Source organism: Varanus komodoensis, unplaced genomic scaffold (genome assembly GCF_004798865.1).
Source record: "Varanus komodoensis strain SLA01 unplaced genomic scaffold, ASM479886v1 scaffold7_3, whole genome shotgun sequence".
NCBI lineage: Eukaryota > Metazoa > Chordata > Lepidosauria > Squamata > Varanidae > Varanus > Varanus komodoensis.
Genome location: NW_025336480.1, coordinates 22,533,426 through 22,658,220, shown reverse-complemented (window position 1 = coordinate 22,658,220; position 124,795 = coordinate 22,533,426). Strand labels below are relative to the sequence as shown.

General features: G+C 42.6%; 4 protein-coding genes across 10 annotated transcripts; 2 read left to right on the top strand and 2 right to left on the bottom strand.

Moving 5' to 3' along the window:
- Nucleotides 1-14,166: 14,166 nt before the first annotated feature.
- Nucleotides 14,167-40,766, bottom strand: APLF (aprataxin and PNKP like factor). Of its 4 annotated transcripts, none has more exons than XM_044454463.1 (11): nucleotides 40,595-40,765; nucleotides 37,630-37,701; nucleotides 36,016-36,182; nucleotides 33,695-33,866; nucleotides 30,991-31,123; nucleotides 26,853-26,932; nucleotides 23,612-24,015; nucleotides 21,280-21,405; nucleotides 20,126-20,172; nucleotides 18,719-18,760; nucleotides 14,167-16,218 (listed from the first exon to the last, which is right to left on the bottom strand). In XM_044454463.1, the coding sequence occupies exons 1-11, from the start codon at nucleotides 40,685-40,687 to the stop codon at nucleotides 16,013-16,015; spliced, it is 1,542 nt and encodes a 513-aa protein (XP_044310398.1). In that variant the 5' UTR covers nucleotides 40,688-40,765; the 3' UTR covers nucleotides 14,167-16,012. The 4 variants fall into 4 exon arrangements, with proteins under 4 accessions (XP_044310398.1, XP_044310396.1, XP_044310397.1 ...); XM_044454461.1 differs by having other exon boundaries at nucleotides 30,991-31,114; nucleotides 40,595-40,763; XM_044454462.1 differs by lacking the exon at nucleotides 36,016-36,182 and having other exon boundaries at nucleotides 40,595-40,726.
- Nucleotides 40,767-40,971: 205 nt separating this feature from the next.
- Nucleotides 40,972-50,586, top strand: FBXO48 (F-box protein 48). Of its 4 annotated transcripts, XM_044454633.1 has the most exons (3): nucleotides 40,972-41,053; nucleotides 44,624-44,984; nucleotides 50,154-50,586. In XM_044454633.1, the coding sequence occupies exons 2-3, from the start codon at nucleotides 44,658-44,660 to the stop codon at nucleotides 50,349-50,351; spliced, it is 525 nt and encodes a 174-aa protein (XP_044310568.1). In that variant the 5' UTR covers nucleotides 40,972-41,053; nucleotides 44,624-44,657; the 3' UTR covers nucleotides 50,352-50,586. The 4 variants fall into 4 exon arrangements, 1 of the variants encoding a protein (XP_044310568.1); XR_006417055.1 differs by lacking the exon at nucleotides 40,972-41,053 and having other exon boundaries at nucleotides 44,921-44,984; nucleotides 48,539-50,230; XR_006417056.1 differs by lacking the exons at nucleotides 40,972-41,053; nucleotides 44,624-44,984 and adding an exon at nucleotides 48,163-48,191 and having other exon boundaries at nucleotides 48,539-50,230.
- Nucleotides 50,587-58,129: 7,543 nt separating this feature from the next.
- PLEK (pleckstrin) lies at nucleotides 58,130-83,732 on the bottom strand. The gene is made up of 9 exons (XM_044454411.1): nucleotides 83,633-83,732; nucleotides 72,658-72,813; nucleotides 69,842-70,023; nucleotides 68,343-68,434; nucleotides 66,069-66,253; nucleotides 64,319-64,423; nucleotides 61,084-61,167; nucleotides 59,725-59,794; nucleotides 58,130-58,809 (listed from the first exon to the last, which is right to left on the bottom strand). The coding sequence occupies exons 1-9, from the start codon at nucleotides 83,690-83,692 to the stop codon at nucleotides 58,670-58,672; spliced, it is 1,074 nt and encodes a 357-aa protein (XP_044310346.1). The 5' UTR covers nucleotides 83,693-83,732; the 3' UTR covers nucleotides 58,130-58,669.
- An 18,887-nt stretch (nucleotides 83,733-102,619) lies between these two features.
- Nucleotides 102,620-112,761, top strand: CNRIP1 (cannabinoid receptor interacting protein 1). Its single transcript, XM_044454487.1, has 3 exons — nucleotides 102,620-102,907; nucleotides 104,536-104,680; nucleotides 111,291-112,761. Exons 1-3 carry the CDS (start codon nucleotides 102,729-102,731, stop codon nucleotides 111,453-111,455), a joined length of 489 nt encoding a protein of 162 aa, XP_044310422.1. The 5' UTR covers nucleotides 102,620-102,728; the 3' UTR covers nucleotides 111,456-112,761.
- Nucleotides 112,762-124,795: the final 12,034 nt, after the last annotated feature.

Sequence of the window (124,795 nt, the reverse complement as noted above, 5' to 3'; positions counted from 1 at the left end):
CCTGGGGAAGAGCAGAGGGCTAGTACTAGTAGCGCCAGAAAGAATGAAGCGACTGGGTCAAAGCAGAAAGGACACTCAGTTGCAGCTGTATCTGGTGGTGAAAGGAGAGTCCGATGCTGCAAAGATCTATACTCCATAGGAACCTGGAATGTAAGATCCATGAATCAAGGCAAGCTGGGTGTGGTCAAACAAGAGATGACAAGACTGCACATCGACATCTTAGGTGAACTAAATCAGTGAACTAAAATGGACAGGAATGGGTGAATTTAATTCAGATGACCAGTCAATAAAAGAGTAGGAAAAGCAGTACTGGGATACAGTCTGCAAAATGACAGAATGATCTCAGTTCGAATCCAAGGCAAACCATTCAACATCACAATAGTCCAAGTCTATGCCCCAACCACTGGTGCTGAAGAGGCTGAAGTTGACCAGTTCTATGAAGGTCTACAACACCTTCCAGAATTAACACCCAAAATGATGTCCTTATCATCATGGGGGATTGGAATGCTAAAGTAGGAAGCCAAAAGATAACCGGAATAACAGGCAAGTTTGGCCTTGGAGTACAAAATGAAGCAGGGCACAGGCTGGTAAAATTTTGTCAAGAGAATACGATGGTCATAGCAAACACTCTTTTCCAACAACCCAAGAGATGACTCTACCCATGGACATCACCAGATGGTCAACACAGAAATCAGACTGACTATGAGCTCTACAGCCAAAGATGGAGAAGCTCTATACAGTCAGTAAGAACTAGACCAGGAGCTGACTGTGGCTCAGATCATGAGCTTCTTGTTGCAAAATTTAGGCTTAAATTGAAGAAAGTAGGGGAATGCACTAGGCCACTCAGGTATGACCTAAATCATATCCCTGATGAATATACAGTACAGGTGTCAAATAGATTTAAGGAATTAGATCTGATAGACAGAGTGCCTGGGGAACTATGGACAGAGATTCACAACATTGTACAAGAGGTAGCAACTAAAACCATCCCAAAGAAAAAGAAATGCAACAAAGCAAAATGGCTGTCTGAGGAAGCTTTACAAATAGCTGAGGAAATAAGGGAAGCGAAAGGCAAGGGAAAAAGAGAAAGATACACCCAACTGAATGCAGAATTCCAGAGAATAGCTAGAAGAGATAAGAATGCCTTCTTAAATGAACAGTGCAAAGAAACAGAAGAAAACAATAGAATAGGGAGGACCAGAGATCTCTTCAAGAAAATTGGAAATATCAAGGGAACATTTCATGCAAAGATGGGCATGATAAAGGACCAAAATGGCAGGGACCTAACAGAGGCAGAAGTAATTAAGAAGAGGTGGCAAGATTACATAGAGAAACTATACAAAAAAGAGCTTAACATCCCTGATAACCATGATGGGGTGGTCACTGACCTCGAGCCAGACACCCTGGAATGTGAAGTCAAATGGGCCTTAGGAAGTCTGAGCAACAACAAAGCTAGTGGAGGGGACAGTATTCCAGCTGAGCTATTCAAAATCTTAAAAGATGATGCAGTAAAAGTGCTACGCTCCATATGCCAGCAGATTTTGAAAACTCAACAGTGGCCACAGGATTGGAAAAGGTCAGTTTATATTCCGATCCTAAAGAAGGGCAATGCCAAAGAATGTTCAAACTACCGCACCATTGCATTCATTTCACATGCTAGCAAAGCTATGCTCAAAATCCTACAAGCTAGGCTCCAGCAGTATGTGGACCGAGAACTACCAGAAGTACAGGCAGGATTTCAAAGAGGGAAAGGAACTAGAGATCAAATTGCCAACATATGCTGGATCATGGAGAAAGCTAGGGAGTTCCAGAAAACCATCTACTTCTGCTTCATTGACTATGCTAAAGCATTTGATTGTGTGGATCACAACAAATTGTGGCAAGTTCTTAAAGAGATGAGAGTACGAGACCATCTTATTTGTCTCTTGAGAAACCTATATGCAGGTCAAGAAGCAACAGTGAGAACTGGACACGGAACCACTGATTGGTTCAAAATTGAGAAAGGAGTTCAGCAAGGCTGTATACTGTCGCCCTGCCTATTTAACTTATATGCAGAGCACATCATGAGAAAGGTGGGGCTAGATGAATCACCAGTTGGAATTAAGATTGCCCAGAGAAATATCAACAATCTCAGATATGCAGATGATACCACACTCATGGCAGAAAGTGAAGAGGAACTAAAGAATCTCTTGATGCGGGTGAAGGAAGAGAGCGCAAAAGTTGGCTTGAAACTCAACATTTATTTATTTATTTATTTATTTATTAAAACATTTTTATTAAAACATTGAGAAAACTAAGATCATGGCGTCCGGTCCTCTCACTTCCTGGCAAATAGATGGGGAAGAAATGGAGGTAGTGACAGATTTTATTTTCCTGGGCTTCAAGATCAGCACAGATGGGGACTGCGGCCAAGAAACTAAAAGACACTTGCTCCTGGGGAGGGAATATATGGCAAATCTAGACAGCATACTAAAAAGCAGAGACATCACCCTGCCAACAAAAGTGCTTAGAGTCAAGGCTATGGTTTTCCCAGTTGCAATGTATGGCTGTGAAAGCTGGACCATAAGGAAGGCTGAGCGCCAAAGGATTGAGGCCTTTGAATTGTGGTGCTGGAGGAGACTCCTGCGAGTCCCTTGGACCGCAAGGCGATCTAACCAGTCAGTCCTAGAGGAGATCAACCCTGACTGCTCCTTAGAAGGCCAGATCCTTCCCACCTAATGAGAGGGAAGGACTCCCTGAAGAAGAGCCTAATGCTGGGAACAATAGATGGCAAAAGAAGAAGGGGACGGCAGAGGATGAGGTAGATAGGTGGAGTCACTGAAGCAGTTGGTGTGAGCTTAAGTGGACTCCAGGGGATGGTGGAGGACAGGAAGGCCTGGAAGAATGTTGTCCATTAGGTTGCAATGGGTCAGACACGACTTCATGACTAACAACAACAAAGACTATAACAATTTAAAAGGCCAGAAAACTAGTTTTTCAGTGAACTGCTTTATTTCCAAAGTCTTTATACCCATGTTGGTCCATTTTAAATTTTAAAAATTCCAAACATTGTCAAGATACTTCTTTTTATTCAAACCAATTAGACAATATAATATTGTCAATTGTCTTTGCAGGGATCTGCTTCAGGCTCACTGTTATAGTAATCAACAATAGTAAAAAGGAGGAGACATGATAGGATAGCCCCAGTGTTGATCATGATATAATTTTAGAAATGTAGAAAATGCAACCAGATTTAAAACATAAATGTTTCCTCCATGACTTTTGAGACTGGAAATATGAGGTGCAAGCAAGTTACATATGTGGGGAAGACCCACTGTCATGATCCGAGGTTCCTACTTCGAGCAGTCAAAAGTCACGAACCATTTTCCTTGCAAAACATACAAAACACCCAGTATGAATCTCTGAGCATGCACAGAGCAGTTTGTTGAACCTAATCTAGTTGCTACCTCCAGGAACTCTCCTTATGGACATCCCAAGGGCCCCAGAGGGAGGCTCTCCAAAAGCAAGCTCTCCTCCACCTTGTACACTGATCTTTTAATTGGGTTGCCCACCTCTGCTGACACCTCACAATGGGATCGAGAGCTAGGGGGCTGGTGTACATCTGAGAAGCCCTCATTCTCAGAGAACCTTCCTGCTGGCTTGGGTCATCTTAGGCCATTCCCAGGCACTGCCCCGCTGAATAATAAGTACACCCGCCTCCTTCATCTCATCTCAGCATGGCCCATCCTCCCCAGGCTCCCTTTGATCTGCTTCTCATGCACCCAGAAGTCCATGAGAATGAGTGCCTCAAGCAGCCATCTTTCCCACTCCCACACCCATGCTCCAAGTTAGTACTGGGCCCCCAAAGAAGCCATATTTGAAACCTGGGTTCATAGACTGATGCTGATTCACAAGGTCCATAGAAAGCTGGACAGCCAATGTATTCTATGAATACAGAAGAAAGATGAATGCTGATGAATGCAAGACATAACTTTGCTCACAAAAACAGGTGCATCCATCACTTTGGAAAGGCAAAACCAGGGTATGAAAATAGGAGTTGTGTGCTGCTTTAATCTATAGAACAAACTGATAAGCCTCAGCCATTTGCAAGGGGGAGGAGGTGTTGGGGACCTCGGCTGCAGCCCTCTGTGCTACAAGGCACCTGCCTGTAAGGCAGTCTAGCAAATAACCTGCATCAAAATGCTCCCACGTCACCAGAAGCCATACTGGGAATCAACTCGCCGAACTCGCACAACCTCACACATTATGCTGCCTGCATCCTTGGTCACATGGATATCAGCAGTGAAATTAGCAGTTTCCCATTTCTGTTTGAATTCATAAAAGCCGGCTGCTAAAAGTTCCCCCACGAAGAAGCTACTGATTCACTCTTTCAGTTAAGCGTAGTAAAAACGTTGTGATTCAGCTAACGAAAGGAAGCCATCAGTGGAAATAGCTTTTCACTTAGCAGAAGGTCTATTTATTGAAACCGTCAGATGTCTGTAGCAGTGCATTCTTTTGCCAAAGCAGCTGTATGCTTGCTACAGAATGAGAGCCATTCTCAGTATGCAAACAAACACAGACACCGAGTGAAACTGACGAAAAGGGAAGCTGATGATGGGAAAATATGGGCCCAAACTGACACTCTGCTGGGGAAATGCTTCTTAAGAAAAGGTTTGCAGTTTGATGGACAAGGAGAAGTGACTGTGCAAGTGCCTTTGCCATTTCCCTTTACCAAGTGCTAATCATTGCAATGTTCATGTCTCCTTTGGCATTAAAGTCTTCAATTTCATCTATGCTGAGTGAGAACTCATAAGTTATTCTCATTTAAAGTATATGGTAATGTGGATAGAATTACCAAATGTCTGCATATGTTTTGCTTAGAGATATTTTTATTTTATTTATTTATTTTTCTATTTATATCCTGCCTTTTTCCTACAAAGGGCTCAAGGCAGCTTACATCATTCTCCTCCTCCTCCATCTTATCCCCACAACAACAACCCTGTGAGGTAGGTTGGGCTGTGAGAGTCTGTGACTGGCCCAAAGTCACCCAGTTGGCTCCATGGCTGAGTGGGGACTAGAACCCAGGTCGTCTGAGTCCCAGTCCCATGCTCTTAACCACTGCACCACACTGGCTCTCTTTTTCTTGAAGATATATCAAGCTATCATGTCGAGTCACCTTTGCTAGACTGGAAAGGCATGGGCTTGTAGCCAGATGGTGACCACGTGGGGAAGTGGAGTGGGGCGGGGGGTGGGGGACTCCATGGTTTTGTTGGCCCCTTTCAACTCTTACTCCTTTCCACTCCATTCCATTCCACATGAATACTTCTGTTCTAATTTTTGTGATTGTTCTTGTGTTACTGTAAAAGTCCTGTTAAACATATTGTAATTAAGAAATTGTAAAGTATTTTATAATGGAAAAAACTTTTTGCAAGTCATATGTTTTATGTATTTGTTTTGCCTTGCATTTTTGCTTATCTATATATGCAAATGTACCATTTAGTATTGAGTTCTTCATTACCTTTTCCATGATCATGCAATACTGTGCCCTCTTTATTTTTCATATGTGGTTTCTCGGCATAGCTGACCTCACCAGGTCTTAATCGGGCCCCAGTGCTAACTTCATCCACCCTGTGCAAGATGTCCTGCCATAAACAAACCACAGTGGGAATTTCTCCCCTGCACTGCATTCTCAAAAGATAGGGTGAGCAGCAGGGAGGGGGGAACTGTCAATCATATGGACCCCCACTAAAAAATAGAAACCTTCAGGGCCAGCCCTACAACTAGGGTCATGCAGCAATAGCAACACAGGGCTGCCCTCCCAGCCAGCCATTCCTCCTGAGCCCACTGGGGGACTTTCCTCTCCTGGCAGCACGCTATGCCGCCAGGCCTGCACCAACTCAGCGAGGCTAATGGCATTCCGTTGCTGGGCAATGTTAAAGAAAGTCCCAACAGCTGGTCCAGCAAGTGGAATGGAGGGAGAGCTACCTTGCCCGTTGTCCCAGGCAGCAGATGCCTTGGGCCAGCCCAGGAAACCTGGCCCAATGCCAAATGCGTCTTTTGATTTGTCCGTCCTGGACCTGCATGTGCAGCTTCTCTGAATGCCTGAGACACCCTATATCTGTGTGCATTTGTTTACTCATCACAGAGTGCCCAGTACAGGTTCAGGCAGATCAGTTATCTAGTATAGGATTTAATTTTCTTTTCATTATTTTGTGTTCATGGCAAGGGGGTTGAGTCCACCACCGCTGCCTGTGCCCACCTCTTCCTTAAATGATGGAGGGCAATGGGATGCACAGCAGCCCCATAACTACCCTTCTGAGAACACAGGATCATCCCCATAGCCTCTGGCTGGGCAATCTGTAGCCCTCCAGATGTTCTGGTCTACAACTTCCATCAGCCCTAGACAACGTAGCCAATGGTAAGGAGTGAGGGGAGTTGTAGGCCAAAATGGCTGGGCTGTACCATGCTGCTCCCACCCAGTTTAGTCAACCTCTCTTCGTATACCCAGGAACACTATTTTTTACATTGATCCGTTTTTATTACTCACGTCTTTGAGTGTGCATTATTCACTTGTAATGCTTTTATTTATTACTTTTTAATGCTCATTTATTTGCCCACAAACTACCCTCATTTCATAGGATAAACTGAAAACAGAGGAGAGGTCACCCTAATATTAGTATTAATATTACAAGTGCATTGCAATGGGCTGATTGACAGTCAGGAACAAGAGGGTTCGATGCTTTCCTTAAGAACTTCAGAAAAATACAAACAATTCTTGATTTGATACATCCTTTTCAATCAGTCTCATGCAGAGATCCTGCTGATTAATCTTTTTAAATGCCAGAATCCAAAACTTGTTATCACAGTGATTAAGGGGTAAGGGTGGAGGAGGGGGTGAGACAATGAAGGGCAAACTTTAGAAAATGGTAAGAAAGCAAATCCTGCTTTTTTGATGTCTGCCTGTCAGGGGAGCAGGCAGTCCAGCTAATGCTCCCAGTCCAGCAAAAACCTATTGAAACAAAGGGACAAATTAGTAATCACAGCAATCGCAATAGACTTACGAACATAAGAAAAGCCACGCTGGATCAGATCAAAGATCTAGGCCAGCACTCCATTCACATGGTGGCAAACCAGCTGCCCACTGGATCCCTCAAGCAGGTTAGGTGCAAGACCTCCTCCTGTCCTAGCTCCTCAGTAACTGGTGTGTGCAAGCATGTCACCGCCAGTAAAGTGGGTAGCACAGGACTCACTTAACTTTAGCTGAATTAATGCTAGCTGGTTAGATCCATTGCAACTAAGCCAGTTGCACTGGTTTCAATGCCCAAGGTCATTGATCTCACTGGTAGGAGCCCCTCTGAACAAAGTTCTATTCATAGATGGTACTGCCAATGGAAGGGAGGACATGGCATTCATTCATTCCCTATTTAGCCTGCAGGTATCTGAGCACTAAAGGTTTGCCCACTTGCTAAAGATGTCTTGTGAACCTGCAAAAATCTGGCCTTCAGGAGTGGAAGAACTTCTGAAATGGTGGCAGGAAGTTGCAAGAAGATTGGGAAATGGACAAAAACAGTTTCCCTCCCTCTTCTACTGCTAGGATCTTCTGATGGATCTCCATTTTGCATATGAAGGGAAGGGCTCCTTATAGGCAGGGATGCCTGATTAGGGCTGAAGTCAGTAAGAACTAAAAGAAAATAACTTACAGCACATAGAAATGCCTATTCAGAAATAAGTTCCCTTGAACTATGTATGTATAAGAATGCAGTATGGGTTCAAATCTGGTGCCCAAATCCAGGGTCTGTGTATATATCCTCTACATCCCCATGGAGTTCTAAGCAGCCCTGTCCTCATTCTAGATCTGCTTCATCTATTAATGTCGGGACATAGACAAACAAGATTGAATACATCGTTATACTCAGAGTGATCCCTGACTGTCTAGGATCACTTGATGGAGGAGAAAGAAGCCCCAGCCAAAAGGTAAAGGTGGTGGTGATCAAAAGGAAAATGTCAGTGAACAGAAGTCCCCCTCCCCGCTCAAAAAAAGCTACTTTAGCAGGAGAGCTTTCAGAGAAAGTAAGTTAAGACACTGCCCATAATATAGCACTCAGACTATTATTAACACATTCTGAATCTACCAAGTGTCTGGGACTAAATTTCAGTAATTTGAAGTAATTTACAGAATTATTTACTACTATCGGACTTTCGGAGTGCTTTTGCAAGCCGAGGGCTTGTGCCCTTCATCTTTATTCAGAACATGGATGAAGGCCATCATTCCATACTTGTAATTCTGCTGACATCACTTGTAAGTTAACTGCAGTTCTAAGCTTGTTTTCTCCTGGTCATCAATTTTTCACACAATGTAATTGTCTACAATAAGGTGAATGCCAGTGGACCAGCTGTTTCTGGAAAAGTAATGGAGTATAGAAAACATTACACAACTTGAAGTGTGTGTGTGTGTGTGTGTGTGTGTGTGTGTGTGTGTGAGAGAGAGAGAGAGAGAGAGAGAGAGAGAGAGAGAGAGAGAGAGAGAGAGAGAGAGAGAGAGAGAGAGAGAGCGCTTATACAAATATATTTGTTTGTAAATAAAAGCAATATGCTAGGTGAGGAAACGTGACTGCCCACCTGCTAAAGCTGCAGAGAAATGGTTGGTTCCAGGTTGTCCCTTCCATGAAAGAAGTCTCCTTCATGCATGACATTAGGGTGCAGTGGATGCTCCCCACTGAAGGAAGGGGCAGAGAGGCAAACTGATTCCCCCTTCTCCTTATAGCTCATATTGCCACAGAGGGCTCCCTAGCACTGTAAGCAGTTTTTCAGGAGTTGTGGGGCTGCAGAGGGAAAGGTGGAAGTGACTATGTACTGTTCTGGAATCATCAATTTGTTTCTAAATTAAGGTGGTTGTGTATTCTTCTCATATTTCACCAGCTGGTCTTCAAGCAACACATTAGCTTATTCTACTTGCAGATTTAGTTCTCAATTTCTCTTCACTTCTCCTTCCGCTGTCCCAAGTCATTTCTGTCCGGTTTTGCTCAAGCGTCTGTTTTCCACATCAGCTGATGTTTGAGATGTATCATTGTATTTGCTAAATCATACTTCGTCTATTCACTTCCTTCATTTACATATACACAGAGCAGATGTTCATCATATCTCTGCTCTAAAAAAAAATCTCATTTTCAAGGCAGCACCTATGCATAGTGCATAATTATGCATGGTGTGGAGAAACTGGAGAGATTTTCTTCCTCTGCCGGAATGCTACAGCCCCTGCTCATTCTGTGAAGTTGAATGGTGGAAGATTCAGAAGAGGTACAAAGAAGGATTTTGTCTCATTTTCTATTGCTAGGAATTAATGGTCACCACCTTTCATGGCGGATCAGACAAATTTAACGGATAGCTATCCTTGGCTACTAGTCATGAAGTCTGTGCCGCCTCCAGTATCAGAGGCAGCATGCCTATATAAACCAGTTTCTGGAGAATACAAGCAAAGGGACACTATTGTACTCATATCCCACTTCTGGGTTTGGCTCTAGCAGCTGGCAGGCCACTGTGTGAACAGTCTTTACATCTTGAAGACGTACCAATGGCAACATGAGTTCTCTATTGTCCAGTTCGTGTTGAAACTGCGGGGTAAGCAGTGAGCTGCCTTATTCTCCAACATGCATCTTTTGAGTGCTTAGACCAGCGTGTGCAGAATCTCAGGTCCAGAAGCCAAATCTGCCTTCCCAAGATTCAAATCCAATCCTACAGGACTGATCATATGACTGCTTGCAGGCAGAAATTATGTGGTAGCATCATGGCTTTTGTGTCATTTTGCCCACGTCTCCTCTCCCAAGGCTCAGTTAGTTGCAGTTAAGAGCCTGTTAGGCAGCAGTCCTATGCCACACTGAAAATGGAGGGACTTACTTCTGAGTAGACATAGAAGAGATTGCACTGCCTAGCTAGACTATCCTGTCAATTCGGGCTCCACGGCATTTGCCTCCAAGCCCTGTCCTCCACTGGAATGCAGCCGCTGGGAGAGTCTCCAAAATTGGATTTAGACCTTGGGTTGAAAGACGTTCAACACTCCTGCCTTAAAGAAACCATTTGTATCTTCTTTCTCTACTACAGAAGTCTTGTGCTTTCTTCTTTTAAAAAAGAGGACAATTAGATCAGTTACAGAAGTGGTGGGTTCTCAAATCAAACAGAATAACTTAAATCTACTAACTTCAGTGGGACTAAACCATCTTCAGCAACTTTGCCTTAACCAGGTTCTAAGATTTCACCTGCTATTCAATCTCAAATAACTGAAAACCTTGTAATCTTGATGGCAGAAGTTCAATACCTTTGAACACAGAGTAAAAAACTGGCAGAAATTCAGTGACTATAACTTTTCCTATCATGGTATCTCCTTGCCTGGGAAAACGGGGACAGTTGAATGTATTCCTTATGAGCATCTCTTGCACGCAACGCTTCTGTCATGAAAATCATTTCTGGTAGTTTGTTTAACTGTTAACTCCCAAAATCTCGTCCACTTTTGTTTTCTTTCTGCCTTCACTACTTAGAGAAACAATGCCAAGTTCTCCCTTGGAAAAATTTCCATTGATTTACTAATTTTGCTTTCAGTTAAACAACTGAGATTATAAGCCTATGATAAAACCTTACATAACGTAACTATATTAAAGAATTAAGAGCTTTTCTAGATGAGGCTTTTAGTTGCACACACATCATACCCCACTTGCAATAGCTTGTAGGTGCTTTAGCCAACATCCTCCAGGGCCTCTCCCATGATTTCCATGTGAAGGTGCGGTTGCTGACTGAGCAGAGTCTGGCCTTTGGGAGAATGGCAGAATGGAATGGCACCACAGCACCACCTAGACATTATGAAGCAAAACAAGAAAGGCCGAAAAGGAAAAAGTGGGGGAGGCAACATGTGTAGAGGAGCCAATCTTAATCCCAAAAAAGAACCTGAAAGCAGATGCCAAGTTAGATGGCAAAGCCTGTAGATAATAGTTCTCACTGAGATAGTGAACTGTATATGGGCTGTACCATTTTTTATTGTGAGGGTAGGGGAAATGCTCGTGACTGTTTCTCTATATAAAAACAGAGTCCTAATAAACAGTTTAAAGGTTATAATGACCAAGAGCCAAGTTCTTTATGCATTGTTTGACTCATTGCTAATTTTTTAACAAATATGGTAGATACCCAAAAGAGGAAGCACAGTAATTTGGTGAAATTTCTCATCCAAGTCTCAAATTCTAATAGATATTTTCAGGATGTCCTATCATATTTTAATTCAAAAAGAGAGAAAATTGTCATCGTGAAGACAATTAGATAAACTTTATTTGCATAAGCACTTGTTAAAAGAATACTGGCATTATACTGTATGCCTGATTCTTCTTTAAAAGTCCTGGCTTGTTAAACTATGTACGCCTCTTACCACTCCTGTTCTTGCAGCATCTTTAGTGCTTCAGTTACAATCTATTGCAATCATCATTCTATATTATGTCAAAATATGGAATCTGGTTTAAAAGTTGACTTACTAATTTGGATACAGCTGTGGGTTAAGATTCTGATTAGCAAACATACATGGAATCAAAGTTCCATGTTTTGCAATTAAGAATGAAGTGCCAAAGACAGCACAGTAAGAGCAGTATGTGGGTCTAATGTTCCTTTTAATGCTTACACTGAAAGCAGACTTTTGTTTCATGTCAGTTCAGGACCAATAAATCCTGTTTCATGCTTCCTGTGTGTATCTTCACACAATTTCATACAATTCATCACAAACTCACAAGAATCCTTTCAGCCTTGATGGACTGTTATCCAACAAAATGGCTATTGATTTTAGCAATGCAGGAGAACATGGAAAAGAAAGATTTCTCCCTAATCCTTTAACCAAAGATGTTCAAATTGTGATTATCAATACCATAAATAAAGGTGGTAAATAAAAGCCTAGGTACTCAAACTATCATTTTAAAACCCAGAGGACTTATGGCAATAGTGATTTAAAATTGGAAAAACATCCAATTGGGTTCAACTTGGAAGCATAATCAATTATTTGTTAATAATGTGCCATTTTAAGTTAACCAGATCTCAATCTAGTGGTGAGAATATAAAAAACAAGCCTGGCTATAGCTCCTGGGACCAGAGCTTAGCAGCAGGGCTCCTTTGTATGTAGTAGGTAGGTCCCAAGTTCAATTTGCAGGTAGTGCGGGGAAAAAACCTATATGAAACCCTGCAGAGCACCTGCTGCCAGTCAGTGTTGACAGTCTTGGACTACTAGACAGACAAAGGGTCTGGCAGCTTCCTATAATCCTCAGCTATGTTTCTGCTTGGTTATTTTTCCCCTATTACAGGCAAATTTTAAATTTTGCCATGAATTAATGATACCTGAATTACCTTTCACTGGGTTTCTATGTTCTGAGACACACATATTACATCCTGGCAGAAACAAAAATGTCAGCTACCCACGCAACAGTAGAACAATATATATTATCAAACATATATTTTCTTCTCCAGTAGGAATGAGAGGTGTATTTCAAAACAAAAATGAGTTTGTATGCTTTCTCCATGCCCTGGTCATCTTTGAGAAATGAAAATGTTCCTATTTTCTTAAGACACAATTCTTTTCCATCCCTCCCATTGATGCTCACAGTATGGAACCCCTTGACTGGATGATGCCTCTTCCAAAGGATGTTGAGACCCTGGAATCAATCAAATCTGTGCGACACCTCTCGCAGCTTAGCTCATCTGTAGCAGGTGCCTAATATTCACAATGCCTGCCCAATTCCATAAATTGCCATATGCTTCCAGGGCTGAATTTTAGCAGAGAAACTAATTTGTTCCCTGCAGGGAAACTGGCTAAAGGTTGACTAAATTTGAATTACTGATAATCATTTTTTAAAGGCAGTCTTTGGCACTGGGAACCAACAAAGTATGTAGAGTAGGGAGTTTGTGTTGTCCCTGTCACTTAAGCAACCAAGCCAAACTCTCCTTTCTTCTTTCTACTTGGTTAATTACTACCCATTCGTACTACCTGCTCTGTTAGTTTCCTAATTCTGGTCTAGGCTGCCTCATGGGAAGACAAATTAGACAGCTTACCTGATAATTTGGCTCAACTCTCATTAAGAATTTGCTGTTAGGCTTTTAGTACATACTTAAATTAGAATTTTTCTAGAGTTGCATATTTATAATTTTAAATAGTTTTAACATTTGTTTTAATTATTAGAAAGTTTGGACTACCTTGTTCCATGCTTAAATTCAGCTACTGGGTGGGCTAAAGTATACCCCCCCAAAAGAGATATTATATGATACAGCTGAAAGGGAAAGGGAATAAGGAATGATTAATAAGCAGGAGTGAATCCAATTATGGAAACTTACTAGATCTCTCCAAGGTGTTTTCCCACATATCACTTCCTGACAGTACAGATCTACAACTAAAGTGATAGAATGGCTCATCATGGTTACTTTCCACAACATAGTGGTAACAGCAATGGAATACTTTAAGCAGTGGAAAACCCAAGGAAGGGGTATTCTTTGATAGATTCATGCCACTACCCTATCTTGATGGGTTTATATTTTCTTTCTTTTTTTAAAGGCAAGCTAGGAAATCTTCTGTGAACACAAGAATCCAGTTCTCAAAACAAGCTACAAGGCTTGTTCTGATCCTTATCATGTGCCAGACAAAATTTCCTGATTACCTGCCAGTTTGCCATATTGTGCAAACTTAGCAGCATAGTTTGTCTGAGGAGAAAACAACTCTCAGATAACCTTATAACTTGTCATGGGTTGTTTGAGGATAGTTTCCTCCCACCAATAAGCCATGCCCTTTAGGTTCAGACAACATAAGCCAAGGAAAAAGGCAGCCAGAGCTGATACATGGCAGGGATTAAAACAAGCCATGGTAGCTTAATTATGTGATCTAGCTTATGATGTGATTCAGGATGTTCCAAAAAATCATGGAGTGTAAACCATCCTGAATATTCGAAAGTAGCTTGAACAAAGACTTTTAGAGACCAGGTCTCTAAGGCCTGTCTCTACCCTCTTTATACCCATCTTTGCTCTCTTTATATCCATCTTCCCCAACAGAAGAGCTCCAGAAGTGCTGGATCACAAATCCCATCATTTCCAACAAGCATGACTAGTTACATTGTAGCACATCTGAAGGACACCTGATTGGAAAAGCTTGCTTTATAATACTACCATCAAAGTACACATTTGTTTTGCCAAAATTGGACTTACATTACTTTTATCCTCAGAATTTCAATGAGCTAATTTCCTAGACATTCTTTTTCATCTAGTGCATGTATTTTTCAAGATTTATGTGCTTTTCATATAGCAGGGCTTAAACACTTTTGTGCTGTATACTACACTTAAGCAATTAATTTTAAGAACCTGAAGCATTCCCTGCACTCAAAAAATACTAACACTCAAAGGGGAGGGGGGGGAATAGGGCTGGACAGAAATAGTTAATCACTAATATTTTTGTAAATGTTTCTAACTAAGGAGCCATTCATGGGATAAGGTCAAGGGACTGCTGAATACCACTGCTTAGCCCGAGTTTTCTGCATTCCTCACAACCCCTTAAAAGTATGCCACCTTAAAACACCTTGGAATAGTTAATCGGGGATTTCCTGATACCTTCTGACCTCCTCTTTTTTCTTGACCTTCCTCATCCTCAGAGAAAAGACTTTGCCACCTTCTGGTGCCCTCCCTTCCATTAAAAACTCCAGCACTATACCATCACTCTCTCCTGGGTCTCCAGGACTATACCATTTCTTTTCCCAATTTGTGGGAGGCAATGAGAGCATAGCGCTGGTCTCACTTTGACTGGGAAGCACAGCACAGAACTAGTCCAGTTGTTTAATTCAGTGCTAATCACTCTGAACAAGGGAACTAGGGTAGTCCTACAGCACACCTTCCCCAAGTTGCAAAAAACCATGAAAGATGGATCACCTTGATCTTAAGACAACAGATTCGTAGCTGTCTAAGTCCTGCAGCAAAATTGTGGAATCTTAAAAAAAGCACTGCAATGGTTGTTAGTGAACAGGTGCTGCCATATGGCTATCCACCAAAGGGCAAATGCTGAATATTTCCCTTAAAAAGCAATTTCCATGCTTAATGTATCTGTACTTTGCATCTGAAGGTGCAAATCAGACATTTTATAAACAAACCCTTGTCAAGGCAAGTCATTTGAAATTTATGTTTCAGCACAAGCCAACAGAATGTCATGGTGTAGAGTGACTTTCAGAAAAACTGGAAAGAGATCGAAACATAATTGCCTTTCAGCATAAATTTATAAACATTTTCCTCAAATAGAAAGAATCCTATTTGTAGTGCCAGATGGAGAATTACAAGTAATGAAAGACAGTAATTGTTTACCAGTCTGACTATATATATATATAAATGAACCAAAATCCAAACTGGTTTAATTGTCAATCTAGAATTGTTATGCAATGCAATGTTCATTTAAAATGAACCCTATTACAAACTTCAGTAATACAAATAAAAACTTTCCCATTTACTCGTATGCCCCACAACCATATCTGGCACAACACATCTTACAAAAAATCAGCAGTACTGTGTATTTGGCTGTAGTGCTCAAGGTCTTCCTTTTGACATTATCAGCTGTGGAGGACTTGCATTTTTAAGATTTACATACATGATCCAATTTCATGAGGTAAAGGCTTGGCTTTGAGAAAGGAAAATACCAAGGATAGACTGGTCACAATGCAGTATTCATCACTTTCACTTCAATGGAGGTGTCAAGCATTTTAACTCTCCCTATTAAAGCTGAACCAAACTTCAAAGTGCTTGACTTTGGCCAGATTGTGACCAGAGTATTTCTTCTTCATTTGGGTCTCAAGTATAAACATTTGTCCCAAGTAAGTATTACAACTATCTTCCATGTAGTGTTTCCCCATTTAAAGGGGTACTTTTAGGTATAGTTACATAAAATTGAAATCACTTTGATTTAAAGGTTAGAGGGACATACTTAATGAGTTTCATGGGTTTTCACAAAATTTGTACTTTTAACTTTCATCAAAGCTTGCCTATTAGGATAAAATCACTTCTTGGTTTTAACAAAATTCTCTGCTTCTTCCAGCAGTGTGTCAACATCTTCATCATCTTTTTCTTGAGAATCAGGCTCCCAGTCAGAATCCTCATCAGTAGGGTCACAGTCCTCTTCCTCTTCATCATCTATGAAGCTGTCATTTAGGTCATATTCATTGGGCTCACCACCATCATCATCATCCTCTAAAGCACCCCTTCCTGTAGAATTTAAAAATATGTAAAATCTCAACTGTCCATCAGCAGTGCAAATGATCCTGGTATACGACTATTATATGAACTGAATTGTATTATTTAATATTAGATAAGTCACTCTATAGGAATTTTGGCTTCACTGTACCAATAGCCAAATATGGACTGAATAGCTGGAGAGAAAGAGATAGCATTAGTGATGGCTTGAAATTTGTAAATGGATGCTCGTAATGGTAAACTCAGGAATCCTGCACATTCACAGCACTAGAAGCTAGTTAGGACAGCATTCCACAGAAGCCTAGGCCAGTCTTATAATAGATCCCAGCACCTATACTCCAGCTTCCAGCAAGCACTCCCTAACATCATCAGGACCACCAGGCATTCAAGCTGTGAGTTTTCTGTTCTCGGACAACACAGCGTTCCAGGTCTGACAGTCAAGATAAACATTCACTCTCTGAATTGTTTAAAACAGTGAGCAGGCACAAGTGAACCTGAACACAAACTTGCCCCTGCTTGTCTTCTCAAGAGCTGTAGTTTAACTGTGGGTTGTTACAACTTGCAAACTGGCTCATATCTTTGTGGACATGCAAAAGGGATTAGGGTGCCCTGAGGTCTAAGGCATTATCTTTCAATGAACAACTTCACTGAAGGAATTGGAATCATAAGCAGTCAAGATTGCAGGTGGCAGACTCAATGTTCTATATAGCAGCGATAAGAGAGCTTTCAGCCCTTGGGTCGAATTCCATTTCAGAGAAGCCACATTCTTGTGGGAGGCAGGGCCAAAGTCAAAGGGAGAGCAGCCAAAATAATATAGAAATATACCTACACATTGTATCTTCAAGGTCTCACTGCCATAAGGCATTTAGAAAGGCACTGCATCCTTTTAGAAAGGGGAAAAACTGCAGAAAAGTAGAAAAACCACTGTACAATCAGTGGTTGAAGGAAAGGGGATATAGCCATTTGAGGAATCCCAAAGCTCTGATTAAGGACTCCAGGAGGTTGGATTTGGCCCATGGGCCTGAGGTTCCTCACAAGGTACTAAGCATATGTGCTGTTTTAGAACTTCTAATAAAAGTTATCCAAATAATTGGGCTTTCAGTTTGAACAATTAGATTAACCCCTTTTCATCTCCAGGGCTTTGCTAAGGAAAAGGAACTGCTATGGTTAAAGGTGATTCTCCTTCTCAAACATGGTATGTTCCCTAATATGACCTTGGGCTTTATCAGGGAAGACACTTTATGCCAATGATCCTGAAATGAGAATTTTCTTTGTAGTGTTCCTAAGAATAGCTTTTTCAATTTGCTATAATGAAAAACTATCGTAGCAGGACTGCAGAGAACCTTTAGCCAGGTCAGATAGTCCTTCCAGGCATATTTAGAATGGAAGTTTCACTGCTCTTTGTTAGCTCTCATCCTCTGAAAAGATGTCAAAAGCTGGCAGGTTCCTAGATACACTAACACTTAGCAATGTATTCTGTGATAATTAAGATAATGGCTTTAACAACTAACGAGCCACAGGTTTTCTAGCCAGCACACTCCTTTCTTCCTGAGTGGTCAGCATTTGTTACACTTCTGTTATCTTTATAGAGGAATGTGAGCTCTAGTTTGCTGTACCCTGCAATCAGGCCAAACAGCCTGTAATAAAGGTTGATAAAATCCTATAGAAGTGAAAGATTTGAAAAAACACACACATCAGCATCAGCAGGACAGTGTGAAATGTCCTACATCAATCCTAACCTTAAACAAGCTGACACTTGGGGCAGCTACAGGAACCAATAAACAGGTGCTGTCATCATGTTATCATTTTGTCCCTGTGATCCTATGGGACAAGTCTATGGATGCATAGGCACAGGCCTGATTCATGCAGTCTTCTACACACACACCTTTGGGGTGGGTGGATGAGGGGATAAAGACAGATTTCCCCATGTTTTATGGGAACACATTACAAGCACAGTATTCGTGTGTATGGCATTCTACAAGAGGAGACCAAAGATACCAGCATGGGTGTTTGCCGGTATATGCGATACCTTGACAAATCTTTATTAAGTCAAACATCTACAATTTAATTTCTGAATGTTATGAATGAAGACCACTTTATGGCTTTTATGTTTACAGATAAATGTAGCAGCAGGCAGCAGAGCAATTAAAAAAGAGCTCTAATCATCAAAAATGTTCTACATTTTCAACATTAACCAGAGATGTTCCAACAGGTGCTAAGAAGGTCTAGCTCCAGTCATTGATTTGATGGGAGGCTACCTGGGGAACCCAGTGACAAAAATAGTGAGCTATAAATGTAACCAAATAAATAAACAATATTGTTCACCAGGGTGAAGTTGTTTACTTCCAGTGTGCACCTTTTCAGGCAGAGGCTTGATTTAATCTATTTGGTAACAGCAGAGGAAGGTTTGCCCTTTTACATAGCAACTTGACTTGTTTATGGTACTCATATTATAAAGAAATTCCTAAGAGCTATTCTATTTATTCGGCTTGGAAATGCACAGTAACCTTACCTTTTTTAACAACCCTCTGTCTCGTCTGCCTTCTCTCAGATTCTAAAGAAAGAAAGAAAGAAAGAAAGAAAGAAAGAAAGAAAGAAAGAAAGAAAGAAGTTGCCAAGGCAACAACAAATAGGGATATGAAATGTTATTGAAATTGGGGAAGTTTCCACTAACTCCTTATGCTATTTGCAATCTCCTGCACCATGTTTCACCCCATTCTTAAGGGTCTCATAAGTCCCCAGAGTGGATTTTCAAGTGGTACAAGAGACTGCAGTGGGAAGGCAAGGGCAGGAAAGCTTCCTTCTGAAAAGAAACTTCTATCTGCTTTTGTTCACTGAACCTCCACAGAGAGTCTGAGCACACATCTCCACACATTCTCAATTCTTTTTTCCAAGCAAGATACTTAGAGCTGATCTATGGACTCCAGACCAGTCCCATGGAATTTGGGTCACTTTAAAATTCAAACAGCGGACATCCACCCTCCACCCATGCTCTATCATCAGCTACTTTTGACATTTCCTTCTATTTCAAAAGCAGTTTGCAGTGAAGACTTGGAGAAGCAGGAGGGGACCTGCTTATATAAAAGAAAACTAAGGACACAGCCTACATACATTTACAGAAGAGGTCCATTCAACTGGACTTATTTCAAGTAAATATGAACAGGATCATGCTACCAGATGGAGTTAAACAATCTAAGTAAATGTGCATGGGATTGCACTGTAAATCTACCCTGGACTTGTTGCAAGATCCAGGCCAAGCAAAACAGAACTAAAATGTAAGTCTGCACCAATGACTCTTATTTTGCAATTTGATGATCTCTTAGTCTAAATTCTGAATTTAGCTTCCCTGGGCTAGAATGAGTTGCACTGGTTCTAGACTAGCCTTGAGCAAAATTTCATTGATGAAACATATTCATGGGCAGAAGGGAGGCAATTCACCAATTCCCTCCTACATACCACATCTGTCAGCACTCTGAGAAGTTGTCTGGGAGAACTTGGTGACCTTCCAGAAAAATATGGGAAGTTGCAGGAAGCATAGGGAATTGGAAGAGACCTCCTTCCTCTAGGAGGAGCTTCTGCTAGATCTATGTTTCTTCATGCAAAGGAAAACCTGGATCCAACTCAGTATTCACATTATTAGAGCATTTGGTTTTGCTGGCTAGTTAATTTTTACCTGGAAAATCTGAGTAAAATCTTCCTTTTCATGGCTGCACTGATTAGAATGCATTGAACTATAATAAAAGGCATTTAGCGCTCCAGAAACTATACCCACTTCTTTCCTTACATCAAAGGGCCATCAATTACATAAGGCAGTAACACTTCAACAGCTCCACTTGGGCTATCCTTCTGTCTCTCCCCACTCTGACACCCCCATCAGGCCACAGGGTTCTGTATTTTAAGTGGAAGAAAAACACCTTACCTGGGGGTGCTGTGTGTTTGTACTCCAGCTTGTGCTGTGGATTTTTCCTGCAAAGAAAGGGGAGGGGGAGATGAAACCTAAATGTTCCACTCTTTATAACTTTAATGTTATTTTCTAACAATGAAAACTATTTCAATCCTAATGCTACAGAGGACTATGTTTAAGTGGAAGGGAAATCAATCACTGTGTGTCCTATAACTTTGAAACACTTAACTAAGCCTTTCAATAAAAAATGAAAAAAAAAAAACCCAGTCAAAACAAATGCTTTCCATCTTCATTTAAAAGGAAAGACAAATATAACAGACTAAATCCAACCAGCAGTACATTTTGTCATTTTCAGATATTTCAGTTTGAGCCATCAGTAAATTTGCTTGCTCTCTTTCATACATTTAAATGAAAAGTGGGAAAAGTGAGCATTTTAAGAAACTCTGAAAGTGCATCAAGAAGGCCAGGATGTTCTAAAAATGAAAACAAGGCATTGCATAACTACTATTTGCAATATGATCTTTCGTCAGAATTTCTTTTTCTGAAACAAAGCTACAGAATTGTTCACCCAGTCTCATTTATAGGGGCACCCTTCTGAAAATATATGCCCGTAAGTTGGAGGAGGAAACACCCTCTTCTAGAGGTTTGGCCAACTCAATGAGTGTTGTCCCAGTTGCAGACCACTGCCCTATAGTAATTGCATTTAGAACACTGGACTGCAGCTGACTGGTTAGGATCTTTCACTTTGACTTAAAGTGGGTTGCACATTGACGCAACCCTTTTTTTTTTTTTTTTAAGAGACAGGACAACCAATTGCCAGTAGAAAGGGATCTCCTGTACCTTATGTAGAAGCAGGAAGTTCAACAAGTGAAACTTCTCACCCATACAAAACAAGCTGTATTTGATAAAGTATCACCTTCTATACAACCATTAAAAAGTGGGTCCCATGATGCAAGTTGGAGCTGAAGGTGAGAGATAGTCTGATAAGGCTGAAGTAACTGGTTAATGGTTGGGAATGGGCTAGTCTCACCTTATGTACTAGCATATTACAACAAAATATTTAGCCAGCTGCTGCTATGCTTGTTTTAGATCATTGCTTTATAATTGAAATAAGCCATCCTGTCTAAAAATTTTGAGAGAGACCATCTACTTTAAGCAATATTTCTTACCTGTAACAAGCAGTTCCATAAGGACATTCAGGTCTGTTATCATTGTCAATTTGAGATAAAGTTTCTGTGTCACAATAATCGCTATCACCAGGGTGACTGAACTCCTGAAGATGTATGGGATTCTTCCTGTGAAATTAAGAAATGCATCATAAGCTATACCAATATGCAATTTGTTTGAGTATGAGGCTAGGGAAAATATAATGCAACTACCTAAGCCAAGTGCACATGTTTACATTGGATATCATCCAACTAGTGTATTCACTATTAGTTATAAGCTACATAGCTTTTGGGGGCCTATCAATATGCTTTCAAGAGTAGCAAGGCAGATGCCCTGAGGAACCCCACAAGCAGGGCATAAAGGTAAGAGCCCATTCCTAGATGCCCATTCCTAACCATCTGGCACATGGGGGGATTCTATTAACATACCACAATTTATAGCAGTTGAAAGAACCTTTTACAAGTCATCTGAGCTAGCAGCCACAAACACTTCTTAAGGCAGTGAAATCTGTTAAAGATGCAAGGTGTAAAGAAAATGCTTCCTCTCATCTGTTCTGAATCTATTGCCTGCTAATCTATTACCTGCTAATTATACTAGATATTCCCAGGTTCTAATATTATGAGAGGAAGAAAGTTGCCTTTATAGCCACTCTTTTCATACCATTCAGAATTTTATACACTAGTACCATGTTCCAAACCCTTCTGCATCTCATCTTAACAGTAATGCAAATAAAAACCAGATGCTTTAGATTTTCCCACTAGGGAATAAGTTCTAATTTGCCAATCATTTCAGGTGTTCTGTACCTTTCTAGCATTATGTCCTTTTGGAGTTCAGTAGACCGGATCTGCACACAGTGTTTCAAATGCAGGCATACTCAAGGTTCATCTAAAAGATTTATGATACTGGAAGCTTCACTGGATAGGAATCACAATTCCTATTATTCCCCACAACTGGCTAACAATCAAAGTACAGCGCCAATTAATTCAATGAGCACAATGGGTTTTCACATGTATTTTTAATGCCACAATAGCCCCTTTTTCTACAGCCTTCTTTCTGAATCAGAAGGGTAAGATTCTTCTGAATCTTAAAGTTCTGGAAAGTCAGTGTATGTTATGTGACCATACAGCATAAACCTTGGAAATAGGGTATATTGCCTCCTAGGTTACCTAGGTTGGTGAGCAATTGATAGTACTGGGTCTGAGAAAAAGGAACTGTTCAGGTGAACAAGTGATAAGGGACAACCTTGTGCATGTGCGACCATGTGATTATCATAAGCCACCAAACTTGATTTATGTCATCTTATGCATGGTAGAATAGCCATGCAGGTGTTTTTTGATCCCTATCTTCCCACCCTTTTTCACTAGGCAGAGAGGTAAGGAAGGGAGACTAAGGAAGCATCACAATAACTTGTATCCTAACCTCTCCAGTGTCCTGCCCTTGCCCATCCAGACTGGCTTCATTTTCCTCCCTCCGAGGTTGTGTTTCTAACCCTCGAGAGCAACTGGTGCAATTCTTTCCACACCAGCTGCAAAGGGGAGGAAGGTTAGAGCTGCAGTTAAAAGCACCAAGGTCAGAGCACTGACTCCAGACTCAGACGTGGGAATCCAAAGCATACTATGGCCATAGGACTGCTTTTATGATGCACAAAATGAATTTTAAATAAACCTGTCTCTGTCACTTAGTATTCATTTTATCTATTTCATTTTGACAGTGAAGCCAAGACAACCCCCATATTCATACCACACTGAGCTGATTACCTTTAACTACTCTGCACAGAATGTTAAGAGAAACTGAAAGTACCCCTGTTATAAAATTATGTTTCTCAAAACAGTTTCCCAATGGTGATTTGGATTCAGTGCAAGCAGGCTTCTACAACTTTCTTAAGCACACCTTCCTACAAAATACAGTGGGATTGATTTTGAGTAAAGCAGCTTAAGAGCACACTGTTAGCTGAATTTTGTCTTCTGCCCCTTAGACATCAGAAGGCAAAATAACTCCAATACTGAAAATAAACAAACAAAGCACAACATAGCCTGTAAGACCATTACACAATTATTTTGGCTTGCCTGAAACAGGCTTGTTTTTATTCACCTAGACTTACTTGCATGTTGTTTATCTGCCATAATGCATCATCTCATTCTTGAGTTGTCCATCTGAATATAACTCCATACACTTACTTCCAAAGAGACAACTCATCTGCCCACTGCAGATAGTTAAAATGTATTTTCAGCACCAGAGCTGACAGTACAAGATCTTCACTGCCTGCAGGTTACATCATTATGTATCACCAAGTATTTAAACCTGGCCACCTGGAAGATTTACATTTGAATTTACCTGTAGCAGCTTTTCCCATACCGGCAGGCTGTCCTCTGATGTCTGGCTACATTAGAGCTTTGTGGTACATTTTGACCTTCAGTTAAATTAGAAGTGTCTGCTTCGGAAGCCTGATTTAGAATATGTTCTTGAATCTTACTCTGGTGAAGAAAAGATTGTGACGTGTTGTCCTGATGAGCTTGCTTAGTTGTAAAGCTAACATTGTCCAATTTGTTTTTCCCTGTATTTCTTGCAGCCGTCTCAGAGGGCTGACAAGCCTGTTCCTCCAGGTCAAGGTCCAGTTCCTCATTTTCAAGCTGATGATTATGTTGCCCCTTAGAACTTCCAGCTCTTTGAGGCACTATTTTGTTTTCATTCTTTTCAAGGTTTTCCAGAACAGGTTCAGTAGATACCACCTGTACATCCTGTGGAAATTGGCATGAAACAGATTTTAATTCATAATTCTTTGTGCAAGAACAGAGCCTAGAAAAAATGGATTAATCCATCAGAGTACCAATGTTAAGCATAGCAAAAGGTAGACAGGTCCCTGCCCCAAGAATTTTACAGATCAAACAGACAATTAAGGAAACAACACAGGGTGGGCATGGTGAGTCAACAGTATTAATGGGTGAATACAAGCATAAATACATATGAAAGTAAGAATAAGAAACAGAAGATTAAGCTGACAAAGTCCCGACAAAAAGATTTTGAGATGAGTTCTATAGGTAGACAGCAAAAAAGACTTGGCACCTTCTCCACATCCGTAAAATGAATTCCACACAAATTAGAGAGCAAGGAAGAAGGGTAGAGTCAAGATGGAGAGTCAAATATCTTTAAGCAGCTTAGGATAGTAAAGGTTGGAGGTCACCAACAGATATAATGAAAACTATGGACCATACACAAATGACCATTAGAGGGGGAAAAAAGTTTGAAGACTACATGTCACACGGTCTGACTGAAGGAAAAGCAATCCATCAGGGCAGAAGAGTTTTGGATGAAGGCGAACTGGAAAAGCGAAAAGAGAAGATGGCCACAGTAGATGAATTTGGAGAAGACCTTAACATAAACCAGGGTTTAGCTGAGAGAAGACAGATAAATGGGAAGAGTTCTGCAATGCTTTATTGCATAGGTGGGCAACCCACAACTCTTGGAGGACACCTGGTGTGGGCCCAAAGTACTAGATGACCACCCTGTTTAATTCATACTGTGCTGAGGTGCTGTGACTGCACAAAGACGGTATGAAATAATAGCTTTTCCCATGTACTCCTCTCCAAGCTCACCTGCACTTCTGATTGAGCCAATAAGGGGGTCATATGGAGGAAGTCATATCCCCATAAGCTCTTCCCAACTGGTTCCAGTGTAGCTGAGATTACTGGTGTAGGGGATCCCTGACCCTCACTGATCCCACATTGTGTGTGAGTACTCATGGAAGCTTTGTCCAAGCATCATCATGCTATTATTTAAAGAAAATAAACAGGCATGTCAAGTGCTCACTTATATGACGTTTAGTTTGAATAGTAAAACACCATTCCTGGCATTAAAAAGCTGAAATGGGAATTCTGAAATTAACTGTGAAACAGCATTAAAGGGGTTTAAGCATGCCTCAACGCTCGATAAATTAAAAGTGCCAAAAGCTACCCCTGAGCAACTGACTGGATGGCATAGCTTGTTTTCTACCCTTGCATTTAAGATTGTCCCCATCCTTTTATAATTTTGCTGGCAAAATATCTAATTAGCAATGGGCAAATTGTTTCAAGAATAATTCCCACTAGTGCCAAGAAAAATACTGGGATATAAAAGTTACCAACTCCAGGCCTTTATCTTCTTAATACGTACTGAACAATTAGAACCCAAAGTGTTCCCTTGTGGCTAGCTGTTGATTAGTAAGAATTCAAAACTTCTCATTTCCCTTAGCATAATCTCTCTTGTCTAAACCACAGAAGAACTAAGCTTAATAGGGCATGATCAGCTGATTTGAATTCCGTGGCTTCCCATTAGCCTGTATCTTTTATTGGTGATGGTTTTATGTCACAATTTTTCTCCCCCCGCCCCCTGCCCAGCATAAACTTCTGAGCCTATTTGAAAAAGTTTTTTTAAATGTGGATTAAAATCAATATGAAATATCTCTAAATGGAAATGATGAAGTCAGGCTGCTTAGACCCACTCCAGGCTTCAGCTACCATCAAAGTCACAAAAAAGTATCTACATGTGCCTGTATATCATAGGGTCAGAAACTGTCCGGTTGACTAGACACATACAAATGTCAAAATCCACTGCTGTGTCCAAAGTACCATAGCTACTCAGAATAAGCTATTCTAATTTGACTTTGGGATCATTGTCTATTTCTAGCAACAGTGTATAAAATACTGGGTTTTTTTGCAAAGGGATGCAGGGAGAGATAGCCTTAAGTATAACTAAGAACATGCCAGCCTTCCCCAACTGTGTCCTCCATATGTGTAGGATTACAATTCCCAGCAATCTCCAGCCAGCCCCGGAGGACACCAAAAAAGGAAGAAATTATAACAATGTCCACAGACATCACCAGCCGCATAAACCACCATGTGGAGAAGACAGGAAATTTCCCACCCAATCACTGTTAGTCTAGATATATGATAAGAATCTAGAGGGAACAAACCTTCCATTGTGTCATTACAGCAATACTAGCTCTAAACCCTTGCAACAAACAGTGGGTCTCCCTCAACATAATGCCAAACCATGGTTTACTATGAAATGACCAACCCCTCAAGAACGTCACCTCATATGCTTTCTCCTGAGCTGCCAACCTTCAGGCACACCAATTTGAATCTTTCTTTGGCTCTTCTTCCAAATAAACTACTGTTTACTGCAAACAAGGATCATTCATGTGTCTCATACCAGGCCCGATATCCCCTTATAAAGATGTATTCCACTTGGCTCTCTCCGACTAACATGAAAGGCAGTTCTGCACTGCTTGTGTCAGGAAAAGCAGCTTTATTCTGGGATAACATCAGAAGTGCACTATTTTCTTCTACATAAGTGGATGACTGCTCTACACATCTGTGGAACTAACAAGTTACTCTCTGGGACATGCAAATGTTAGCCTTTTTGTCAGCATGTATTTGCTGCTTCCCCACTGACAAGGACTCCTTTGGGGGCACAATGAATCTCGGTGCATAGAACAGCACTGCACACCTTGGCCTTTGCAATACACTCTTCCCTGTTGAAATTATGAGCCAATTAGAAATGAGGGAGAGGTGGAGGCAAACCAAACTGAAATCAGTACCTGTGCAGCAACTGCAACATCTTCACTTGCACTCCTTTTCTGTTTTTTCCTTGATGGTTTATTTGTTTCTTCATTATTTCCTGTGGAAAATGTAAAAGAACTCTGATTATTAAAAACAGAATGAAAAACAATGCAAAAATTGTATGAAAAACTAAAACAGAACATTTTTCTGCATTTTTTTTAAAAAAAATCTTTACTGTATAATTCCATTTGTTTAAAACCAACTGTGCTGGTTGATAAAGATTTAGAAAACTGAGTAATAGCCACAATACGAGATCCTGTTTAAATCCATAAGAAAATCTAATTTTACTATGCCTAGCAATTTGTGCTGAAAGCTATCTTTTACAAAAAACAAATAAATAAACAATACAATATTAGTGTGCATTCCCTCAGATGAGAGAACTGAAGTAAACTGTAGTGACAAACATGCTACTCCCACCTTTGGGGCAGAATAAAACCCCCTCTAATCTTGTGGGCGGTATGCTTCTGAATTTTTTTTTCAGGGGGTGGTATTTGAAGATTCACCACATTTCACTGGGTGCTGAACTGGCTCCTAGAAAGCTAAGAAATATAAACTGTTCAGAAACTCATTTCTGATGCAAGGTTATCAACCACTGGACATATCACATAATCTCAGAGAGAGTATATTGGGATGCAGATGAACTTCTACTGAACATCAGCTGCCATCTGTCACTTCTTCACTGGCCAAAGACTCTCTCTTTTAAAACTCAGAAAACACCTATCAGAACAGATGGACTTATTTGCATCTGCCATGGTGCTACAGGTGATTAGGAGCATACTATCATGAAAGAAAGTGACATTTTTGGAACATCATCCTGGGAGACAAATCCTGATGCTTATATTGAACGGGCTGCACAACTGTGCAATGGCCTTGATGATCAGTGTGAATTACAAAGCACTTGCTATTATGGATGACGTTTTCAGTAATATTTGCCTGCCATCATTGAAACCTAAGTTAACATGAATAAGCCACAACCCAATACTCTGCTGCAATGGTAATATTCTCGTTGTCGTCTTCATCAAGATGCTAAACTTTACAATGGACAGATGAATAAGAACTGTTCATACTTTTGGACTGTCTATTGTATTGCCAACATACAACAGTTTTCCTTTTTTCCTTTCTTTTCTGTACATGGGCATCAGATTCACTTCATTTAAAGAAAAGTAAATACTAGATTTTTCCAGCTCTGGTTTACTGGTTCAGTGAGGAAACAAAGGTATTGAGCAAATGGAGGAACACTGAATCAGACTAACCAATTATATTTACATAAATTATTATCCTCAAAAGCAAACATTGTACAGCCCTTGGATCCTTTAGTCTCTGATGTGATGTTTACTATCAATGCACAGTCTACCTGCACTAATTCTTTTGTGTGGTATGATCTCCTAACTACTAATTGTACATGGAGCTTATGTGTGCAATCTGGCTGAACGGTGGTGGGTAAGAAATAAGAATTGTGTTTATGTAAAAAACACACTTTTTAAAGTGTCCTACAACTGACTGTTGCAATTCCTTAAAGGCCACTAAATGGAGTCTTAAACCCAGCTGTTGCTTATATATGTCAAGACCTAAAGCTTTTTTTATATGGCACTTCTTCTGTTCTTTAGTCCTTAGCATAAAATATAAAATACATTGTTAATGGTACTTCCCAGGGAGCCAGGAACTGTCTGCTCACATGTGATTGTAGTCTGCTGCCTGCAGATGTCCACCAAAGGCCTACAGTAGCAAGGAAAAGACTTGAGCTCTCTCACTGCAGAATGTCAAACCTGTCTGTCTTTGTCATATGCCAATATGAAGGAAAGGAAGAATAGCTAGCCACTTCTGTGAGCTCTGATATAAATTCAGAGATCTGTAGGAGGGTGAAGTCTTGTAGACTTTGCCAACACTTTTCTTTGTTGAATAAAGTAGAGAAGCAAACTTCCCACTTCTCAGCTATCAACACTACACCCACTCCCAGTGAGGAGTGCCAGAAACCAAAGAATTAGTAACTTCTTAGCTATGGTTGCCCAAGCAAGATTGATTTCCTTGTACACTGTAAAAACCTAACTAACAGTAAGTCTTCCTTGACCAGTCTATGCAGATATATAAAGCAACAGACAGGCAAACTGTGGTAGCACATGTTGACTATTTACAGTCTCACCTACTGCTTTGCCCTTTGTAGCTCTAACATGAAAAATGGGTGACTTTTCTACTCAAAGTGGGTGGGGGTTATCTTAGCAGGTAGTCACATTTAGCAGAAAAATCCACCTATGAGGAAAGATGTCACTTTCTTCACATGCTGGTACTTAACTGATCGTGCTATAGCAGTGCTTTTAGCTGCAGTTATCCTTTCTGTTTGCCCACCCCCACTGCTATTTACCTCTATGCAAAAGCAGCTCCTTCACTGACTACCAACATTGTTAGTTGGTCCTATCTTAGTGGCTAACAATAGTAGCAACAAAACCGACATTAGCAAAAATAGCAAAAGGATTCCTACAATACTTGGTGGTATTTGGTCAGGATCATCAAAGTGTACATGCAACTTAAGTATATATACTTCTGCTTAAGTAGATATATCCTGCAATCCTGCTTCTCATCTGGGGTTCTGGCACCCAACACTGAAGTGAACTGAATTGCTCCTTAACCTATTTACAGTATAACAGCTGTTACGCACTGTGACAGGCCTGAACCCTAAAAATCCAGGCCTGTGTCTCTACCACTTTAAAATTCTTGCTTTGCTTGGCATTAAAGTACAATGGCTTCCAATAAACAATAGAGCCCTGGCCCCTTGTCTGCTTTCATGGAACTAAGGCGTTTCCCTTTTCTGATATTAAGATGGCACAAGAAACATGCACAGTACACATCTTCAGCCTTGAACATTCCTTATCAGGCATTACTTCTGCAGGCAAGAGGCAGCAATGAGCCCATGCTCTGACGTTCAGACAGAGATGGAACCTTGGCTATCCAGACAGGAATACTCCTTACTAGCTCACTGTACTTCATTACTCCTTAGCATCCATGTAACTAGTTGCATCAAAACTTCCAGTAAACGCATCTTGCCATTGCACAGAATGCTGTACACATGCTCTGAATACTTTTAAGTCTGTAACCTATATAAGCTAGCCACTTCCCTTTGTGTTTTGGGTCATACTGTTTTTGAGCGAGATTCTGCTGTTTCTATCTGAACTCAGCTGATCGGAATCCTACCTTGCAGGGGTCCCTGCTGCACAGTGTAAGAGACTTGCTGCTAAATGTAATGGAAGTCTAGCTAGCATTTGCATATATTGCAATAATAAATAATCTTCTTAGTAAACCTGGAGTTGACATATCACTCTAGAAATGATAAAATATTTAGTAAGAATGGCTTGAAAAAACAGATGGTCCAGCTTTGCTAAAATTAGCTCAAAATTTTAGAGCATGTTGTTTACAAGTTTTTAATATCCAGAGAATATAGCTCACTGGGGGTGGGGGTGCGGGGAGAGACAATGTTGAGAACAACAACCACATTCCCAAAGAGGTGAACGTGATAAGCAGCTAAGGGAATAGAATTATGTCCAGGCTGACAGATAGTTGATGCTGTATCTGTGAACATTTCTGCCATTTTTAATAATGGAGTATTATTAGGCCTATGAGTACAGAAATTTACATGCACGTGCACCATCTACATCAAACGCAGAGATGTGGCAGGGTTCAGTTCCCAGAATCTCAACATGCTATAATTGTCTCTTATGAATCTTACCTGACAGAGGCAAAGACATGGACACAACACAATCATATCAAATTGTATTTAATTAATTCTTAGATTTATATCCCACCTTTTTCTTTTTTAAAGAACGCAAAGTGGCTTACATAATTCTCTTCTTCCTGCTCTCAATTTTACCCCCACAACAACAACCCTGAGAGACAACAACCCTTGGGATGAGAGTCTGTGACTGGCCCAAAGTCACCCAGTTGGCTCCACGGCTGAGCAGCGACTGGAAGCCAGATCGTCTGAGTCCCAGTCCCACGTTCTTAACCACTACACCAAACTGGCTCTCAAACTGAAAATAAGTTAAGAATATACACCTCTGTGTTGAGTATATTTTTTAAAAAATAATGAAAGACAATAGTCAAGACTACTATAGTAAGTAGAATCACCTCTTCCAGGAACTGAAATTGATGGACTTTGAACCATTAGGTTTGCTTGCAACATCCATTCTGGAAGCACTCTTTTCCTCTGAGTAGGCCTTGTTTTTTCATTTTCAGAAATGCTAGCAGAAAACTGGAAAGACTTTACAAATTAAGGTCACATTATATATTTTCTTATTAGGAACGATTCAATGACTCTTATACATTTCATAATGTTCCATGCTTCCATAAGTGGATGCATGCAAACATGTCAATAAAGTTTTGAGATTTTTTAAAAGACATCATTTCCAAAACATAAAGTCAATACCCAAGCGCTAACCCATCTAAAGAGATAGAATACCACTCACAATGTCTTAGCCTTCTGTTTGCTGCATGAATTAGCAGCTGTTAAATCCTGACAGATGACTGCCTGGTCTGCCTGAATATCTCCAGCAATGAAGAGCCCATCACCTCTCTAAGAAGTTGCTTCTATTGTATAACTGCTCTGACAGTAAGTTTTCCCTTGATGTTAAAGCAAATCGACTTCCAAGTAACTTAAGCACTTTATTTCATATCCTGCAGAAAATAGTTGCAATCCTCTTGCTTGTGACAACCTTTTAGGTACTTTAAAAGTGTTATCATACCCACCCCCTGCCTCAGCCTTCTCACAGCCACCCAGTTTCTTCAATCTCTCCTTGTAAGACTTAATTTCTAGTCTATGATTACCTTTGCTTCCCTTCTCCAAGTTCATTCTAATATATGTTAAACTTTCTTCACATGTGGTATGACACAGCATTTGAGATGAGGTCTGACCAATGCAAAACAGAGTGGAACTATTGCTTTTTTATTTTGAAACTATCCTGCAATTGACAAAAACTGAAATCACATTTGCTGTTTTTTCACCACTGCACACTGTTAACTCACATTCAGCTTGTGTCCAACTACAACTCCTTTTCACATGCACTATTGCCAAGCCAAGTAATCCCCTTTTTATAACTGTGCTTCTGATTTCTTTCTCCTAAATGGAGAACTAGGCACTTGTCCTTGTTAAACAATGTTGTTAATTTTCTTCCAAGTTTTCAACCCTATCAAGGTCATTTTGATTGCTGTTTTTTGTCTTCTAAAATGTTAGCTATTCCACCCAATTTTGTAACTTCTTCACATTCCATGAGCAATTCCCCCACTTCTTCTTCCAAGTCATTAATAGAAATTATGTAGGATACAGTTGCCAAGACTGAGCTGCAGCACTCTACTCAATACCTCCCCTCCATTTTGATGAAGAAACAGTAATGTATACTTCCTGCATACAGTTGTCCGGCTAGTTATGGATCCACTGAGTAGTAATGCACTCCAACCCACACCTAACTAGCTGGCTAATTAGGATACCATGGGATGCTTTGCCAAATGTCTCACTGAAGTCAAAATACATTGTGCCCACAGCATTTCTACGATCTGCTTAGGAAATTACTCAAAAAACTCATGAAATGAGGTTGGTCTGGCAGAATTTGTTCTTGACAAGTCCATGCTGATATCTAATGATCACTGGATTAATGTAAAGGTGCCCACTTTATAACCTGCTGTAGAACCTTCCCAGGTACTATTGCCAAAGTGATTGGTCTATCACTCCCTGCTTCTTCCTTTTTGAAGAGAGGGGCAACATTTGTCCTCCTCTGGTAATTCATCTATTCTTCAAGATTTCTCAAAGACAGAGGTTTTGAGAGTCCATCCGCTAGCTCTTTCAAAAACCTAAGATAAAACTGAAGCTATCGAAGGTGCTTATATAGCCCCTGATGATCTCTCGGTCAACCTCAAGGTGTTCTCTCACCTTGTCACACTGTTTGTCACATACACCAGATGGGACACATCCACTTTTGGGAAAAGACTGAGCCAAAATAGAATTTCAGCAGTTCTACCTTTTCTTTGTTATCTGTCAGCATTTTGCCATCTTTACCATGCAGCTGCTCTATTATTACTTTTGTCTTCCCTTAACCCTTAACTGAAGCTAACCTGTGATAGCATCTCCTGCCAACCTCCACTCTTTCTGAACTTCAGCCTTCCTGGCACCATCTCTGTAATCTGGGTTATCTTCCTGTACTCTTCGTTAGTGACCTGCCCACCTTCCCCCTTTTATTTTCAGATTATTGCTGTGCACTTTATGTTGCTACATTGACTCTTTCTGTTGTTTTCCATTTTTTCTCAGCACTGGCTATGTTTCTGATTGCATCTTAGCTATTCCTTTTTTAGCTATTCCCATCCCTTTAGAATGTCCTTTCCTTTAAAGTTTTCCTGCTAATCAATCCTACCTACTACTCTGAATTTATTAAAAGCAGCTTTCCTGAAGTCCAGGGTATACATGTGACTATGTATACCTTAAACTTAAACTTAATCTTAAGTTTTTCTTAAAATCAAGAACTCAACCATTACATGTCCCCTTTCCCTTCAGGATTCCTGCTAACTCTTCCCTATTGATCAGAAACAAGTCCAAGGGGCTGTAAATGCATTTCCTTATGTAAGAAGGAAAGCAAGTCTTAAAAGACAAAATCATTAATGACAAATTAATGAGACAAGATCACAAGTACCTTGACTGAAAAAAGCCCCTTCAAAATTAATAATTCTATATCAGCTTTCATGACATGTGATCATACCAGCCTTGCCATAGAACTGGATTCAAATGCCCATTAATAAAAACACAACCTATTAAAGTCCGCTATGCACCTTGATTTTTAGAAGTTACCTTCTTTGGAATTTCAGCTGCTTTTTCTAACACGGAATGTACTTCCAGAAGTTGGCTGCTGATAGAAGAGGCTATTTGCTGTTCTGAAGGCTGTTGACAAGGCATCTTAGTTGGCTGAAGTGTTGAGGGAGTTTGACTTGTTCCATCTTCTACAGAGGGATTACAACTTTTCCTATTGTACGGTAATAAGCCTTTTATTAGAAAGCAATACTATTGGTGTACAACTAATTACAGTTAGTAAAAGCACAGCAGACTTGAAAATTTAACTCACAATCCAGCCAAAATTCAGTATTTTTAGGACCCTATATTTCTGTGAGAGTTACAGATGTGCTTAATTTTCTTTTATTAAAATCAATGGGGCCAGAAAATACACACCAGACTTTGACTGTTCTTTGATTGTTTTCTACCACTTAAGGGGATCACTGCTTCTCAAGGCTTCCATTGCCCCCAGCCACTAAACAAAGCTGAACAATCTGGCTTCAGTTAACAATTCTACCTAATGAACTACAAGGAATCCCCAGGGTTACAAACTAGCTCTGTTCCTGAGAACTTGAAAATTTGTCTTAAACTCAAAATTGTATGAAAGTACAATAATGAATAATCAGCCCTCCATATTCACAAAGGTTAGGGGCACAGGACCCTTATGGAAGTGGAAAAACTGCAAATACCTCTAGCCCCACCCTCCAGACTCATGAGTGCATCCTCTTTGCAGCAAGGAAAAGCTGGGGAGATTTCCCTCTCCAGATGAGCAAGGCAGGAAGACCTCCCTCACTCCCCTTTCACTTCCCCTCTCTCTGACAATGCTTTGGAGGCCATTCCTCTCTTTCCTTTCTCTTCTTCTTCTCTCTCTCTCTCTCTAAGGTGATTACAATTTTCCACAATATTTTTAATCACTAAGCTTTATTATCTCATTTTTAAGTACAGATTGTTCATACCGCAGACATTCATAACTCAGAGACGGCCTGTACTGAGTTTTGCTAACATAAGGGATGTCTTGTTTCTCTGTCTACTCAGGAACCCATGTGTTTTGCCAAGGCAAATCTGAGGTATGGCTGGTCTTTTATGCTTTTCCGGTCAGCCATTCTTCTACATCCCAGAATGCTAGGTGTTACTTAGCATCTGCAACACCTACCCGTGACTCACTCATTCGGGCGGCAGTCTGTATTTTGAAACCATGCATGAACTGCAGGCCTCATGGCCAGAGTGTTGTCCTTTTCGGTCCCATCCCTGCTCCCCACTGCTTTTTGCACCATCTTATTGCTTCACTGTGGTTTTATCCCTGACGGATTAGTGCGGCTATCTTACTTATTTATATATTAATTTTACTGCAGCATGATTCTACTCTAAATACAATTGAAAGCAGCAAGATGCAGAACTTTATATTAGAGAATAAGGAAAAACTGTTACATATTCATACCCTTTAAACTGCCAATGCAGCTATCAATATCAAAGTAAAACATATTGAAGAATGGAAATGACATTTGGTCAATTGTTTGGAACTTCTGCCAGTTCACTGGTGAGATCCCCAAAGTCATGGAAATGAAATCTCCAATAACGTGTCCATTAAAATCTAACATCTGATGCAAACTTCAGTTTCCTCAAAGCACAGAACTTTTATCCAAAGTCAGTTGCTTGAAATAATGTTTTCTATACTAGTACAGTCGAGCCAATTCTTAGTCTCATTCATCATACATACAAGCCGTCAAGCATGCTTATGCATGTACATTGCATGGGTTACCATAATATCTTTTCTACTTTATATAAGCCTAGTTTCATGGAAGTGGAAAATAACTGGATATATTATGTTACATTAAGTGCACTACATTCACTGCTCTGTGTACTGAAAGCAATGTTTCATGTCTCCTTTAACAGAGCCAACAATGCTGCCTCATTTCATTTATCAGATAAAAAAGCAATTTTCTTAGCTCTTGGATAGGGCAAAGAAAAGTCTGGTGGCACGGTGATTATATACTTTTCCATGTAAGCTTCTGACAGCAATTCTCAGTATCTATTTTCTATTTGCAAAACAAAATTCCATTTTTAGTCACCAGAGTTCATAGGCAGATTAGGGATTTAAGGTACAGATACATGTACATCAGGATATCTATACAATGTCTCTTAATTATATCCTGCAAGCATAGAACTATTATATTTTTAGGAAATGTACACAATTAAAGTAAAGCTAACAGCCATCATTTCCATTTAATATGCTAAATTAATAGAAATATATTTGTGCAACAGATAACACAAATTTTAGAAAGCTAAAACTTGACAGTTAAATATTTCAGAACTACAGCTAGGCTTCCACTAGATTTCATTACCTTAGCAGACTTTTCACCTCTGATGGAGTGAAGATAACTCTGAAGGCATATTTGTCTACTAATAGCGAAAAATTATCACCTGGGCTCAATCGGTGCCATTTATTTGTGTCCAGTGGCAACAGCTGGCCATTTTTATTTGGCTGATAAAAGCAAGGGTTTACATGAACCTGCCAATTAAGAAGAGTACAAATACTATGATGTGCCTCTTAAAAATTTATAGTACTCTGGTTCCACTGCAATGCATTAATAAGAGTTTGTTAGGAAAAAAAATAGTTCAATATTATTTAAAGCTACAGATGAGAATACATGCTCCACATTTGCTTCCTCCCAGCCAAGGCATTTTGAGTTCATATACCAAACATGTTATTTTAAAAGGCAAGATCCAGAGAGGTGTCGCTCGCAGAATTCCCACCAATTCTCCTTACCCTCCCATCTCTGACATTCCACAACATTCTAGGGAACCTCAAGCCCTAAAGAACAGCTTTTGGAGAGATGCAAGAACATTATGTTCAATAACATCTTACATTAGCACAGCACCAGAGATATAATTGCAGTACCTATCACTGGCAGAATTATCGAGGGAAAACCAAGCAGAGCTGAAGTCATGGCAGATGAGGAATAGGTAGCAGTTTGAATCCTAAGCTTGTTAGGTATTGGTTCTGACCCATTTATGGTACACCAATATTACATCTTCACATAATGTAAATCACCATCAGTGAAGTCCTATCCCCAATTGCCCCAGCCCTTGCCACTAACTCAATAACCTAATCATAGCACAGCACTAAAGTGCATTGCAATATTCCATCCGAGATGTTACCAGTGTGTGCATGACTGTGGCTAAGCCAAATTAGTAATGGGACATACATTTTGCCTGCACATGTACAGATACGCACACATATACAGCACACCAGGGGAGAAGAGAAAAGAGAGAGAGAGAGAGAGAGAGAGAGAGAGAGAGAGAGAGAGAGAGAGATAGCACTTGTCTTCTCAGAACTTTTGCAGGTATCCTGCCTTCTTAGGATAGTTCTTAAAAGTACAAACTTTAGCTACATATGCACACACTTTTGTCACAGTAATCCATACATTTGTACTGCCTGATTCATATGGTATGGTAAAACCATCGTTTTGCTATCAATGCTGTATGCTGAGTTCATGTCTTACCTCTTCTCCTGACTTTGAATTAATTTGCCCAGTACCTAGCTTGAGCAAACCAACCTTTACATAGGAAACCAGTAAACTATGATTTGCACAAAACAGGAAAATAAATGAATCAGAATGCATGAGAACAAAGCCTGTTCTTTAACTGAACAATCTGAACTAGGCCTAAGAAGAGGTGCTGATTCTATGTTTATCTGCTTCTTTCTTAGCCCTGCAAATCTCTACATGCCACTATGACAATGCATATCTAATGCACAGAACTTGAGAATTCCTTTGATGTCCAAAGGCTGCCAGCATCAGACTCATGCCTGAATAAATTTGGAATAAATTCAAATCCAATACTATGTTTATCCCTACTTTAAAAGATGTACACTGGGGTGTACAGTATCACTAGTCATACAAAAGTGACATTTTTCATTTTTTTAATAGACAGTAATATAAGAAGCAGTCAGTTACCGGTTTAATGCTAAGCTGGTCACCATCCACTTTCAGAATAGCATGCTTCCTGGATACTCTCTTATCTGTAACCTGGAAAGAGACAAGGCAGCCAGATGTTAAAGCATCAATGGGGATGTGAGAAAACTTGTATCAAGAAATCTCTCTAAAATATTAACAACTGTACAATTTATAAACTAAGAACACAATTTGTTGAAAAGATAATTTTCCCTCTTTTACTAGTGACATGTTAAAACCTGCATAAAAGCCAGCTATATAAAATCAAAATCTTAAATCTGGGTTTCAGATATCTAAGTAAGAACTGAAAGAGGCTACCTATAAATTTATATTTCAGAATAGTGTTAGAGGATAGATGGCTGGGGAGTAAAGAGTAAAATCAGGATTATTTTAAGTTCTAGGTAGCAAAAGGCATCTTCTTAAGGATGGAAAAAGGCATAATATGAAAAACAACTAATAGCGTGCTTTTCCCAGCTCCCCAACTGAACACACTGGCTAGCATACACATGAACAGAACACAGTTCAAGACTGCAGTCTAGAAGACAACCAGTACAGATGAGTACCAGTACTCTTTTTACATGATTTATTTCAACAGAGCAGAGAAGAAAAATACTACTTATCCAGGAGAAAATCTGTTTGATATAAATCACTTTCATCTCCAAATTCACGTTAATAGGCATCCTTCATAGATGATCTAATGACCCTATCTGGCCTACAAAGGGAATTTTAGCATAAATCAATAAACCACCATCATAACTAAAGTAGGAAATGTGTTAAAAGTGCAATATAAAATCGGGGTTCAAATCACACAAACCCAACGAACACATAAAATGAAAAAAAAAAAACTAAAACATAAAGAGGTAGCTTCTCAGGAACATCTTTCACTTACTTACAAACAGATAACTATAACATTATGTGTCGATTTGAAAAAGTATAATAAATTAGGCAAGGAGCCGAGATCTATTCATAGTATTAGTGTATTACGACCTCTAGTGGCCAACACAATTATTTGCACTTCATCGAACATGGAACTCATGAAGGGGGAACTAATTTCACAAAGAGCCACAGCACCTGTGAACACCATTTAGCACAAACAACCCCATCAAAAGTTGTCCTGTCATCCAAAACTGAACATCCTGTTAACATGATCTGGACAACACAACCACTCACCCATTGGAGGTTGCCTGTCCAAAACTGCAGCCAGCATGTACTAGAGTTTCTCAACCCATGCCGACTGAGTACTGTGAACTAGCCCAATAAATACATACAATTGTCCTTGAAGAACTGATGAAGGCAAGCTGGATGTTGCATATTGCAAGTAGTAAGAGTTCAAATGCATACTGGGTTATGCAATAAGAAATGGACAGGAGCTACTACTTTTAAGGAAAGCATCCCAGTGTCATTCACCCCACTCCAAGTTATTCAGCCATCTTTATGGCACTCTAGATACATGCTTGCAAGATCAGGATTTAACAACCCAATCCTAGCTGTATTTTCCTTCAACTGAATGCTAAAGAATTCTCTCTGAAATAAGCATATAGAATATTAATGTCTTTTAATGGTTTGGATGCTGCCTTGCTATTACATTTCTATCCCACTTCTTTTCTACAGCTCTATGGGTAACACACTCAGCCATCATTTTATACTCTAGACCCATGTGAGATAGGTCAAACAGAGATAGTGAGTTGCCCAAGTTCATCCGTTAAATTTCCTCAGAGTAGGGATTTGGTTCTGAGCTGCCTGCTCTGCATCATCACTGGCTCTTCATGCAACCTTCACAGAAAGGCTATTAAAATGATTTTTCTAAACATTTATTTCATACCAGCATATATAAATGCTGTTGGGTTGGAAGTTGATGAGCTGATCCCCTCCAGATCCGCAATTCAAAGATTTTGATATTATGTCCAAGTATGCTTACAGTGCAAACTTATGTAAGTCTACCAAGCAGTAAGTCCCATTGAGTTCAGTAGGGTTTATTACCATGTGTGTGTACAAAATTAACTTAGCAAAACTACTAATTTCACAGTTTGAAGTGGTGAATGAAGGAAGGGCTCCTTCTTCCTTCAACTTTCATCTAGCACCATTCTGTATGCTACAGCAGAGTAAGAGATGGAAAGCCTATTTCACCAGCTCTGCTTAGAGCCCAGCTCCCTTTGATTTCTGAAGAGAAACCAGAGTTTGAAGGGAACACAGTCCTGAATTACACCTGGTCTTTTAGTTTTATGCTTTAATACATTTGATTTATGGTTTTATTTGTTAATTTAATGTTTTAGTCTGGTAACTTGTAATGGTCTATGGCTAAATGCATTAAACTGACTGACTGATCTTTGATTTCTGCTTTCCCGAACTGTTGACTTTATAATGGTTATGATAACAAGCATATCACTTTAAGTACTGGTGTCCAGATTTGCTTGTTCAGTTCCTCTTCCCATCCCCTTGGCCCTTTTGTGTAATTTAAGAATGTAAGTCTACAGGCAGAGACTGTCTACTTATGATTACCAGTCTCATATAAGCCTCTCTGGGAAGACTTTGACTGAAGGTTTTTTTTTTTTTTTTTTAAAAACACGTTTTAAAAGCTTCCCCCACCCCGCAAAAAAAAAAAAAAAAACTTTTAAAGAAATAAGGCTGCATTTGCCACCAGCCCGTTTTCAAAAGGCAAGGCCCTCACTAGGATTATATATTAGGCCTAGCTGCATTAGGCAACTTTCAACTTTCTCAGCATTGCCAGGTAAAAGGATCTCAGGCAGGAGATGTCATGAAGGACTCCAAACAGATGTTCTTATGTTTCTTACTACAGCTCCCATCTTCCCTTACCCTTGGCCATGCAGGCTGAGGCTGATGGAAACTATATACTATGTGACCTACCATATCAAAAGAGTTGCTTCCATAAATAGTCTCCCTCCCTCCCTCTCTCACACACACGCACACACACACACACACGTCAGATGCGCACCGCCATGGTACTTACTCCCAACAGGGCACCTCTTCCTATCACTGTTTCGCCGGGGGGCAGCGTCACAGGACAACCCCCGGCCACCGGCTCTAACTCGAACCCTGGCATGCTGACAAGCCCTCCTGCTCGCCTCAGGGTTCCGCATGGGGGACCAAAAATGGCAACGTACCGTCCGTCCCTCTCTCCCCCTCCCCTCTCATAAGCTGAACTAGGAAGAAGAGTTCCGATATATCTCACGGTCCGCCTCTAAAGGAGAGTAGGTCAAACACACGCACCGAAACAAGCTCATCTCGGAAGTTCCCGCCTCGCTACCAAACTACAACTCCCACAATGCTCGGCAGCAGAGCACCCGAGAACGCCTTTTCTCTGATTGCGTCACTCGGGTCGGGAAAGGGAAGGGGGGTAAACAAAGTCTTTCGAATGGAGGAGACGTTTAAGCCGTTAACGGAAACTGAGCGGACAGAGCTGAGCCAGGTGAGTGACAGGCGGCGACGCGAGGAGCTCCCGCGGCTGCTGCGTGGCGAGAAGGCGTCGCGAGCTCTCAGCCATCCAATCCCCTAAGAGGGCGCCGCAGCAAAACAGGGTGGGGGGCGTGCTCCGAGGCTCCGATTGGCCGCAGTGCTCTTAGGGTGGGAAAGCACGCCAAGCAGCTGTCGGTGTAAACACCGAGGGGGCCGCCTGAGCTCGCTCGCCTCCGCTCGAAAAAGCTTCGCCGGGGTGGCTGGCAGCGGGTCCCCGCCGCGCACCGCAGCACCTGCGCCCGCGTCCTTCCCTTCGCCATGCAGTGACCCCGAGCACTTTCTGGCGCTGGCAGGTCTATAAAGCCTCCTCCACCCGCCCTTCCCCTTTCTCCCAGCCACATACCGCACCCCTTTATTTCACATCAACTTCATCTGCACAGTTAAACAAAAAGTACATATATTAAGAATGATCCGATTTTTCAGCCATCCTGAGTGAGTGCAATAATGCTGAAAAGGGTCCTCAAGAGCTTGTTCGGGGCACACCTGGCCACGCACGCAAGCCCACTGGTTGAAAAGTGGAAGGTTTAATCACCAGATAGCCTGCATTCAGGCTCTCTGCCCCCTGGATCCGGAATTGTTGTGAGTTCTCTCCCCACACCACATTCCAACCCATTCAATATGGTTTCCTGACTTTCTGTGCAAGATGTTTAGACGGTTGAAGGAACTACCCTAGCGAGGCAGAATGGGGAAGTCTGTTTCCTCCGATCCAGATGCATGCACTGCCAAACTTAAATCTTGGCATGGTAATCAGTACACCCTGATTGCCTTAACATGTTTACTATTGCCTTTTTTCCCCTTTACACATGACATGAGGTACCTCTGTGGGTAACTGTTGCACATCCTAAATGGACTGCAAAGGCTATGTTACATGTATTGCCTGTTTGGTATTTACATACCCTTTCTGTGCAAAAAATCATCTATACTGTGCATCTACGAACCCTAGTTGTTCATCTTTCACTGAATAATTTGACTGCACATCCTGCTCCAACTGTCATCATTCCCTTGTATTCCTACCCCTGTTTCCACAACTTTCCTACAAGTGCCATCACTAAGGTTTCCTCCTTTGCTGCAAGGGCATAAGAAGCTGTGCCCCACCCCATACCAGCAAGAAAATGCAAAGTCCACTGGTTACATCCCCTGTTCCTTTCCAGCCACACTCCTAGGCTTGCTAGGCTGCAGTAATCAAGAGTCAACAGTACAAGTACTGAGCCATTTGACTTGACTTGTCAGGCTGTGTGCACCTGTGGCTTAGCATTTGAGGTGATAAAAATTCTAAGGCTTACCAACCAGCTAATATATAGAAATCAAATAGTGTTTTGTCACATAACTAACAACAGTGGTGTTGACCAAAAGGTCTGTGTTCTGGTGTGCATATGCCCAAAATACACAAATAAGGGAAGGTTTTCTTTTAAAGGATTTATTATCAAGAAGAATTGGCTACCAACAAATAGTTCCAGATGGTGCACCTGAGCAGTCCTCAGTTGGCCCTTTTATATATTGTTCATTAAAATATTCCACTTAATACAGTTAACACTTTCTAACAGGTTATAAAACTAAAATGTTTTAATAAATAATAAATAAATAAATAAATAAATAATGAAAAAGCTATATCATCTTTCCTGCCTGCATTCCAAGGAGAAAGAAATTTCTTTCAAGGAGGGGAGGAGAATAGGGTGTTGTTCTGAGGAGGAGGAGGAGGAGGATGAAGTGGGGTAGGGTGAATTACCCTTTGTCTGAGCTGTTATCTCTGCAATGATGCCTGGTTTAGAGTCAGCTACATTTCAAGGATGCACACATGCTGATGTCTAAAGAAAAGGATGTTCTTTTTCTGGTCCAGCTATATGTTGATATTTGCATGATCATAACTGTGTAGGTTATACCTATTGATTTTGTGCATCAGAGCTGAAAAGCCAGTAACCTCCAGATTGGGCAGACTCAGCCTATAACGCTATACTTATAACATTAGTTTCTATCATGGCTGGACACTAGCCTATTCCTTTAGATTTTCTCCCTAGCTCTTCTGTTGACTTACTAAACAGCATCACTTTCCTTTGCTAGCAGGGACAAATGATGTTATTTTTATTTGTAAAATCAAAATTGACAACCCTAAGAACTATATTGCAAATCTTGTTACAAAGAGTGTGGGGCAGCTTTATAAAAAATAATCTGAGTGTGTTGGCCCCTAAGTTACAGACACTGCACTGCTTTGAGCTATGGTGTTGGTAGAGGCTCCTGGGCATTCCATGGACAGCAGTGATGATGAACAAGTAGGTGCTAGAGCATATTAATTCAGATGCATCCCTGGTCAGCAGGATAACAAAACTGAGGCTCACTTATTTTGGCCACATCATATGATCAAGTTCATTAGAAAAAAGATATAATGCTTGGACTGCTCAGCGGCAAGAGAAAACCAGGTCGCCAGAGAGCAAGGTGGTTAGACTCCATCAAAGAGGATGCAGGCCAGAGCATGGTTCAGCTGAAAGAGGTGACACTGGATCAAAAAGCGTGGCAAGATTTGGCCATTGGTTTGCTTTTAGTTGAACAACTGAACAGCTGAGCAGAACAGCTCCTGTTGTATTAGTAGTCCTTTAGGAGCCTGCCAACAGGATTCTTCTTAACAGTCCTTTAACAAACAAGATGTATATCTTAGTGATGCAGGTTTGCAGTTTATTATAGCATCTCAGCTACAGTCCCTCACAAAGCAATCAGAGGAATCAGGTACTGCACAGTACCACCCATCACATGAACTTCTTGAGCTCCCTTCTCCTTCATTGCTGTTATGGTTTTCAGCCAGCCAGTTTTATCAAAGTAATCCTGCCAGGAATTGCTCTACACAATGGACAATTTAAAATTAGGCAGCAAATAATACTGATGCTATGGAACAGGGATCCTCAAACTTTTTCAATAGGGGGGCAGTTGAAAGGTGGCAGCGACTGGCGTGGGCCAGTGAGGCAGGGGTGCCTGGGGGCACAGGCCAGTGAGGTGGCATTGGGCGTGTGCAGCGGGGGTTCTCTCGCTCGGAGATCTCCCAGCAAGTTCAAAACCACCTCAGAGCGAGCAAGCCACCGCCTCCCCGCCCATGCGGCAAGTCAGCGGCGAGCACGCGGGCGGTGCCGTGGGCTGGATAAATAGGCATGGCGAGCCAGGGCCGTAGTTTGAGGACCCATGCTATAGAAGAAACAACAACCATAATTGCTTGTTGAGTCAGATACAACTCACAGCAATATGCTGATGCCTCAGATCAGCAATTTTTCCCATCTCAGTTCCAAACATTAGTTTCTCGGACAGTTGCTATCATGTTAGACCATTACAGCCAGAACATTGAAACATCTTGTGGCATTTTAAAAACTTCCATTTATTCTGGCATAGGTGAAACAGCAACATAACTTTTGTGTATAAATGGTATTATTAGTTTAGCTACTTTTAATACTGCAAAATATCAACAAGTTGTTTTCAAGCAGAGTTGATGTTACTTACTCCATTTTGGTTTCCACATGTTTCATTAACCATTTTACTTTTTCAGAAAGGGTGACTGGTAATTGAGCAAGATCTAAGCTATGAGGAGAGGCTGTAAACAGACACCTTCCAGAAGAAACAGACAGACTGTTGCTAGTACTACGTGTAAGGAATTGTCTGTTAAATCTCCTGAGCAGAAGACAAAAAGAAGTCAAGGGGATTTTGTGCAGCTGTTCCCGCTAGAAATCAGCTTAAAGATTTTTAGTGAACTTGACATTCGGAGCTTATGCAATGCTTCCATGACATGCAGGAGCTGGAACCGGACCATTGAGAACTGTGATAATTTATGGAAACCTCATTGTTTGAGCATAAGGGTTGTCTGTCAGCGAGAGATTGATGGTGACAGAGGAAATGGGTATTCGTGGAAGGTATGTTTGATCTTTGAGAGTAGGTACCCTCTTACATCCAGATCTTCAGTCAAAAACCTGAAGTGCCCAAATATGCCACAGTTACCATTTGTCAATCATCCCAAGTACCATGTTTCACAGGCAGGTTCTCATTTGGGCTCCCCACCCCCCTTTTCCATTTCCCCCTTTTTCCTTTTTCCTTTATTTTTTTCTTTTTCTTTGCACAAGAAAGAGAACACTATATTGCCAAGACTTTTGAAGGTAGATGTTCTACATTTGCACTGTGGTCATGCTTTAAGCACCAATTCCTGGAACATTTTCCTTCCTTCCTTGTGCTAAGGAGTCCACCTTTTAAAGTGGGAGGTGATGGAGTCACTGTCAGTCTTTTATGCCTATGCATCCTATGTGGCTCCAATTTTCTCTTTGTTTTAGCATAAGGCTAGTATTATAGCCTCCTTCATGGATCACTGCCTTGTCGTGGCGAAGGGGCTTGCGTAGCTCAATGAAGCTATGAGCTATGCCGTGCAGGGTCACCCAAGACGGACAGGTCATAGCAGAGAGCTCTGACAAAACGTGATCCACTGGAGAAGGAAATGGCAACCTACTCCAGTATCTTTGCCATGAAAACCCCATGGACAGTACCAAAAGGCAAGAAGATATGACACCGGAAGATAAGCCCCTCAGGTCGGAAGGTGTCCAATATGCTACTGGGGAAGAGCAGAGGGCTAGTACTAGTAGCGCCAGAAAGAATGAAGCGACTGGGTCAAAGCCGAAAGGACACTCAGTTGCCGATGTATCTGGTGGTGAAAGGAGAGTTCAAAGCTGCAAAGATCTATACTCCATAGGAACCTGGAATGTAAGATCCATGAATCAAGGCAAGCTGGGTGTGGTCAAACAAGAGATGACAAGACTGCACATTGACATCTTAGGAATCAGTGAACTGAAATGGACAGGAATGGGTGAATTTAATTCAGATGACCATCAGGTATACTACTGTGGGCAAGAATCCCTCAGAAGAAATGGAGTAGCCTTCATAGTCAATAAAAGAGTAGGAAAAGCAGTACTGGGATACAGTCTCCAAAATGACAGAATGATTTCAGTTCGAATCCAAGGCAAACCATTCAACATCACAATAGTCCAAGTCTATGCCCCAACCACTGGTGCTGAAGAGGCTGAAGTTGACCAGTTCTATGAAGGTCTACAACACCTTCCAGAATTAACACCCAAAAATGATGTCCTTATCATCATGGAGGATTGGAATGCTAAAGTAGGAAGCCAAAAGGTAACCGGAATAACAGGCAAGTTTGGCCTTGGAGTACAAAATGAAGCAGGGCACAGGCTGGTAGAATTTTGTCAAGAGAATACGATGGTCATAGCAAACACTCTTTTCCAGCAACCCAAGAGACGACTCTACACATGGACATCACCAGACGGTCAACACAGAAATCAAATTGACTATGTGCTCTGCAGGCAAAGATGGAGAAGCTCTATACAGTCAGTAAAAACTAGACGAGGAGCTGACTGTGGCTCAGATCATGAGCTTCTGGTTGCAAAATTTAGGCTTAAGTTGAAGAAAGTAGGGAAAGCACTAGACCACTCAGGTATGACCTAAATCATATCCCTGATGAATATACAGTACAGGTGACAAATAGATTTAAGGAATTAGATCTGATAGACACAGTGCCTGAAGAACTATGGACGGAGGTTCGCAACATTGTACAAGAGGCAGCAACTAAAGCCATCCCAAAGAAGAAGAAATGCAAGAAAGCAAAATGGCTGTCTGAGGAAGCTTTACAAATAGCTGAGGAAAGAAGGGAAGCGAAAGGCAAGGGAGAAAGAGAAAGATACACCCAACTGAATGCAGAATTCCAGAGAATAGCTAGAAGAGATAAGAATGCCTTCTTAAATGAACAGTGCAAAGAAATAGAAGAAAACAATAGAATAGGGAGGACCAGAGATCTCTGGAAATTTGGAAAACAACAGTGGCCACAGTATTGGAAAAGGTCAGTTTACATTCCGATCCTAAAGAAGGGCAATGCCAAAGAATGTTCAAACTACCGCACCATTGCACTCATTTCACATGCTAGCAAAGTTATGCTCAAAATCCTACAAGCTAGGCTCCAGCAGTATGTGGAACGAGAACTACCAGAAGTACAGGCAGGCTTTCGAAGAGGGAGAGGAACTAGAGTTCAAATTGCCAACATATGCTGGATCATGGAGAAAGCTAGGGAGTTCCAGAAAAACATCTACTTCTGCTTCATTGATCATGCTAAAGCCTTTGATTGTGTGGATCACAACAAATTGTGGCAAGTTCTTAAAGAGATGGGAGTACGAGGCCATCTTATTTGTCTCTTGAGAAACCTATATGCGGGTCAAGAAGCAACAGTGAGAACTGGACACGGAACCACTGATTGGTTCAAAACTGAGAAAGGAGTTTGGCAAGGCTGAATACTGTCGCCCTGCTTATTTAACTTATATGCAGAGAAGCATCATGAGAAAGGCGGGGCTAGATGAATCACCAGTTGGAATTAAGATTGCTGGGAGAAATATCAACAACCTCAGATATGCAGATGATACCACTCTCATGGCAGAAAGTGAAGAGGAACTAAAGAGTCTCTTGATGCGGGTGAAGGAGGAGAGTGCAAAAGTTGGCTTGAAACTCAACATTAAGAAAACTAAGATCATGGCATCCGGTCCTCTCACTCCCTGGCAAATAGATGGGGAAGAAATGGAAGTAGTGACAGATTTTATATTGGGCTCCAAGATCACCGCAGATGTGGACTGCAGCCAAGAAATTAAAAGACGCTTGCCCTGGGGAGGAAAACTATGGCAAATCTAGACAGCATACTAAAAAGCAGAGACATCACCCTGCCAACAAAAGTGTGTATAGTCAAGGCTATGGTTTTCCCAGTTGCAATGTACGGCTGTGAAAGTTGGACCATAAGGAAGGCTGTGTGCCAAAGGATTGAGGCCTTTGAATTGTGGTGCTGGAGGAGACTCCTGCGAGTCCCTTGGACTGCAAGGAGATAAACCAGTCAGTCCTAAAGGAGATCAACCCTGACTGTTCTTTAGAAGGCCAGATCCTGAAGATGAAACTCAAATATTTTGGCCACCTAATGCGAAGGAAGGACTCCCTGGAGAAGAGTCTAATGCTGGGAACAATAGGTGGCAAAAGAAGATATTGATGGCAGAGAATGAGGTGGCTAGATGGAGTCACTGAAGCAGTTGGTATGAACTTAAGTGGACTCCGGGGGATGGTGGAGGACAGGAAGGCCTGGAGGAATGTTGTCCATGGGGTCGCGATGGGTCGGACCCGACTTCGCGACTAACAACAACAACAACAAGTATTATAGCTGCTGAAGGTGTAAGCAAAGCTGAGCTGTCCTGCTTGGCTCTTGAAAGAAAGGGCAGGATCAGGCTGTTTTTAGGATCTTTCCTCTTAGTGGAAAATCCTCCTGGGCTAACAGGTAGCTAAGTTTTGTCCATTAAAAAAGCAACCCCTGTCATCATGTAGCAGTTATGGGTTTAGTGGTTGGGAAGATTTTTCATCATTGTTTCTCCATCTTCTCATACAGCTGTTGATGCTACAACAGAAGAAGTAGATGCAAAGGAGGAGTTCCATATTTGCCCACACCAGTCTACCCTTCTGGGGCAAAAGCAAGGCAGTCTTAAGAGGCACCATCTCAACCGAGCTTTTAGTAATCCCTCTGTTCTGTTCATTTATCACAAGAAGCAACTTTAAAGTCTTTATACTTTAAGGGTCAAATCAGCTATTACCTTGAAATCCACAAAGTTCTACAGTAGAGGTGGGCAAGTTGTAGCCATGCAGATACTTTGTTCAAGAACACCCATAAAGTAACTACTGACTATGTGGTTAGGGCTGATGGGAATTGTAGGCCAAAACATGTGGATGACCAAAAGTTGTCCACTTCTTGTCTACAAGCAGGAGGCACATAGCTCTAGCTTTGAAAGAAAAATACTACATAAATAGACAGATACTAAGTTCTGTCTACAGCTGTCTACAGGAATATGTTTATTCATCTTATGGTCAGCTTACCCCACATGAGCTTCAACTATACATCACAGTCAACACATTAACCTTATAAGGCATATAACAAAAGGCAGGGAAGAGAAAACGTGTTGTCTGAACCGCAAATGGGCTGGAATCAGCTTTCCACTTCTCTTATACTGTATCAGGAATGGGAACCATTTGGACCTCCAGGTACTGGTACAACTCTCATCCCAACCCATGTAGCCAGTGATATAGATCAGCTCCCCATCACTGATGGATCAAAATACCTGATTGTTGATAACAAAGGAGAAAAAGTGGAAGAGAAGCATTTGTGATGGGAATGAGCATTCTGGTCAGTTTTGGATTAAGTCTGCAGAATAAGCAACATGATCCATTTTAAACGTCATATGCAAAAGTGCTGAAGCATGAAAATCCTGATGAAATGTAAGAAATGATTGTGCATTTTAATGAGAAAAATGTTTGGGTGGTGCGGGCATGTGATTCAGAGTGGAGAACTGACACGAAGGGAAAGAGCTTAGCTCCTTCCACCCACCACTTCTGTACTCCAATTTTAAAAACTGTCTTTGGGGTTTCAATAAAAAGAATGTACCTATGGGAGGACCTTAATTTTGCACCATGAGAGTGTAAAGTTTCCGTGGTCCACTAGTGGGCAGTAGTATATCTTGTTTATAGGAGTCCATTCTAAATTGTGACAGTGCAACCCTATACATCCCTGCTCTTCAATAAGCCCCACTGAATTCAATGAAAATACCAGGTAAATTAGCATAGGATTGCAGTGGAGCACAATTTTCTGGACTAAGTCATTCTCAGTTATGAAATAGGTAACATTTAAAGAAATTTTGCAATGCAAATCTAAAACTTATATTGCTTAGAATGATTCTTCCATCTTCTGTTGTTCATTAACAATATTTGCATATGCATTTTCATAATCAGCATGAGATCTTCAAATGTGTTTTAGTTTCAAACATGACAATAGGAATATGGTGCCTTGAAAATGAATTTAAATTTAAAGATAAGGAGGAAATCTAACATTGGTTTTAAGTTGTATGTAAGCTACATTCTGATTGGCAAACTTTGCTTTCTGGTACAGTTAAGGGACTTTGAGTTGTCCTTCAATTTCTTTTTTCTTGTCTTTCTCCCCCATTTACTTTTGTTAGGTCACACTGCTGAGAAACTACTGGAAAAGCAAAGTGAAGAATGAATGGTTGAGTGGAAAATATAGCAATATTCATTCCCGAAGTGGTTTGCCAGAAAAGAGCATGTATCCTATGGATGTTGATACCTGGGGAGAAATCCTGGAAGCTGAATTGGAAAGAAAAGAGGTCCAGATAAGGGTCTTATACAGAAGGAACTAGTACTCAGCTGAGCTCATCTATAAAAATAATGCTTTGTTTTTGTATATAATAGTTTACCTTTGATTGGGGAAGCTGTACACGTCTTTGGTTTGCACTTTCAGAACTGCCGTTATTTTCTTTATTATAAAGGTTGATATGTTGTATATATATTTGTGGTCAAGTGTACTGCTAAAAGGACCTGGTTTTCAGCCATTTTCAAAATGCACTTTGCAAATAACATCAAATATCTTTGGAAGCTTCAGTGTGCTTTTTCATTCTTTCTTTTTTTTTAAACTCTTCTCTTATGCCTTCTTAAATAGGAAGAAGGTATGAGAGAAGGTTGTAATGGAATAGTCATGTGAAAGCAAGGAGCATGCTTTCAGCATTAATGAAGGCAGCAGGAAGGCTGAAGTATAGAGTGTGCAGTAACAGACCAAGAATGTGAGTGTGTATATTTCCCCTAGGATTCCCTGTCTGGATTTTTTAAGGGTATACCTAGTCAGAATTTAATTTAATCTAACTGTGTTTATCTGTGTCTATTTTAAAAGAGTTTATGTTCATAAACATACGGCTTCGAGACTTCAGCAGAACACTTAGGGTTCCACCAGTTTCCTTATCATTTCTATGGAATGGAACAACTGGCCAAACAGGATTTATGCATCCTCTTGCCCTATTTCAGCTCCCTCTCCCCACATGCTCTTCAAAAGTTCCACCAGAAGAAAACTTGAAGTGGAGGTTGCAGGGAGATGGAGGGAGAGGATGCAGAATAGTATCTATTCTATGCATATAACTTGATGCAACTCAAGTACATGTTAAGTTGGCATTAAATCATGGTCAGTTCTGTGAAATATATTTTTAAACAGTAGAATTACCTTAAACAGCTTGTATTTATGCACCAATAGGGCACGGAATACAATAATGCAGGACTCTATGAATGTCACCATCCTAATATTTCTGAAGGGAGCTCATACCTATTTCAGAATATTTCCAAGTGGTGATTTAATTTGTCCCTTGAAAGTGCTTAAATGTTCAGTCTGGATGACCTTTTAAGCATGAGAAATTATGATTATAGATTTCCATGACTTTCACAGTCTGTCCTTTCTATGTTTCTTTGTAAGTAAAGCTTAATTCTCATTGAATTAATGCAACCCTGGTTAGAGTTGCACTACTTCAGACTGCAGACTCACATGACTGAATGTTCCTTGATACCAATACAAATCCACATCCTTTCATCTATGCAGGGATTTTGGTGCTTGTTCTGCAACCAATGAAATATTGGCAAAAATCAGAATTATTATAACCAGAGACGGCTTTACCATCTCAGGAAAACTAGGCATATGGCTCTTGATTTCATGTGGTTTTCTTCCAAGTTAAGTGCACACACAATTCTGGCCTTAATGGCAGGTTTTTCAAAATCCTCAAAAAGCAACAGACTTTTTCACACCAGTTTTAATACTGAAATATTAGTGGCAATCAAGAGCAATGCTGAGTGATGCCTACTGTTGTATGAATGGAAGTCAAGCTCATGCAACAAATCTTCCACTCCTTCCCTTCGTGCTCCCTGAAAAGTTACTCCAAAGGTTTGGGTAACCTCCTGCAATATTGTGGGCTGAACTTTATGGGGCTGCACTGGGAGAGGGAAGTTCCTAATAATCAGGAACCTTGCACAAGTGGTGTAGAATTGCTCTTTCTAAGGTTGGGTGGTTCCCTTCTCCCCCCACCCACCACCCATGAACCACAACCCACAATGCTGGATATGCATGCATGCATGGACACACCAAAGGCCCTTTGGAAAGACTTTTCAAGTGTGTGTGTGTGGGGGGGGGGGGGGAGCGAGTTCATTGGAAGAACTTGGCCGGCATTCATCATGTTGAATATCACGCTTTTTGGGACATCCTCTTGTGTGCCTTAAACAAAGAGCTTCACTAACTTAAAAAGATGCTTTTCCCTATTATATGTCAGGGAAGTAAGAGCTTTCAACAAACATGAAGTATGCATAAGAGGATTGCAAGGGTATATTCACACACAGTCATCATCAGATGATTGGTTCAATATAAAGAATCACAAATACTATATGAATTTCATGCTTTGTGGTTGAGTTGTGAAAACATTGACCTCTCAGTGCATGGTTAAACTATAGAATTCACTGCCATTGGAGGTAGTGATGGTCACTGCGTTGGATGGTTTTAAAACTGGATTGGACAAATATAAATACATGGAGGCAAAGGCTATCAATGGCTACTAGCCTTGTTGGCTAAGTGCTACTTCCATTATCAGAGTCGGCATGCCTGTGCAGACCAGTTGTTGAGAAACTTGGCTGGGCGGAGTCTTGTACCCGTCCTGCTGAGGGATTCTGTGGACAGCTGGTTTGCCACTGTGGGCACAGAGTTCTGGACAGAATGGACCATTGGTCTGATCCAGCAGGGCTTTTTTATGTTCTAAGCTTAAGCAGCCTTTCCCAGCTGGTGCTCTCCAAATGTTTTGGAGTTCAAATCCCATTTGTTCAAGCTCAAGTTAAAGATCAGGAAGTTCTGGACCAAAAGACCTGGAGGGCACAAAGTGAGGAAAGGCTACCCTGATTCAAAAAAGTAATCAGACAGGGATCCTAGGGTGGCCATATGCCCTACCTTACAAACAACAGTCCTCTGTTTGAATTCAGGCCTTGTTTCACGGAAAGGGAAGACTGAGGAGGGCCTTCAGGTTGTCCGTCAGTGCACATACAATATTTTAGCATATGCAACATTTTATGCAAACCCAAGTCCTCTTTGGCTCTCTCTTGGTGACACATTTCTCTCTTTTTCTGAATCTCTCTCTCTCTCCTTATTTTTTCCTTTTCTTTTTTGACTATGTCCAAGGGGCTAGTTTTCAGCCCCAGTGACCTTTTGATAACTCAAGGCTGGCACTTCTAAAAAGAGGCAACCTACAAGTAAAAAGTTATATCACTTCCTGTTTTCTTCATTTGAGAGCCAACACCATATTTTTAGAAGTAAAAGCATGACCATGCAGTGTTTATCACAAAAGCAAGACTCTGTGCAGGCTTTATCTTCCTTTCCTGGCTTCCTCTGTAATTGCAAAACTACTGAAACATCAGGGGTCCTGTCAGCATTGATGATTTACAGAAAAGACTTGCTGAGAGTAGATTTCCATAGAACACAAACATTTACAATTCACAGATGAGGGCAAAAGACCTAACATGCATGAGGGTGTGTCAGGTGTGGACAGAGGGACTCATTTACAAGACTGCTTTTCAATAAAGTACCCAATTCCAAAGCTAGACATTTGTAAAGGGAGAGAGCAGAGATGGTTGGATGGAGAGGATCCTGCTTTTATGACCACCAATCATATTCCTTGTAGATTGGGAATATGCAACTTTACCCTGGGGCACATCCGCCTGGGATCCTGGCCCTCTGGAGTTCCCTTTCATGATATCTTGGCTTGCTGATATACTTTGGGATGCCCCCCTCCACCTTTTGCCCCCCCCCCCCGTGCCATCATTTGAACGTGGCCTGTTAGTAACACTCTTTCCTTCCCCTCAGAAGAGAAAATACTCAAGGCAGCAGAATTCTTTTTTGACACTTTCTTGCAATAAAGGGAGTCAGAGGGTTTCCTTCCTCTTTCCAACTCTCCCAGCACATGTTTGCATCTCATATTTATGCGCTTTCCCTGTCCGCATTTCCCCTCCTCCTCTCCTTCATTTGCCGAGGTACTGCGTGTTTACAATCTTTTCCATCCACCCATTCCGGGACTCTCCAATACCTGTTCTTTCCTCCCACTTTGTCTCTTTCAGGTGAACTATAATGAGCTTATTTTCTATGCAGGGTGTGTTAGTTAATATTCATGAGACCATTGAGCAAGCACCCTGCTACCCGGCTCCCTCCCCCTATGGCGAAGAAATTTTCTTTGTAACATTTTCATTCTTCCAGTTTCCTTGTTACAAATTATCCTTTCATCCCTATCACTGCCCATGAAAGCTTCTCCAAAATAGCTTCTCCAATATCAGTGGGGTGGTATTGACTCCAGGTGTCCTCCTCAATTTGAAAGCATCTCAGCCTATAATGTTGAACTTATTTTGGTGCAAAAGATTTGGGGAAATCGAAAACTTGGACTTTTTTTTTTTTGCTTCATATTATACTCTATAGACTTAAGAGCAAGGAGATTTCTGCTTCTGTTTCATCAGTTAATATTCAAGGTCAGGGGAGGAAAAGTGTGTTTAAATATTAGTCACAATGTCTGTATGACTTCTTTGAATAATCAGCAGAGAGTTCTGGGAACTGTTTTTTATGGGCTGTTTTCGCTGATTTGGAGCTAGTCTTGTCTTCCATATGGTGCTCAAATTCATAAAGCGGAAGTCAGCTTTTCTTTGACTCACTCTTAACAATTCAATCATTTGTTTATTGTCTGGTGATTAATCTATTTAAATGACTAAATACTGAAGCTGTGAAATCCTAACTAAGGGGAAAGCACTGGACTCATTCAACTTTAATACAGCCTGCCTAACCTTATCTATAAATGTATTTATTTTTAAGAGAGGTTTATTATACCTAAGTAAAAGCATCCCCATTTTAAAATAATGATAAGCTGTTTATTTTCATGGATAGAATGTTGAACTATGACAGGAGAGACTTTGGGTTCAGATCCCTGTCATAATACTAAACCCACTGCTTTCTGTTTGTCCTATCTGTCATAGTTGCGTAGATAAAATTAGGTGGAAGGTGTGCTCTGGGAGAAAGAATATATGTTGCCTTCAGTTCCTTGCAATTTTAGACTAATGAATTAAACTGCTTTTATCCAACTTTCTACCATTTATTGCTCCTTCAGTGTTATTTGAGCTGTGTGTGGTTTGGTTTTGTGTGATGGATCATTATTGTGAATGTAATTAATCTGACTTTATTGTAAAGTGCTTTGAAACAGTTTGGTGAAAAATGGTATATATTATGGAAAATAATATTTTCCTAACTTTCCTAATCATATAGACGCCCCTTTAATAAAAACATACGCACACCCCTTTAATAAAAAAGGCGGTAAACAAGTATGTTGGGTTCAGGATCTGCCTTCCACAAAAGGAAGGGCTCCATCTACTTACATCCCCTCACCTGATATTTGGAGGATTCCCCTCCTCACAAACCCACCACAGCTTACCCCTTACTTTCTGGGTAGCATTTTGGATGCCTGGAAGGTCTACCAGAAGAAGGAGGCTGGGAAATTCTCCATCTTGCGAGCTCAGTTGGTCCAACTTCAATATGAACAGAACCCAATCTTCTTCAGATGCTGACGTATTTGCAAACGTGAAAATGCACATAGAGGCTGAAGCTGGCCACCAGGCGCTGATTGACTCGGTGAAGTTACAGCCACTCTCTGCTCATTCCCTCGCTCTTGTCCTTGCCACCTCTCTCCACAGCTTTCCACTCTGGTAGATGTACTGGCCAGAGCCCTCTCTGTTCAGGTAGGCTCCCTAAAGGACCCCACTGAACTACATGAGAAGCCTAGCCAAGTAGAGAACCTTCTTGCCGAAGGAGCTGTCGCTCCACCATTAGGAAGGTCGTGGGGACAGGTGAGGAGGAAGAAGAGGAGGAGGAGGCAGCAACAAGGGGGCAGGGCCTCCTTGTTCCCACATAAGTGTCCATCAAGTGGGAGGAACTTCTCAACAGGGCAAGGCTTAAGGACATTTATACTATTTATGAAGAAACCGCTGATTCCCCATTCATGTCCCTCCTAGAAATGGGCCTGGAGAAATGGCTGTCTACTTAGCAGAGAAGCCTGGATATGGCCCTGCATAAGTCCCCTCACACAAAAATAGACCCTGGCATCCAGGTAGGGTCTCATTCGGGAAAGTGGAGTCCTTACAGTATTCCTTCATTTATTCATCCCTTACAGTAGAGATACAGAGCCTCCCACAAGTAGCCAAATCGAGCCCCCAGGTTCCCCAAATAGCCATGCCCATTCCCTTAGCCCCACCCACTTGCCCCTGACCACAGATTGGCTGTTTTCTGGCTTGTGTGGGGTTTTCCCCCTTTCCAAGCTAGAAGATGCTGATATTCCAGTCCTACCCACTGCTAGAATGTGACCCTCAAAGAATTTCCCCAAAATTGAATTTGGTGCTTAGGCTCAAAGGGATTCCACAGCCCTGCTGTGTAGGGCTTACATGATGTGGCCACGCACATGGATGCCCAGGTGACTGCAATGGATTCAGAGCATGGAAAAAGCGAATCCTCAATCAGTGAAACGACGGCGGCTGCCCCAGAATAAGCAACCTATTCCAATGAAAGTTTGTCCAAACGTAAATCAAATCTGATAGATCAGCTGGCCTGAGGTGTCCTCAGGATTGTAGGCTTTTGCTCTTTTTTCTGGCTTTGTCAGGGAAAAGGCCACCTTGCTATATGACTCTACGGAGGTTTTTCCATGACGATGTAAACCTCTTACACCAATATCAGATTAAGATGAATGGACAGCAGGGAAACTGTTAAGTGTTAGATAATAGGATCAGTTTTGCAGAAATGATAGAGACTGGGCAGGATTGTACCATACATCATCTTGTGCAGAATGTGTCAGGATCAGGACCTGAGTGACCCTGCAACCACCTGCAGAACCAGGAAGAGCGATTGCGCAGTGATTGGCAGGAGGGCCTGGAGACAGCATAAGCGAGATCCCTGCACAACTGCATTTTGCCACAGCAACACCAGCTGTCTTGGAAAGAGCAGCAGCTGCAGGAGCTGCGCCAGCCATGCAGTGTGGGGTTGAACTTCAGATGAGGTGGCTGATGCAATGCATGGCAAAAGCAGGAGGACTGAGCAAGGATGGTGGGAACTACACCAGTGTAGAAACCACTTGAATGTCTGGCAAAAATATCCAGGCAAAAAACCATGGACCATGGAAACCACACAGAGCTGCTTGCCATGATGTGTGAACCCAGCCAAAGCGTTATATCAACAACCACTTGTCTGGCTCATCTGCTTGGTGTCTTGAAATTTAGGCCAATTTGTTTTTCCTTGTCTTTCCCCTTCTACTGCAACCAAGAGGCAAGCTGCATCTGCCTCCTCCATGACAGAAGCATGCAGCCGTATCTTATATTCTTCCTTCAAATATTTGCACACACACACAGTTTTAAACGGTACTTGTAGTTAAAGCACATTCACCTTCTCCAACAAGGGCCTAGTTAAACTGACTTGGCGCTTTTAAAGCAAAATGCCTCCAGCCCACATTCATTGCCTCTGAATCTAAATGTTGCGTTACTATGCTTTCTTTGTATAAAACAACCCCATTCTTAGTCACAGCAGACTATCCAGCATTAAGTGCTGCCAGAACGTGTGTGTGTGTGAGTGTGTGTGTGTGTTTAGAAAAGTTGGTGGTAAACAGAATCTAAATTAAATTGGCAGAAGTTCCAAAACAGCTTTCCCTAACTGGCTGCCATGCTAGGAAAGATGGGTGTTGTAGTCCAACAAAAATGTTGGGGAAGTTTGTTCCAAGAGTTACTTTTGTTGAACTTGTCAGTGAGGACAAGAAGCACAAGTGAGCACTGCCACAATTGTGCAGGAAAGCACTGCAGAATTAGAATTGTGTCTTAACCTTGCAAAGCCTGAATTATTTATAGTATACTGAGAATATCTAGAAGTGAAGACTGTGACCTATTTTAGCAGTGACGGTAATTCTGATGATTTTAAAACATGCACAGCCATCACCGTTATGCTACTCAGGAGTTCATCAAAAAAACACACAGGCAGAAAAAGGAAGTCTGGTTTTTTTTCCCCCAGATCTGTATTTCAATAATACAGTTAGACGTGGCTCAGATGCTTCTTCATCTCTTTTGGCACAAACAGAACTCTGTTTATTTGAGTAGGGTCTTTTACAGGTGAATATGAAGTGCCTGAAGATGAGGATAGTCGATACAAATACAAGACAACTTTTAGAAACCAAACATTTGTTCACTACCATCATATACAGAAATCATAAGCCTGGCCTAACGCTTATTCATGCTTCTGCCTCAAAGCAGCTCCCCTTATCTAAGTGGTAAGAAGTAAGAAATGTGTGCATCACAGATTGATTATACTAAATTATTCTATTTTAGATAATGGGCAGTTACAGATGGTCGTTAGGAGACAAGCATGATAAATATTCCCAAAGAAAGATTCCACCCACCCTGATATTCATGTATATAAGCAAAGTTACAAAGAGCTGCCTGGTGAAAAATCCCTGGGAACATAAAACACTTCCTTTTGCTGCATGGGATGTGGGCCACCAGGGTCTCTCCAGATGTTGCTGGACTGCAACTCCGATCAGCTTGAGCCAGCATTGCCATGCGGAGGACCACTAGTTGTCCACTGCTGTGCCACGATCCATCATTTTCATTTTCCAGTCCTGGAGACAGTCTGAATGGCCTTGATCCATTCTGTGCGTTCTGCAGCCGTGGCCGCCTGCAGGATGAAGTGCACCTCGTTTGCAGTAATGATTTCAAACAAGTTCCCTCCCACTTCATTTTTCTTGCCTGAGGGATAAAAGACAGTGAATGAAGGACGTTGAAGACTTTTTCAGGACCTCTGCCTCAGAATAAACCATTCCATCCATTATTACATGAGTGTTAAAAACATCTGTGGAACACAAAGATGGTTGCATCCATGGGCTGTACTCAGTGTTGGTATACTTTAACTCCCATCCATTCCAATGGTTCTATTCTAAGTAGATCTGACATAGATATTACCCATAACTGACACCAGCCTCAACTTCATGTTTTCCCCAGTGTTCATGCAAGATCGTGTCTGGATATATGTTAAGAATTTTTAAAACGGTTGCAACAGCATAGTTGTTGTACTTAATGTTCACATACTCTTTGCTGTTTCTGGTCAAACAGATCTTGAAATAACACCAAGATCTCAAACAGCAGCCCAAGTCCCCCAAGACATTTTTGCTTAGCAGTAAACCACATCCAGGAGAGCAGCCTCCTCCAACCCTGCCTCCACCAGCTTCGCTGCACTGCACTGCAGTCCCTTCAATTCTCAGCCAGCATGGCCATCCGAAAGTGTTTCTGATGGGAAAGGCAAGGCACTGAATTTGTGTTGATTCCTTTGCGTACTGCAATGCTCTGTGCCATATCCACAGCAGCTTTTTCTGGGGTATACAAGTTATAATCAGTAGGGATAGTAAACAAATATATGCTCCTCCATGCACAAGAAGTGCTTTCAGCTGGTGCAATGCCACCATCAGATACAATTCCTCACCTCTAGCAGCAAAATCTGATGATAAACTGGCATGATGGCCTGGTAATAATGGCAGGAGGAGCCTCACTGCTTGCATTAACAAAATAGCCATGTCTGACCATTTTCTTTCAACCCTTGAATAAATTAAGATTATTTACAGATGCATAAATAATATGACAGTCCATGTGCCCCTCTTTAGCACTTACCATCTGGTGTATCTTCCACTGCAGTTACCACACAACCTCTTAAGTGAATAGCTCCAAGTGGCTCCTCTCCCTGAAAGGAATTCCAAACAAAACCATCTTGACCTTGGTGAAAAGCTCAGCTTTTCAAACTATTTTAAATGTTGCATCAGAACTAGTGAAATGGATGTGATGTTGGCAGTGTGTGTGTGTGTGTTCACACAAGTTGTGAGGAAAACAGTGAGGAACTGCTGAAGAGCTGGGGGCCCTTTAATTTAGAAGGAAGACAAAGGGTGAGGAGGTTTGTCCCAAGGGTTATATAAATAATTTTGAACCATACGGAGAAAGTGAACAGATTTTTTTTTCCTGACACATAACATCAGAACTCAGTGTTATAACTGCATCACTAGTAGTGAAGTGACATGACAGATGGAAGAAAAACACTGTTAGCACAGCAGAACAAGACATAAGCAGGAGGGACATACTGCATAAAAGTACTGAAACTCCCTCTGAAATAGGTGCCCGGTTTTGGAACATGCAAATCAACATGCACAAAACAAAAGCCACTGTGCATCCATGAGCCACCAGCCAGGTTGCTTCAGAAAGAACGGGCTTAGTCTAGAAAAGCTTGGAGCCATATGAAACCCCTCGGTCTGCTCTGTGTGTAAGGAAGTGGCTGGGAGCAGCCTATTCCCAGCCTGCCCAGAGCAATGGACAGACAATGTCTCCAAGAAACTTAGGGTCATATGATAAAAGTTATCATTGCCCTGCTGAGGGTTGGTCCCACCATTAGACAAAGTAAGGCCTTTCCCTCAAGCAAGTTTCGGTTGGGTTCCATGAAGAGGCATCCAATACATAGTTATTTAATGTATTGTTACAGTTTTACTGCCAAGGAGCAGGAGAGCCGTTCGTAGAATTTTCTACCTCAATACTACTTGGCTTCTTTGGGTTCTACAGACCTTTAGCAGGTGGTATGGGGGTGCGGAGGTGCCATTTTCTGTTCCACTTTATGCAGTAAAATAGAGCAGGCCAGCCCTGCTCGTGCTGTATGTGCGCTTCTATTTTTGTCCTGCTGTAGTCTCTAGTTGAACAGGTTGCTTTGATGTTTGAAGTGCTAAAAAACTTACGAAACCAGTGGGATGGGTGTGAATGCTAGAGTGGGACCCCTATCATGCCACTTTCAGTGCTGCGGGATGTCTCCAGTACTGACTGAAGACTGACACAATGAACTTGGATATACAGTCTGAAAGACATTTCTGGTCAAGAGGATGGTTGCAAAGAACGAAACTCAGTTCACACTAGCAAATCATGTCAGCCATACATTTTTGGAGGGCTGTTTCATTCTCAATGATCTTTAGAACAACCTCCGATAGAAGGGCTTACCCCAGCAGGATCGTAGTAGTGCACGTAGGCAGGGTCCTCTCTGAGCACAAACTTCCGGACTTTCCAGTTTTTTCTCCGGTGCCCCTAAATGAATTGAATGAATGAATGAATTGAATTGAATGGTCTGCTCTTCCAGAAAGGAAGTCAGAATGCCACTGACCTATACTGCCACCAAGGGGCAACACTGTTATCTCCGACCCATATATCCAAGCACCTTTTTATTTTCCCATTAATTGTTAATTGTCTTAATTTGTGGTTTTATATTTATTATATTATAACATTATATTATAATATTGTATTTATTATATTTATTATTGGATGCTGTTCTACTTTGATCTCTTTATCCTATTTTATTGGTTTTCTTGTAAACCATTCCAAGACATCTGTGATGGGACAGTACACAAAAGTTTTAAATACATAAATAAAATCTGCCATTGGTTTTGCTGGAGCCAAACTGCCCTCATGGATGGAGTTTGCTGCCTCAGCACATCCCAGAATCTACCAGTTCTTTGATTTTATTTATAGGTTGGACTGACATGATACCTTTCAATAAAATTCCCAAGGTGGTTATAATTGACCTCCAAAAGCCATTGTCCCTAGACATGCATTTTTTTTAAAGGCCAAGGATTCCTTCTTGAAAGGAAAATGGGGGGAAACACCTCACTTTTAATTCAACCTCAAACAAATTATCATCAAAGCATTTCTTAACTGTTGTCTGTCCTGCTACAACCTGATAGTGTGCAGAAAGGTTCCCCAAGAACCCCAGGATATCATACTCCTTTCTCGGATGCCCTCTTTGCTTTCAGGCTTGCTTCTGGGTAAACTGCAGGATCTCTCGAAATTATTAAAAAGTAGAAAAATACATGAAGAATATCTGAAGGGGGAATTCGTCCAGCACATGTCACTGTAGATCTAGAAGCCAGTCTTGTGCATGGTTGGGTTCGTAAAGCACATATTCTCTTGCTGCCAGTTCAGTGTCCAGCTGCCCCACCACATGTGGGGTGCAAGGGGGCAGCCTTACCAAACACCAGCAGCACTAGAATGGCTGGGTGCAGGGCTCACACTAACACCCCCTCTTTCCTTCACACTCACAGGCCCACCCAGCGGCAGCTGGTGCTCAGCTGCTGGAGGGAGGTGGCCTGGTGGGGGCCCAGGAGGTGTGAGGACACCTCGAGAGAAGCTTGCCCAGCTCCCCTTCCCCCAAACTGGTCTGGAAGAGGCATCACAACTGGAGATGCTCCTGAGATTAAGATCCAGGCAGAAAAAGCTACCCACGGCGGCCTTGTTTGTGTCCTCTACAAATGCTATGAGCACTTCAGTGCCATCATTCACATTTTTTTTTTGTCTTTGCAAATACTTTGCAAATAATGTTACAACTAAGTATTATTTAATGTTAACAGTTAATAAAAGCAAGATTACATTTTACGAACTAAGATGTGCAGAAATTGTATTTTGTATTTATTAAGCAATACGGTACCTAAAATTACCCCCACATTAAAACCTTATAGGCAATACTGATTTTTTAAAATTATTTTCAATTTATTTTAGTACATGGTCTGTCTTGAACTCTGTGTAAATTCCAACTGTATATAACAGTTAAATTTGAATCTTGAAATTTACTTGTGATTTGGTTTTTGATTTTTGTCTTGTTTTGATGAGGCAAGTCAAAAAGCTCCTAGGGAGCTATTTTGGAATCACTTTTGTATGCAACAGAGGTTTCGTTTTGTATGTAAGATCAAATGCTTTAATTGCACTTTGTCTGTGGTTTCCTGCTAGACTACCACCAACTCCAGGATAGGCCTTGCTTGTCCATGCCACATCCTGAATCCCTCTGGCAGCAACACAGCAACAGGGCCTTCTCTGTGGTGGCACTGCCCACCATGAAATGACCCTCCCTTTACTATACATCAGGCACTGATGATCATGTGCTTTTGACAAGTCTTAAAAACCCACTTGTTTCTGACTTTTCTCAACCATTAACTCATCTAAATATTGTGCTTTTTTTGATGAATTGCTTTATAATTTACTGTAATCCACTTTGGGTTTTTTTTTTTAAATGCAGAGCATTTTAAAATGTCAAAATATTCTAAAATATGGGAAGATAGGCAGCAAATGGTTGATCAGCTTTCCTGAGCCTGTTGCCTTGAAAGTGATGATCAAAACCCGCAGTGGGCCCTGTCACTCCTTGACTGCGTGCAAGACCGCATGAGGCAAGCGACAAGCGCAATGAGTCACAAGCTTTGAAGGAAATGACACGCCCTGCACCTGATGCCCTTGTTGCAATTCTGCTGCAGCCTGCGATACCAGCCCCACTGACACACTACCACGAGACTTCCGAAGGTTGTCATTCTTCACCCATCCACAACAAGAGACACGCCCCAATTCATTCTACAGAAAGAGACAACTGACATTCCTCTGCTATTTCAGTTTTCCATCCAATATCATATCCAGGTCAGAGTACCATATCTCCTTCGTGTTGACACATACAGCTTCAAGGACCTGCTCAGAGAATGTGCAGTTATCTGAATCACGAATTCTCACATCCAAGCACCACTTCCTCATCTGACAGCTTTTTCTGGCTGTATACGCAGGTGCTTTTGCCTCCCCTCCTCTCTCTGCTCAGTTTCTGTGCTGCAGGTGTTCTGCAGAGGCAGACACAGAGTGTGCGGAGGCTGGGACTGGACTGGTGCTTTTGTGGTGCCACTGTGCCAACGGTGTAGCCCAGCAGGGCTCCCAGGGTGGAAGCACCAGGACTTTTTGATTAGCAGAGCTGATTATGTCATCGGCCACGTGCCTCGGGCTCCCCTGCTTCCTCTGAACTTTGCTGCAGTCCTGACAGAGGAAAGTGGATTTCCCCAAGAACAGCGTTTTGTTGTGAGCTGCCCCTGTTATACTGCAAAATATTTTATGGGTGCTTTTGGTTTCCCTCTCAGCTGCTTTTGCTCAAATGGATCAGCAGAAGTGTCTGTATTTTGGATTCTCCTTGGAAATGTGGCTAGAAGGACTGCCAGGATAAATGCTGGCACTCCAGAATTTCCACTACTTCACTGCACTCTGTTACACTGTGAAGCAGCTTCTTGCCATTTAGGAACATAGACTGCTGTACAGACGCACCCAGCAAAGTCAAGGCAGGCTCGAGCACGGCCTTCCTAAGAAGACTGTAGACTGGCTCATCTTTTTCACAGCACAGACTTCCTTTCTGGTCCAAGACAACAGATGGGATTGCTATACTGACCTGTTTCAGTAGACATCCCTGTTTGACCACTATGCCTCTGAACTCTTCCTTGAAGACTCCATCATCATCACTGGAATTTCCTTCACAGAAAAAGCCACTGTCTGCCTATGGTAGGACATGGGAAAAAACCACGTTCCTAATTACTTTGTGAAAGAATTCAGCCCGTTTCATAGAATCATGGAATAGTAGAGTTGGAAGGGGCCAAGAAGATCCAACCCCTTGCTCAGTGCGGGAGGCCAGGTTAAATCCTCCCTCTCAGATGGCTGTCCAGCTGCATCTTGAGTGCCTCCAGTGGCGTGAGTGCCCCGTCCTGTGATGCAACGGCTTTCCTAGACACACGGGCTTGCCCTGTTCTTAGAGTTGTTACTGGGGAATGCTGAATCATGCTTCCTCCAAAGTGGTCACAGATGTGGTTTACCATCAAATAAAGGCTGGGTAGTGATGGTACAAAGAGAATGGGCTCATTAACTAATTGATTCATTAATTATCTGAGGACAACATCCTATGCATATTTACTTAAGACCAAGTCCCACTGTGTAAAATGAAGCTTACTCCCTGAGGAGCCCATTTAGCTTAAGAGCCTAAGGCACAGATTAATTCAGAAAGAAATTGCTAAATCATCTTGTATGAGCAAGAGATAAACTATTAACACCCTCCCCCCCCCAAAAAAAAAAGCCAGGACTGATCTGAAAATACAATTTTTAAAATTAACTTTGTTTGATGCATAGTCACAAAGGGCAGTCACACAATGCAAGTGTATTTCACTGTATCTAAGTGCATTTGTACTCTGAGACACAATAAAGAACTCTAGTTGAACTGTGATATGACTGTAAGACCAGCCCAATTAGGAGGATGTAATGTAGCAGGATAGATTTTTTAATGAAATCTGCCCCAAACATATTTGTTTGTTTATTTGCCACATTTTTATCCAGTCTTTCCTCAAAGGCGCCCAAGGCACAATCCTCTCCCTCTCCATTTTCACAACAACCTTGTGAGGAAGGCTGAGAATCCGCAGGCAGTGCAAAGCTTCATTTCTGCATGGGGACATGAACTCAGATCTCCCAAGTCCTGTCTAATGCCTTAACTCAGGGGTGTCCAACCTGCGGCCTGTGGGCTACATGCAGCCCAGGATGGCTATGAATGCGGCCCAACATAACATTGTTAACTTACTTAAAACATTGAGATTCTTTTACGATTTTTGGGGTAACTCAATTGTGCAGTTCTTAAGCGTGAACTTAATAGACAACAACATTGTGTTGCAGTGTCACATAAATATATATGTGTTCTCACTGTTTGTACGCATGGTGGTGGCAGATATCACAAAAATTATGCACAGACCTTCATCAGTTTTCATTCGTGTTTGTGCATTTAATGTGCAGCCCAAGACAATTTTTCTTCTTCGAATGTGGCCCAGAGAAGCCAAAAGGTTGGATACCCCTGCCTTAACTACACTACCTCATTTGCTCTGAATATACCATGCCTCAGCTCTGATCTCACCTCTGACAAGGCTAGAAGGTAATTAATTGACATTGAGCAATGTCGCTTAATCCCTCTGAGGAAAGCTTTAGCGGGGACTCCACAGGGGTGGCCCCTGGAAAGATACAGGGATGTATAATCCAACACTCACACAAAAGAAAAGATCAACAGCAGTGGCATGGATAGCACTGCATTCAATTTGAAGTTTATCCTGCAGCCAGCCTAAAATTATACTCTCTAAATAATGTTCTAGTGACCCTTTCTCAGCACTTACGAAGTAATAAAAGGCATCCTCATGGTCGAGGAAGGAAGTTTCCGACAAGCCTTCTGCTGCATTCTTGGATATATCCCCAGCGGGCTGAAAATAGCCTTCGTTCAACAGGGCAGATGCCAGCACGAGACCCTCTTGGCGGTTTCGGGTGGAATTGTTCGACAGCAGCCAGTCAATGACGGTAGTACCTGGTGGAAGACAATGGGCCAAGGTGTGTCAATGGGCAAGCAGCAAAGACGCATTGTAGACTAGCAATTGCTACGTGAATTAATGGGCTGGCAGTAATTAAGCAAATGGCCACCCTGCCTCCATCACTTCCTAAGCTGCTCCAAAGCGTGCCCCTGTACCCCAAGGAAAATGGCTTTGCTTCCTCTTCCACTTGGAAAAAATCTCTGGCAGTAAAAGAGCACTTTTTGATACAGTCCCTACTATTCATTGTTATGTGTAAATATTATAGATGAGTAAAGAAATGGTAGGACTGTATCTAATGCTGGCCACCCACCAGCAAATGGAAACTGTTGGCGGAATGAATGATCCTAGAAGGTCTTTGCATGCCATGCCAAATCTGCTCCGCTTAGCATATACCTCAGGGTATATCTGGGGCTTGCACAGAGAGGTTCTGTTGGCCGCAATGGGGTTCTGCGTGCCAGTCCAATCATACACAACAAGGGAGTAAGAGGAAAAAGGGGATTTATTTTGCAAAACAAAGTCCCCTGCACTGCACACCTGCAGAGAGCCCTGTTCAAACTTTTCATATGAGTTTGAAAAGCCAGTGTGGCGTAGTGGTTAAGAGCATGGGACTGGGACTCAGACGACCTGGGTTCTAGTCCCCGCTCAGCCATGGAGCCAACTGGGTGACTTTGGTCAGTCACAGACTCTCAGCCCAAGCTACCTCACAGGGTTGTTGTTGTGGGGATAAGATAGAGGAGGAGATGTAAGCTGCCTTGAGCCCTTTGTAGGAAAAAGGCAGGATATAAATAGAAAAATAAATAAAATAAATAAATATCATTTATATACTTTCTCACACAAAGGATGTCAGAAGCTCTGATTTGGTTGGCTGTAATTTTCTGCAGTGCAGCTCTTCTTAATATGCATGCTCGCCACTATTTCTACCAATTAACATTTGCTGAAGCACCTACCTTTATCAATTAGAATGATGCTTGTTATTTGGAGTTTCTCATTGCCTCAGCCTCCCTTATCACTTCGTACGCGTCTTACACACATGAAGCTTAAGGCTGCCTAGGCCCATCCAAAAATAAATCTGTCTCTCCTTCATGTCCAGTGCAGACAAGAGCAAGGGGAAGGTCCATTGCACAAACCCGCTCAAGCCATGTTGCATTCAACCCTTAGTCAATTCATTTGCACTTCAGCTGATTGATCAAGTACTTTGTTAATTTATTCATTAAAGCTGCATTCCTTTGCATATGAAAAAACACAGATCATTCAAAGGAGGGAAAAAATACAAACTACTTGTTAGATAATGCACCTAATACTTGCAGCAAGCATGATATTTAAGTGGGGCAGTCCCCTTTCCTTCCAGACAGTGACAGCCTCTGAAATGGTGTTTGCTCTCTGCCATTGTGTATAAGTAGCTATGGTTAATTAAAACAACGACAACTCTTCTGACTAATAAAGCAACACACACACCCTTTAATCAATTGCAGAATTTTGATCAATTCAGCCTTGTAGGCCTTGTTGAACATAAAGGAAAACGTTAAGGTAAATCTGTTTCCACACATAAAGCCAGTTCTGAGCTAGGAGGTGGGGATTCCAGGTCATAAATTGTACAAAGGCCTGACACCTCTTCCTTCCCTTTTAGAAGCTAGCCAGCTCAGGAAGAGCAAACTAATGAGTCTTTGGAAAAGTAGACTGAAAGGGTGTGTCTCTTGTCTCATAAAAACATTGGAATCACATAGGTTGGCAGTCTTTTCCCAGAATAGCATGCCTCCTATTATTTCTTTGTGGCATACTTCTGTTTCAAAGCAGAACAGTCAGATTTCTACTCCTCTGGTATTTCCAGTGATGGTTGCAACAATACCCACATCCCATATTTTATGTCTTAAGTTATTTTTTCAAGGTCTTCTTAGAATGTGGCACAGTTTAATTTTCTGTTTGAGAACTGAAATGGCCTTCCAAATTTGTACCTCATACTTCAGCACTGACTTGGGCTAGTCCCTGAAATAATTTAACTACTTTCCCACATGGTGGTCATATCAACTCCGTTTTATTCCTATGAATGTTTTGTTAGGTTTTAATGAAGAAATAAGAGCTCTTTACCTGTAAAACAATGATTATAAATTTTCTTGTCTTTTTCCAGAGTTTCTTCTCGTATCCCTTTGTCAGGGTCTTTCATCGAGAGATATACAGCACTGTGCACAAAAAAGAAAAGCAAACGATGGAGAATAATTAAGAATGTTAAGCTGAAGTAGAATAATTAGTCAGTTTTCCTACCCCTCTACCCTAAACAACTGCCACTTTGGGTTCCTCACAAGAGGGGGGAAAACGGTGGAATGTAAATGCAATGCATTAATAACGACAGTACGAGTAAAATGGGTCTGAAGGGGCTAGTCTCCTTCTGGAAGTACAACAAAAGGACTGCCATCTTTTGGGCTTTAAGGCCTGCTGATTGTAGCACCAGGCAGCTACCCCAGGCGCCTATTCCACATCAATAGAAGAATCAACCAGCAAGCCATAATCCTGCAGGGGCAAAATGGCTGATTAAGGGTCCACTTTTTTAAGAGATTACTGATTCTGCATAGCTGGGGGTGCCATGCATATTTTGTATGTAATATTAAAACCTCTCTAATGCCTGTTAATAAATATGAGGTCAGGGTATGGACTCCGTCAGATATTTTGGGGAGCCGCTACAAGGAAGAGGGAGTTACTGTGTTAGATGGGCCATGAGTCTGATTCATGATCACCCTAGAAGGGCCCAGAGATCAATATGATGTAAAATGGCTCTGGGTTTGCTTCACTGCACTCCTGGACTGCCATTCAAGCCATACTTTAGATTGCAGAATTCAAGTCTGGACAAGCAGGAGACACACTTAACATCTTCACAGTGTTATGGAAAATGAGGACAAAGCACAACTGGTGCCCATATCTTTTCTGGTGGCCCTTTTAATTTTTGAATGTATACTACTAATACCGAGCCTTTCCTTCACTAATGAGCCAGAGGCAGCTAATACAATGAAAAGGGAAAGTAATCTATGCAATCGATTGTGTCAAACCTGTTTCAGCATTTTTCAGTTACTCAACATGATAGAAAACAAATTGCTTTCAAAAACAATTTCAGAGAACAACATTTTGTTGCATTTCTCATGGGTGTATTGCATATTTCCTCATGAGGGCTGTGTAAGTGACCTTTCTTTGATATTTGTATCTCTGGCATGCTGTGGTCTCCTCAGTTCCCAGGACTTCACCTGAAGCCCAGAGCAGGAAGTGCAGGTAGCTGGGGAGGCTTCCAGGTGACAGAGAAATGTGCGACATGAGGAAAGGAAAAACAGGTCGCACTCCTGGCCACCTCACTTGTACTTCAAATTTGCATCTCCCAATATTGATTTCAAGAAAGGAAAAAGAACAGTAACCAAACAAGAGAGTGCCAGGGCTATTTTACATGTTTCACATGATCACCCTCTTTGTGAGCAAAAATGTCCCACCTATTGAAAGAAGTCCATGTTGGAGTAAGTTTAAGTAGCATAACAGAATAGAATTCAGCATATAACAGTTCTTTACTTCAGCTGGAATTAATTAATTAATGTGAACTTTTAACAAACCTCAGATTAATTGTTGTAGGAAGCTTGATAGACTTCCTTGTAGATTTCCTGGAAAACCTTTGTCCTCCTAAGATGCATTTAATGGCCTTTCGGATGTCTTTTACCCAGGCATCTCTCTCTTCAAGGTGAGAAGCTTGGAAGAAGTGATCTTGTTGTTTGGTAGTTGTGAGTTTGATGACAAACTAAAATAGTAAGATATTTCAAAATGGTTAACATTTATTTCTTGCCCAACTATTGGCATGTTTCATAGCTCGGGTCATATTGATTTTAATCAGGCACTAAATGAGTTAAATGATTTTGCTAACAAAAGTCTGAAGATGGCTAATTTGATCTGGCATAATTCAATAGTCAGAATTCAACCAGCTCAGATTTGGTACACCTACAAGAAGACCCCTTAAAGACCCAGACACATATTTAAGAAGATCCCATATTTCTATGGCAGATTCCTGAGCCTTGGGCAAGACAGCCCAGAAAATGTGATTCTGTGCTAACATCTTAAAATCTTAATCAATGTTATGACAATACCTCTAAGACTTTACAAGTCTGTTTTTGAAAGAAGAGAGAACCATGCAGCTGTTTTTTTTTTTTTTCAAACAGTTTCATCAGACAAAGGTGACAGTGAACCATGCTGGCAAAGATGAGGATAAGTGCAAAAGAACAGAAGAAGTGAGTGTCCACAAACACCAACTGGAGGAAAGAATCACTCTTAGACTCGTCTTATTGTGCTAGATGTAACTGGGGATCAGTCAAAATAAGACGATGCCCTTTCCTGATGCTTGCTGGGCAAAGGAGCTGTAAGTGCAAACATTCACAATGATTGGGAGAAAGTGTTGATATGACCAGATTTGGCCAAAAGATGACCATCAGTTCAAGGAAGATGTGCCTGGGATTCAGTCAAGGTAACATTCCATGATGGTAGATGTTTCAAGAAGTCTTAGACTTAAATCAGTCCTCCAGTAATGGTGCCTGAACTGAACAGTCCCCAGCCCATGTGGGAAACATCAAGAGAGGTGCAAGGAAGGTGCAAGGGGAAATGTTTTAAAAATGTTTAAATGTTTTAATAAAATGTTTTAATAAAAATGTTTTAATAAATAAATGAATAAATAAATGAATGTGTGTAGGTATATGGTTTATTTTTATTTTCAGGCCTGCCCCCACCATTGTGTTCACAGCCCTGTGGCAATTTGCTGTGTTCTTTAATGTGTGTGTGCTGGGAAATGGGGCCTGAGGACTTGGCCATTTTACCCCCTCACTTTGGATGTGAGTCTCAACACCTCCAAAGCAGCTCAGTTTCACCTCAGGTTTGTGCCTCACCAAAGTCTTTTGCACAGCCCAACCTGGACTGTTCAGCATTTTGTGAAGCACAGTGACATTATTGGACCAAACCTTTTGTGTTGGAGAAGGAGTATAAACTAAAATTGATGTGAGCTGAACTTTCAAGTAGCATTGCGGGATTTTCACCATATGTCCAGATGGCTTGAAGAAAAAGGTTGTTTAGGGCACTGCACTCTGGCTTCTGCACCATGCATGAATGAAAGTTTTCCCTCATGACTTTGAGCACATGGAAATGTGTGCAGTTAAGGGCATCATACCCTGAGCGCAATGGTAATGCTAAGCCAAATCAAACTGTAACATTGTAAAGCCACTATATTTTCTGTTTGGTTGCTGATTTTGGAATGCTGGTATCCTGTACAGTGGTCTCATAGTACAGCAACAATCAGATTTTCAGACTGCTATTATTACTTCTGTTCTAAGAACAGGTGGTACCATCCACCACACAGTCCATTGATAACTCAAATAAAAGGAAAATTTAGAGATGGAGCTCCTGTCCCACTACAAGATGGACAGTGCCCAGTTCTTGTTTTGCATGACTACAATGAAAAACCAGTTTGAACTGAGCTATTAAAGAAGCTCTACATACTCACTGGACCTCCAGAACAACCCTGTTCCATACTGTGGTGACCCTCTGAACAAGTGTCAAATCACTCTACTCTTTGTGAGAAAATGGCCAGCATTGTTTTCTCAAAACTGCCCTGGACTTCTTTCCTGGTCTCCTACACACACCTGGGGGGCTGATACCAGTTTACATATCAGTATGGCTTGTTCAAATCATCTTGTTGTTCAGTCGCAAAGCCGTGCCCGACTCTTCACAACCCCATTGACAACATTCCTCCATATTCTCCTGTCTTCCACCATCAGCCAGAGTACACCCAAGCTCACACCCACCTCTCCAGTGACCCCATCCAGCCACCTCAACCTCTGCCGTCCCCTTCTCCTTTTGCCTTCAATCATTCCCAGCATCAGGGGGCTCAAATCATACCTACAGTGAAAACTGTCTAATGAATATCTCACCCTTTCATTGAGGATGAGGCGATCAACACTTGCTAGTCTTGATGGCTATATATTACACCCAGTATCAGAGGTGGCATGCCCTCCGCACATGAGTGGGAGGATGCTACTGCATTCATTTTCTGCCTTCAGGTTTCTCACAGCTCTCTGATTGCCCACTGTGAGAACAGAGGGTGTTCTTCTACAACCTCAGATAACACCAGGAGATATTTCCACTGTGCAAATGGTGGTGCAAGTGAGATGTGCAACTGGTTGCACAAATGTCTGTTCAACTACAAGGTAAGGTATCTTTAGCTATATGTACCTTTTACGCATAGTTCGGAACCAAGCTCCTCCTAGCATGATACTATTAGTGCTTGCAAAATGTCTCAGTTAGATACTATCTAGGCATGTGGCCTGAGCCCACACAACTCTTCTTGAGTTCGACCTATTTTATTCAGGGCACTTCAGAAAACCTATCTACTCACCATTCTTTTACCAAAATCCTGGCAGGGGCTCGTCAGGGTGCTTCCCTTTAGAGGAATCATTCCTTTAGGACTGTTGTCAGTCTTCTTCTTGAAGAATTCAATTGCATCTTCTGACAGCACTACCCACATTGGTTTCCAGCTGTTAAACATGCTACCCTGCATCCAAATAATGAAGATCATGCAATAGCACAGAAAGATGGCATTTTACAAAGCGGTGCCTTTCCATTTATTACAAACAGATTCTACAAAACAGTATAAAATACAGCAATAACCTTAAATCTATGATCAGACTGATCATAAGGTTCAGTATACCAGGAATATCAATAAAGGGATTGAGGATCTCTCAGCTTATGGGAATATGGAAACAGGTGGATCAATATACAGGAGTTACTGCTCAGAAAGAGAACTAGGTAAACATGCAGGTACAGCACTCTATTACTTCTGTGAGGGTTGCAAGGATTCATCAAGGGTGTTCCAAGAAGCTTCAGTGCAGTGGGAGGAATTGATTAGTTCCTTACAGACAGCTAAGCCAATAATAGGTGTTAATAAAATCTGTTGGAATGTAGGAAAGTACATATCCAGAGGGTCAGAGATGAGCAGCATAAGGAACTGGAATGCTTTATACAGCTTAATCCATGGAAAGTTCCCTTAGCTTGCCTATGTACTATTTCTGCAGAATTTAAAATTAGGATTAGGTGAACAAGAATTGTTATTTTGTGTATACAGAGGCTTGCTAAGAAGAACCTGCCTCTGCTAGATGTTGGTGATACCTTGAGCACAGAGCCCTTCTTTTTGGTTGGACATCATGACTTACTCCTGAAAAATCTGCAATAATAGTGGATATACATGCATGTTTAAATCCCAACTCCATGATGTGGGGAAGAACTGATGGACAGTAAGAGTGGATACTGGGAGCCTTTGCCATTGCAAGGAGACTTAGAGCTCAGAAAGGAAAGCACCACCAATTCTCTGCCAGTCAATGGACTGAAGCTCTTACTGCTCCTGCTACGTTCAAGCATATCTACATTCTACAATATCACAGCTGTATGGGAGCTTATTTAGATATATTGACTGCCTATATTAGCCTAAATATTTAAAATGGAAATGTTAATCATTTCCCCCTCATTGTGCTTCTCTCATTCTTTCCATACCAAGGAAGACATTACTGTATATTAATATGTTTCTTTAGATACAATATCATTTCTATCATTTTTGCTGTTACCATTGTGTTGTAAAGAAAACAGATTAAAAAGAGATGAGATTTCCAGGCAATGTTATAAAAGGGTAAGTTTGGCCACTGTTTCTGGCAATGTAGTCAGGCTAAGGCATTTTGCAACAAGTGTTAATATCATTTTTGGCAACAAAATTTTCAGCTAATAGCATTTTCAAAGAAAAGATACTTCTTGGCCCTAATTTTTTTTACAAACTTTAAAGTCTTATTAAATTAATAAAAAGAAACCTGATTGTTGTGTGATGATTGCTGCTTGGGCAGCATATTCAATGCACTGGGCATTTAATTGCATTCTAAGAATGCAAGAGAGAAACATTTAGCACTATTTTTGCAGTTCTAGATAAATTAACCTTAATTGTTTCAGCTAGTGGACGGGGGAAGGACTTGTGTTAAGTCTGAGCAATAATGGAAGTGGTTGAAGCTGCAAGTCCTTGACCACAGCCACAATATACTCAGCATGACTTTTCTAAGCAAGGTGGGGTGCTAAACTTTGCTCAGCCTGAGGATCAAACTCATTTCTGAAGAAGCTCTTGGGGGCTGCATTCCAGTGGTGTGAAGGGTTGAAGTCAAGCCAGGGCAGGGACAAGGCAAAGGAGCAGGGGCAGAAAAAACCCCGAGCATAATGTAGCTGAAAGCGCTTACTGTCTGTAAGTGAACCTTGGGACAGACATTTCCACCTTACAGAATGGAGGGGAAAGGAATGAAAACCATGAAACCACCCCCTGAAAGCGTTTTTGTTCATGTAAAGAAGATGGGATGTAATTTAATGTAGCTGCTTCACCTGCTGTTGCTGCTGATGCAATTTCATTTCCCCACGGACACTTTAAAAGTCTATGAAAATATAAATGGCAACAAAGCAAGACAAGAAAGCACAATGAAAGAATGAAAGGGGGCAGATTCTTGCTGCCCTGGTGCCAATAGCTGCAATAGGCCCAGAGCAAGAGGCCCAGAAGGTCATCCAAACAGCATCAAGCAGCTGTGCAAATGGCCACAGACCCTGGGGTCAGGAACGGGTCTGTGGCTCTCCTCCGGTAATGGTCTTCCCCACAAGACCAACAAGACTGTTCCTCTTCTCTCATCCGTCAGCCTGTGTGTGTGTGTGTGTGTGTGTGTGTGTGTGTGTGTGTGTAGGGGAGACAAACACATTAGTTAGAATGCATTGCCTATTCCTAGAACTGGAAGTGTAATTGGAGCCATTCAGCATTGGATGGTCTTAAAATATATCCCTCTATATATGTAGTGCATGTTAATGATCCATGCAGGGGTGTGAAGAACAGGGCGCAAGTGGGGAAGAAGGAGCCTTTGTAGGGAGCAGGCCTGCTTTTCTGAAAATGCAGCATTCCAAAGAGGATACCTCAGGCTCTGAAGCCAGTTCCAGCTGGCCTTCTTTAATATAATAAAGGAGGATACTTGATCGGCTGGGAAGAGAAAAGGAGAGAGATGGGCTGATGGCAGAATTGAAGAGGCGTTAGATTAGAACACCATATGCGGTCACCTGTTATTTCACAGTTCTGTATATACAACATGAAGCAATTAACTTGGTTGCTTAACTTCTCCTATGGCTCTGGCTGTTAGGGTTTTTTCCCCCCAACAGAACAGGAAAATTGCTTATGAACATATTAAGAAAATAGGAATGCTCAGCTGTTTGGGTTGAAATCAGTCTTTCAAAAGCAGTAGGTACCCTGATAAGAGGCAAAAGCTGGAAATTGTTTGTAATTAGAGTAAGTTAGAGAGCAATCCTAGAAAGCATCCCTGGAGCTGTAGGATTCTTCAGAGCCCCCTCCTGAAAGCCATAGAAACTGCTACTATATTAAATATCTGAAATTCAGGAGAGTGTAGCTCCATATAGAGTGACAACAACTGTACTCAGATGAGGTTAAGAAGCGGAACATACATGCAAATAAAATAATTTCCCTGCAGCCTTAAGCCACGGCCCAGGCACGTTTCTTCTTCCGTACTGAGTACTGGGGGAAATGACCAGATACGGTCTCTTCTTATGAGAGGGTTTGTATATAGGTTTGCTTCTCATCTACTTTGCATTCTCACCCACCGCAGACATAACTCTGAGGGCAACACAAAGAGGAGGGTATGTCCCCATTAGGGACAGTTTTGAGTTAGCAAAGGGCCTGAAGCCCAGGGGACCTCTGCTGAGTCAACCTGGCAGGGGCTGTAGCGGGAGCAGTGCTGGCACTAAGCTTGTTAACTTGCTGTCATGCTCCCGAGTGAAGCTACGTGTGGGACAAATTAAAATGGTAGCTGCCCCACGCTGATCCCAGGGGAGCCCCAGGTGCTGCTGAGGGCGCTGCATGCTGGAGCAAGGCCAGGCGGAGGATTTCTTTCAGGGTGATGTCCTGCATCTACAGAGTTTCTCTTCCTTGTGCACTGAGAACCAACTCGCTGTCCTTATGCCTGCCCATGTTAATACCTTATGGCTACTTGTGGTGTGTTGCCCTATTTCACTGGGACTCTGTTTTCTCCATAGACATTGTTTGCCATAAGAACGATTGTTAAGAATTATTCCAGACGAAGCAAAAACTTTGGTATGAACAAGGATTTTTTAAGAAAGATAGGAGTTGTTTGGAAAGGAATTGAGTTTCCTTCTGATTCCCTGAAACTGACAGAGCTTGGCTTAACTTCTCAGAGTGCATTGTTGCTGTGCTGTTCTGTGTTCTTTTATTGTTGTTGCTTCTGGTCAAACAAGGTGTGTAGGTTTGTGAAATGATGCAAAAACTTTCAAACCCTGTTTTATCAGAGGTAGAAGAGAAACAAGCACATGAATCCAGAGCAGCAGTTCCTCTTTCAAACCACCTTTAACTCATCTATCTCTAGTCCAGCAGCCCCCAACCCAGTTCCCTCCAAACATTTGGGATTCTAGTGCCCAGAATTTCTGGCCATTGGCCTGCTGGCTGAACCTTTTAGGAGGTGAAGGCCAAACATCTTGAGGGCACCAGGTTGGGAAAGCCTACTCTGGCCTGGTGCCACAGTCCTATACACATTAAACTGCCTGGGAAGAAACCTATTTAACTCATTATGGCTGAGTAGATCTGCAAAGGAAAATTTACTAAGAATGGACCACTATGGAAGCCCCCTTGGAAAGCTCATGGTGCTGAGCAGATACACATAGGTTTAGACTAAGCATCCGGCAGCTTGGTAAGGTATTAGATCCTCTTCGGTGAAGATACCTAATATCAGATAAGGTGAAGTCCTTGCAGAAGAAAAGAATCAGTCTGGCTGTACTCAGGGAAAATAATGTATTACACTTGACACAATGAGCTGTACTATATTAAGTGGCAGAGCAGTGGCATGTTTGGAGGGGATGCAGGAGAGGTCCTTCTTGTTGAGGGTTCCCATGCTTAGAAACACAAGAGTCCTAGAGGATCAGACCAAAGGACAACCTAATCCAGCCTCTTGTCTTCCCTACCAGCCACCCAGGTGCCCGTGGGACGCTTTCCACGAGCACAGCGTGAGTGCAACAACCCTTTCCCATTCCTCCTCCTTGCCTTGCCATTTGGAGGCCTGCTGAAGGCATATAGCCGGGGTGGCCAGACTTGCTCAGAACCACATACGGTGAACGTCAGACGTTTGAGAGCTGCCACAGAATAAACTCACAGAGCCACATGCAGTTCCCAAGCCACTTCCGGCATATAGCCAAGACTAGAAGCCATTAATATTCTCCCCCACAAACTTGTCAAATTCTCCTTTAATACCATCTGTTGATGGTTTTCACCACATCCTGTGGAAGCAACTTCATAGTTTCACCATGTGAAACTGGCCTGCCTTTTGCCTGACCTGAAACTCCCACCAGAGAGCTTCATTGGATGACCCCTGGTTTTAGTCTTCCAAGAGCAGGAGAAAAATTCTTTCTGTTCACTTTCTTTATTTCATGCATAATTTGCCTACCTACATAATTTACCTAGGTTTTTTTTTTCAAAGTTAAAAAGCCTCCAGGGTTGTAACTGCTCATCACAGGAGACTTGTTGTTTCTTGGTCATTCTGGTTGTCCCTTTCTACATGCTGATTTTTACATGAATCAGACCTCTACAAATGTCATTGCACCATGGATTTATATAAGTGGCACATCTCTCACTTGGCCATCTCACTGTTTATCCTTAATTCTAGATCTTTTTTAAACAAAATAAAAGCACTGGCCCAAATTCAGATCTTTAGGGATCCTGCTTCTTAAACGCTTCTACTGTGAAAACTGTCCATTTATTCCTATTATGTATTTTCCATTCTTTTACCAGATATACTTTTGAACACCCTGTCCAGAGTGGCCCCTCTCCAGCCTTCCACCACATGGCAAGGAATCTTCTATTCGGCAGGCTTTGCATCAGCCCTCCCCAACCTATGGGCACCCTCCAGGACAACAACTCCCATCAGTCTTCAGCCAATGGTCAGGAAAGCTGAGAGCTGCAGTCCAAAAAATCTGGTGGTCACCAGTCTGTATATGCTGGATTGATCACTCTCTCCAGCTCCAAGGCAGGGTTTTGTTGCTGTGTTGTCCTTAGTTTTTAGTTGGCTGCCCGTATAAAAAGCCTATTCTACCGGCTCTCTCATTAATTTCTCTATTTATTATAGCTTCTCATTCATTACTTTGCTGTTAGCGCCTTTGGTGTTAATTCTTACTGTAAAGCAAGAGATGCATTTCTCCAAACAAAATAACTAAAATAAAATTCTACCCCAGTTATCGCTAGTAATCCCCTTATGAATTTGAAGAATTAATTCTGTGGACCTTCATTTTCCTGCATTTTCTGCGGTGGAGTGGAAAGATTAAGATGGTTGAAAATGAACCGGTTCTTATATAGTCTCATTACAGGCTAAAGCAGGTTCTTTCCCTCAAATGGCAGAACCAAAGAAAACTTCTCAGAATATTCTTGCCAAATGAATAATGCTATTTTTTTAGTAGGTGCTGAGAAGGGGCAGAAACAGAAAATTAAGAAGCAGCCTCCTCCTTGGGACTTCCCTAAAATATTACTTCTCCTTTTCCTTGTGTCTGTTGCACCACATGCCTGTAATTAAGCATTTCCCCCAACTATCCCATTTGCTGACATAAAGAATCTTGCCACACACATTCTGCCAGCAACGTAAACCCATTTAACCACCACACTCATTTTCAAAAAAAAAAAAGTCCTTCCCACAACCGCTGTCACGAGCTGGAGCTGGAGCAGCCTTCTCCAAATCTCATGCCTGCCACTGTGTAGAACTGCACCTCCCAGAGGTGCAGTGGATTATGTTCATGCTGTAATGAGATGATTGCTAAAAAATAAAAGATAACTTGTAATTTAAAAAAACCCTGCTCCTCCCAGAGTCGTCCAGACAGCCATATCTAGCGTTCACCAGGTTGTGGAGGGCTGAAGGAGTCTGCTTCCGGATGGCATGGTGCAGCAATTCTCTCTTTGCTTTCCTGAATGGGCTTGTTGTGGCAACAAAACAGAAGCAAGAAGTGGCGAGAAAACAAGGGAAGTTTTGCCATGGAGGAAGATTCAGCTGGATCTTCTGTAAATTTTGTGTTTGGGGCAGGCAACTTCCCTGTAGCTGCCTCACCTGGAAGCATCTCCAGCCTTGGGCCTTCGTGCCTGAAGCTGCAGTGCTGAACAGGCTTCTTGCCTGAGATTGCCTGGGAGATCGGTGAGATTTGCTTCAAGGGAGACACACCTAGGATTTCACTAATGGTCATTTCCAGGTTGGATTACTGTATCCTGCCCTCTGGGCATGAGCCAGAGTCGTGTAGTAGTTGGAGTGCTGCACTGGGGACCTGGGAGATCCGGGCTCTGGACCCCACTCAGCCATGATGGTCAACTGGGCCATTCATGGACTCGCAGCCTAACTTACCTCACAAGATTGTGAGGATAAAATGTGGAGGAAGAGGATTATGCAAGCTGCCCTGGTTTCCTTGCAAGTGGGAAAAATCTGGAATATACATGTAATCATAAATAACAATAAATACTAAAATGGAGAGCTGCCCTGGAAGTCAATTCATTGGTTCACAATGTGGAAGCAAGATTTGTGTTTGGGATTGTCAGGATGGGCTGTGCAGGGACAATTTTGTTCCAGCTGCATTGGTTTCCCATTTGCTTCTGGTGCTGGCATCAGTCCTGAAAATCCTAAATGGCCTGGCACCAGCATCGTTCAGGAATTGGCTCCTTCTAGATGAATGTGCTCAAGACCTGTGCTCAGTTTCTGAGATTCTCTCCTGAAATGTAACTGGCAAAAGCAAGAGACAGAGCCTTCAGCATGGTAGCACCAAAACATAGCATAATCCGAGATAGGTTCACTAAGCCCCCACTTTTCCCCATTTTTAATCAGGCCCTCAGGACTATTTTCTTCCTGCAACCATGTTTTGCTGCTTAGGATTTGAATTTTTCTTTATTTTTTTCTTTATTAGATTTTTATCCTGCATCATTCACCAGAAAACTCCCTGAGCAGGATAACATTTTAAGTCTGCTACTGCTATGCTTTTTATGACAATGTTTCTAATGCGGGTGCATGTTTTTAATTGCTGTTCAGTTCATTGGTAGATCTATTTTAATATTCTCATAGTTAATATTTTTATAGTAAGCTGCCTCAACTCTGACTTTATCATAGCAAGGCAGAATGTAAATGGCCAAACTGGAAAAAAAATGAAAAGATTCCGTTATAGGAAAAGATGTAACGAACTCCACACATTTTGCCCTTGCTTGTTGCTGTAAAGCCCCTTAGAATTTCCCCCAGCAGTGCTTCTGCTTTGGTTTGGGGCAGTCCTTTTCAGCCTATGAGGACGGGATTTTGGTTCCTCCATAGCCAGTTTAGTTCTTGTGGTCAGGGAATTTCCTGTATTCCCTTTGGGTATTCTGCTAATTGGGCATTCCATTTATCTAATGTTGTGTATTGCCGTTGTTGTTTTTAAACATCCTGGATCTCATTAGCCTGAAGGAATACGTTTGGTTTAATTTCACTGCCCCTTGTAATAACAGGCCACCATCCAGGGTTCTGTACACACAGCCTTTTCTGTTCCCTTCTCTAGGAAGGACAGACTGTTCACCCACATGGGGAGTTTTCACTGGCACACCTTGCACTCCGCTGAATGAGGGCAACAGAGGAGGACCCCAGGTGCACATGGCTCTCCAGTTAGGCTGAGCCAACTGATCCCAGCAACAGGCTTTTGTTCATTCCTTTCCCAGATGTGAAGCTGGGGGCACAGAGGGAATCAGGATCAAGCCAAAGCTGCAGCCACACCCTGAATCCAGGGATTACCTGAGTTGCCCCCATCCCATCTCATTCCAGCCCAGCAGTTCCTGACAAACACAGGATCCTCGGATGCTATCAGGTTTAGGGTCTGTCAGGGCCTCACAACACACAGTGCTAATGCCATGACAATATGGACAAAGCCCCTGCTGTGCATTTTTAAAATTAAATGCCAGGCACTGCTTACAGGAGGGGTGCGATCGCTATCGCAATGCAGAGCATGGGGAGAGGGGGTTTAGGTCGCCCATCCTTAGCTACAGTCTCCGTGAATTCCACCCCACCACTTAGCGTTAGGGGAGTGACACCTCCCACTGGTGCCAATGTGCGTGCCCCCCCATGCAAATTACCATTCAAGGAGGGCAATTTGCACAACCATTGTTGCTAAGAAAGGAAGTGATCTTGACCCACACCTGATTCTCCCTCTTCCATGCACGTGGGCAGAGGGGACAAGGTGAGATTAATAATTGCATTGCCGATGTTACTTGTAGTTCAGCCCTCAGGTTAATCCCTCTGTTCACAGGGAATACTGTAGCTCTGTTCAGTTTCATCCTGGATCATTGTAGATTTCCTGGGAATAACCACTTGTGTCCCATTTAAATCAAGTTCAAATTGCTCCCATCACCATGTTTCTGTTTGGCCATCAGTCACCAAGGGAAGTGATGCTGATCCCCACTGAATCATAGCGTAGTAGAATTGGAAGGAGCCGTGAAGGCCATCAGGTCCAACCTCCCGCTGTTGCAGGACACCACATTACACCATCCCATGCAGATGACGCTCCCGTTTCTTTTTTAATGCCTCTAGTGTGTGAGAGCCCACGACCTCTCTAGGCAGCTGGTCCCACTGTTGTGTTGCTCTGACAGTGAGGAAACTTTTCCTGATATCTAGCCTGAATTTGAGCTGTCACAATTTGAGTTTGTCCAACACTCTGGTATCAGCGAGAAGCGATCTTGCCCATCTTCTCTGTGACAGTCTTTGAGGTATGTATAGAGGGATATCATCTCCCCGCTCAGACTTCTCTTTTCAAGGCTGAACATGCCCAGTTCTCTCAGTCTGTCCTCACAGGGCAGTGTTTCCAAACCCTGGATCATTTTTGTTGCCCTCCACTGGAAGGGCAACAATAAACATTCTGCATTTTTCTTAAATCTTGGTGCCCAGAACTGGACACTATGTTTTCAAATGGCAACCCGTCTTTTAATGAAGCCCATGGGGAAGTGATGGGGAATGTGCCTGTGATTATCAGGAAGCTTTCCATGGATCCCTCCTTTAAAAACTAGGTGCGTCTTATGGTCAGGTCGTCTTACAGAGCGAAAAATACGGCAATACTTCTATTAATGTATCCCAAAATAGCATTTGTCCTTTTTGTGGCTGCATCACATTGTTGGCTTATATTTAGCCTGTTGTCCACAATTACTCCGAGGTCTTTTTGTTTTTCAGTTCTGTTGAACCACACATTCTCCATCTTGTATCGATGCATTTGGTTTCTTTTTTCTAGGTGGAAGACTTGGCACTTGTCCCTATTGAATCCCGTTCTGTTGCTTTCAGCCCAGTGTTCAATTTTTTCCAGATCACCCTGGATCTTCATTCTAGGATGTTTTCTATTCTACCCAGTTTTGTCTCATCTGCAGATTTGATTATCGTTCCTCATACTTCATCATCTAAATCATTAATAACGATTTTGAAGAGCACTGGGCCCAGGACTGAACTCTGCGGCACCCCACTTGCAACTTCCCTCCAGTGTTAGAAGGTGCCATCGATGAGCACTCTATTTAGTGAGTGTCCTATTTAGCAGCCAATTTTGGAGCCACCTAATAGATTTTTTTAATCTAGTCCACTTTATTTTTATTTATTTTCGATTTATATCCTGCCTTTTTCCTACAAAGGGCTCAAGGAGGCTTACATCATTCTCCTCCTCCATCTTATCCCCACAACAACAACCCTGTGAGGTAGGTTGGGCTGAGAGTCTGTGACTGGCCCAAAGTGCTAATTTGCAAAGTGGAAATTTATGCTAATTTGTTTCTCAGAATGTCATGGGGCACTGAGATCCAGTGCCAGGAATTGTTCCGAGTTATCATCCTGTAACTATTCTGCATGCAGGATGTGCTGGCAAGGCAGGGAGTGGCTGGTCATGGCATCCCTGAGTTCACAGTGGCAACACACATGATGCTGAAGAAAGGAAAAATCCACATCCAGACTCATATTTTGGGGGGCAGTAGCTGATAAAAATGAAATGGGTGTGGGTTTCACACAAGCATTAACATATCTAAACTTCGTATTAAATAGGTACAGTTTTAAATGGCTGGTTTAAATGGATTTTTGCCATTGAATGCTCACAGAGGATAAATGCCACTCTATTTCAAACATTGCACAGCAGTGACTGATGGTGATTCTATTTAAATAAACGCTCCAGCCCAGTGGCTGTTTCACATGCCCAGTTAAGAACAGTCAGTTCTGCTTTCCACTTCACTTTAAATAGCATTGTTCTTCAGCCAAACATATAGACAACATTATTTATATACATACCTTCTTCACTAAGTATCCCTCCCTTATTCGCCTGGGTTCTCGCTCAAGCCCTTGTTCCATCCTTGTATCGATCTTTAGCTCCCACGGAATCCAAATGCATCTGACAATGAAAGGGCTTTGCAAGATGCATTTATACCGTTGTTACTTTCACAAGTTCCTGTGATGATCAATCACATGAAAACATTCTCATTTCCCCTTCCGCAAAAAGGAAACAAGGAACCCCAGTGCAAATGTTAAGTTAAGAACTTTTTGATTTTTTAAAAAAAGCATATGTCTATTTAAAAAATAAAAAGAACAACAACAATATTATCTACTATGAGCCACCAGGACAAGACAGGGCATACAATAGAAATAAAGAAATAACAGCTAATTCAAATGTTTACATTTCTCTTGTTAAATAAAATTCAGTTAACGAGTAAGTAATGCATGGAAACACACATTTTAAGAAGTGCCCTTGTGTTGTTGCAGCTTGCTGAAGGGTTTTTGATCCAAACAATAGCTAAAAAAAAAAAAAAACAGAAAGGAACCTTATTATGAGGTGACCTTACCATGGATTAATTGCAGCAGGACCATTTCACAGATTTGAATATGGAGTCCAAGACCAGCTGAATGTACCTGGCTGCCTGAGGTGAAGTGCAAGCTGGTGCCCCCTCCCATTCCATATACCAAAAATAGCTGGATGACGGTGGACACTTTCCTCAGCACTGGCCATGGGATGGGGTCCTCCACTGCACCTGAAAGCAGCCAGCTAATTTAGGGGGTGCAGCAAAGGATGTGTGGCATGCAGCTCTCTCTTCCAGTGCCTTGCTGCCCCCTCCCTGCATCTGCCACCTGAGGCAACCACCTCACTCTGTCCAGGAATTGGACCATCCCTAGATGAGCCCACTGCTTGTCTGAGTTTTGAGACTGGGCTCTTCGGTTGATCTGTACATCCACTCTGGGTGGCAACACTGAGGAGCTGGTCCTTCTCAGTGACAGCCCCCACATTTTCCAAAAAGATAGAATTTTTGGTGGATGTCTTTTTAATTGTTTTTCCCCTTCAGTGCATTCTTAAAATAAAATAATTTTACCTTACCTTCTTTGGCATGCAAATATGGGTGATTGCAATGCTGTTAACCTGGCAGTCTGACCAGTTCTTAAAAGGTAAAGGTAAAGGTTTCCCCTTGACATTAAGTCCAGTCATGCCTGACTCTAGGGGGTGATGCTCATCTCCGTTTCCTAGCCGAGGGAGCCAGCGTTTGTCCGCAGTCAGTCTCCGTGGTCATGTGGCCGGCATGACTAAACGCCGAAGTGCACGGAACGCTGTTACCTGCCCACCGAAGTGGTACCTTTTTATCTGCTTGCATCTGCATGCTTTCAAACTGCAAGGTTTGGCAGGAGCTGGGACGGAGCAACGGGAACTCACCCCGTTGTGCAGATTCGAACTGACAACCTTTCGATCAACCAACCCAGCAGCACAGCGGTTTAAACCACTGTGCCACCTGCAGTCCCCACTGATCACCAAAACAATAGCCCTGGCAGCTTCTTGGGGAAGCCATCAGATCCCACTTCTTAAAGTAAGAGCAAATGCTAAACAGTAACCTGGCTTGGAATTGGGGTGCTTTCTGAGAAAGGAATGCAGATTTGATTTTCTAACACAACGGCACACATAAGCATGTTTTTCTGCCAGAATTTATCTGAATTTTCCCAACATCACAAACACAGTCCAACAAATGCCTGCTTTAGAATGGCACTCACGTCTTGTCTTACACTTTCTTAACAAGTGTACTTACTGCAGTACCTGGAAGGAAGGCGGAATGTTCCCAGTTCCTATAGACGCTGGATGTCTCCAGCTGAGAGTGTTAGAACAGTGGCCCAGAGTGATGCGCAGGATTTTGGGGGGGGGGGGGGGATCCAAGCAACAAGGTCCACTCACAGACTGAGTTTTCTGGCTGCTTCTTCCATCTTTTCACTTAGCAGAGACAACTCTCAAGAAAGAAGAGGCAGGATAGCTGCATGATGCCTCCTCATTGTTCATGCCAGGAGCCTTCCATCTGGTAGACTCCAAAATATCTGACATTTGAGTCTGGCAGGGAAAAAAATCAATCTTTCCACAGTGAAAACATGACTTAGAGTTGAGCAGCTTTTCCCCAACCAGTTCTTGGATTGCAATTCCCATAATTCCCACCAAGCATGGATACCAGGTTGGCATGGGAAGCCTGATCTAGAGAAAATCTGTCAGGATGCCCTACAACATCCATGTGATGAGAGTGCTAGGTTAGGTTGAAAACAGCACCCTCAGCAAGCCCACCAAGCTCTGCCTTGCTTAGTTATAATAGAGGCTGCTTATCGGGGAAAACTTTTTAAAGGCAAACCATGTTGTCTTGTTTATGCATGTGTACTGTAATGTTCTCTGTATGACAAGCATTATGGGTAATCAAATCATTGCCCGTAATCAAATTGAAGCCTTCAGTAATCTGGTTTGCATGAGATGCCAACCCATTGTGGATAATTAGCCACTGGGTGTCACATCATTGTAGTTTTTTCCAACAAGCCCCGCTGTCCCAGGGATGTTCTAGGGGTTATTTTACCTAGAGTGGGTTGTCATGTCATCTGAACTTGCATGACTGTGGGTAAAGAAAATCAGCAAGTGAGATTCTTGGTGTCAGGAGGAGCAAGTTATCCTTGCTGCTTTTGGTGCTCTTGCCCATGCCGCCTCCAGCGGCAGCCCCTCTGAAGTGCCCAAGTGGCTCATGGGAGGAGCTGTCAGTGGCTGTCAAAGTGTACCAGGTACCAACCCTGGATAAAGAGGCTCCCACTAAGATTTTTTTAAAACTTTGCCTTGACATAACAGCTTTGCTCATAGAAACACAGCAAGTCAGAAGAGGTCTCCCGTGCCATCTGGTCTGAACCCCGGCTCCAGCCAGCTCCGTTCACGACATGCCCACCATGAAAGGAAATAGGTGACTCTCTCCACCACTCACATGCACTTTGCAGTGAGATCTTCCAAGGTTTTGACAGCTTCCCAGAAGTCCCCGTGCTCCTGTTTCCACTCATTCCTAAAACTATGCTGTAGAAGGTGGAAAAGTGTGCCCTTGCTGACAGTTGAGTTGTTTTTGATAGCTCACAGTAGGTCCTTAAAAAGGGGGGGGGGGGACAAGACAGGGTGATTATGGGCAGGAAATTATACAGATTTCATGTGTGTGTGGCAGGTGGGGCAAGTTTATCACTCACTCCAAATAAAGTTTTTTGCAGTTCATGATGCTTCCTGAATATAACATTTTTCTGCATTTCCTGGAATCTTCTACTACCCTGTATAAGCTCCTGAATGTCAAAGAGCACACACAAAAGAAGGGCCCATGTGTATTGTAGCAATACACACTGTGCTTGTAAACTGTAGCCACAAGTGCTGTGCAGCTTTGCCCCACCTCTGGAAAAATTCCTGTGTTTACTCAGGACTGTTAGGGCCGGAAGCAGGCCTTTGAGCTGGCAGTGCACCTTCTAGGAAAGAGAAGAAACTTTGGGTTAGTAGAATTATAGTTCTGATTAGGGTATCCTTTGAAGTGATGGCGATGCTAAAGACCAAGCAAGATTGATGGAGCCCAGAGGCAGAGTTATTATTTGATCTCATCCCTGTTGTACTACAGAGATGCATGTTAGCAAGAGATAACTTTATTTTGCCTCATCTGGAAGTTTCCACTCAAGCAGCAGTCATTAAAGGCCCTTCAGAATTCATTTACATTTCATCGAGGGTGGTTGTCATGCTGGGACACCTCCTTCTGGCATGTCGCTCACAGTGTATCTGCATCAAGCGAGCATTGCTAAAAATGCATTACAGGGCATAGTCTGACATTTCTTTCCTTTCTTTTTAACATGGATGTTCATATTGAAAGGACAAGTGCAAGCAACAAAGAGGAAGAACTCCACATATAACGAGAAGGTTGCTAAAATAAGAGCCATTAAAATCAACAGGATCGCAACCCACAATCCACTTTCCTGGGAGTAAGCTCCAGGGAACTCAGTGGGACTTAATTCTGAATAGGCCTGCATAGCATTTCAGTGTAAGAGAAACTCTAAATTGCACTATTTACGTATATTGCAATTATGTGTGCCTACCCAGAAATAAGGGATGCAGAGGACGCAGTGGTTTAAACCACTGTGCTGCTGGGCTGGGTGATTGAAAGGTCACCGGTTTGAATCTGCACAACGGGTTGAGTTCCTGTTGCTCCATCCCAGCTCCTGCCAATCTTGCAGTTTGAAAGCATGCAAATGCAAGCAGATAAAAAGGTACCACTTCGGTGGGCAGGTAGCAGCATTCTGTGCACCTCGGTGTTTAGTCATGCCGGCCACATGACCACGGAGACTGTCTGCGGACAAATGCTGGCTCCCTCGGCTAGGAAATGGAGATGAGCACCACCCCCAGAGTCAGGCATGACTGGAAGTAACATCAAGGGGAAAACCTTTACCTTTACCTTACCCAGAAATAAGTTTCATTGTTTTCAATGAAGGGTATTCCCCTGTAAATGTGTAATAGGATTGTAGCCTTAAAACATTTTGCTTGCTTATGGAACAGTTAGATAAGACAGGCTAAGGAGAAATATCTAACTGCTGACAGATTTGGGGTACATAAGTTACTTAGCTAAAAATCTATGTGCATTTGTAAAGAGAAACCATGGCCATTCTTAAATTGTTGTTTCTTTCTATTTGTTGCTGTTATGTTCTGTCAAGTTGTCTCCAGCTCATGAATGAATGCCCTCCAAAATATCAGCCCTGCTCAGCTCTTGCAATATGTTCTATGATTATCCAAGGAGAAAGTAAGAAAAACAGAATAAAATGACACATTTCAGAGAGTTAATAGAATTCAGTATGAACCCATGATTTCGGTTCCACCAAACTATGCAGAGGTGCATTACATAAACAGTAGATTCTTTTTTGTATTTGTGTTTGAAATTGGAGAAATAATTAACACACATCATGCATAAAGCCAGAGATGCCTCTGAAGATTTTAATGCATCTGCTCATGCAGTTGGACAGGTAAGGCTAAAAAAAATGAAGATGATGACGATGACTGCGACTGGGCATTCAGTTCTCCAGGTGCACAAAGCTTCTGGGATTGCAGGAAACAACCTGAGATCTGCATGGTATCAGCTTAGATGTTGTTGTTGTAAGTCGCAAAGTTGTGTCCGACCCATCGCGACCCCATGGACAACATTCCTCCAGGCCTTCCTGTCCTCCACCATCCCCAGAGTTCACTTCAGCTCACACCAACTGCTTCAGTGCCTCCATCCAGCCACCTCATCCTCTGCCGTCCCCTTCTTCTTTTGCCATCCATTGTTCCCAGCATTAGGCTCTTCTCCAGGGAGTCCTTCCTTCTCATTAGGTGGCCAAAGTATTTGAGTTTCATCTTCAGTATCTGGCCTTCTAAAGATCAGTCAGGGTTGATGTCCTCTAGGACTGACCGGTTTGGTCCCTTGCGGTCCAAGGGACTCGCAGGAGTCTCCTCCAGCACCACAGTTCAAAGGCCTCAATCCTTTGGCGCTCAGCCTTCCTTATGGTCCAGCTTTCACAGCCATACATTGCAACTGGAAAAACCATAGCCTTGACTATACACACTTTTGTTGGCAGGGTGATGTCTCTGCTTTTTAGTATGCTGTCTAGATTTGCCATAGCTTTCCTCCACAGGAGCAAGCGTCTTTTAATTTCTTGGCTGCAGTCCCCGTCTGCTGTGATCATGGGGCCCAGGAAAATAAAATCTGTCACTACCTCCATTTCTTCCCCATCTATTTGCCAGGAAGTGAGAGGACTGGATGCCATGATCTTAGTTTTCTTAATGTTGAGTTTCAAGCCAACTTTTGTGCTCTCCTTCTTCACCTGCATCAAGAGGCTCTTTGGTTCCTCTTCACATTCTGCCATTAGAGTGGTATCATCTGCATATCTGAGGTTGTTGATATTTCTCCCAGCAATCTTAATTCCAGCTTGTGATTCATCTAGCCCCACCTTTCTCATGATGTGCTCTGCATATGAGTTAAATAGGCAGGGCGATAGTATACAGCCTTGCCGAACTTCTTTCTCAATTTTGAACCAATCAGTGGTTCCATGTCCAGTTCTCACGGTTGCTTCTTGACCCGCATATAGGTTTCTCAAGAGACAAATAAGATGGTCTGGTACTTCCATCTCTTTAAGAACTTGCCACAATTTGTTGTGATCCACACAATCAAATGCTTTAGCATAGTCAATGAAGCAGAAGTAGATGTTTTTCTGGAACTCCCTAGCTTTCTCCATGATCCAGCGTATGTTGGCAATCTGATCTCTAGTTCCTCTGCCTCTTCGAAATCCTGCCTGTACTTCTGGTAGTTCTCGTTCCACATACTGCTGGAGCCTAGCTTGTAGGATTCTGAGCATCGCTTTGCTAGCATGTGGAATGAGTGCAATGGTGCGGTAGTTTGAACATTCTTTGGCATTGCCCTTCTTTGGGATCGGAATGTAAACTGACCTTTTCCAATCCTGTGGCCACTGTTGAGTTTTCCAAATTTGCTGGCATATTGAGTGTAGCACTTTTACTGCATCGTCTTTTAAGATTTTGAATAGCTCAGCTGGAAAACTGTCCCCTCCACTAGCTTTGTTGTTGCTCAGACTTCCTAAGGCCCATTTGACTTCACATTCCAGGATGTCTGGCTCGAGGTCAGTGACCACCCCATCGTGGTTATCAGGGACGTTAAGCTCCTTCTTGTATAGTTCTTCTGTGTAATCTTGCCACCTCTTCTTGATCACTTCTGCCTCTGTTAGGCCCTTGCCATTTTGGTCCTTTATCATGCCCATCTTTGCATGAAACGTTTCCTTCATATCTCCAATTTTCTTGAAGAGATCTCTGGTCCTCCCTATTCTATTGTTTTCTTCTATTTCTTTGCACTGTTCATTTAAGAAGGCATCTCTTCTAGCTATTCTCTGGAATTCTGCATTCAATTGGGTGTATCTTTCTCTTCCTTCCTTTCCTTTCATTTCCCTTCTTTCCTCATCTATTTGTAAAGCTTCCTCAGACAGTCATTTTGCTTTCTTGCATTTCTTCTTTGGGATGGCTTTAGTTGCTACCTCTTGTACGATGTTGTGAACCTCCGTCCATAGTTCTTCAGGCACTCTGTCTATCAGATCTAATTCCTTAAATCTATTTGTCACCTCTGCTGTATATTCAATCAGCTAAGATACCAAAGTGTAAAAGAAAGGTTTAAAAAGTCACACTATAGGATGCCTCATGTCCAAGCTGCCAGTTTGCTGTGTATACAAAGAGTTCAGAATATCAAGTGCAGAGCAGAGGCAGAGGTGCCAATTGAGTTCCACAGTTTTCTTTTGACCCAGTCTTTAGATCACTGAAATGGGGGAGAATCCCAAAACTGGCCATTTATTTCTCCCTTTGAATACAGGAGGGAAGTAGAAGCTTCTTTGGATGAGCACTAATAAGCGCAAATGATGTGTTGGTATTTATTTATTATTAAACTTACATTCTGCTCTATTGGTCTAAAGGCCCTCTAATGATAATGAAATACCTCCCTTCCAGCCCCCTTCCTGCATTTATACAGCAAAATTATTACATCAAGTGTATTGCCCTTGATCGAAAAGTCTATTCAGGCATTTTCTAGGCACTGGCACATTCACAGTAGCTCATGTGTTGTGGCTGTTTTTGTGATGCTCTTTCTATGTGCCTGGGAGTGGGGAGATCGTCATGTATTCTGGATGGCTAATTTTCCTTTTCTATTGTTTTATGGTGTTTATTTTTGTTACTGTGCTGATTACACTTTGTATTGATTTGGGTTGGAGTTCTATATTTGTGCCTGTTTTTTGCGATCGCCGTTTTATTTCTGGATTTGCTTCAGCATGGAAAGAAGCAACTGTGGCTACTTGTTTGGAACATCTGGGCAATGTTCATGTTTAACCCACTTATTGCAAGACGTGACACTGTATGGGCATTATACACTCAACGTGCTCAGCCGACAGTCTACACTGATTGACCACTGAACTCGGTGGGGCTTACATCTGAGTAGACCTATGTAGGATGCTGATGTCACTTGCACAACCGAAAGGATCTGTAGATACCAACAACAGATCGGCTACTGAAGGTATCGAGAAGGGCATGTTAGAATCGGTTTGGGCAAGTGATTGCATATGGAAGCGCAACAAGGGGCAAAAATGCAGGCTTTTGAACCCCAGGGACAAATGACCTCACAGGGATTGATTGGGGGGGGGGGCAGTGGCAAGCAGGCAAGTGGCCAGCATCTGGGCCAGCTTGGCCTGTTGTGGCCCAGCAAGGCTAAGGCGCAGCAGTCTCCTTTCTTTCTTATTATTTTAAAAGAACTTTATAGCCAGGGTGGCCCATGGCACAGTCACAGGTGCTAATGCTATTATTTTCATTTTAAAATGAATTCATCTTTCTGACAGCACAATGATGCTTATTCCTAGATTAATTCAGGGAAGAAGCAGCAAACTTCTAATAATCCATCATGCAGTTGTGATGGTTGTATGATTTTAGTGAGTTTCAATTGCAGAACTGCACGTACTCAGAATCTTTCTTTTTGACTGACTGAGGTTGGCAAACAGATTTTGTCTGTGTTTTTACCTCCCCTGCCACACACTAGATAATACTAAGTCCAAGGTCTAAAACAATCTCACAACATGGCTTTGAGTTCAGCTCCTACCACTTCTGCTGCAGCCCAAACACTGCTTAAAATTGTCAGTGCAGTTGCAAAAAAAATTAGTAGTTCATCACTCAAATTCAGTGAGAAGCTGCTACATAGACTCAAAAGTGCCACATTTAGTTTGTTTTCAGATTAAATGTGGAGATTTGACATCTTTTTGTATAGAAAATAGCACCAAAAAGAGATTGTTTTGCAAGGAGACGGTTGACCTGAGAGGAACAGTTTTAATTATGCTGCATCTTTTGGTAGAGATCCCCTGGCCTAAAGTCTAAACAGTTTACAGGTCTTGTATCCTATCAAAAAGGATGCAACACTTTGGAATGAGAAAAGAATGTATTATGTATAGTGCAGGTAGATTTTTAAGACAGGCGAGGCTGGCCACCGTGCATTCACCTTAATTCATCTTGAGATGCAGAAGAGGCATAAAGCTGGCCTTCCAAAGTGTGCGTGTTTAATTATGAGAACATCTTAGCCTTCAGGGGTTACAAGTATATAGAATCATAGAATAGTGGAGTTGGAAGGGGCCAGAGGGCCATCGGGTCCAACCCCCTGCTCAGTCACCAACTCCAAGTTAAACGATCCCTCTCAGATGGCTGTCCAGCTGCGTCTGGAATGCCTCCAGGGTGGGAGAGCCCATGAGCTCCCCAGGCCACTGGTTCCGTTGTTGTTCTGCTCCAACAGTCAGGAAGTGCTTCCTGAGGTCCAGGCAGAGCCTGGCTTCCTGTCACTTGAGCCTGTTATTCCATGTCCTGCCCTTTGGGACGATCAAGAAGAGATCCTCCTTGTGGCAGCCTGTCCAATACTTGTAGAGTTCTATCCTATCTCCCCCCAGTCTTCCCTTTTCATGGCTAAACATGACCGGTTCTTTCCATCTCTCCGCACAGGGCCTTACTTTCAGTCCCCCGATCTACCTTGTTGCCCTCCTCTGAACCCTTTCCAGCTTGTCTGCATCTTCTTCAACTGTGGTGCTTACAGCTAGTTTAAATTCTCCAGCTGAAGCCTAACCAGAGCTGAGTGGAGAGGAACCGGTACCTCACATGATTCGGGAGTGGAAGGTCTCTTAATGCAGCCTAAAATAGTATTCGCCTTTTTGCAGCCACATCACCTTGCTGGCTTGCATTCAGCTCGTGATCTACCGCAATTCCGAGACCCTTCTGGATTGCAGCACTGGTGAACCAAGTCCTGACCATGTTACAGGTGGTGGATCTTGACACGGACCTGTGCTGTGGAGGCACATTTTGCTGATCCGTTTCTGGGGTCTTCCCCACTGTTGCCATTCTGGGATTCCTGGGTACCGAAAGAAGAATCTGACCGCTCTGCTCAACCATGTTGCATGCGTGCCTGCTTACAGTCAATATTATAACATGCTGCATTATTTTGTTTGAGAAGAGACTGCTTAATCTACATCCATGGGTGTGTTTATTGTTTCTGAATCCCAAGAAAAGAACCACATGTCTCTGGGCAGGACACCTTTCCACACGAGGCATCCATCGCTTCCTCACTCAGTGCTTTGCAGGGGACCTTGTCCTGTGCCACAGCCTCTCCTGTTCTCTAGGACTACCTTGGTGCTTTATTTTTGCTTTTGCTTTTGCTTTTCTGATGAGGAAAGCCTGTGAATTAGCAGCCTGGCACCCTTGTGAACTTCCACCATCCCACTTTGACACTGCACCACCTAGTGGACTTGCTGTGCAACAGCTAGAAAGGCAGAGGAAGGAGACGCCTTAAGATGTGTAAATCCCAGAAAGAAACTGGAAGCAGAAGTTTTGCTAAAGTCATGGGTTAAAAGCACCAGATAGAAAAACCCTGGGTCTGTGTACCAGTTTGACTCCAAACTTTCATGGCAAACTACTGATTTATTTGTTTTTATTTTATTTTATTTTATTTTATTTGCTGCTGTGGGTGTCTAGAAGCTGGAAACCTAAAGTCACCTATCCTGACAGAGAGGGAAACAAATCAGTAGCCATGGAATCTACTAATACTGAAAGAAACAATGCCTCTTCAAAGCAGAAGCAGCCCGGAATTATGCACTGAGCTTTAAAACATAACCCTCACAAACGACAACCCATGATGGCAAGCCCTTTTCACAACAGAACTCACACCCTGCAGCACGCGTTTTCACATGGAGCTATTTTTAGAGAAGACAAGTTTTGAAAATCCTCCCACTCCTTCATTCCAAGCCTCCAAATTAAAGCAGCAGTGCCATTTTGCCCAAATGTACAGCAAAAGCACAGAAGAAAAGCATTTCTCACATTTCTCCCATGGTTGTGGCTACTTCTACACAGACACTGGGCTGAGCTCAAGCTCAGCAAAAAATGTGGAAAAACTGAATATGCCCCAGAGTCAAGCTAAGAGGTTCGTTTCTGTGCCCCCCCCCCCCCCGCTTTACTCTGTGGAGGCAGCTGGCGATGCTTTCATGAGCTCCTCTCTTTCGCCTGTGTTCCATTTTTCTACTCTCTGCCTCTAAGGACAGAACATTAGTAAAGAAACATTTTTCTAAAAGCCTCACAGTCCTAGCAGTGCACACACAATGATATTCAGAATGGATGGGTGAAATTAATATGATTGTAGGATTTATTAAACATCCGAGTTAAAACATCACTCAGCAATGAATACAAATGCATCAGTAAAACAGTGGCTGGAATTTACTAATCATCTGAGACATGCTGCTATAAAAAAAGAATCCTCTTTAATGGGCAGAGCAAACAAAGCGATGCTATCTTGAACAGGAGAGCTGGATCCCATGATGTTGAGCCTGCTCAAGGACATCAGGGAAAATCCTCTAAGCTGCTCCTTGCATTTATAGGAAGGCAGTGTAACTGATTCAGGGCAAGGAGATGCTTAGAGGACTGCACGTTGAAATAGCTGGGCATGAGCAGGCCCAACATCCGTGGCCAGTATTTATCCACAGATGCCTGCAACAGGAGGTGGCCTGCCACCAAAGACCACTTTTGGAGCTCCTGAAGTTCACAGCTCACATGCTCCAAAGAATGTGCACTTCTTGGGAGGAAGAAAACGCATTAAAAACAAGGGCAAAAGCGACACCCTACACCAACATGCATCTTCCACTCCATGATTCATCCCAGCTCTAAGCTGCATGCGGTGTAGCAGTTCGAGCGTTGGACTGGGATTTAGGCGATCGGGGTTCAGCCACAAAGCATGGCCACGGCCAGGGAAGGGCCATCTGGGTGGGCTGCAGTTCGCCTCTGTGCTGAGACTGAATGCAGGAGGCATCATGAAAACATGACTGGATAAGTCACAGTGGGGAGTTAACTGGGTTGTATCACCTGGAGTAACAGGGGACCATTCAGAAGCGCAACCACTAATAAATAAATTGGAAACAGGCGAATTTGAGTTAGCCCAAACCACTTTTAGAAGACCTTTGCATGCTCACGCATATTTATGTGTACAAGTGCATGTGTGTGTGCGCGTGCGCATGCAATGCATAAATGGTAGCAAAACAGTTACCGAAACAGCCTGGGCCTGTCAGGCCCAGGCTAGCAAGTCAGAATAGCAAATTTGCTACAATAAAGTATTGTGAAATGACTCCACATGCAATTCACTAGGTGGAAAATAAAAGTCTCTTGGGTACACAAAGCTTTCAGCTTGGTTATCTCTTAATACTAGGGCAGGGTCCTTATTAGAAAAACAAATGGAATGGCTGAAGTTGCCATCAATTGTGAATAATCCTCCTTAGGTATGGTGGAATTTTCATTTGTGTAAATGCACGTAAGATTTTGCTGTAAAATTACCACTCTTCCTTTGTCTCCATAAACCTGTTCATCCAAATGGAATAAACATAAAGGCTGGCCCTGAACTAAATTCATTATAGATCTGTCCTGTCATTTAGGAGAGAAGCCAACTCAAATCAATACTTTGTTTCACACAATTTACCAGGACATGATATGCCCCACTCTAGGGGGTTCTAATTGACCGCTGGTGCTAGTCAATGTTCAGGCTTTCTGCCTTCCTTTTTTTTACCCCCCCCCCCCCCAATTTCCATGTGGTCAGGGTTGCATTTCATACTTAATTTCTTTGGCCCTTTTCAGCATGTGGAAGCAACTTTATGTATTCATTCATTCATTTAAAACTTTTCTAGACTGTCCCTTACCAAAGTCTCGGGGTGGTTTAAATGTAAAATAAAACACAGCATCCTAAAAATTCAACTAACAAGAAAACCCCAATTAAAACAATCAGATCATAAACATTGGGAAAATAAAATGGTTGTAGCAACTGACGACAATAGGGAGAATGATGTTGCTGCAAGGATGTGTTCAGTTCAGCCTTCCCATGGCGGCATCATGGGTGGGAGGGAATGACCATGTCCCACTAAAGTGCCATGTGTCACATCAAGGGTCAACATTAGCATGTTGATGTTGAGCGCCACTGTAGCCTAGTGGCTAGAGCAATGGACTAGGATTTGGGGGATGAAGGTTCTGGTCCCCACTCGGCCAGGGAGCTCACCAGGTGATTTTGGGCCAGTCACTGGTGCTCAGTCCAACCTACCTCACAGTGTTGTTGGGAGGATAAAATGGAGAGCATTATGCAAGCTGCTTTGTGGTCTTTGCAGGAAGAAAGTGTGACAGGAAATTAACTAACACATCTAACTTCTCAATTAAACCATATCCCATACCTGCCTTTTCTTAGATTGTATAGCAGTTATCTTCCAAGTCAGAGGTGCCGGACCCATTTCAGTGCAAGGGCCAAATTCACTTTCATAGCTGCTGGGACACATTCCAGTCAAGGGCAGGGTTGAAAGCAGATAGTAAAGGGTCAAAGGTGAAGGTTTCGTGCTTAGGAAAGGTGGCATTCCACACTTGCGGAGTTAAGTGGAGCAGACAGAGCGGCTGAAGCCCTCCTCAGAGCAGCCAGGCAGCAGCTGAAGAGGCAGCTCTCAGCCTTTTCGGTGCAGAGTTTGGGTATCTTTCTGCCCATTGTATATAAATAGCATAGATCCCTGCCTCAGTTTTCCATTTAAATAAAAAATATTTATCTATCTGTCTTTAGATCCTTTAAAAGGGGACTTTGAATCCTTTACAAATATTTTTGAGGTATGTCTTACAGAAGGCAATAGACCCTTCACATAATATAATTACATAATAAAATTCATATTTTTGTTTTGCCTGTCGGTGAGATATTTAAAATTTTAAAGGGCCACTTGCAAGTGACCTTTACAGAAAGGTCCCTTGTCCAGGAGCATACAAAGTTCTACTGTTGGTGATTATGCATAATTTTCCGCATGTTATCATTCACAGAAGGGAAAATATTGTCAGAAGTGACATTCAGCTGAGTTATGGAAAGTGACCTAAGCTGGAATTCACAAGGTTTGGTTCAATGGGTAACAGAATAACAGAAGGCTTGGTTTGGCAACAGTTCACACTAGGAGTAAACCAGCCTTTCTCAAGCTGCCCCTCCCCCTCTGATATGTTGGACTACAGATCCCAGCATCCCCAGGCAGCATGGCTGGCTGGGAATCCTGGGAGTTGTAGTTAAACACATCTGTGGTTGCTTGGATGGAAGAATCCGGAGGCAATTGTCTTCATGACAGCATAAACCAGATCCTTCCACATCTATGGTAACTGTCCACATCCATGGTGCTGAAAATACCCTCAACACCTAGATGGGAGCAATACTTGATCCCATGGCAATAATTTACTCCAGCTCAGACATGCTTGAGTCTTGGTTAACTATTACAGTACTGGGAAGGATGCCACTGTTGTCTGATTAGGAAAAGAGCAAACCAACTAGTCCTTTTTCCACATCCTTGTTAGCAATGCCAATACAAGTATTGTGCTTGTGGTTTCCTTGCATAGAGTTTTCACCTCTGTTTGCTGTGTCTTTGACTCCAGATACACTTAGTAAATTATTAACTTTGCTAACCATGGCCGAAAGCGCGAACAGCTATGTAGTCGTGTGGGTTTGACAGAGGCAGATCTCTGCACAATGACAGAGGCAGATCTCTTACTCTTTCAATGTGAGTTGAAATAAACACACGATAGCAATGCACCATGCACCTTGAATAATATAACAAAACTGGACTTTACAATACAATTGCTTGCTTGCTCGTTGTGAAGTCGTGTCCAGAATTTGGAATGAACCTAAAGTACAAGAAGATTGTATCTCATATACCCCAATAAACTCCAACAAGTGAAATAAAGCTGAGCACATCATTGGTATATTTAGGATCAACACAGTCAGCCATTGGTTAAAATAACGGAAGTAAAATCTAGGTTTTGCTTTATGCCCAGCAAGTGAGAATTTAGGTAAATATGAAGATAAATAATTCAGTGTGAATGTAATGCCTACTTTTGAAAAAGCTCATATCTCCTCATCCCCTCACACACACACCCACACACACACACGCTCTTGTTGTATTTAGTATGCATAATTCATATTAGAATGCATCTGTTTTATGAAAATTCAATGTACTGTTTCTCAGAATGTCAGAGGATTAATAGAAATTGGGGGTGGGAAAGGGTAGCCCAAGGGCCAGCTGCAGCTTGGGGAGCCTCCAAGAGTGCTTTCCCCCAGACAAACCATGTTTAAAAAAACAAAACATCTTCTTGGTGCCAATGGGAGCCCTTTTTCTGCAAACCTATGTGAAACATAAGGGGATAATTTTGGAAGGGGAGTCAGGTAAGAATTGACCCCACTCCATAATAATTAGGCTTGAAAACACCTCCTATTAGAGCCTAAGTTGTAAGGTTATCGTGTTCGTGTGTGAATGAATGTACAGTATGTGTCTAAATATGTCAAACAGTCAGACGTGACCAGTTTGTTTTGTTTAAAAAATAATAGAGCAGGAAAGGAACTTATTAGTCATCTTCTCTGAAAATGAGATGCTTTTGTACTGGCAGCATTTCTGACTGAATTCTTTCAGCAAAGCTCAGAAGAACTATGATTTCCTTAGGCAATAAGTTAAGAATCCAGTTTATATCTCAAACAATTTGAATTTTAGAATTGGCCATTCCTGAGTCAGATGTCAAATCCAGCACATAGCAAAGAAGGAGAAGAAATTAGATAATGAAAAGATACAAACTTGCATTTTAGACATGGATTCTGATATGTATTTTTATGATAGAAAGATATCTCCAAGAGGATTCTAATTATATGCTACCTCCACCCAACTCATCCAGCACTGTAGCAGCAGGCAAACATGAATATTCAATACATCCAGGGCAGTGAAGGTACACTGAACCCAAACCACCGAAATCGTCTTCCTTCATGTTCAAGTCTGCTTTGGCATCATGTTGAGACTTCAGCAGCATAATTGGAGTAGGTTGATGTGCTTTGCATGAGATAGGAGTGGATAAATTTGGAAGGATTTCGAGGACAGCTCATGATCTGCCAGATACCGACAGAGAACCGACTCCATCCTCAATAACCCAAAGAAGGGCACTTATACCCAGCAGCACATTCACCATTTCTATCCAGACTCAATAAATAAATGAATCCAGGAATCTGAATGCTTTCCTAAAAATCATGAGAGAGCCAGCTGGATGCATCCTTCTATGGAAGGAATCCCAAGGAAAGGGTGCAGCCTGAGAGAAGGCCCTGTAATCTGGCCCCCCTACTTCAACAATGGGAGATTTCAATGCAAGCAGAGGAATATAAAGGAGAAGATACTCCTCCACACAACCTGCCCTAGGCCATTTGGAGCTTTAAAGGGTTGCACCTGGTCCAGACACAAGCTGGTAATCAATTCACAAATTTAAGAATTGGTGCAAAAAAGATTGGGAAGGCATCAGAAAATTTGCTGTCAGACGTTGGACAAATGGATGTTTCTGAACAAAAGCAGCCCTACATAAAGTGCATTGCGAGCAGTGTAGCAGCAGTGTAGCAATGTAGCAGCAAGCAGTCCAGTTTTCAGGTTCGTGCCATGGCATGAAGCTCAGTGTTCAGTGGGACTATCAGTAGGGAAGACTGGTGCGTCTACATCCATTGCAGCTTTTGCAATTTATAGACGCTATTGTGGTGTTGAACTTCAAGGAGCAAATCTGTTCATTCAAGGAAAACCCAAGCCCACTTTGGACATGCTCATGGGTTCCCATCAGAAATCTTGAATCATGCTTCCTTGGCCCCAGTCTACCATAACCTCCTGATGCCAGTCCAAGGGCCTCACTCCCTTCCAGGGGGTGGATGAGAAAGTGAAAATAGGCTGTTGTCATCTCAAAGGAGGCATCGAACATCAAAAGTTCTGTCTAACAAGCTTCAGGTAGCACCTAAATTGTACTTCTACCTTGCAGATGCGAAATAGCATGGCAGAGAAGCTGTTGGACTCTGCGAAATAGCTCTCATGGTGTAGAACAATGATCTTTAGCATGACTTTCTACCAGGAAATAACAAGCCCAATGCAGTGTCCCCGCAACCCTGTTCCCAATCCTGCCAGAATGTAGTAATATTGATCCAAAATGGAAGATACATTTTGTACCCCAGAGGTATGGCCAGATAATTTCAGACTCACAACACTGGCAGCTTTAGACAGCCATGTGTATGCTTTCCTGGTGAAGCACTCAGTGAAACTTTTCTTGCATGCTTCCCAACTGGTTCCACACTGGGGATATATCAGAGCAAATAACCAAAACCTATCTATCAACTCTGATTAAATAAGAGAAACCCTGGGCACGTGCAGTTTTGCATTTTAAATTCAATAGCACTACCATGACTATAGGGGTTTGCGCCTGCTGCCCTGCTGCTACATACAATTGGGCTATAGCACCATTTGGGTGCTACTTGGAAAGCAATCTTTTTTATAAGTAAAAAACAATGAGGCAAGCATCAGTAACCACGTCCATGCCTAGCCAGCAGCATTTTAAAATAAGAAGATGGGGCAGGGGTTGTTTGTTGCTTCCCCCATTGGGCACTTTTCTCCTGCGTCTGGGGGCTGTAGGGACCTGGGACTTTGGCCCCCAAACCTGTATGCCTCTTGTGCCCACGTTTGCCACATGAAGCACACCTTTCTTTGAGGTGATGTTTGTCACCCTTTGTGCAATGGTCCACACAAATGTTTGTGAGGGCATTCATTCATTTATTTAATTTAGATCCTGCCCCATTAGTCAGAAAGGTTAATGTCTGCAATAGGGGAGAGAATGAAGGTGGGGGAACACATTATGATGATTATTGCACTGTGTTGGCATCAAGCCTTTCCGCCCCTCGCGAGGAACCCAAGGTGGCTTGCAAGGTTCTCCTCTCCATTTTATCCTCACAACACCAGGCTCTGAGCACACGTACCCATTCCAGTCCACCCCTTCACAGAGGCCCGCCCTGTAAACCTGAGCAGATCCACACCAGGGAAGATGGCACCCAAGTCAGAGGGATTCGGTCTAGGAGAGGGATGCCCATCCCGTGCCAAACTATTTATACCCTCGCTTTGCTCTGAAAAGAGACGCAACCCATCAGCAGTGGCTGTGCAAAGCTACCCTCCCTTTCCACCCCTTCTCTTCCTACCCAAAGAGGCCAAAGCAGAACCAGGGTGGGATCACCCACCCAGCCAGAAACCCCTTCCGCCTTCCCAGCAGCTTTGCCCCCTCTGGACTCTGCCTCCTAGGCAAGTGGGCAAGCCAGGGAAGGTGGTGGTGGCTCTGACCCCCTCTCCAAACTCCTTGGTCCAGAAGGTTGGACCTGTGCTACGGCCAGTTCTCCCTGCACCCCAGGAGGTCCTGTGTCCAAGGGGGGGCCCTAGCAGGCGCAGCCTCTCACCAGCATTCCCTTGCCAGTCCTGGGGACTGGGCCCGAAGTGGCCAAGAGTTCCCTGTGACTCCCACCCTCGCTCGCCATGGCTCACGCTGGCTGGGAATTGCGGGCCACCCTTGCTCGGACATGCAGCGGGCGCCCTGCGGGCACACAGCGCCCTCCCGAGGGAAGGTGGGGAGCGGTCAGAGGCAGCGGCGCCCATGCTTTGCCCGGCCCTTGGACACCGAAGAAGCGGGGTGCGCTCGCAGGGGGGAGCAGCCTCCTCCTCCACGCCGGTTTCTGCGCTCCGGGTTTTCAGGAGCGTTGCCAGGCAAAGCACTGATTCTCCTGGTGCCCTTCCCCTGATGGCGGCAGGGGACTGATTTCAGTCGGCGCCAGATTCACCCCTCTCTCTTCAGGGAGATGCGATGTTTGCTTTGCATGCCCCAAGGCGCTCCTTCCCTGGGATCTGCGGCCGCAGTTTGGGTCTGGGAGACCTCGCCGGAGCCCCTCCCTCGACCAAACCGTGGATTGGACGACTGCAGTAATCAGGCCGGCCCGGATTAGCTTCCGCGGCTGGCGCGGTGAGCAGCTGTCACAAATGGGCCCGATTTACACGCTTCCTCTTCTCCCTTCCCTTCCCTTCCCCTCCGGATTGGATCGGGGGCTTAACGGGCCTCGATCATCCGCGTCATCTCGCGGCGGGGGCCGGAGAGCGCTCGCTCCGCTGTTGTAGCTCCTGCATCCTCGCCGAGGAAGCCATGGCCGAGGTGCCCCCCTTGGTCAAGATCAAGGTCTCGCTCAAGATCCAGCCCAACGACGGGCCCGTCTACTTCAAGGTGGATGGCCAGAGGTTCGGCCAGAACAGGACCATCAAGCTACTCACGGGGGCCAAGTACAAGGTCGAGGTGGCGCTGAAGCCCGGGACCATCCAGGCCACGTAAGTGTCTGCATCCCAGCCTCGCGCTCTCGCTCGCCCGCAGGAGCCGCCGCCGCCTCTCAGCCTCGAAACCCGCCCGCCCTGCCCGCGTTTCTTTGCAGGGATCTAAGTTCGCTCCTTCCATCTCGGTCCTCTTTGCGCGCCGCCAGCACTGCTCGTCGGCAAGTTCCCTCTCCCTGCCCCTGCCCCTGCCGCGGCAAATCAGGCCCGCAGATCCCCAGCCGGCGGGCGCGGCACACGCGCGCAAAAACGCACGGCCCGACCATTTCTGCTTCCCTGCATCAGCCCGCGCCCGGCGCTGGAAAGCGGCATGGGGCGATCGCCGTTCGGGAGAGGCGCCCCTTCCCCGTACGGAAATCTGCGAGAAGCGGGCGGCGGAGCAGGGCCCTGCGGTGCTCGGCACGCCTCCAGCGAGAAAGGCGTGCCCGCGATGGAAACGTGGAAAGATAGAAGGGCTTTGGCTCTGGCTGGCCGGCGCCAGCAGCTCTCGTTATGTAACGGTTCGCCGATGCGAGGCCTCTTCTTGGTTGTGGGTGGCTTAAAATATGGCAGATTAAGGAGATGCTGCCTTGCCAGCACGCACACGTGCACTGCTTATAATAATAACAATCACCAGCGCCACCGATAATGAACCCCACCTTTGACGGGTCGTCTTATTCTTGCTAACCTCCTGGGATGGAGAACGGTTGTGGGTGGCGCTTAAAGAAAGGCCAAATGGTTTTGTTTTACTTCAGAATGGCAGAGCTGCTACCCAGGCACAAAAGACGCCGCGGCTCCTTCCCTGAAATGTTGAAACCAGGAGTCAGGAGGTACCCGGCTCAATTTCTGGCACTGCCAGGTGGGGCTGGGAAAGACGCAGCCTGAAAGCCTGGTGTGCCATTGCTGCCAGTCAGTGCAGAAAATCCTTCCCTAGTGCAGAAAAGATCCGGTGCCTTTCAGATCTTTTGGACTACGACTCCCATCATTCCTGACCAGGAAACCAGGGCTGGTGGGAGCTGAAGCCCAAAACATCTGGAGGACAGTGGGTTGGGGCAGGCTGGTGGAGCCTGTACTAAGCCCAGTGGTCCCACTCCGTCATAGGAGCCAGTAAGGTCATTGGGTCCAGCCCCCTGCTCAGCACAGGACTCCAAGCTAAAACATCGGTACGGGACAGCATTTTACGTTTCTGAGTTTTATGTACTCAGCTGGCAAACCCAGTGGTATTTTTTGTTCCTGAGATACATGGAAGGTGTATTTAAAATCAAATCACCACATTTCATTTCCATCCAACCCTCTACTCTGCTAAGGGTTTGGCTTCACTTCCCTGTCCCAAATGTGCTCATTTCACTCGGATGAACTGAGATGAGCAATATTCTAGGAGGGTAGAACTGTTTGGAATCACAGCCGGACACAGACATCAGCAGAAAGAGGCAGCAGTATATTTTAACGCATCCTCTTTGGCCTCCTCTTTAAGAGAAAGGTGGTGGCTCTGAACACCTGCTTCCTGTTGAGAAGTAGCCAGGTGGTGTGCTTTGCTTTCAGTAGCCCAAATGGCAACAGCTCCTTGTGAACCCTCCCTTCTCCCCGCCATTAGTAAGAGAAGGTTGCCAAGAACCGCTCAAGACTAAGGCTACCAAATATTGTTTCAGGACCATGGGGATAGGGGGCGTGACTGTTCCCCTGGAAGAGACCTCAAGAGAACCCCAGGTTGTTACTTATTCTGGGATCTATGATACAGAAGGAGTTACTCACACCAAAAGTGGGGAGAGGCAGCCCATACAAGTCAACATGCAGGTAATGTACACATCTCTGGGCAGTAGAGATCAGCATTGTCTGGTATGAAGTGGATGAACAGTGGGTTGAATGAAACCATCATGAGGGACAAAAGAGAATAAAGCGGAATGGCCTGTGACAGAGACTGGTGTTCCAACTGGTAAGGTTTGGGTGTTTCGTGTCAGGCCTCCGTGATCTGACCACATTTCATGCTTCTTGAATACTTCATCTCTCCACTTCAGAGAGAACCATAATGATGGGGGAATCAGCTGTTTGGTAGCAAAGCAAAACTCTAAAACCCCGCTTTTTCTTTCTGACCCCAGGATCATTCTGGATCTGAAGTGTGATTCAAGGAGTAGATAGGGATACATAACATATGGTCTTTATTGGAAAGGTACAGTGCAGAAGAGCATAATGTGGCCGGTTGTGATTTCCCTTGACAGTGGACTTACCTTTTAAGTATCTGTGACAGCTTAAGGTTCATGACCTCAGTTGCCCCGTTCATTGCCTTAGTGCACTGAGGTTCTCAGAATTACATAGAGTCATCTCTGACTAGGCAAGTTTTTGAAGCTCAGCTAGATTACACAGTCAGTTACAAGACAAAATACACCAATATTATACATACACACACAACAATGAAAGAGTCCAACTATGAAGTATATCAGACAGGTCTCGGAGACAGCTTAGAGTCACTTGAAAAGCTGACAGCTGTTAAACTGTCAAGAGCTGAAGTCTGAGACCACAGCTGCAGCTATCCCATTTTCTCTGATACAGTGTTTTGGACCAGATGGCAGCAGAAAACAGACATCAAATATTAAATTGTTTATGTCCTGCTTTATTTTCCATACGGAATGGAAGGCATGGATGCAAGACAGTTGGGGGTGAGGTGGAATCAGCAACAGTTGCCTTCACAGACTTCTCATTCCCATCAAAGCGCACAACCTCTCTGGGCTCCACTAATACAGAATGCAGCTGGAGGTTCGGCAGATCAGTACAGAAATGGTCAGATAAAGGCTGCACTGGCTGTTCACACATGCAACTTCTGTATAACCACTTTGCTTCAGATATTCAGATATTGCTCAGCACAAAAGCAGCAACCAAATCCAGCAATATCAAATGCTGTATAGGTGTGTAGGCAGGGTAGGTCATTTCTGGGAAAAAATAGCGAGCCAAAATGTTAACAGTATGCTAATAGCATTATTTATGTATGTATTTATTGCATTTATATGCTGTCCCATACCCCGGGGGTTTTCTGGGTAGCTCACAAAAAATAGAAACAACAGTGTAACCTAACTAGAGTAAAATAAAACAATAACATCTAAACCCACATAATATCTAATACAAGGTGCAAAATGGGGAAATAATGTAAGCAACAGTAAAACCAGCAGCGAAAAGCAAATAAAACCATAGCTCTAAAAGCAGGTACTAAATAGAAAAGACTTTACTTGGTGATGAAAATGAATTACAAGGGTGCCCATCACACCTCTTGAGGAAGAGGGTTCCAAAGATGAGGTGCAATAACAGAAGGCCCCTTTTCTTGCCTATTCCCCCTCACTTCATCTGGAGGGTGAGTTTCATGAAGGATGGTCTCCAATGAAGATTTAAGTGGTCTGGTAGGGAAATATAGACAGATATCCTGGTCCCGAGCCATTTAGGCATAAGTGTAAGGACTTTGAATTGGACCCAGGCAATAACAGGCAGCCAGTGCAGTTGGTGGAGGACCGACATGATACGCTCTCTAGGACTGGTCCATGTTGATAACCATGCTGTTCGGTGTGGCTTGACTGAAGTACCTGGACCATGTTCAAAGACAGCCCCACATAGAGCACATTGCAGTAATCCAAGTAAGAGGTTACCAGTGCATGGATAACTATGGCTCTGCTCATCCAAGCAGGAACAAAGCTGGAAAATCACCCTAAGCTGCTAGAAGGTGCTCCTGGCCAACAAGGCCACCTGTGGAACAAGTGACAGCTTGGGGTCCAGCAACACCCCCAAGCGATGAACCTTATCCTTTAGGGGCAGTGCAACCACATCCAGGATAGGTTGGAAATTTCCCACTGGGCACATAGATGGCCCACCAACTGTACCTCTGTCCTGTCTGGATTGAGTTTCAGCTTATTGGCTCTCATCCAGTCCATTACTGAGCCACAACATTGCTTCAGAACAGACACCGCCTCAACTGGATTGGATGAAAAAGAGAGGTAGAGCAGGGTGTTGTCAGCATACTAGTGACATTTGAGCCCAAACCTCTGGATGACCTCTCCCAGCAGTGTCATGTCGATATTAAATGGCATGGGGGATAGAATAGAGCCCCGTGGGACTCCATGACAGGTGTCATGGCTTAGAGCAACAGTCCCCCAGTTCCACTGATTGGAGATGGTCAGCCAGATAGGAGAGGAGGTGCTGCAAAGCAGCACTACCAATTCCCAACCCAGCCAACCTCTCCAGAAGGATACCATGGCTGATGGTATGGAAAGCCACTGAGAGGTCCAGGAGAATCAATGGGGTCACATTGCCTCTGTCTCTTTCCCAGTAAAGGTAATCCCACAGGGTGCCCAGGGCAGTTTCTGTTCCAAACCTGGGCCTAGAGCCTAGTTGAAATTATTATCCACAACTTCCTTCATATTTGATGGGAGTAAGATCCGTTTTTTTTGTTTGTCTGGTTAAAAATGAAATCCATTTCAACAATGGGTAATCCACCACACTTTTCTTTGCTATTGAACTGTGGTGATTCATCTCTCCTGACGTTGTGTTGTGGTATGGGTGTGGAAAGCGAGGCTTTGTTTTCAGAAAGGTGTAAAACCTACCCTTGGAAAATACCATGGCAACCCTGACCACAGCATGGAGGGACATGCAAGATGTGGAAAGCAACACGGTGAGGTACGCCTCCCATTTGGCAACCTGGATTTTCTAGAGGTTTTGAAGTATTCCACAAGGTCAATTATATTAGCCCTTAACTAAGGAAATAGTAAGCACCAGCTCTCTCAGAGGCAATACGAGTATTTCTTCGGTTTTAGGTTTCTTAGGTTGTCTTAATTGTCAGAAGCCATTAGGGACTCATTAGGGACTTAAGATCGCCCTTTCTTCCTATGATCCCTGGTGGGTGGGTATTATGCTTAATCGGGGGTAAGACATCTTTTACTGCTTGTGCAACGTTACTAAAACTGGTGCACTCCAGCTGTTTTGACAACAGCTCCCATAATCCCTGACCATTGTCCATGCTTTCCTGGAGAAGGACATCATGCGAGGGAAAATCAAGGGCAGAGGAAGAAGAGAAAGACCAACTATGAATGGATCCCTTCCATACAGGAAGCTGCAGTCTTGAGTTTATAAGAGCTGAAGACAGGACTTTTGGGGTGGGGGGGCAACTCATTTGAAGGGTCGCCATAAGTTAGAGATGCCTTTCTGGCACAGAACAGCAAACTGGCCATGCTGAGTGGGGCTGAGAGCACCAAGCTGGGAAAGGCTGTGGTCTTACATTCTGTCACTGGGAACCCATGTGCCTGTCCCTGTCCTACTGGAAGACACATCTCTTCCACTTTGAGATGCATAGCAGATGGGGGCAGATCCTGTCAGTGCCGTGCTCTACCAACACAACAGTGTTGATTCTCTGTTGGAGGGGTACATGTGGTCCAATGCATCAGACATCCGCAGACCTCATGGCACATCGCCAAGCTGATTGCTGAGGAGCCCACATAAGAATAGGGAGAAAAGTGAAAGGATCAGCATGAGTGCGGAACTTGTGGCATTCGGTGCATCACACGGCTAAGTTTCCGCCTCATCCTCCTCATTCTCATCTTCCTACTCCTCCTCAGCATGACTTTGCCTGTACTCACTTTTGTGCTAAAGGCCCAAGAAGCAACTATGACTTCTGCATGATCCACCTTTGGAAAGACTGGAAATGGCTTACACCGCACTCTGGTCAGGTGCTTTAATGTATTCCTAGCAGCAGCTAAGTCAGCCATTTTGGAGGAACCTTTGAAAGCTCAAAAACAGCCTGCCCTGAGCTGGCACCCTTCAGATGTGCTGAGACTGTAGCTATTCCAGTCAGCATGTCCATGCTGATTGTGAATGATGGGAGTTGCAGTGCGGAACATTTGGAGGAGAGCAAGGTTGGGAAAGGTTGTGCTATTGATCACAGAATCTCACTTGGTTGCTGCATGCATAAGATCTCTGAAAAGATGCTAAGGAACAGATGTTCAAGTAGCATTTGATTTCCAGCTGAGAAGGGAAGAGCCCTTCAACACATCTCTGCCGGTACAGTATGAAGCTTTAGCTTTCCGTGGGAGATCTCTCATGCAACATGTTCAAAGCCCTTGTGAGTCTGGTGCAAGCATGAAAAGAAGTCGAAAGCACTTAGAATTTCAGCACTTAACTTTATTCTTAAAGTGCAAGTGAAAAGTACTTTAAGGGCACAGTCCAGTTGTGATGCCTGAATGCTCCGAACTCAGAGGCTTACAGGAATTCTGTGTGGAATGAGAGATGCAGCAAGGGTGAGCTTTGCCTGCTTGCCCCACTCAGCCTGCAGTTCTGCTAGGCAGGCGTTTTGCTGGGATGCCTTGGAGAAAAAGGCAAGGAGGTTGGAGTGCTCTCAGGACAGCTCCTATCCTGGCCCCTCCCATCTTTCCTTCTCCCAGAGCAGCCACCACAGTTCCTTCTGTACCAGCTGAGGAAGGGAAGCCCAAGCTTGATTCCCAGCCTCAGGGTCAGAGCAGAGTTTCCAGCCTTGGGACCACAAAATGGCTCCTGCAACATTTCTTTCCATCATGAACGATTTTCAAGGTGGCCTAGAAACGTTAAAGCAGCTGTCCATAACTTCTTGGGGCCAAATTAGGCCTGATGGAGAAGCAGTCTTCTTTGGCAGCCTAGTAGCAGCAACTGCAGTATCAGCAGCAGCACTGCTATTATCAACAAAGGTTTGAGCAGGCTGAACTGCCTCTTCCCTGTATTTCATTATTTCAGGCATTCTAACCCTTACATGTTTCCAGGCCTGGGAATGAGCTGGACCGGTCAGCAAAGTGCCTTGAGCAACCAAGCGTGGGGTGATACAGCTTCAGCTCCACTCACCTGCATGCACTTCTTGCTGTGCAATAGTCTTCCTGCACCTGGTACCTGCCAGTCTTTTTGGACTGTAACTTTCCACATTGCTGACCACTGATCATGCTGTCTGAGGCTAGTGGACATTGAATCCCAAAACATCTGAAGCACACCAGCTTGCAGGGAAGCTGCTTTAGGAGTCAGAACTGAGGGCACACCTGAACAAGCAGGGCCACCTTCGTGCAAGTCTAGTTTTGGCTTCATAGCAGGTGATGGGGACTGGGGACTCAGCAGATTTCTGCCCTCCCTTTTTCTTGCCCTTCCCTTCTTGCATCTCTGCCTGCTGTTGACATTTCATCTCGACGTTCTTTGGAGGCAGGGACCTCACCCTTAAACAGCAACTATGCACGTACACAGGCAGCTGTGTATGGACACTACTTAAGTCTGTTAGATGAGACACCAGAGCTGCTGATTCTGACTGGGCTGGAAAGTAGCCTGGAAGGGAATTTTACAATAATCACCATTCTGGAAAACGTTAATGTAAGTAGATGAGCAAAGGTCAGCTCTGAAATTCTGGGATGAGCAAGGTTAGTTGTCAGTAATAGCGCGACCAACCGTTTTTCCTGTCTTTTGCTTCGTTCAAGACCTCTGACTTCCAGGGTTAATTGGATGTGGTCTGAGCGGGTATGCCTACTGTGCCTTACATATTCTTGCTGCGAACCTGCCTGACCTTAACATTTCAGTTGACACAAAGGAAAATTTTTCAGATTTACATTAGCGGAGCGGAAATTGCCACCTCAGTGTGTTTCTTAAGCAAGTGAATTCCTGGCTCTGTGTATGTGAGAGAGATTCTCTGTTTGCAAATGGTTCCTGAATCACGATCAAGGCTAATCTGTACTTTAGCATCTTTTAGCATCCCAAAGCCGACACAGTTGTGGCATAAGGTTTTTGTGAGCCAGAAGGAACTGTGTTGCAGCAGAAGCAGCTGCTATAGAAAGAGAGGGAGCTGCCTAGCACTAGATCGGACTATTTCTCTCTCCAGCCTAGTGTGATCTACACTTAAAGAGGCCCTCCCGGAACGTGGACACTTTTAGCTGAAAAGGCCAGGGGCTGCATTTGAGACCTCCTGCTTTGCCCAGGGCTGTCCCCACCATGAGGAGAATGAGGCGGCTGCCTAAGCCAGCAGACTTTGCATATCACGAAAGGGCAATGAGTCTTTTTAAGGTAATGCATTATGGTTGAGTATGGACCATCCCAGAAAGGGAAAGAAGCACTTTTGAGAACTTCTGCCTCAAGTTCCTGGCTAGGATACAACACACCTTCTATTGCAATCCAGAACCTACTGATTAGGGAATACGCCCCACAGTTAATACGGTGGGGTGGGATTTATTTCTCAGCAGACATGAGCAGGTTCGTACTATACTAATATGTAGGTCACAGATGTAAGAGTGCTGTGTCACACAAAAGCTTTGTTGCTTTTCACAAAGGGTGACTGCTCGGATCGTGTATCAGGATACTCACAGGAACTCTGCAATGCCGATACAAGCGTAACATTTTACAGTTCTTAAAAATCAAATGAGTTTATTCTCTCCAGGTCACTGACATTGGTGCTTTTGAAACCGTCTGGCAAGTCAAATTCTACAACTACCACAAGAGAGATCATTGCCAGTGGGGGAACAGTTTTGGATGCATCGAGTATGAATGCAAACCCAATGAGACACGTAGCCTCATGTGGATCAACAAAGAAACCTTTTTCTGAAGCAAAGCAGGACAGTTGTGGCTGGACCTTCTCTTGGTAAAAGAACCGATCTTCAAGCCAGTATGAAGCCTTAACGGAGGCACTCTGTCCAGATGTTTCTCTTTAACAAGCAAGACTACAATCACAGCTCCCTGGGAATAAGTTTCTTTTGAAATGGTTGAGGCTTGTTTCCAAATGTTCAAGATGTGTGCACACAAAAAAAAAAAAAAAAAAAAGTTACTGGGATTTAAACATTTACTGCGTACCCCCACCCCGACTCTAAACTGTTCTCACTTCCAGTATAGTATGGCAGATCCAGATATTGCATAAGGCTCCCCATGGTATAATAATCTTTGGATGTGATGCTGTTTGTGACCTACCAGGAATCATTGTTCTAAGGTTCAACCGCTACACGCTGGTGGCAGCCTCTGTATTTTATTTGTATTAAATCTCTGTGCTCCTTCATATTAGTGAGTGTGTGCTACAATGTGAACTAGCTACTGCTGTGCCATAAACCCAGGTACCTTCTCCCTCCTATTGACATATGCCTGCCGTGCTATGCAGCAAGCGGGCAAACTGCAGGTGACTCTACATCCAGTGACTCAATAGGTCCAAAGCTTAATTTGCTTCGTTTTCCTGGCTGTGCGTGTGCTTGTGATGGTGGGGAAGGGGGATTGTTGAACGTTGTATAATATTCTGACTGGCTCTCCTATCATGAGTTTTGTTGGGTTTCCCAGGCTCTGAAGCAGCCCTTAAAACCCTCAGTGGTGATGGAATTCTTGACAAACACCTAAGAAAATGGCCAAGCAATATATCTGTGGATTTTAGTTGTATGTGTATATTGCGAATTTGCTGTAATTAAGTGTAATGTACAAACACCAAGCCCAATGAGTTTTGAGATGACCTGTTCCAACTGTATTTTTATATGTAAAATGAAATAAACTTGGCTACCAGTCACTTTTGACCTGCAGCAGCAGTTCTGTTGCACCAAACAGCAAGCAGCCTTTCAGGTCAAATCTCTAATGCAATGAGTCTTCCTTAGTCAAAGGAAAGCCACGTTTGCATAAGCTCACGCAGGACTGTGAACTGTGGTGCTACCTCCTGCGCACATCTGTTTACAGCTCCAGGGCAAATGAGAAGCACATAGCAGACAGAACAAATCAAATGCTGGCATGGATGGTGCGTTTCTTCTCTCTCCTGCTGTACTGGGTTAAGGTGGTTATGTATCTGCATTACCATATGTATCACCTCTACCTGTATTCGTCATGTGAACCATCTATCAATCGTTTCAAGATTTGATCTTTGTAATAAAACAGTGTTTCCTGTAGAGGTTTGTCCCTTTTAAAATAGTGAACGGTCATGGCGCAAGTGTCCTTTGGGATAGGTATCCTCGACCATTTCTGTGGGTGTCCAGGCACGGTGTTTGCGATTTTAATTTGATGGATGGAATTTCTAGGGACGGGGAATATCACTAATCTTCCTTCAGTGCTTTTCTTCTTTTTTCTCTCTGCTCTAGTCCCCTTGAATTTTACATGGAAATACCACCATAGGGTTGATGAAACATTAAGGCTGGAAAGACTATTTTGGAATGAGAAGTGGTGGGGAATGTTGGATAATACGTAGTGTAGCTTTTTACTGGGGTCAATACACTTGAAATCCATGTTACACTAATGTTGGGCACGGGCTTTGACATCTGCATCAGAACCTGAACTTTTCTGATAGGGTGGGACTGAGTGACAGAGCAAAGAAGTTACAACATGAGAGGCAAGCCTTGCTCCCGGGATTCCAGGTAAGATCTACAGTGGAACGCAGGGAGCGAGAGCACACATGCAGTTTTTGCCCTGCTTGAGTTTCTGTGCAATTGCAAATGTTTTGTTTGTTCACAGTCAGTGTAAACATTTTCTCCTCTCCTCTTTCCCCTTCCCCTTTTGTATCAGTGGAATGGAGAATATCATGGGGCTTTTTCCCTCTAAGAAACCCTTTCCCCATTTTTTTCCCTCTCGGCATCAGTAACCTTTGCCCGAGGTGTGCTGAAGGCACCCGTGACACACCGAAGTGCATAGATGGTGCACTACGTAGGATGAAATACAGATTTTGTAAGCCCACATCATGTAATGCAGCTGTCCCCAGCCTGGTGCGCTCCAGTTCCTTCAGGAAGCAACCCTGTTGAAGGCTGACGAGCATCCTTTGAAGAGCAGGAGGAACAGCGGAAGCAGTCTTCACCTCCTCAACCCTCCTGCTCTGCATTTGCACTAGACAACCGTTTCCAGCATCTTGTTGGGGTGCTCGCAGAGAGGCGGGGAGAAGGCGCAAAGCACACAGGATATGTCACACTCGGACCGCTTCCATTTCCTCCACTCCTCAAAATACCCTTTTATCCTGCTGAGTTGAGTTCCTGACTGTGGGGTGCAACCAGTGTGGTTTTTTCTATGCCAGCTGCAAAGGAGAGAAAGGGATTGTAGTGCGGATTCCCAGCTCTAAGGTCAGAGTTCTGCCCGCAACCTCAGATCTGGGACTCCAAGGTTCCCCAGCCCATCCTGGCACTCATGCTGTTACTTCCTCCAGGTTCAGCTTCCAATATGGACTGGACTAATTTATTTAATTATTATAACATTTATATGCCGTCCTTTGCCGCAGCCTCAGGTTGGCTTACGAAAATATCAATAACAATAAGGTAATACAGATCTCAATAAAAACAATACATAAACAATACATAATACAATAAATAATAGAAATAAATCAAATCAAAAAAATCAAAAGCGACTGTTAAAAACCATTAAAAATACTAATTTTTAAAATACCATTTAAATAAAAAGGTTTTAACCTGGTGCCAAAAAGAATATGAACTCGGTGCCAGGCGAACCTCTCCGGGGAGGGCATTCCACAATCTGGGCACCACTGCAGAGAAGACCCTACTCCAAGTAGATTCCACCTCCTTCAAGGAGGGTTCCTGGAGTAGGGCCTCTGCTGTAGATCTTAGGGGATGAGAGAGCATATAGGGGGGGAAATGCTCCTCTAGGTATCCTGGTCCCAAGTCGTTTAGGGCTTTATAGGTCAAAACCAGCACCCTGAATTGGAACTCAAACCCAAAACATGGGGCCAGGTTGAAGCAGGCTGGATTGCACTGCCAGGTTCTTTCTTCCAAGTTCCACATCGGTGGTGATACAAAACTTGATTTTTTGTTTTAAAAGAAATGATCATGGCCAGCATTTCTCAGAAGAATAATGAGCTTAATGGCTTAATCAAAAAGCCAAGTCTAGGACTGAGAAGCACGATCATGCAACAGACTGAGCCTGTAAGTAGCTAATGCCTGACCAAGAAAGCAACCTTACAAGCTGAGGTCGAGCCGAGGTCCAGACAGAGGTACAGGACATTCTGTGTATCAAAGACAATAGGACTTCGAGAACCTGAGCAAACAGATCCGATTTCTATTTGGAATGAGACAGCTGATTTATGCATTTGGGCAGAAGTTCTATACACAAAGCTTCCAAAATATGGTCAGGTTTTAGCATTTTGTGCATTTGGCAGAGCATCCTTTTAAGGAACCTGGTGCAGTTCCTGTGATATAATTCTCTCCACCATATGCGTTATGCCTTCCTCTAATGGGCTGTTATTGCCTGTTTTATTTACCAAGTAAGCAGCAAACTTCCCTGAGATCATCCAGTTTGTTGGATTACAGGTCCTATTGTCCACACCCAGTTGGTGGGAAGGTTCTTATAGTGCCACAGGTGGACACAGCAGTTAGGAAAGAACACTCAGTAGGAGCAATAAAGAGACTTACTCACTGGAGGACGCAGTGAGTTTGCTGCACTGGGAGTCTGGTGGGGTTTGGCTTCCTAATCATACCAACTACACAGACTGAGTAGGTGCAAAGAAGAGAGAATAATTCACATGTAAAAAAAATCTTGGTTTTACTAATAGAGACACTACAGTTTCATCAAGCAAGAACTGCTTAAACTCAAACTATGGACCAAATATGTAGAATATTGGCACTCTCATTAGTCAAGCTTAAATAATTACCAGTGGGAACCTGGGCACTCACCCCGAGTTCTGCTATAATGGATAGACTGAAAGAACCATCCCATAGTTTAATCCCAACAATAGTTCTGTAGCTCACCAGGCAGAATGGCCTTCAAAGACAGAGCTAGGTGCTTAAGCAGTTTTATCAGCATCTCACTGTCTGTCATACACTGAAGAATGTGCTTTCTTAACTAGTATTCTGCCATTCAGTGCATATGTACAGCTCTTGAGCAATCTGACTTCTCTATTCAACTGGACTTGTGTGTGTTGTTTGTCTAAATATGAGATGAATGAAGTTGCCCTTGGGGAACAGATTCTTTTGCTTTCAAAAGATGTATGAAGGCAAAACCTACATGTGAGGCATAGCCTTGCATTGATATGCGGTGATAAAGGAAAATGTCATTTATTCAACCTCTGCCCATCATGAAGATATTAGAGACAGCAGGGGAAGCAACAATCAGATAAACATACTCACATTTGTCTACCAGAAATAAAAGCAGGCATCTACATGAGACTTTAAAGCACTGAAATCTTGTTATTTATATACCATGTAAAGAATAGGGTCCTGTAAACCCTAAAAAGTGTTGCATTATGAGGCATCACTCTCAGTCTTAGATAAAGAATAACATCCATCAACCTACATTTCATCATTCCCAGTATGTTTCTTCTCTCTATCAAGCACTGAATAGTTTTACAGATTATGCTTATATTTCAAGCACATTACAGATACAAAAACATTGTCTTAAAAGAAAACTTTCTGATCAGATTACATTTTCACTATTGCCAGCACAACTATTTTTATCCTATAAAACTATGAGGAGAAAGCATTAATGATGATGTTTCATTTGCACAATCAGGAACTGCTTTGCTTCTAACTGCAGGAAAAGAGTTTTCAAATGCTATTAACTTTTTTAACAATTCATCAAGTGTAAGGATGTTTTACTAGAGACCAAGGTCAAGATCATCCAAAACACTGTATTCCCAATCACAATCTATGGATGTGAAAGCTAGACAGTAAAGAAAGCTGAAGGAAGAACATCAGTGCATTCAAATCATGGTGCTGGTATGCTCTGTGCATACCCTGGTCCAGGGGTCAGCAGCCCATGGCTCCGGAGCCGCATGTGGCTCTTTCATCCCTCTGCTGTGGCTCCCTGTCGCTCAAAATATGCATCACAACCGCCAATGTGCGACACCCACCTGCACGCGATTTATTGAGCTTTTTAACCTCCGGTGGGCCAACCATGGATAAATCCAAGAAAAGAAAAGGTTCAGAAGAAAACAGAATGTTTAATGGTACGTGGGCAGATTCATTTGCTTTCACTGCTGAGACTGGTTTACCAGTCTGCTTAATATGTGGTGAGAAATTGGCAAACAACAAAAAGTCGAATGTTGCAAGACATTTCCAGAATAAACACACAGCCTTTGCTGAAAAATATCCGGATGGAGATGAGAGAAAAAAAGCTATTTTGGAACTGATGCAGAAGGGTGATCTGAGCAAAAATAATTACAAGAAAGGATTAAGTCTGCAAGTATGGGAAATGATTCTGTGAGTTGAGAGAGGAAAAACACACATTATCCTTCCCTGTCACTCCCCTGACCATCGATCCATCCCTATTGAATATGACTGCATTTGCAAGTGTAAGTCAACCCAATCTTGAGATGGAACTGGCTAATCTTGAAATGTTGCCCGTCAGAAGGCCATTCTTGCTCAGAATCACAAATGGAGTGATATTGAAAACCTTCCCAAACCGGACAAACTTGGGTTCGAAACATGGAAAGCCATCCCCGACATTTATATGAACATGAAAAAGTATGCATTTGGAGTTTTGTCGATCTTCGGATCTACATATGTATGTGAGCAGGTCTTCTCCAACATGAACTATATTAAAAACAAACATCACTCACACCTCACGGGCGACAGCTTAGAATCCTGTGTGAAGATGAAGGTGACGTCTTACAGCCCTGATGTGCAGATGCTGTGCACTGAGGTTCAGGAACAAAAATCATGTTCACCGAGTAAAATAAATATTTTAATTGGCTATTATTTTGCAAATATTTATTTTACATTGTTCAGTGAAATAGTCCTTTTTTATTCATATTGACAGTTGACTGCACCCTCCAGTACACGCGATAAAAGGATGACGGCACACAGAAGCAGGCAGCATTTTTTGTTTGCTGCAGGTGGATAATTTAAGTTTGGCTTTTTATTTCATAAATACGAGGAGGACTCAAATAGACATTATTTTATTTGAAAGTAACCTTCAACCCAGCATCTTTTTTTCAGAGTTCAAACTGTTTTTGTTGCATGCAGAAATAAAATTTTGTTTTCTTTGTAGCAGTTCATTGATTTCATAAATGCAACACACTATATTTTTTTTACACATAGCATAAAGGTAAAAAAACGATATATGCAGTGTTATCTTCATTTTAGATGTCAAAAGGGTTTCGTGGCTCCCGGTGTTTTCTTTTCTGTGGGAAACGGATCCAAACGGCTCTTTGAGTGTTTAAGGTTGCCGACCCCTGTCCTGAACCCACAGAAAAACAAACAAGTTATCAGCCTCCTACTGTCTGTCATACACTGAAGAATGTGCTTTCTTAACTAGTATTCTGCCATTCAGCGCGTATGTACAGCTCTTGAGCAATCTGACTTCACTATTCAAAACCAGCAAGTGGACTGTGTGTGTTGCTCTGTGAATACCCTGGACCAGTGACGGAGAACCTTTTAGAGACCGAGTGCCCAAACGGCAACCCAAAACCCACTTATTTATTGTAAAGTTCCATCACTGTAATAAAACCTGAATACTGAGGTTTTAGTTTAGAAAAACAACTCATACATTAACATCTTTTGTCTTAAAAGAAAAACGCAATAGCAGAGCTTTCAATGATACAAACAGCTTTTTATTGAAAGGTAAATGTTTGCATTTGGTGTGCCTTTGCACAATTAATGTGATCTTTGCTGTTGGATGCATGCTGATACTCAAAACTCAAAGCTAAAATCTTGTGTTAATAAAAATTAATGTATTAAAACTCACAGCCAGTCCAAGCATATATATATATCTCCTTGGCAGCACACTGACCGGCCATGCGAAAACTCAGATGAGTCGCGGCTAATGAGTCGCGGCTCGTGATGTCATTGCCTGGCGGCGCTACTCCTTTCCAAGCATGCGCATGGCCCCCATGTGCGCTGCTATCCGATGCTCGGCTGCTGGGGCGACACTGGGGCAACTTGGCTCATGCACCGACAGAGAGGCCTCTGTGTGCCGCTGTGGCATGCACACCATAGGTTCGCCACCACTGCCCTGGACCAACAGAAAAGCAAACAAGTGGGTTCTAGATCACATCGAGCCAGAGCGTTTCCTAGAAGCAAAAGTGACAAAACTGAGGCTGTCACACTTTGGACGCATCATGAGAAGGCAAAACTCCCTGGAGAAGACAATCATGATAGGGAAATTTGAAAGCAGAAGACAGAAAGGAAGGCCAAATAGGAGATGGATAAAGGAGGTCACAGCTTGACCTTGGGAGAGTCCATGGAACTGCCATGGGCAGGATATTTTGGAGGGTTTTCATTCATAGGGTTTTCATAAGTCAAAGACAACTTGACAGTAACAAGAAGAAAAACTCTGAACAGCAAAGTAGCACCAGATGAGCTATTAATATGCCAAGGTAGATAATTCCATAAACTGTCAACAGTCTGGACTCTGTGCTGTAAATTGTTGATGTTAGTGAGAGCTAAAACCGGGTGATCAAAGCCTTCTACCTGATGTGCCTTTTGGCAGTGATAATTGCTGGAGAAAAGTTTAACTGAGCCTAGCACCACACTCAAAAGGGAAGCTTGTCTGTCCAGACTCTTCTAGTTTTTCACCGGTAGGGATTCTCGACCTTTACTGAATGGGCTCCCTCATCTATTAGTCATTTTTCAATAGCTATTGAAGATGCGTTTGTGTGTTTGCACATAGATATTCCAACTCCCTATGATAAAAGCACATTCATGGCAACATAAAATAAAAAATAGCCAGAAAATGAAAAACAGTAAAATAAACAGCAGCAAAGCAGTATCATTAAACATTGCCATAAAACATGAGTCGTATCCAAGGGAAAGCTACTGTTCACTACTAGAAAGCATTCTACCCTTAAAGGCAGTCTAAAAATAATTACAAATTAACTTACACAAGGTGCGGCATCCAGATTTCATTACCTATTGCAACCCTTTGTGCCATACTCTACACTATTCAGGAGGAGTCCCTCCCCAACCCTCAAGAACAGTTTTGGGGTGCTTTAGTCTGGAGAGGGATTCCCCCATGGCAAGAGAGGGTTCTACCTTAACTCCTCCACACACAATATCTAACTTCATGTTCAGGAATTATTTTCTGTGAAGAAGCATTCTATCAGGTAAGCTTCCAAACTGGTTTCTCTTCTCTGTTTACTGGGAAATGAGCACAACATATTTTTCAATATGTTGAAGAAAAACATATTTGACTTCTCCACTAGATGGTGTTAAGAGGAGAGAAAACACCAGCCTCTTCCAAGAACTCCCAGACTTCATGACAGAAGGATTTTGCATCCCGTCCTAGGAGACCTCCTATTTAAATACATTTGTATCCTGCTTTTCTGTTAGCCTCCCAGAACAGCCAACCACCTTATTTAAAACTATATGCCATTTACACACAGAAACCCAACCCAAACTGGAAATAATAACTAAAATGCAGCAGCTGTGAGAAGCTTACTCCCAAATTCCTCTGTAGTGGCTTGCACTCTCAGGGTATTTACACAGAGAAGAAAACAGGTGGTTGTGGAAGGCCAGTGAGGTCTGGTGGCTTCTGTGAAGGGAGCAGGCCCAGGCCCAGCTGCTGAAGCAGTACCTGGAGATGGCAAAGATGGCCATTGTGGGGCCATTTTGCTTCTGGGTTAATTCCATACTGTTAGTTCTCATCTTTTTAAAACCCATAAAAGGTTAAGGTAAAGATTTCCCCTTGACATTTAAGTCCAGTCATGTCTGACTCTAGGGGGTGGTGCTCATCTCTGTTTCCTAGCTGAGGGAGCCAACGTTTGTCTGCAGACAGTCTCCGTGGTCATGTGGCCGGCATGACTACACACCGAGGTGCATGGAACGCTGTTTACCTTCCCACCAAAGTGGTGCCTTTTTATCTACTTGCATTTGCATGCTTTCAAACTGCAAGGTTGGCAGGAGCTGGGACAGATTCGAACCGGCGACCTTTCGATCACCCAGCCCAGCAGCACAGCAGTTGAAACCACTGCACCACCTGCATCCCCTTTTTAAAACCCATAATTGGTCTTAAAGGATTGGAAAGGCAAATATGCCACATTCTCTGCCAGGGGTGACCCACAAGCTTTGGAATCAACTTGCCAACAGTGTGTGAGAAGATCCAAGGAGGCCATCCCTCTCAAGACCTTTGGGTTCTGACTATCCACTCTGAATCAGCAAGTCCATGAAACTTGAGTAAAGGGATCAAAGCTTCTCATGTCCCAGCTTTGAAAAACAAAACACACCCTAATACATATTACAATAATGGGTGGCTTATTTGAAGACTTAAAAGACATGTTAAGTTCTTCCTGGATCAGGGCCACAACAGAAATCCCATGAAGTACAAAGTTGGATGCCTCAGGACTGTAGGTTTGTCAGTTCATAATCAACAGGGCTTCCCCATCCCCGCTTGCTGTATTTTATGCACGTCTCCTTTCTATTTTGTATGTTGCCACCATGTATTCCCACTGAAATGGGTTATTTTATAAAATAGCAGACATGCACATCATCAAAGAGCCAGTGGTTCAAGCATATCAAGCGGCAGGTCGTTCTGTGAAGCTGGGGTGATTTCCTTTCGGAGAACTGGGCAAGTACCCAGCATTAGCAAAACCTACTGAAATGAGCAAAGTGGATTGAGCCTGGGAGTGTATATATTTAGTGTTTCTTAAAAGTAAAAGGAGGCAGTTACATAACTCTGCATAAATGACTGTTTCTTGCAGGAAAATCTCTGATTAAAATATGTAAATAGAAGTGATAAGGTCTAGAAAAGGAAGGCTTCAAATGATGAAACTGAGATTCTCAGAACATACACAAAAGTGTCCATTGCCCTAATTTCACATCATCATCATCATCATCATCATCATCATCATTACTAGTCAGTCAGTCGGTTTATTGCAGTTAGCCATAGGCCATTACAAGTTCATCTACTACTACTTCTATTACCATAGGCCATGACTACTACTACTTCTGTTACTGTTTATGTCTCTACCACGCAAAAGTCCAAGCTCTTTTTTATTATTTTGGCTGTAGATCTACCACTTTCTGACGTATTTGAATTGGAAAGGAAACCTCTTTTCATCATGTAACAGTCAATGCCACCACAAATGAAGTTCAGCTTTAAATGGAGACTATTGTGAGGTAGGTTTCCTTCTTTGCACTTACAAAACAGACTGTGCTTTGGCAAGATCTCTTTATTCTCCAGTGCTTTTCCCATAAGCACAACCAACAAAGAATGAATCTTTGGGAATGCTCAGAGTGGTTCATTGAACCCAGTCTAGCACCTGCTTCCGAGCATCCTCCTTCTGAGTACTGCTGGGTCACCTCCCTCTGAGGTGGCCCTTTTGGATACAGGCAAGCCTCTGTCCATCATCCCTCCAGCTGGCTGACCTGTCTCTCCTGAAGTTGTGTCATGGGGTCCAGAGTCATGCCAGGCTCTGCTGGCTGCACAAGTTCTTCTCCCATGCCATGCCTCCTCCCTGCAGTTGTTCATTTGCAACGTCCACTTGAAAACCTGGAGAGGTGCCCTTGAGGGCGCTGCTGCTTCTTTTCGACATCTGAGCATTTTTATTTATCGCATCTGTATGTGAGCCATAGTTAAAGGCTTTCTGGGTGGCTCACAGCACAATATAAAACACAAATAAAGTACAAATACAAATAAATAACAATAGCAAACCAAAAACCATAAACAAATAGAATTGAAACACAATATAAATGCAAGAAATACATAGAACAGAAGGAAATAAACACAATAAACCAGTAACAAGCAATAAAACAATAGACCAGCAGCAAAACCAAGACCAATCTAAAAACAAATACTAAATACTCTCAGGGTCCCTCTTCATGTGAGTCTGAATCTGCTTGACCATTGAACACGTGCCAAGATGCCCCCTTCATTCCCAACAGAGACCAAGTTCTTACATATGCAAGCTAAGCTTGAAAACTGGTTGCCAGTCCTACCATTTTCTTAATTAGAATGCTAATCAACTTCTGCAGCAGAAATGTCCATAATAGCTGCCTTGAATGCTGTCCGGGGCTGTTCTTTTTCTCTGTATCTCAAAAGTCAGTAAATGTCTAGCCAAGGGAGAATAAAGCTTAAAGCTCCATTGTTTTAATCATCTATTAACTAGAGTCTTTCAGGTTCCCTTTGCTCTAGTTTCTATTATGTACTCCTCTTGATAGTTCTGGTTAATGCTGAGTAATGGGAATTACACCACTGGGGAAGCTACACACCAGAGATTTCAAGCAGGAGTAATGACATGATAGCTAAGTAAACATACTTCGTATGTGATGTTCTTTAGACCAGAGCACTAGCTCCCCACCCTGTTTATACAATGAAAAATATATTGGATTCTCTGTTGCTTCCTATACATCTTGGTCTCAGCCTTGTGTATTGGAAAGGCCAAGAGAGAAGTGAGCTCTGTCATAAGGAGTTTAGCTTTGTGCTAGCACCATAAATACATTTTCTGCTTGTAAAATCAGTAGGAGACTAAAATGGCTGAGAGAGATGGTTTTGAGTAGGTTTCTGTTGACAGGGAGAACTCACAGGAAAGGTGTTTCGAAAAGACACATCAGACAAAGAAAACCTGTTAATTTCATCATGTTATTACAATAACTCTGTGTATTTCAGCCAGAGCATTTCCCTCCCTAGCCTGTCAGGGATACCACAGAAGAGTTTTTTGCCCTGGATAGGGTGAATGGGTATAACTGAAGCAGAATGGGTATAACTGTTTGTGGATCCATGAAAAGAGAAGCATGTGAGCTAAAATGCCATACATTACAAATTATTCAGTAAAGCCAAAAGTCATATTTCAGTACTGACATATTTATCATGAAGGAGGGCTTGCCTTTTTAAAATATTATTTTATTATTTTCTCGACATAAACAGAATACAGACAAAAGAACAATATACATACAAAAAAGGCAAAACTAAGTAAAATAAAATTGCCAGGGATTTTGAACAAGCATAACCAATGCATTCAAGCTTACAAATTTGAAAGAGACCGAAAACATCTATGTTTCTATCATTCAGTATTCTATGGAAGTTCAGAAAAAAGGGAATTATTATTCTGTATACTGACAAATTTTCCAATCACTTCAAAACAATTATAAATCATCAACTACTTTTTAAAGAGTTTCCTTTTACCTCCTATTAATTAAACTAGGTATAATAATTTATTATATTAGGTTATATATATAATATATATATAATTATATATATATAATATATATATAATATATATATAATTATAATAATAATATATATTATTAAATTAGGTATAATAAATTTTTCATTTGTCATTAAATTCTTCAGTCAGTCTTCTATTTACATAATCAGTTAATTTTGCCATCACTGTGTACTCTGCCATCTTAGTTTTCCAATCTTCAATTGCTGGAGATTCTAGTGTTTTCCATTTAGAGGCAATTGTAATTCTTTGCTGCAATTGTCATATATTCAAATAACTATGACATATTCTTTGAAAAAGTATTTGGCATTATATTCAAAAGTACAATCTTAAGACTCTTAGGAAACTTAGTTTTTCAAGTTTTTTTTAATATTTCTGCATGGATCAATTTCTAAAATCTTTTAATTGTTTCACAAGTCCACCACATATGATAGAAAGTCCCATCCACCCTATGACATTTCCAAAATTTCCCATTATAGTACTTATCTATTATTCTTCTGTGGTAATGCACCACCAATAAAACATCTTATACCAATTTTCTCTTAGTGCTTAGCTAGCTGTGAATTTAAGGTTTTCCTGCCATAAAGGTTCCCATTGACAAGGTGATATTTTTCCTCTGAGATTTTGCTTACAAATTGTCATACATTTCTTGTCTTGTTGATTTTCAGCATCATGCTGTAGTAACCGTTTGAAAAGTCTTCCTAATAAATTATCATTTTGTTGTGTATTCGACCTTTAAAATCTGTCAAATCTCTTACAGTACCTTTCCCTGATTGCATTTCCCCTTTCAATCATGAAATCAGCTGGTGATAAACAAAGCATTGTTTATTTTTTCCTTCATTCTTTAGTTGTTGCCCAGATTTCACTCGTCCTTGTTGGTCAATCATATCCCCATA

Bases quoted from the DNA above. Each gene is read 5' to 3' on its own strand.
- PLEK (XM_044454411.1), bottom strand. From the start codon at position 83,692: ATGGAACAAGGGCTTGAGCGAGAACCCAGGCGAATAAGGGAGGGATAC. The intron at 72,814-83,632 runs GTATGTATATAA...ATTTGGATGCAG, and splicing joins AGGGATACTTAGTGAAGAAG to GGTAGCATGTTTAACAGCTG. The intron at 64,424-66,068 runs GTAAGTGCTGAG...GTCCTACCATAG, and splicing joins AGGATGCCTTTTATTACTTC to GCAGACAGTGGCTTTTTCTG.
- FBXO48 (XM_044454633.1), top strand. From the start codon at position 44,658: ATGAGGAGAGGCTGTAAACAGACACCTTCCAGAAGAAACAGACAGACT. The intron at 44,985-50,153 runs GTATGTTTGATC...TACTTTTGTTAG, and splicing joins GAAATGGGTATTCGTGGAAG to GTCACACTGCTGAGAAACTA.
- APLF (XM_044454463.1), bottom strand. From the start codon at position 40,687: ATGCCAGGGTTCGAGTTAGAGCCGGTGGCCGGGGGTTGTCCTGTGACG. The intron at 36,183-37,629 runs GTAACTGACTGC...CTTAATTGGCAG, and splicing joins ACCAGCTTAGCATTAAACCG to GTTCATGTAAACCCTTGCTT. The intron at 31,124-33,694 runs GTAACTTCTAAA...TAATTTGTAAAG, and splicing joins CAGCTGAAATTCCAAAGAAG to TCTTTCCAGTTTTCTGCTAG.
- CNRIP1 (XM_044454487.1), top strand. From the start codon at position 102,729: ATGGCCGAGGTGCCCCCCTTGGTCAAGATCAAGGTCTCGCTCAAGATC. The intron at 102,908-104,535 runs GTAAGTGTCTGC...ATATTGTTTCAG, and splicing joins CCCGGGACCATCCAGGCCAC to GACCATGGGGATAGGGGGCG. The intron at 104,681-111,290 runs GTAATGTACACA...TATTCTCTCCAG, and splicing joins CCATACAAGTCAACATGCAG to GTCACTGACATTGGTGCTTT.